Source organism: Coregonus lavaretus (genome assembly GCF_964263955.1).
Source record: "Coregonus lavaretus genome assembly, chromosome: 17".
Classification (NCBI taxonomy): Eukaryota; Metazoa; Chordata; class Actinopteri; order Salmoniformes; family Salmonidae; genus Coregonus; species Coregonus lavaretus.
The window spans coordinates 31,727,679-31,853,069 of NC_140004.1; the positions used below are offsets into that span (position 1 = coordinate 31,727,679).

The window sequence follows — 125,391 nt, forward strand, 5'->3', positions numbered from 1 at the left end:
CAGGAAGCTCAGCCCCAGTGATGTACTGGGTCATACGCATTACCCTCTGTAGCGACTTGCGGTCGAATGCCAAGCAGTTGCCATACCAAGCTGTGATGCAGCCAGTCAAGATGCTCTCAATGGTGCAGCTGTATAGCTTTTTGAGGATCTGAGGTCCCATGCCAAATATTTTCAGTCTCCTGAGGGGGAAGAGGCATTGACATGCCTTCTTCACGACTGTGTTAGCGTGTGTGGACCATGATAATTCCTTAGTGATGTGGACACAGAGGAACTTGAAGCTCTCAACCTGCTCCACTCCAGCCCTGTGGATGGGGTCGTGCTCGGCCCTCCGATTCCTGTAGTCCATGATCAGCTCCTTTAACTTGCTGACGTTGAGGGAGAGGTTGTTGTCCTGGCACCACACGGCCAGATCCTCCCAATAGGCTGTCTCATCAACGTCGGTGATCAGGCCAACCACCGTTGTGTCGTCAGCAAACTTAATGATGGTGTTGGAGTCATGTGCGGTCACGCAGTAGTGGGTGAACAGGGAGTAGAGGAGGGGATTAAAAATGCACCCCTGAGGGGGCTCCTGTGTTGAGGGTCAGTGTGGCGGATGTGTTGTTGCCTACCCTAACCACTTGGGGGCAGCCCGTCAGGAAGTCCAGGATCCAGTTGCGGAGGGGGGGGGGGTTCGGTCGCAGGGTCCTGAGCTTAGTGATAAGATTGGAGGTCACTATGGTGTTGAAGGCTGAGCTATAGTCAATGAACAGCATTCTCATGTAGGTGTTCCTCTTGTCCAGGTGGGAGAGGGCAGTGTGGAGTGCAATAGAGACTGAGTTATCTGTGGATCTGTTGGGGTGGTATGCAAATTGAAGTGGGTCCAGGGTGTCTGGGATGATGGTGTTGTTAGCCATGACCAGCCATTCAAAACCATTTCATGGCTACAGATGTGAGTGCTACGGGGCATCATTTAAACAGGTTACCTTGGCATTCTTGGGCAGAGGGACTATGGTGGTCTGTTTGAAACATGTAGGTCAGGGCTCTCCAACCCTGTTCCTGGAGAGCTACCCTTCTGTAGGTTTTCGCTCCAACCCCAGTTGTAACTAACCTGGTTCAGCTTATCAACCAGCTAATTATTAGAATCAGGGCTAGATTAGGGTTGGAGTGAAAACCTACAGGACAGTAGCTCTACAGGAACAGGGTTGGAGAGCCCTGATGTAGGTATTACAGACTGGGTCAGGGAGAGGTTGAAAATGTCAGTGAAAACACTTGCCAGCTGGTCAGCGCATGCTCTGAGTACTCGTCCTGGTAATGTTAACCTGTTTAAAAGTCTTACTCACATTGGTTATGGAGAGCAAGCCAAATGGAGGGTGAGGGAGAGCTTTGCATGCGTTTCTGTGTAGAGAGTTGAGGGTTTAATACAATACAATGTAATATTATTAATCTACAATTTGTATTCTTAACCCTGGGCAACATGGGCATGGGTGGCTCACAGGGATATTGGTATCCATAGTACTCCACCAATCCACATTTTTCAACTCAAGACTTCTTGTATTCCTCCCATTTTATAAAACGTAAATGCACTGTCATTTAAGCTTTAGAACTGAAAAGTTTCTCCCTGCCTCATGGCAAAATGTGTAAAATTGCAGGATATTAGATTTAAAGCTACAACAACAAAAAATGTCTGCCCCACGACAAAATGTGTAGAATTGCAGGAAATTTGTTTGAAAACTCTGATGCCTTTAAAAGGTTCCTTCCCAGGACCGAGACTTAGTTCTTCTGGCCATGCACTGCCATAATCATAGTAAAACTCCTTGTATCATAGTTTTATCTCACTCGAGTTGGGTTCTGATTATGAGGGGATCCCTGATGAATTTGTTATCACACAAGTCCTGATACCTGACAAGACTAAGACTAATCATTTTGGCTATTCAAGCTCTGAATATCAGCTACAATAGGTGGCACGTTAATTGAAAAACATTTGCCAAAATTATATAATTACTCCTGTCTTTACAGAAATAACTAAAATAATTCAAAATACTTCACCAGAGAGCATGACAGTCACAGAGGATCATTAGCTTCTTAAGAAAAATAGCTGTGGATTGTTTGAAATCACAAGCGAGTAGGCCTATGCCTAGTTGGGCAGCACGCGTGGCAATGGGCCTAGCTGATTATTGAGTTGCAGCTGTCAGTGAAAAGCATCTAAAATATGTGTGAAGATAATGTGTCTTGAGTATAATTTGAAATGTTGAGACAATAAGAAGGGGAGGGGTGGGTGGCGAGGATATACAGTGGGGGAAAAAAGTATTTAGTCAGCCACCAATTGTGCAAGTTCTCCCACTTAAAAAGATGAGAGAGGCCTGTAATTTTCATCATAGGTACACGTCAACTATGACAGACAAAATGAAGAAAAAAAATCCAGAAAATCTCATTGTAGGATCTTTTATGAATTTATTTGCAAATTATGGTGGAAAATAAGTATTTGGTCACCTACAAACAAGCAAGATTTCTGGCTCTCACAGACCTGTAACTTCTTCTTTAAGAGGCTCCTCTGTCCTCCACTCATTACCTGTATTAATGGCACCTGTTTGAACTTATTATCAGTATAAAAGACACCTGTCCACAACCTCAAACAGTCACACTCCAAACTCCACTAGCCCTGCCACATCCGACGAACGTCAGACCCGGTGTAGTACGATTCAATCTTCAATATCAGCTCAGGGCAACCTATACATACTGGTTATAGTTTACTATAGGCTAAATAGGACGTTGACTACAATGTTGACATTCTTCGTCACTGCCAACCAGTCTGACTGGGACAGTTTACTTCCTTGTCATGAGGTGGCCTATCGTAGCGGTGTGCAGGCCAGTACTAAGCATACCCCCTACGAATATGTATTTGGGCAGGAGGTTGTGCTACCTGTTGATATCCTCATGGACAGATGTGAGGAGACACATACACAGATGTGAGTGAATATGTGCATGCATTGAAACAGAGGCTGCGTTCAGTGCCCTGGCCCATTCAAGGACACCAGCAAGCAGAAGCTCCAAGCCAGAAAGCATTCTATGACTTGAAAGTTGCCTATCTTTTTCAGGAACCAGGGGAGAGGGTCTGGGTGTGAGATGAAAGGAGACTAAGAGGTCAGTGCCCTAAATTGAGAAGGCGGTATGCTGGACCCTTTGTCGTTTTGCAACAGCTGTCTGACCTCTATAGGCTAAAGGGAAGAAATAGGGACACTGTTGTACATTTAAATAGTCTAAAACCATGTTATGACTCTGATTACAGGTTGGCTGCTGTAGTCCCCAACCAAGCAGTTGACCCAGACCAGGCAGAGCTGGCAGAACCACAGGCCCCGTCCAGGCAGAGCGTGATCAACTGAGTTTATAAATGATATGGCCACGCACTGATTAATTCACCAGGTAACTGGGGGGAACTGCACAGGTGCAAGTGAGACAGGACTCTATATTGTGACCTGGTAGGAAATCCTGTTCTCTTGTGTTGGAGAACCATTGCCTAGAGGATGCTGCAGGGAGTGGCGGGGAGCCAAACTCTGCTGAGTCGGTATAGCATGCAGTTATAGCCAAGAGTATTGTTACCTGTAGTGTAGCTTGGGCAGTGCCTGAAGTAACGTGTGTGCATTTAAGTACAGACAGAGTTTTGGGCACTTAGGCCTGAAGAGTATCTCTATATGTAACATAGCTTAGCTTGGTTTACAGTGGGGGAAAAAAGTATTTAGTCAGCCACCAATTGTGCAAGTTCTCCCACTTAAAAAGATGAGAGGCCTGTAATTTTCATCATAGGTACACGTCAACTATGACAGACAAATTGAGATTTTTTTCTCCAGAAAATCACATTGTAGGATTTTTAATGAATTTATTTGCAAATTATGGTGGAAAATAAGTATTTGGTCACCTACAAACAAGCAAGACTTCTGGCTCTCACAGACCTGTAACTTCTTCTTTAAGAGGCTCCTCTGTCCTCCACTCGTTACCTGTATTAATGGCACCTGTTTGAACTTATTATCAGTATAAAAGACACCTGTCCACAACCTCAAACAGTCACACTCCAAACTCCACTATGGCCAAGACCAAAGAGCTGTCAAAGGACACCAGAAACAAAATTGTAGACCTGCACCAGGCTGGGAAGACTGAATCTGCAATAGGTAAGCGGCTTGGTTTGAAGAAATCAACTGTGGGAGCAATTATTAGGAAATGGAAGACATACAAGACCACTGATAATCTCCCTCGATCTGGGGCTCCACGCAAGATCTCACCCCGTGGGGTCAAAATGATCACAAGAACGGTGAGCAAAAATCCCAGAACCAAACGGGGGGACCTAGTGAATGACCTGCAGAGAGCTGGGACCAAAGTAACAAAGCCTACCATCAGTAACACACTACGCCGCCAGGGACTCAAATCCTGCAGTGCCAGACGTGTCCTCCTGCTTAAGCCAGTACATGTCCAGGCCCGTCTGAAGTTTGCTAGAGTGCATTTGGATGATTCAGAAGAGGATTGGGAGAATGTCATATGGTCAGATGAAACCAAAATATAACTTTTTGGGAAAAACTCAACTCGTTGTGTTTGGAGGACAAAGAATGCTGAATTGCATCCAAAGAACACCATACCTACTGTGAAGCATGGGGGTGGAAACATCATGCTTTGGGGCTGTTTTTATGCAAAGGGACCAGGACGACTGATCCGTGTAAAGGAAAGAATGAATGGGGCCATGTATCGTGAGATTTTGAGTGAAAACCTCCTTCCATCAGCAAGGGCATTGAAGATGAAACCTGGCTGGGTCTTTCAGCATGACAATGATCCCAAGCACACCGCCCGGGCAACGAAGGAGTGGCTTCGTAAGAAGCATTGCAAGGTCCTGGAGTGGCCTAGCCAGTCTCCAGAACTCAACCCCATAGAAAATCTTTGGAGGGAGTTGAAAGTCCGTGTTGCCCAGCGACAGCCCCAAAACATCACTGCTCTAGAGGAGATCTGCATGGAGGAATGGGCCAAAATACCAGCAACAGTGTGTGAAAACCTTGTGAAGACTTACAGAAAACGTTTGACCTGTGTCATTGCCAACAAAGGGTATATAACAAAGTATTGAGAAACTTTTGTTATTGACCAAATACTTATTTTCCACCATAATTTGCAAATAAATTCCTTAAAAATGCTACAATGTGATTTTCTGGATTTCTCATTTTGTCTGTCATAGTTGACGTGTACCTATGATGAAAATTACAGGCCTCTCATCTTTTTAAGTGGGAGAACTTGCACAATTGGTGGCTGACTAAATACTTTTTTTCCCCACTGTAGGCTCATCTCTCTCCAGAATGCATTGGCATCAGTTGCTGGTACAACTACTATCTGTCCAGTGATCCTGCCGACCAAGGCCGGGTCTGAGGAGCTGCTTGGCGTAGAAGCTATCCTAGCTGCTAGCTAGCTGCCTATCAAACTAGCAGAGTTTTCTTGAGGGCTTGAACGCAGCCTGAGACGCGGTTAGCCATTGTGGCTGGGACTGCAATTTGTCCCAGGCTTGTGGCTGTCTAGGTCCCTGCTGTTTGTTGTTGTTTCCAATCTTCCCTGTGACCTGCCCTGTCTGGAAATGTGAGGAGTAAGAGCGTAACCTACGTTGCTACCATGACAAAGACCAAAGCCGGTGGGAGTACCATTGAGGACAGTGGTGTCTCTCTATCACAGGTGAAGGATCTTTTAAACGAACAAAAATAGTTCTACAAGCAGTTGTCACAACAACAAGAAAATAGCTTCAAGTGTTGTGTCCAAATACTGGTGGAGTCAACTAATATAATAATAGACGACTTGACCAGAGAGGTCCAAGACCTGAAGAACAGTGTGCAGTTCTCCCAGGGTCAGCTCGATGAGTTTAAGCAGGAGAATGGCAAGATGACAGCAAACTGTAAGTCATTGAGAGAGGACATCAGTTCTGTATGTGAATCCATGATAGCAATGACAGAGAAATCAGATTATCTCGAAGGACAATCAAGGCGGAACAACATGGTTGTGGACGGAATTGCAGAATCTCCTCATGAGACCCTGGACGGAGTCTGAGGACAAAGTGAGGGAAATTATCTCAGAGAAACTGAAGATGGACCACAGGAAGATTGAGGTGGCGCGCACCCACAGGACTGGAAAACCCACCACTGGCCCAGGTGACAGGCATGCTGCCCAAATTGCACCGCCCGCAACCGCAGGGCTCTCCAGAGGGTGGTGAGGTCTGCCGAACGCATTACGGGGGGCAAACTACCCGCTCTCCAAGACACATACAGCACCCGATGTCACAGGAAGGCCAAAAAGATCACCAAGGACATCAACCACCCGAGCCACTGCCTGTTCACCCCGCTATCATCCAGAAGGCGAGGTCAGTACAGGTGCATCAAAGCTGGGACCGAGAGAATGAAAAACAGCTTATATCTCAAGGCCATCAGACTGTTAAGTAGCCATCACTAGCACATTAGAGGCTGCTGCTGCCTATTGAAATCACTGGCCACTTTAATAATGTTTACATATCTTGCACTACTCATCTCATATGTGTATATACTGCTTTCTATTCTATAATATTCTACTGTATCTTAGTGCATGCCGCTCTGTCATTGCTTGTCCATATATGTATATATTCTTAAATTCCATTCCTTACTAGTTTTGTGTGTATTGGGTATATGTTGTGAAATTGTTAGATATTACTTGTTAGATGTTACTGCACTGTCGGAGCCAGAAGCACAAGCATTTCGCTACACCCTCTATAACATCTGCTAAACACGTGTATGTGACAAATACAATTTGATTTGATTTGCCGATAGTGGTCAAGTTCCTGAGGTTCAAGGACAAGGTAGCTGTTCTGGAAAGAGCCAAGAACTTGAGAGGAACGTACATCTTCCTCAACGAGGACTATACTGAAGCTGTGCACCAGAAGAGGAAATGACTTATCCCATCCATGAATGCTGCCAGAGCATTGCTTGCATCTGCTATGACAGGCTCATTGTCCACACTCCCTCCCAAAAGCCTGGAAGGGATAAGAGAGCCAAGCCTATGGATTAGTAGCTTCAACCCTGCAGCACACACACACACCAACTGATAAATGGACTGCTGAATGTATATATTTTAATCTTGCTTTGTTTGCTCTTTTCAATATTATGTCTATCTCTGATTAGCTACCCAGGAAAGGGCTCAACATAGCCCATTTTAATATATGTAGCCTTAGAAATAAGGTTCATGAATCAATACCTTTCTAACATCAGAAAACATTCATGTATTAGCCATTTTTTTAATTTAATTTTTTTAATTTAACCTTTATTTTACATTACATTTACATTTAAGTCATTTAGCAGACGCTCTTATCCAGAGCAACTTAGTTAGTGCATACATATTTTTATTTTTAATTTTTTTCATACTGGCCCCCCGTGGGAATCGAACCCACAACCCTGGCGTTGCAAACGCCATGCTCTACCAACTGAGCTACATCCCTGCCGGCCATTCCCTCCCTTACCCTGGACGACGCTGGGCCAATTGTGCGCTGCCCCATGGGTCTCCATCATTAACCAGGTAAGCCAGTTGAGAACAAGTTCTCATTAACAACTGTGACCTGTGACCTGGCGATAAAAACAACAACACAGAGTTACATATGGAATAAACAAAAACGTACAGTCAATAACACAATAGAAAATAGAAAATCTATATACAGTGTGTGCAAATGTAGTAAGTTATGGAGGTAAGGCAATAAATAGGCCATAGTGCAAAATAATTACAATTTAGTATTAACACTGGAGTGATAGATGTGCAGAAGATGATGTGCAAATAGAGATACTGGGGTGCAAATGAGCAAAATAAATAACAATGAAAATAACAATGTGGGAATGAGGTAGTTGGGTGGGCTAATTACAAATGGGCTGTGTACAGGTACAGTGATTGGTAAGCTGCTCTGACAACTGATGCTTAAAGTTAATGAGGGAGATACTGTAAGTGTCTCCAGCTTCAGAGATTTTTGTAGTTCGTTCCAGTCATCTGCAGCAGAGAACTGGAAGGAATGGCGGCCAAAGGAGGTGTTGGCTTTGGGGATGACCAGTGAGATATACCTGCTGGAGCGCATTCTATGGGTGGGTGTTGCTATGGTGACCAATGAGCTAAGATAAGGCGGGAATTTGCCTAGAATTTGCCTAAAAGTAGTTGGTGAACCAGACGAGGCAGTCAGTTGAGAAACCAAGGCTATTTAGTCTGCCAATAAGAATGCGGTGATTGACAGAGTCAAAAGCCTTAGCCAGGTCGATGAAGACGGCTGCACAGTACTGTCTTTTATCAATCGCGGTTATTATATCGTTTAGGACCTTGAGCGTGGCTGAGGTGCACCCATGACCAGCTCGGAAACCAGATTGCATAGCGGAGAAGGTACGGTGGGATTCGAAGTGGTCGGTGACCTGTTTGTTAACTTGGCCTTCAAATACTTTCGAAAGGCAGGGTAGGATGGATATAGGTCTGTAACAGTTTGGATCTAGAGTGTCACCCCTTTGAAGAGGGGGATGACCGCGGCAGCTTTCCAATCTCTGGGGATCTCAGAAAATACGAAAGAGAGGTTGAACAGGCTAGTAATAGGGGTTGCGACAATTTTGGCTGCACATTTTTGAAAGAAAGGGTCCAGATTGTCTAGCCCTGCTGATTTGTAGGGGTCCAGATTTTGCAGCTCTTTCAGGACATCAGCTATCTGAATTTGGGTGAAGGAGAAGCGGGGGGAGGCATGGGCAAGTTGCAGCGGAGGGTGCAGAGCTGGTGGCCGGGGTAGGGGTAGCCAGGTGGAACGCATGGCCAGCCGTAGCAAAATGCTTATTGAAATTCTCGATTATCGTAGATTTATCGGTGGTGACAGTGTTTCCTAGCCTCAGTGCAGTGGGTAGCTGGGAGGAGCTGCTCTTATTTTTCATGGACTTTACAGTGTCCCAAAACTTTTTGGAGTTAGTGCTACAGGATGCAAATTTCTTTTTGAAAAAGCTAGCCTTTGCTTTCCTAACTGATTGTGTATATTGGTTCCTGACATCCCTGAAAAGTTGCATATCACGGGGGTTGTTCAATGCCAATATAGTACGCCACAGAATGTTTTTGTGCTGGTCAAGGGCAGTCAAGTCTGGGGTAAACCAGGGGCTATATCTGTTCTTAGTTCAGATTTTTTTTAATGGGGCATGCTTATTTAAGATGGAGAGGAAAGCACTTTTGAAGAACATCCAGGCATCCTCTCCTGACGGAATGAGGTCAATATCCATCCAGGATACCCGGGCCAGGTCAATTAGAAAGGCCTGCTCACTGAAGTGTTTTAGGGAGCGTTTGACAGTGATGAGGGGTGGTCGTTTGACCGCGGACCCATTACGGACGCAGGCAATGAGGCAGTGATCACTGAGATCCTGGTTGAAGACAGCAGAGGTGTATTTAGAGGGTAAATTAGTCAGGATGATATCTATGAGGGTGCCTATGTTTACGGATTTAGGGTTGTACCTGGTAGGTTCTTTGTGTGAGATTGAGGGCATCTAGTTTAGATTGTAGGACGGCCGGGGTGTTCAGCATATCCCAGTTTAGGTCACCAAGCAGTACGAACTCTGAGGATAGATGGGGGGCAAGCAATTCACATATGGTGTCCAGGGCACAACTGGGGGCTGAGGGGGGTCTGTAGCAAGCGGCAACAGTGAGATACTTTTTTCTGGAAAGGTGGATTTTTAGAAGTAGAAGCTCAAACTGTTTGGGCACAGACCTGGATAGTATGATAGAGCTCTGCAGGCTATCTCTACAGTAGATTGCAACTCCGCCCCCTTTGGCAGTTCTATCTAGACAGAAAATGTTGTAGTTCGGGATGGACATTTCTGAATTTTTGGTGGCCTTCCTAAGCCAGGATTCAGACACTGCTAGAACATCAGGGTTGGCAGAGTGTGCTAACGCAGTGAATAACTCAAACTTGGGGAGGAGGCTTCTGATGTTAACATGCAAGAAACCAAGGCTTTTACGGTTACAGAAGTCAACAAATGATAGCGCCTGCGGAGTAGGAGTGATACTGGGGGCTACAGGGACCTGGGTTAACCTCTACATCACCAGAGGAACAGAGGAGGAATAGAATAAGTATACGGCTAAAGGCTTTAAGAACTGGTCTTCTAGTGCGTTGGGTACAGAGAATAAACGGGGCCGATTTCCGGGCGTTGTAGATCAGATTCAGGGCATTATGTACAGACAAGGATATGGAAGGATATGAGTACAGTGGAGGTACACCTAAGCATTGGGTAACGATGAAAGAGAGAGCATCACTGGAGGCACCGATTGAGCCGGTCTCCGCGTGTATGGGGGGTGGGACAAAGAAGCTATCTGAGGCAGGTTGAGCGGGACTGGGGGCTTTACAGTGAAATAGTATAATAACAACTAACCCATTTATGAGACTCACTTAGATCATTCATTTCATGATACAGCAGTAGCAATACAAGGATACAACATCTATGGAAGAGACAGGAATGCTTATTGGGGAGGGTTGCTTTATATATTCAGAACCATATATCCCTGTAATGCTTAGAGAAGATCTTATGTCAAGTGTTATCGAAGTGTTGTGGTTGCAGGTTCACTTGCCACATCTAAAGCCTTTTCTTTTGGGGTGTTGCTATAGGCCACCAAGTGCTAACAGTCAGTATCTAAATAATATGTGTGAAATGCTTGATAGTGTATGTGATGTAAACAGAGAGGTCTACTTTCTTGGGGAACAGAATATTGACTGGTTTTCATCAAGCTGTCCGCTCAAGAGGAAGCTTCTCACTGTAACCAGTGCCTGTAATCTGGTTCAGGTTATTACTCAACCTACCAGGCTGTTTACAAACACTACAGGAACAAGATCATCCACATGTATTGATCACATTTTTACTAATACTGTAGAACTTTGTTCTAAAGATGTATCCGTACCCATTGGATGCAGTGATCACAATATAGTGGCTATATCCAGGAAAGCCAAAGTTCCAAAAGATTTTGCTGTGACTTATTTTTTTATTTTTTATTTTTTCACCTTTCTTTAACCAGGTAAGCCAGTTGAGAACAAGTTCTCATTTACAACTGCGACCTGGCCAAGATAAAGCAAAGCAGTGCGATAAAAACAACAACACAGAGTTACATATCCTTCACACAAATCCAGACAGCTGATGTTCTGAAAGAGCTGCAAAATCTGGACCCCTACAAATCATCTGGGCTAGACAATCTGGACCATTTCTTTCTAAAAGTAGCCGCCGAAATTGTCACAACTCCTATTACTAGCCTGTTCAACCTCTCTTTCGTAACGTCTGAGATCCCCAGAGATTGGAAAGCTGCCGCGGTCATCCCCCTCTTCAAAGGGGTGACACTCTAGATCCAAACTGTTACAGACCCATATCCATCCTGCCCTGCCTTTCAAAAGTTTTTGAAAGCCAAGTTAACAAACAGATCACCGACCATTTCGAATCCCACCGTACCTTCTCCGCTATGCAATCCGGTTTCCGAGCTGGTCATGGGTGCACTTCAGCCACGCTCAAGGTCCTAAACGATATTATAACCGCGATCGATAATAGACAGTACTGTGCAGCCGTTTTCATTGACCTGGCCAAGGCTTTCGACTCTGTCAACCACCGCATTCTTATTGGCAGACTAAATAGCCTTGGTTTCTCAAATTACTGCCTCGCCTGGTTCACCAACTACTTCTCTGATAGAGTTCAATGTGTCAAATCGGAGGGCCTGTTGTCTGGACCTATGGCAGTCTCTATGGGGGTGCCACAGGGTTCAATTCTTGGGCAGACTCTTTTCTCTGTGTATATCAATGACGTCGCTCTTGCTGCTGGTGACTCTCAGATCCACCTCTACGCAGACGACACCATTTTGTATACATCTGGCCCTTCATTGGACACTGTGTTAACAAACCTCCAAACGAGCTTCAATGCCATACAACACTCCTTCAGTAGCCTCCAACTGCTCTTAAACACTAGTAAAACTAAATGCATGCTCTTCAACCGAACGCTGCTTGCACCCGCCCACCCGACTAGAATCACTACTCTCGACGGGTCTGACCTAGAGTATGTGGACAACTACAAATATCTAGGTGTCTGGTTAGACTGTAAACTCTCCTTCCAGACTCACATTAAGAATCTCCAATCCAAAGTTAAATCTAGAATCGGTTTCCTATTTCGCAACAAAGCCTCCTTCACTCATGCTGCCAAACATGCCCTCGTAAAACTGACTATCCTACCGATCCTTGACTTCGGCGATGTCATTTACAAAATAGCCTCCAACACTCTACTCAGCAAATTGGATGTAGTCTATCACAGTGCCATCCGTTTTGTCTCCAAAGCCCCATATACTACCCACCACTGTGACCTGTACGCTCTTGTTGGCTGGTCCTCACTACATATTCGTCGCCAAACCTACTGGCTCCAGGCCATCTATAAATCACTGCTAGGCAAATCCCCGCCTTATCTTAGCTCATTGGTCACCATAGCAACACCCACCCGTAGTATGCGCTCCAGCAGGTATATCTCACTGGTCATCCCCAAAGCCAACACCTCCTTTTGCCGCCATTCCTTCCAGTTCTCTGCTGCCAATGACTGGAACAAATTGCAAAAATCTCTGAAGCTGGAGACACTTATCTCCATCACTAACTTTAAGCATCAGTTGTCAGAGCACCTTACCGATCACTGCACCTGTACACAGCCCATCTGAAATTCGCCCGCCCAACTACCTCATCCCTATATTGTTATTTATTTTGCTCATTTGTACCCCAGTATCTCTATTTGCACATCATCTCTTGCACATCTATCATTCCAGTGTTAATACTAATTGTAATTATTTTGCACTATAGCCTATTTATTGCCTTACCTCCATAACTTGCTACATTTGCACACACTGTATATATATATATTTCTGTTGTATTTTTGACTTTGTTTTGTTTTACCCCATTTTACCCCGTTTTTATCGCACTGCTTTGCTTTATCTTGGCCAGGTCGCAGTTGTAAATGAGAACTTGTTCTCAACTGGCTTACCTGGTTAAATAAAGGTGAAAAAAATAAAAAATAAAATAATAATAACATATGGGGTAAAAAAACAAAGTCAAAAAATACAACAGAAAATATATATACAGTGTGTGCAAATGTAGCAAGTTATGGAGGTAAGGCAATAAATAGGCTATAGTGCAAAATAATTACAATTAGTATTAACACTGGAATGCTAGATGTGCAAGAGATTATGTGCAAATAGAGATACTGGTGTGCAAAATACATCCTCTTATGTGGAGGATGTTAAAAATATTTGTTGGTTTGATGTGATTAATAAGGAGCATCCAGATGCTGCACTTGATGAATTCATGAAATTGCTTCTTCCAATTATTGATAAACATGATTGTTGAGAAACTGACTGTTAGAACTGTTAAGGCTCCATGGATTGATGAGGAATTTAAAAACGGTATGGTTGAAAGAAATGGGCCAAAAGTCTGGCTGCACATCTGACTGGCTGACTGACTAAACTCAACAAAAAAATTATATTCTGAAGCCAAGATCAATGAAAAACAACTTTGGAGTACTTTAAGTGAAATCATGGTCAGAAAGACTAATTCAACTCCATCTTTCACCGACTCAGATGGCTTATTCATCACAAAACCATTTGATGTTGCCAATTATTTTGTCATGCCCTAACTTATGGGACTCTAGTATGTTGAGTCAGGGTGTGGAGTTCTGTTGTATTTTCTATGTTCTCAGTCTAGGTGTTGTATTTCTATGTTTGGCCGGGTGTGATTCCCAATCAGAGACAGCTGTCGCTCGTTGTCTCTGATTGGGGATCATACTTAGGCAGCCTGTTTGCATTCAGTTGTTGTGGGATCTTGTTCCGTGTGTAGGCTTGTTTTTGTGTTTAGCCTGAGGACTTCACGTTTCGTTGGTTTGTTGTTTTGTTCGTGTGTTTATAGTTGAAATAAACCATGTATGCATTTCACGCTGCGCCTTGGTCTGACCCGTCCTTAAACGAACGTGACATATTTGAATGATTACTTCATTGGCAAAGTGGGCAAACTTAGGCAGGAAATGGCAACAACGAACAGTGACCCATCGTACTCATGCATAAAAAAAACTAATAATGAAAGAAAAGCATTGTAAGTTTGAATTTTGTCAAGTTAGTGTGAGAGATGGTGGAAATGTTTTTGTCAATCAATAATGCCGAACCTCATTGACAACTTAGATGGAAAGCTACTGAGGATGGTAGCTGACTCTATAGCCACTCCTATCTATCATATCTTTAATCTGAGCCTAGAGGAAAGTCTTCGTCCTCAGGCCTGGAGGGAAGCCAAAGTCATTCCGCTACCCTAGAATGTACCTATCAGCTCCTAGCAAACTGTTGGACCAAATACAATGCTATTTCTCTGTAAACAAATTAACAGATTTTCAACATGCTTATAGAGAAGGGCACTCAATATGTACTGCACTGACACAAATGACTGATGATTGGTTTAAATAAATTGATAATAAGACGATTGTGGGAGCTGTACTGTTAGATTTCAGTGCAGCCTTTGATATTATTGACCATAACCCGTTGTTGAGAAAACGTATTGTCTTGTTTTGTACGCTTTGTACAAAATAATAAAATGCAGGACGACAGGATATTTATAAACGTAGCTCTTTATTAACTAGCTATAACTTGCATGTCCATGTGTCTCTGGCCATGATCATCTTAGAATGACCTCACCACCTGGGTGGTCTTAACCAATCATTGCACAGTATGATGCATCCAATTACAATTCAGTATGGTGACACATATGAATATTACATCCCCCTTCTTTTAAAAAAAAGAAAAAATATGTGGAACAATAAAGCGTTTCTTTTGAATATATGCTCTGTAGTTTGAACTCGAGGTAAGTAACCATTTAAACTGCACCAACTGCATCAACATAACAGACAAACAATGATTCAGCATGTTATTTTTAGAACAAATATTTCTCAGCAACTCAGCTTTTCACTGTAGCAATGACATCTCAACATATCAAACAAATACAATACCAAAGCATTTCAAGTTAACTTTCAATAACAAGTTTACAGTCTGGAAACTCTTTTAGGGCAGCGATCCGCCTACACCCTTTGACATTTCACAGGTCTAGGACAGCTCTAGGCTTGACCTCTCTTCCTGACCTTGTGTGATATGAAGCTGAGCATGCTTCTGTGTCAGTCAACAGTTCTTGTGGTGTTGCAGGTAAGTATGGTGTATGTTGTGTTGTGTCTGTGTTTAGTCCACCCCGTTCTCTTTCAGGGGAACAGATCATCTCGTCAGTGTGTTGTTCTTTTGTGTTCAGTAGGTGACGACGATTGCGGCGGTACACCGCTCCTTCTGCGGTGCGAACGAGATATGAACGTTCAGTGTCAGCTGGTTGGATGACGACTGCTGGCTTCCAGTAGCCATGCTCCTGGATTCTAACTGACTCTCCGTCGTTCAGTGGTGGCAGTGGTCTGGCTGACCTGTCGTAGTATCGCTTTTGCAGTTGTTGTCTCTGTGCACGTTTTGCATGCACTTCTTTGTAGCTGACGACCTCAGGTTGCAGCTGCTGGTTGGTGCTGGGAAGGATTGAGCGAAGTCTGCGGCTCATCAACAGCTGGGCTGGTGATTTGAAGTTGTCAACTGGAGTGTTGCGGTATTCAAGGAGACTGAGGTAGGGGTCTCTCTTGTCTGCTTTTGCTTTGTCCATGAGTGATTTAGCGATCTGCACAGATTTTTCAGCAAGGCCATTACTTTGAGGGTAATGTGGGCTTGTGGTGACGTGTGTGAACTCCCATGCTTTTGTGAAGGATTCAAACTCATTTGATTTGTAACAGGGCCCATTGTCAGATATTAAAGTCTCTACAATGCCATGCCTGGCAAAGGCTGCTTTCAGCTTGTGTATCACAGCTGCAGATGTGGTGCTGTGAAGCTTGTCGAGTTCGAAGTATCTGCTGTAGTAGTCCACTGTTATAATGTAGTCCTCGTTGTTCCACGTGAACAGATCGGTTGCCACGACCTGCCAGGGTCGGTCTGGGATACGGTGAGGTAACATTGGCTCTTTGGTGTTTGAGGGGCGTCGTTCAAGACAGGTGGGGCATTTACCAACCATGTCCTCTATTTGTTTGCACATTCCGGGCCAAAACAAAATGTCCCGTGCTCTCTGTTTGCACTTTTCCATGCCCATGTGTCCAGCATGGATCTTTGTCAAAATCTCTTCTCTGAGACTGGTAGGAATGATGATTTTCTCTCCTTTGAAAATTATTCCGTTGATCTGTGACAGTTCGTCACGATGGTTCCAGAACTCTGAGACGCTCTGAGGGCATTTTCTCCTCTCCTCAGGCCATCCTGACTGTATGACTTTCCTCAGCTGTGTGAGTTGTGTGTCTTTTTCTGTTTCTGCTCGGATCTCCTTCAGTTTTGTGTCACTAACTGGTAAGTTGCTGTACACAGTGTGCACCTGCATGTCCATGCCTTCACTGAGGCTGCTGTCCTTGTAGGTAAGAAACTTCCTGGAGAGTGTGTCTGCGACAGGGATGTCTTTGCCTGGACGGTGAGTGATTGTGAAGTCGTATTTTTGTAGTTGAAGGATCATTCTCTGTAGCCTTGGCGGGGCTGCGGCTAACGGTTTCCTCATGATTGACTCGAGGGGCTTGTGGTCTGATTCCACAATGACTTGTCGTCCATAGACATACTGATGGAAACGCTTACATCCGAACAGAATGGCATACAGCTCCTTTTCGATTTGAGCGTAGTTGATTTCACAGTCTGTGAGAGATTTGGAAGCGTAGCCGATGGGTTTTCCTTCTTGCAGTAGCACTGCCCCTAGTCCATACTTCGACGCGTCCACCTGGAGTCTGAGCTCTTTGTTGGGGTCGTAGTAGGCAAGGATTGGTCCTGGTTCTCTCGTGATCAAGTCTTTCACTTTCTGGAAAGCGATGTTGTGTTGGTTGTCCCAGAGGAACTCACTGGACTGCTTTAGCAGCTGACGCAGGGGTGCATTAGCATTGGAGAGGCTGGGTGCGAACTTGGCTAAGTAGTTGACCATGCCAAGCACTGTTTCCAGCTCTGCGCGGTTCTTTGGTGGCTCCATTTCCTTTATGGCTGAGATCTTCTGCGGATCTGGCTTGATTCCATTCGCTGTGAGAAGATGCCCGAAGTAGCTGACCTCTGTAGCGCCGACTGTGCTCTTCTCGGGGTTGAGCCGGACTCCTCTCTCGTGGGACCTTTGCAGCATCGCGTTGAGGTTTCTGTCGTGTTCCTCTTTGGTTCGACCATAGACAAGGATGTCGTCCACAATTGCCACGACTCCGTCGAGGCCTTCGTACACCTCGTCGATCTTTCGCTGAAACTCGTCTTGGGCTGAGATAATCCCAAAAGGCAGGCGACGGAACCTGTAGCGTCCAAACGGTGTGTTGAACGTTGTGAGCTTAGATGACTCTTCTGTGAGCTTGATAGCCCAGTAGCCTGATCTGGCGTCCATGACACTGAAGTAGCGTGCGCCCGCTAGCTTGTGTGTGATGCCATCTAGCGTCGGTAAGGGGTAATGGGGGCGTTTGATAGCCTTGTTCAAGTCTCTTGGGTCGAGACATACTCTGAGCTTGCCTGTGCGTGGTTTCTCCACCACCACTAACGCGTTGACCCAATCCGTCGGTTCTGTAACCTTGGTGACGATGTCAGATTGCTCCATGCTCTCCAACTCTTTCTTCAGACGGGCGCGGAGAGCAAGTGGAATCTTTCTCGGTGGGTAGACCACAGGGGTTGCGTCTGGGTCAAGGTGAATGGTACATTCTCCTGGGAATAGTCCTATTCCTGTAAAAACATCAGCAAACTCCTCCATGACATTCTCTATCTCTACTGGTGCTGTCACTGATAAAACTAGCTTGATAAGGTCCATGTCTAAACATGCTTTAAGACCTAGCACTGCAGGTGCTCGAGTGTCAACAACGTAAAAGTCCAACATCATGTCCCTTTCCTTGTATTTGCATTTGAGAGTGCATGTGCCTTTTACTGGGAGCTGTTCATCACCATAACTAGTCAGTCTGCGCGTGGTGGGCTGTAGCTCACACTCAGATGTCAAGCTTCTGTACTTACTCAGAGGAATAATGTTTACTTGTGCACCAGTGTCTAGTTTGAATTTTAGCTCTGTGCCTTGTCTTCCTATCTCAATGTCAGCAAAGGCTTGCTCTGTCTCTGATATCTGACTTTTCTGTGTCACTGAATCAATAAACAGTTTATCAGCATTTGACTCTTTGATTGACATTTCATCTTCACTCACTGTATGTACTGTTTTTCCACGGTAAACTCTGCACACTTTTGCAAAGTGATTCCATTTTCCACATTTAGTACACTGTTTGCCTTTAGCTGGGCAATTCCCCTGTTCGCCATGCACTTTGTATCCACAATATCCACATGTTTTGGGGCGTTTGGAGTCTGTGTCGCTCTGTTTTGGAGTTCTGTCTGTCTCCGTTCTGAAACATGCTCTCTGGGCACTGGAGGTGTGCTTTGATGTCTGCCTGACTGCGTGCACTGTTTGTTCACGTGATGCGCTCGTGCTGCCGCCTGAAATGGTTTTCATCTGAACCTGTGCTAGCTCGTGAGATCTGGTTATGTCGATAGCTTTGTCCAGCGTTAACTCTGATCCAACATTCAAAAGTTTCTCTCTCACTCGCGGTGAGTGTATTCCAAATACAATACGGTCCCTGACCATCTCATCCTTGTTTGCATAATCACAGTCTTTCACAAGCAGACGCAGCTCAGTGACAAACTGTTCAAACGATTCGCTAGCGCCTTGTACTTTCTCATGGAATTTGTACCTAGCGAAAATTGTATTGGTCTTTGGCACAACATATGCTTCAAAACGATCGTAGTATGTTTTCAGTACCTTTGATTCAGCCTCGGTAAGTGTCCATGTGTTGTAAATGTCTCTCCCTTTTTCACCGATCCAGAGGAGTAGGTAGCTGCACTTTCCCTCTTCTCCTCTTTCCTTCAGAGGACCCGTGAACATCAGCTCCACATGCTGTTTGAACTTACGCCATGCATCGGGTAGATTTGTAGACCCCCAATCCATTTGAGGTGAAGGAACTCCAGCAAAATCCATCTTTTAGTCCTTTTACTCTGACACCATGTCTTGTTTTGTACGCTTTGTACAAAATAATAAAATGCAGGACGACAGGATATTTATAAACGTAGCTCTTTATTAACTAGCTATAACTTGCATGTCCATGTGTCTCTGGCCATGATCATCTTAGAATGACCTCACCACCTGGGTGGTCTTAACCAATCATTGCACAGTATGATGCATCCAATTACAATTCAGTATGGTGACACATATGAATATTACACGTATGTGTTATGGCTTTTCAACCTCAGAGCTATCTATCTAATAGAAACTCAAAGGGTTTTCTTTAATGGAAGCTTCTCTAATGTCAAACATGTAAACAGCTCTCTAGGCCCCTTACTCTTTTATATTTTTACCAATGACCTGCCACTGGCATTAAACAAAGCAAGTGTCCATGTATGCTGATGATGACCTACGTGAGAATGCTATTCATTGACTACAGCTCAGCATTCAACACCATAGTGCCCTCAAAGCTCATCACTAAGCAAAGACCCTGGGACCAAACACCTCCCTCTGCAACTGGATCCTGGACTTCCTGACGGGCCACCCCCAGGTGGTAAGGGTAGGTAAAAAAACATCTGCCACGCTGATCCTAAACACGGGGGCCCCTCAGGGGTGCATGCTCAGTCCCCTCCTGTACTCCCTGTTCACCCATGACTGCATGGCCAGGCATGACTCCAACGCCATCATTAAGTTTGCCGATGACACAACAGTGGTAGGCCTGATCACAGACAACGATGAGACAGCCTATAGGGAGGAGGTCAGAGACCTGGCTGTGTGGAGCCAAGTGAACAACCTCTCCCTCAACGTGATCAAGACAAAGAAGATGATTGTGGACTACAGGAAAATAAAGAGGACTGAGCACGCCCCCATTCTCATCAACAGGGCTGTAGTGGAACAGGTTGAGAGCTTCAAGTTCCTTGGTGTCCACATCACCAATAAACTATCATGGTCCAAACACACCAAGACAGTCGTGAAGAGGGCATGACAAAGCCTATTCCCCCTCAGGAGACTGAAAAGATTTGGCATGTGTCCTCAGATCCTCAAAAAGTTCTACAGCTGCACCATCGAGAGCATCCTGACTGGTTGCATCACCACCTGGTATGGCAACTGCTCGGCCTCCAACCGCAAGGCACTACAGAGGGTAGTGCGTACGGCCCAGTACATCACTGGGGCCAAGCTTCCTGCCATCCAGGACCTCTATACCAGGCAGTGTCAGAGGAAGGCCCTAAAAATTATCAAAGACTCCAGCCACTCTAGTCATAGACTGTTCTCTCTGCTACCGCACGGCAAGTGGTACCGGAGCGCCAAGTCTATGTCCAAAAGGCTTCTTAACAGCTTCTACCCCCAAGCCATAAGACTCCTGAACAGCTAATCATGGCTACCCGGACTATATACTGACCACCTTCCTTTGTCCCCCACCCCCCATTAAAAAAAAAGGTGGTTGTCCCACTGTCTATCATAAGTTGAATGCACCAATTTGTAAGTCGCTCTGGATAAGAGCGTCTGCTAAATGATGTAAATGTAATGTGGAATAGAGTTCCATGTAGTCATTGTTCTATGTTGTACTGTGCGCCTCCCATAGTCTGTTCTGGACTTGGGGATTGTGAAGAGACCTCTGGTGGCATGTCTTGTGGGGTATGCATGGGTGTCCGAGCTGTGTGCTAGTAGTTTAATTAGACAACTCAGTGCATTCAGCTTGTCAACACTTCTTACAAAAACAAGTAGTGATGAAGTACATCTCTCCTCCACTTTTAGCCTTGAGAGATTGACATGCATATTATTAATGTACATGTACATTTAAGGGTTAGCCGTGCTGCCCTGTTCTGAACCAATTGTAATTTTCCTAAGTCCCTCTTTGTGGCACCTGACCTGTAGGCCTGTAGGACCTGCCTTGTTGATAGTGTTGTTAAGAAGGCAGAGCCCGCTTTATTATGGACAGACTTCCCCCATCTTAGACTGCTGAACAATTAATCAAATGGCCACCCGGACTATTTACATTCAGCCGCACTGAAGTCTAACAAGACAGCTCCCATAATCTTTTCATCATTAATTTATCTCAGCCAATCATCAGTCTTTTGTGTAAGTGCTGTGCTTGTTGAATGTCCTTCCCTATAAGCGTGCTGAAAGTCTGTGGTCAATTTGTTTACTCTAAAATAGCATTGTATCTGGTCAAACACCATTTTACCAAAAGTTTACTAAGTGTTGGTAACATGCTGATTGGTCGGCTATTTGATCCAGTAAAGGGGGCTTTACTATTCTTGGGTAGCGGAATTACTTTTGCTTCCCTCCAGGCCTGAGGGCACACACTTTCTAGTAGGCTTAGATTGAAGATATGGCAAATAGGAGTGGCAAAATCGTCCGCTATTATCTTCAGTCATTTTCCATCCAAGTTGTCAGATCCCAGTGGCTTGTCATTGTTGAGAAATTACTTGGTGTTACCTTACATTGTAAACTGTCATGGTCAAAACATATAGATTAAATGGTTGTAAACCACAGTCAGACCCGTAGGCCCAACTCAGTTCATCATCGAATCCTCCTTGGCGGAACACCAATGTTTACGTCTGATAGTGCAACGATTCTCCCCCAAAAACGGGTCATGTGACTCGTGATGTGTCTTTATGCACTGCTAGCTCTGCTCCGTTGTCAGTCAAAGAGCAATTGAGAAATCTGTGAATTGAGGACAAATTCGTAGTTTTATTGAAATTGTACGTCCGAAATAGCTATTTCTTATCAAAAGTACTAGTGGTTTTTACTGAGGAAATGTGTACTTTTCCACCTAAAACGTTGCGATTATTTTATATAATTATCGTATGTGGCCAACTGCAACAACAGCGGAAATAGGTAACAACTGTGCAAGTTGTTTTTGCAGCTTTCCAGTTGTAGACTGTAGGGAGAGAGAGGGGGAGAAGGCAAACTCCACCTAACTACATAGTTTTAATGTATGGAATCACTTGGGAAATGTTGGATTTTAGGTAAACCTCCCCTTTAAATACACAAAAGTTTTTGCAAAAAATGCCAGTTTTGCTTGTTTTTTGGCATTTATACATGTCACATATCAGTTTGCAAACAATGTCAAAAATATATCATTGAGTTAATAAAGCCGCATACAAACATGGTCTTTTTTTGTTTTCTAGAGTAAGGAAGCTCCAAAATGCAGGTGTTTCAGCCTAGCTCAGTGCTTTCTGTGGTGGTGGGGCAAGCCAGCAGAAAATAGGAGCGTTGCGCCATGATTGGCTCAGTGTTCTGTCACTCATGGGGACACTACTTCACCGCCAAGTCCTTAGTAAGGGTAGACATTGAAAATGCAGGCCCTTTGGGTCCTACCATAGAGTTACATTAGAAGTTCCCTTCCAAGAAGGCTCAAGGTCATTGGCCACAGATAAAATGATGTCAAATCACCTTATATGTCCAGTAGCTTTGATTGGACTGATCATGTCAACATCTTACTTTCAAAATCTTAGCTAGCAGTCATCATCATCAATCAAGTCGACAATCTACTGGCAAATCCTTTTTAATCATTGTCATATGAAGAGAAATAATGAAGATAAATTATTGATCAAATGTATAGGTGCTCATTGGCCATTGGTCATAAACATTACACGTCAAGTTGGAAATCGCAAATTCAACAATGAGTGGTTTGGAAGGAATCGGTGGCTAACTGCAAGCACTGCAACTGGGAAGTCGGGAATAAACGAGCTCAGACTGGGAAAATACGTTTTGAACGGTCATCCAACTCGGAATTGTAAATCTTATATGCTGCTGCATAAATGATGTAATATACCAGGGAGATATGTATACTGTAGCTAAGAAAGTAATACTAAGTGTATGTTGTGTAGTAAGCTGTTAGTAGCCCATGTGCCTCACCCTAATAATTTGGTCAATTTTCACCTCCAGTTCTGACTCGGTGGTGCACATGTAGCATATAACCTGTTTTAGAGAAATGTAATTATCGAATAATGTAAGAGCTTTCATTGTCTGCTTATATGCTCCCTTTATTTATCATACGGTTGACTACGTCCGTCCTGGCTCGCTCATTAATGTCTTAATCGGAATTACGGATTGCCTCTTATCAGCTTGTCATCCCCTTATGCCATAGTTTGTACATTTCAATTGTCAGTAGAAACCACATTTGTTTAAGCAAGTCAGCCACATCAGCTATGTTTTTTTTTAAGGCAGTAAATGAGGCTGAATGAACTATTTCGCTGCCAGACAAGGATCCGCTGATAGCCAGGTGTAGCGTTGGTAAGGTGTTGGGACTGCTGTTGGGACAGCTTTATGTAGGCCCTAACAGTTTGTGGGCACCGTTTGTCACCGTTATAGTGCAATTAATGTATTGTTTATATAATATGCCATTTAGCAGACGCTTTTATCCAAAGCGACTTACAGTCATGTGCGCATACATTTTTACGTATGGGTGGTCCCGGGGATCGAACCCACTACCCTGGTGTTACAAGCGCCATGCTCTACCAATTGATCTACAGAGGACCACAGTGTTAGTGTTGTGGCTTTGCTGGCATGCATTCCACTTTATAAATTTTTTGCTCCACTGACTACAGGTAACAATACTCTCTGCTAAAACTGCATGCTCCGGGGCACAAAGTAACACGGGCACAAAGTAACAACTAAATATCTCAAATTATAAACCACTTAGAATTCAATGTGCTAATGCTTGGTTAGTGCATTAACATGCCAAGGAAGTTTTGCGTAAATCCATAAACAATTTGTTGTTTTACTGAACAATAATAATTCAGGCTGACTTCTAAATATTCTTGCCGCCTCTCTTTTTTTTAAATGATTGACCTGTGGAACATTGCCCATGTATCTAGTCATAGATAATTTTTATCAGTAAGAAGCAGTCTTTTGATATGTATAGTTGATGACTAATTATTGTTTAATTTTCTCATAAGACTCAGATTAGACTAATTGGGGTACATACAGTGCCTTCAGTATTCACACCCCTTGACTTTTTCCGCATTTTGTTGTGTTACAGCCTGAATTTAAAATGGATAAAATGTAGATGTTGTGTCACTGCTCTACACACAATACCCCATAATGTCAAAGTGATTAATAAAAAATGAAAAGTTGAAATGTCAATAAGTATTCCACCCCTTTGTTATGGCAAGCCTAAATAACTTCAGGAGTGAAAATGTGCTTAAGTCAGATAATAAGTTGTATGGACATAATAATTGTGTTTAACATGAGTTTTGAATGACTACCCCATCTCTGTACCCCACACATACAATTATCTGATGTGTGTGTGTTCAGACAGCAGGCCTTTGCTGACATGGCTACGCTAGTTGTCATGGTAACGACGGGTGTGTGCGCCATACAGTGGTGTGCACAGTGGTGTAGGCTGATTGGTGATGCTCCTGCTTCCTATCACACAGAAGTTATGTAGCAAGCTAAGGTTACAACAATGACTGCCATGTATGTTTCCCAGTTGCTTTGAATGTTCAAAATCATAGCGTAACAACACTTTTAAAGCCTCATGGATAAGATTATCCAACTTTCAATACAAGCCCTTTTTTGGCTAACCACAGCAGTCAACTAGCTAGCTAGGTAGCTGTTTAGCTTTGTAGTACATTCACTAATTTGTTTCTAAACAATTAAGTTATTTAGCTACCACATTAGTGGTATAGTTCAAAGCAGGATCAAGGAGTTAGCCAGCTAACTTGCCTGAATATTCTGAAATACATTTTTTGTTTTTAGAAAGATAAGCTTGAAATGGGCATAGTCTAATTGACTCAGCAACCAAAAACACATATTTATGTTTAGCTTTCTTAATGAACCAGAAAATCAACTGTTATTTCTGGTTGTTTATCAACGTTAGCTGGCTAACTCTTTGATCCTGCTTTGTAATATTCCCCTCTGTTCTTGTCAAACTGTCAACAGAGTAGCTAGCAAGCAACAAGATATGCCAAACAACAGTCTAAAAACTACTTGAGGGCAAATAAATCAGATTTGACCATTCAGACACAAGTCACATGGCCAGGAATCAGATTTGCATCTGATTTCAAACCACCTACGAAGGTATATATCCGATTCCATGTGCATTTTGGCTGTTCAGACCACAGGAAAAAGAACAGATTCGAATCAGATACGCAATTCTTTTTTTGTTGTTGAGTGACTTCAAACTGGCAGTGTGAAAAAGGCTTTAGACAGGCTTTTTCCACACTAATTGGTATTTTTACCAATCACGTACAATCTTTTCACATCAAATATTTTTCAGGGCTGATCTGATTTGTCAGAAGACCAATTAGTGAAAAAACATATCAGAATTGGGCTGCCTGTCTAAACATAGCCTTAATAGCCTACTTTCACTGTTGGTTTAATTGACTCTCCCCTTTAACTGCCACTAATTGACAAATGTTTTGCTTCCCAGCTAAATACACGTGCACACAGCCAGACATTTTTTGACAGCTTGTGTCAACTCCAGAACATTTCCTAGGATTTTCTAGATGCAGTAACCCAAGAGCAGGATAATGCTGTACAGTCGTGGTCAAAAGTTTTGAGAATGAAACAAATACTAATTTTCACAAAGTCTGCTGCCTCAGTTTTGATGATGGCAATTTGCATATACTCCAGAATGTCATGAAAAGTGATCAGATGAATTGCAATTAATTGCAAAGTCCCTCTTTGCCATGAAAATTACTTAATCCCCCAAAAACATTTCCACTGCATTTCAGCCCTGCCACAAAAGGACCAGCTGCCATCATGTCAGTGATAGTCTCGTTAACACAGGTGAGAGTGTTGACGAGGACAAGGCTGGGGATCACTCTGTCATGCTGATTGAGTTAGAATAACAGACTGGAAGCTTTAAAAGGAGGGTGGTGCTTGAAATCATTGTTCTTCCTCTGTTAACCATGGTTACCTGCAAGGAAACACGTGCCGTCATCATTGCTTTGCACAAAAAGGGCTTCACGGGCAAGGATATTGCTGCTAGTAAGATTGCACCTAAATTAACCATTTATCGGATCATCAAGAACTTCAAGGAGAGAGGTTCAATTGTTGTGAAGGTGTCAGGGCGCCCAAGAAAGTCCAGCAAGCGCCAGGACCGTCTCCTAAAGTTGATTCAGCTGCGGGATCGGGGCACCACCAGTGCAGAGCTTGCTCAGGAATGGCAGCAGGCAGGTGCGAGTGCATCTGCACGCACAGTGAGGTGAAGACTTTTGGGGGATGGCCTGGTGTCAAGAAGGGCAGCAAAGAAGCCACTTCTCTCCAGGAAAAACATCAGGGACAGACTGATATTCTGCAAAAGGTACAGGGATTGGACTGCTGAGGACTGGGGTAAAGTCATTTTCTCTGATGAATCCCCTTTCCGATTGTTTGGGGGGGTATCCGGAAAACAACTTGTCCGGAGAAGACAAGGTGAGCACTACCATCAGTCCTGTGTCATGCCAAAAGTAAAGCATCCTGAGACCATTCATGTGTGGGGTTGCTTCTCAATCAAGGGAGTGGGCTCACTCACAATTTTGCCTAAGAACACAGCCATGAATAAAGAATGGTACCAACACATCCTCCGAGAGCAACTTCTCCCAACCATCCAAGAACAGTTTGGTGACGACCAATGCCTTTTCCAGCATGATGGAGCACCTTGCCATAAGGCAAAAGGCTCGGGGAACAAAACATCGACATTTTGGGTCCATGGCCAGGAAACTCCCCAGACCTTAATCCCATTGAGATCTTGTGGTCGATCATCAAGAGGCGGGGTGGACAAACAAAAACCCACAAATTCTGACAAACTCCAAGCATTGATTATGCAAGAATGGGCTGCAATCAGTCAGGATGTGGCCCAGAAGTTAATTGACAGAATGCCAGGGCGGATTGCAGAGGTCTTGAAAAAGAAGGGTCAACACTGCAAATATTGACTCTTTGCATAAACTTAATGTAATTGTCAATAAAAGCCTTTGACACTTATGGAATTCTTGTAATTATACATCAGTATACCATAGTAATATCTGACAAAAATATCTCATAACACTGAAGCAGCAAACTTTGTGAAGACCAAAACTTTTGACCACGACTGTAAATACAGGTAAAAGCACAGTGCCACCATTTCTGCACCAAAAGTCAGGGCCCTATACACTGAGTGTACAAAACTTTATGCTCTATAGTAGTATAGTAGTAGGTGCAAGGTGCACCAGTTTGAGGGTGTCAAGAACTGCAACTCTGCTGGGTTTTTCATGCTCAACAGTTTCCCATGTCTATTAAGAATGGTCCACCACCCAAAGGACATCCAGCCAACGACACATGGGCCAGCATCCCAGTGGAAAGCTTTCGACACCTTGTAGAGTCCATGCCCGGACGAATTGAGGCTGTTCTGAGGGCAAAGGGGGTTGCAACTCAATATATGTTCCTAATGTTTTGTACACTCAGTGTATATGATTTACCTTAAAGTGAGTGCCTTTATAAAGCAACTTCTTGTTTTGAAAATGGCCTATATGGCATCCATATGAGTCAGAAACAGTTATTCTAGTGTCAAAATTGACTAGAAAGTGTAAATAGGGTAATTTTGGTCATGAAGTCAGTCTCATCCAAAACTGAAATTTGCAAGATGATAGGAACAAATTGTCACGGAATGAAAAGTACTGTAACAGTTTTCCATGGGTTGGGTTTATCGTAATCGTGTCCACAGCTGGCAGCACCCAAGTAATCATAAATTCGAAGCGCATAAGTTCAATAGCTCAAAATGTCAATGACTTAACCTCAAACCAACTATAAATTGTAGAAATTCATATACAAATATTGAAAGCATTTAATGAGGCAACTAAAAGATGTGCAACATGAAAATATTGTCCCATTTACATTGTGTAATTTATTGACGGTCCCTAACTATCCCCAGAGATAGGCTGTCGGTCTATCTGCCGGTCGCACACCAGCTCGCTGAAGCTAATTGGCAAAATAATTTGGCCAACTCTTCCCAACTGCAAACGCAGACACTTTTATCCACAGGTGGATATGTGATCCCTGGGGGAATTGAACACTTGACCTTAACCCTTTGCCTAAACTTAACCTTAACCCTTTTAGCTAACCCTTCCCCTAACCTTAACCCTTTAACCTAACTCCTAAACTTAACCCTAACCTTAACCCTAACCCCTAGCCTAGCTAACGTTAGCGAGCTAGCTAACGTTAGTCACCTAGCTAGAATTCGTAACATATCATACATTTAGAAAAGTCATAACATATTGTACATTTTGCAAATTTGTAATACATAATACGAATTGTAATTCGTAAAATATCATATGAAATGGGTGATGGACATCCACAAATTAATACATACCATACGAAACGTAACATATCATACTAAATGGAGTGTCTTAGATTTACATACAGAATAATACGAAATGCTCTGAGACCAGGTTGGTCCTTTGGGTGGTAGACCATTCTTGATACACATGGGAAACTGTTGAGCATGAAAAAAACAGCAGCGTTGCTGCCTTCTCCCCTTCGTCTACACTGATTGAAGTGGATTTAACAGGTGACATCAGTAAGGGGTTCATAGCTTTCACCTGGAGTCTCCTGGTCATTCTATGTCATGGAGTGTTTTGTACACTCAATCTATTACTGTGTATCTTCACCCTGTATCCCTTACATCCCATTACAGTGCATTATCATGCAGTGATGGCAGCGTATGAATGTCACGACAATGGGCCTCAGGATCTCGTCACGGTATCTCTGTGCATTCAAATTTCTATTGATAAAATGCAATTGTGTTTGTTGTCCGTAGTGTATGCCTACCCATACAATAACCCCATCGCCACCATGGGGCACTCTGTTCACAACCGCTCGCCCACACCACGTCATCTGCCCGGTTGAAATCCGTGAAGAGCACACTTCTCCAGCATGCCAGTGGACATCGAAGGTGAGCATTTGCCCACTGAAGTCAGTTACGACGCCAAACTGCAGTCAGATCAAGACCCTGGTGATGACGACGAGCATGCAGATGAGCTTCCCTGAGACGGTTTCTGACAGTTTGTGCAGAAATTCTTCAGTTGTGCAAACCTACAGTTTCATCAGCTGGCCGGGTGGCTGGTCTCAGACGATCCCGCAGGTGAGGAAGCCGGATGTGGTGATCCTTGGCTGGTGTGGTTGCAAGTGGTCTGCGGTTGTGAGGCTGGATGGACGTACTGCCAAATTCTCTAAAACAACATTGGAGGCAGCTTATGGTAGAGAAATGAACATTAAATTCTCTGGCAACAGCTATGGTGGACATTCCCGCTGTCAGCATGCCAATTGCGCACTCCCTCAAAACTTGAGACATCTGTGGCATTGTGTTGTGTGACAAAACTGCACATTTTAGTGGCCTTTTATTGTCCCTAGCACAAGGTGCACCTGTGTAATGATCATGCTGTTTAATCAGCTTCTTGATATGCCACACCTGTCAGGTGGATGGATTATCTTCGCAAAGGAGAAATGCTCACTAACAGGGATGTAAGCAAATTTGTGCACAACATTTTAGAGAAATAAGCTTTTTGTGCATATGTAAAATATCTGGGATATTTTATTTCAGCTTATGAAATATGGGACCAACCCATGTTGTTTATATTTTTGTTCAGTGTATATTACTGTGTGTCTTCACCCTGAATCCCTTACATCTTATTTACATCTCATAATATTTTATAATCATTTTCAATTGTTAAATGTAATAGTTTGTACTTTAATTTACTGTAGCTGTCACACCCTGGCTCTGGGACTCTATATGTTGAGCCAGGGTGTGTATATTCTATGTGTTGTATTTCTGTGTTGGCCAGAGTGGTTCCCAATCAGAGGCAACGAGTGTCAGCTGTTGCTGGTTGTCTCTGATTGGGAGCCATACTTATAGAGGCTGTTTTCCCACATTAGTTGTGGAATCTTGTTCCTTTCGGTGTGTTCCGTAAGGTTTTGTGTATAACCTAGGACTTCACGTATCGTTTGTTGTTTTGTTCGCTGTGGTGTACAAAATAATAAATATGTACGCATCTCACGCTGCGCCTTGGCCCGCTTCTTTTCAAGACGATCGTGACAGTAGCATTGAATAGAAACCAGTATAACAAACAGACGTTGTACACTGTCTGGCCTCCCTCTGCAGTACACCTACACATGCAGTCAAACAAATAAAATAATGTCGTAGAAAGAGAGCAAGAGTCATTCCTCAGCTCTATCCTTGTCCTTGAATGAAAGCCCAGCCCTCCTCTCAGTCGTTTTCAAGGGACAAATTAGAATAGCAGCAAAGACAATGGACTTGATGGATTGAGTCACCTATCACAAAGTAATGCCCTAATTACAATGATTGCACAAATCAAACTGATTGGATAATGATGGTAGTGCTTTTGCTCTGCCAGTCATTCTATAGTTTTGAGAGCCTCTTTGGGGGTAGAGACATCTTATCCTCCACTACTTTGGTAGGGTACACAGTTGTGGTGTTTCATGGGATAATTGAGGCTACTTGTGATTTGTCTAATTTGTCCAACTAATTTTGGACCAGTTCACTGGCTTTATGTTGAGGTAAAATTGAGTTGAATTGAAGTATGCTGGCTTTCTATTGTGAAAGCTGGGATAAAATAAGTTAAATATTTTCAAATCACTTTTAATAACGATGCACTAGGGCAGGGTTCCCCAATAGGCAGTGATTTTATTGGTCCCCCAAAGTTTTCTGAGGGGAATTGGGGACTCCTGCACTAGGGCCTAGGCAGTACTCTCACCTGTAGTTATTACTGTGTTTAAGAGAGAGCGTTGAGTGTGGGACACACAGAATTATCCAATAATAGTTTAATGGTTTTTGCTCCCAATTGAATTCATTTAAATAGCTTTCATCTCTCTGCTTGCATTGATAATTACCTTGAATAACTACATAACATATTTTTTTCAATCACCTTGGTGCAATTTTCACAAGTATGTGGTACATTTTCACAACTCTATGGACAAAACTCAAAACAGATCATTAAAATGGCTCATGTTTAAAAAGTACAACAAACACATTCACAAAGTCACTTGCTGACTGCACCAAATTACTCTTTCAATTTAGATACATATTCAGTCTAAGGTGTTCTCAGGGTGTTCACACTGCTTTACTAAAATTGCACTGTGTTGTGTTTTGGTGAATAAATCAATGATTTAACCAGTTTTTGCCAAGTGGGATGTGTTACCAGTTTGGAGTTTTGTACTAAGACCTTTTAAAATTCACCACATACTTGTGAAAATAGCACCAAAGCGATTGAAAAAAACAAACAGGTAAAATGACTAAACAGTGAACCTATCATTAGCTGATGTATTGGTGACTAAATGAAATGTTCTCATGGTATTTCACAGAAAACTTTGATTTTGCATGAATGACTCAAGTGTGAAAGATGTGCTCAAATCCAATGAATGCACAATCAAAAGTTTTGAACATAAGATGGGGGGCATTATAAGTGTTATCAGTTTAGAGTGTGTCACGTTCGTTTAATGACGGGTCAGCCCCTCTCCAGGTTCGGGGTCTCCCACACAGGGTCCTGCGCCAGTTCTACGAACTGTATCGCCAGTGCGCGTGCACAGCCCAGTGCGTCCTATGCCAGCACCCCGCAAGTGTAGTGCGAAAGTGGGCAGCCAGCCAGGACGGGTTGTGCCAGCTCTCCGCTCTAGACCTCCAGTCCGCCTCCACAGCCCGGCCCGGCCTGGCCTGTTCCTGCTCCTCGCACCAAGTTAGTGGTGCGCGTCGCCAGCCCGGCCTGTTCCTGCTCCTCGCACCAAGCCAGTGGTGCGCGTCGCCAGCCCGGCCCGGCCTGTTCCTGCTCCTCGCACCAAGCCAGTGGTGCGCGTCGCCAGCCCGGCCTGTTCCTGCTCCTCGCACCAAGCCAGTGGTGCGCGTCGCCAGCCCGGCCCGGCCTGTTCCTGCTCCTCGCACCAAGCCAGTGGTGCGCGTCGCCAGCCCGGCCTGGCCTGTTCCTGCTCCTCGCACCAAGTCAGTGGTGCACGTCGCCAGCCCGGCCTGTTCCTGCTCCTCGCACCAAGCCAGTGGTGCGCGTCGCCAGCCCGGCCCGGCCTGTTCCTGCTCCTCGCACCAAGCCAGTGGTGCGCGTCACCAGCCCGGCCCGGCCTGTTCCTGCTCCTCGCACCAAGCCAGTGGTGCGCGTCGCCAGTCCGGCTTGTTCCTGCTCCTCGCACCAAGCCAGTGGTGCGCGTCGCCAGCCCGGCCTGGCCTGTTCCTGCTCCTCGCACCAAGCCAGTGGTGCGCGTCGCCAGCCCGGCCTGTTCCTGCTCCTCGAACCAAGCCAGTTGTGCGCGTCGCTAGCGCGGCCCGGCCTGTTCCTGCTCCTCGCACCAAGCCAGTGGTGCGCGTCGCCAGCCCGGCCCAGCCTGTTCCTGCTCCTCGCACCAAGCCAGTGGTGCGCGTCGCCAGTCCGGCCCGGCCCGTTCCTGCCCCTCGCACCAAGCCAGTGGTGCGCGTCGCCAGACCGGCCTGGCCTGTTCCTGCTCCTCGCACCAAGCCAGTGGTGCGCGTCGCCAGCCCGGCCTGTTCCTGCTCCTTGAACCAAGCCAGTGGTGCGCGTCGCCAGCTCGGCCTGTTCCTGCTCCTCGAACCAAGCCAGTTGTGCGCGTCGCTAGCGCGGCCCGGCCTGTTCCTGCTCCTCGCACCAAGCCAGTGGTGCGCGTCGCCAGCCCGGCCCGGCCTGTTCCTGCTCCTCGCACCAAGCCAGTGGTGCGCGTCGCCAGTCCGGCCCGGCCCGTTCCTGCCCCTCGCACCAAGCCAGTGGTGCGTGTTCCTAGTCCGGTCCGGCCGTTCCTGCTCCTCGCACCAGACCAGTGGTGCGTTTGTCCAGTCCGGCACGGCCCGTGCCCGTTCCACCGGTGCCTGGTCCGGCACCGGTCAGCTGCTCTACTCCGGAGTCAGAGCAGTCCGCTCCACCGGTGCCTGATCCAGTTCCGGTCAGCTGTTCCACTCCGGAGCCAGAGCAGTCCGCTCCACCGGTGCCTGATCCAGCTCCGGTCAGCTGCGCACTCCGGAGCCAGAGCAGTCCGCTCCACCGGGGTCCAGTCCAGCTCCGGTCAGCGGCTCCACTCCGGAGCCAGAGCAGTCCGCTCCACCGGAGCCTGATCCAGCTCCGGTCAGCGACTCCACTCCGGAGCCAGAGCAGTCCGCTCCACCGGTGCCAAGTCCAGCTCCGGTCAGCGGCTCCAGTCCAGACCATGACGTCAGCCCCTCTCCAGGTTCGGGGTCTCCCACACCAGGGTCCAGACAGGGCCTGGCGTATCGTGGGAGGAAGGAGAGGGGAAGCAGCGCGCCGAGGTCCAGACCAGACCAGGGGCGCAACAGGGAGGCGGAGAGTGAGAGGTCGTCACGCCCCGAGCCGGATCCGCCTCCGAGGCGGAATGCCCACCCGGCCCCTACTCTGTTATGTTTATGTTGTGCGGTCGGAGTCCGCACCTTTGGGGGGGGTACTGTCACGCCCTGATTCAGGGGACGCTTAAATGTTGAGTCAGGGTGTGTATATTCTTTGTTGTGTGTTTTCTATGTTTCGATCTATTATGTGTAGATCTATGTTGGCTGGTGTGGTTCCCAATCAGAGGCAGCTGTAGCTCGTTATCTCTGATTGGGGATCATACTTAGGCAGCCTATTGGCACTAGTGGGTTGTGGGATCTTGTTCCTGTTAAGGTATGTTGTGTGTGCTACCTTGGACTTGTTTATTACGTTAATAAACATGTACGTATATCACGCTGCGCCTTGGTCTGTCCCGTCAATGAACGAACGTGACAGAGTGTTATACTTACAGTTTTGAAAATCTACCACTTACATTTGAAAAATGTGCCAAAATGTTTGAAAAAACAATATTATGGGAGACCACATCTTGGGTGAAAGATCAGTTTTTTCTAAATGCCAAAGGTAAATGTCAAATTATCTTCTACAATGGATTGAGCAAGTTGCTACTGCAAAAACAGATCTGCACATATCTAAGACTCAATGAATGCCTCGCTTGGAGTAAATTAACTTGTGTTGCCATAGGACAGTCCATTAGCTACACCAGAAATGTTAATGAGTTTCCAGCCGTATGCAATTACAGAAATGAATGATGTAAATATGCAGAAAAAATGTACTCTGTTTATTAGGTACACCCATCTAGTACTGGGTCGGACCCCCCTTTGCTTTCCGAACAGCCTGAATTCTTCGAGGCATGGATACAAGTCGGAAACATTCCACAGGGATGTTGGTCCATGCTAACGCGATGGCATCACGCGGTTGCTGCAGATTGGACGATGGTACACCACCGCCACCAGCCTGTACCGTTGACACCAGGCAGGATGGGTCTATGGTGTCATGCTGCTTACGCCAAATCCTGACTCTGCCATCAGCATGACGCAACAGGAACAGGGATTTGTCGGACCAGGCAATGTTTTTCCATTCCTCAATTGTGGAGTGTTGGTGATCGCGTGCCCACTGGAGCCACTTCTTATTGTTTTTAGCTGATAGTAGTGGAACCCGGTGTGGTTGTCTGCTGCAATAGCCCATCTGTGACAAGGGTCGATGAGTTGTGTGTTCCAAGATGCCGTTCTGCACATCCCTGTTGTACCGCACCATTATTTGTCTGTTTGTGGCCCCCCTGTTAGCTTGCATGATCCTTGCCATTCTCCTTCGACCCACAGGACTGCTGCTGACTGGATGGTTTTTGTTTGTCGCACCATTCCCAGGACACCCTTGACACTGTTGTGCATGAAAAGCCCAGAAGGGCGGCCGTTTCTGAGATACTGGATCCGGCGTGCCTGGCACGGACGACCATACCATGCTCAAAGTCGCTTAGGTCACTCGTTTTGCCCGTTCTAACGTTCAATCGAACATGAACTGAATGCCTCGATGCCTGGCTGCCTGCTTTATAAAGCAAGCCACGGCCTGTCTGTAGGAGCGATCCATTTGCGTGTACCTAATAAACTAACCGGTGAGTGTATATTTATAATGTTAATAATGTTCTCTAGAGACAGATGAAAGGTGTCATGCTGACTGAGGCAGATGTTTTATTGATGAAGATACTATATCCAAAATCAAAAATACACCATGATCCAGCTGATGAATATGTTCATTTGGATAGGAATCAATAATATACTAATAAGGATAATTAATTGTTTTGATCGTCAATTAACCTTAGTTGTAATAGTTCTCTGAGTGACTTAGTATGACTGCATATCATGCTGACATTAACAAGTAAAAAGCTATTTCCATGATAATGATCATAAAAGCATTATTTATTTTTTAAACATACAGAGCATTCAGAAAGTATTCAGACCCCTTGACTTTTCCCACATTTTGTTACGTTACAGCCTTATTCTAAAAAGGATTAAACATAATTTTTTCTCAGCAATCTACAAACAATACCCCATAATGACAAAGTGAAAACTGGTTTTTAGAAATGTTTGCAAATGTATTAAAAATAAAAAAACAGAATACCTTATTTACATAAGTATTCAGACCCTTTGCTGTGAGACTCGAAGTTGAGCTCCGGTGCATCCTGTTTCCATTGATTATCCTTGATGTTTCTACAACTTGACTGAGTCCACCTGTGGTAAATTCAATTGATTGGACATGATTTGGAAGGGTCCCACAGTTGACAGTGCATGTTAGAGAAAAAACCAAGCCATGAGGTCGAATGAATTGTCCGTAGTTCTCCGAGACAGGATTGTGTCGAGGCACAGATCTGGGGAAGGGTACTAACACATTTCTAAAGCATTGAAGTAACCCAAGAACACAGTGGCCTCCATCATTCTTAAATGGAAGAAGTTTGGAACCACCAAGACTCTTCCTAGAGCTGGCCACCCGGCCAAACTGACCAATCGGGGGAGAAGGGCCTTGGTCAGGGAGGTGACCAAGAACCCGATGGTCACTCTGATAGAGCTCTAGAGTTCCTCTGTAGAGATGGGAGAACCTTCCAGAAGGACAACCATCTCTGCAGCACTCCAACAATCAGGCCTTTTAAGATAGAGTGGCCAGACGGAAGCCACTCTTGAGTAAAAGGCATATGAAGCCCAATTGGAGTTTGCCAAAAGGCACCTAAAGACTCAAGATTGAAACTCAAGATTGAAACTCTTTAGCTGAATTCCAAGCGTCACGTCTGGAGGAAACCTGGCACCATCCCTACGGTGAAGCATGGTGGTAGCAGCATCATGCTGTGGGGATGTTTTTCAGCGGCAGGGACTGGGAGACTAGTCAGGATTGAGGCAAAGATGAATGGAGCAATGTACAGAGAGATACTTGATGAAACCTGCTCCAGACCACTCAGGACCTCAGACTGGGGCGAAGGTTCACCTTCCAACAGGACAATGACCCTAAGCACACAGCCAAGACAATGCAGGAGTGGCTTCAGGACAAGTCTCTGAATGTCCTTGAGTGGCCCAGCCAGAGCCCGGACTTGAACCTGATCGAACATCTCTGGAGAGACCTGAAAATAGCTGTGCAGCAACGCTCCCCATCCAACCTGACAGAGCTTGAGAGGATCTGCAGAGAAGAATGGCAGAAACTCACCAAATACAGGTGTGCCAAGCTTGTAGCATCATACCCAAGACTCGATGCTGTAATCGCTGCCAAAGGTGCTTCAACAAAGTACTGAGTAAAGGGTCTGAATACTTATGTAAATGTTTTATATTTCCGTTTTTTCTAAAAACTGTTTTTGCTTTGTCATTATGGGGTATTGTGTGTAGATTGATGAGGAAAAATAACAATTGATTCAATTTTAGAATAAGGCTGTAACGTAACAAAATGTGGAAATAGTCAAAGGGTCTGAATATTTTCCGAAGACACTAAAGGTAGCTCTGATGCCAAGAGTGTGCAAAGCTGTCAAGGTAAAGGGTGGCTAACAGTTTTTTTGGTTAATACACAATTCCATATGTGTTATTTCATAGTTTTGATGTCTTCACTATTATTCTACAATGTAAAAAATAGTAAAAATAAAGAAAAACCCTTGAATGAGTAGGTGTGTCCGAACTTTTGACTGGTAGTATACCAAACATTATGAACACCTTCCGAAGATTGAGTTGCACCTCCCCCCATTTGCCCTCAGAACAGCCACAATTCGTTGGAGCATGGACTCTACAAGGTGTCGAAAGCCTTCCAAAGGGATGCTGGCCATTGTTAACTCCAATGCTTCTTACAGTTGTATCAAGTTGGCTGGATGTCCTTTGGGTGGTGGACCATTCTTGATACACACAGGAAACAGTTGAGCTTGAAAAACCCAGCAGCGTAGCAGTTCTTGACACACTCAAACTGGTGCGCCTGGCACCTACTGCCATACCCTGTTCAAAGGCACTTAAATCTTCTGTCTTGCCCATTCACCCTCTGAATGGCATACATACACTATCCATGTCTCAATTGTCTCAAGGCTTTTAAATACTTCTTTAACCTGTCTCCTCCCCTTCATCTACACTGATTTGAAGTGGATTTAACAAGTGACATACAATAAGGGATCATATCTTTCACCTATATTCACCCGGTCAGTCTATGTCCTGGAAACAGCAGGAGTTCCTAATGTTTTGTGCACTCATTGTATATACACTACCAGTCAAAAGTTTGGACACACCTACTCATTCAAGGGTTGTTCTTTATTTTTACTATTTTCTACATTGTAGAGTAATAGTGAAGACATCCAAACTATGAAATAACAAATATGGAATCATGTCACCAAAAAAGTGTTAAACAAATCAAAATATATTTTAGATTTTAGATTCTTCAAAGTAGCCACCCTTTGCCTTGATGACAGCTTTGCACACTCTTGGCATTCTCTCAACCAGCTTCACCTGGAATGCTTTTCCAACAGTCTTGAAGGTGTTCCCACATATGCTGAGCACTTGTTGGCTGCTTTTCCTTCACTCTGTGGTCCAACTCATCCCAAACCATCTCAGTTGGGTTAAGGTCGGTGATTGTGGAGGCCAGGTCATCTGATGCAACACTCCATCACTCTCCTTCTTGGTCAAATAGCCCTTACACAGCCTGGAGGTGTGTTGGGTCATTGTCCTGTTGAAAAACAAATGATAGTCCCACTAAGCGCATACCAGATGGAAATTGAAACAGGCCTTATCCCCTGCACCAGTCCAGGTTGTGGCGATGGCAAGACAGTGTGATGGAATGCAAGGTATCATCCGCCACACTGTCGACTTCAGGTCCTTGGCACCCGTTACAGCCAGAAACCTAACCTACAAAAGTATTAGAAATGACACACTATGTTAACATATTTACCTCCCCCACCCCCTATATTTTATATACATTTATTGTGACAGTCTGTAAAGACGGATGTCAGATTTCCAATAAATATTTACATGTAATTTAGAACATGTTGCTGTCACGTAAGGTTACGATGGTCGCAACAACAGGGTCAAAGTTGAATGTCTCTTGCTCTTTCCCAGAAAAAGCAATGACTATATAATATTCTGAACACACTTACAAGTCTCTCCTGGAGCTCGGTGTCCTGGCTCAGCCTGGTCTCCAACAGCTCCAGGTTTTGCCGGTCCTCCAGCGGGAGATTGATATCATCAGGCAAGGCCAAATCTCCAACCGACCCATTGGCCTGTTGATAGGCTTAACAAGGTATTGCAGCCAGGTCTCATAGACTAGACGTAAACAAGTAAACGTTAATCCCTTAGTATATGTTACGTTTGGTATGGTTACATAAGACCGATGGTTACTTACGGCAAAACCGAAGGTAGGGTGGTTGGTCGGGCATATAACGCAAACGTCTAGCAGCCCAAAGGATGCGAGTTCGAATCTCATCATAGACAACTTCAGCATTTTAGCTAATTAGCATATTTTCAACTACTTACTACTTTTTAGCTTCTTTGCAACTACTTAGCATGTTAGCTAAGCCTTCCCCTAACCCTAACCTTAATCAAACTCCTAAGCTTAACCCTCACTCCTAGCCTAGCTAACGTTAACCAGCTAGCTAGAATTCGTAACAGAATTATAATATTCTTATAAGCAAGATGGCGCCAACAGACATGGCAGCTCTGCTTCTAGTTCCTAAGCAACTTAGCAGTATTTTGTTTTTTTGTGTGTTATTTCTTACATTATTAGCCCAGAAAGTTTTTTGTGTTGTTACTACGTACAGCCGGAAATAACTTTAGGATATCAGAGCAGCAGTAACTCACCAGCATTATGATGAGGAATACGACTTTCCAAATTGGATTCTATGTTCGTGCCCTCCAGGGCAATTGAACTTATCCCAGAGGCTGCTCCAAGACACTGCCGGCGGAGAAGAGGTATTCGGTGTAGACTTCTAGTCTGACTCAGGAGGCGTGCACACCATCAACCGCTTCTGAGTATATTACTCACTAATGTTCAGTCTCTGGACAATAAAGTAGACGAGCTCAGGGCGAGGATCTCCTTCCAGAGAGACATCAGGGACTGTAACATATTCTGTTTCAAGGAATCATGGCTCTCTCCGGATATACAGTCCCCGTCCATACAGCCAGCTGTGTTCTCAGTACTTTGCGCAGACAGAAATAAAGAACTCTCCGGGAAGAAGAACGGCGGTGGTGTATGTTTCATGATTAACTACTCATGGTGTGATTGTGATAACGTACAGAAACTCAAGTCCTTTTGTTCACCCGACCTAGAATACCTCACAATCAAATGCCGACCGTATTACCTCCCAAGAGAATTCTCTTCGGTTATAGTCACAGCCGTGTATATTCCCCCTCAAGCCGATACCACGACGGCCCTCAAGGAAATACACTGGAAACCACATATCCTGAGGCCGCATTTATTGTAGCTGAAGATTTTAACAAAGCAAATTTAAGGAAAACGCTACCGAAGTTCTATCAACACACTGCCGTAGTACTCGCGCTGTAAAAACGCTCAACCATTGTCAGATCACGACTCCATTTTGCTCCTCCCTTCCTATAGGCAGAAACTCAAACAGGAAGTACTCGTGCTAAGGTCTATTCAACGCTGGTCTGACCAATCGGAATCCATGCTTCAACATTGGTTTGATCACGCGGACCGGGATATGTTCCGGGTAGCCTTTGAGAATAACATTGACGTATACACGGACACGGTGACTGAGTTCATCAGGAAGTGTATAGGGGATGTTGTTCCCACTGTGACTATTAAAACCTACCCAAACCAAAACCGTGGATAGATGGCAGCATCCGCGCAAAACTGAAAGCGCAAACCACCGCATTTAACCCAGGCAAGGTGACTGGGAATATGGATGAATACAAACAGTGTAGTTATTCCATCCGTAAGGCAATCAAACAGGCAAAACGTCAGTACAGAGACAAAGTGGAGTCGCAATTCAACGGCTCAGACAATCACAGATTACAAAGGGAAAACCAGCCACGTCGCGGACACTGACGTCTTGCTCCCGGACAAGCTAAACACCTTCTTCAACCATTTTGAGCATTTAAGCGTGTTAACCCGTGGAAGGCTGCTGGCCCAGACGGCATCCCTAGCCACGTCCTCAGAGCATGCGCATACCAGCTGGCTGGAGTGTTTACGGACATATTCAATCTCTCCCTGTCCCAGTCTGCTGTCCCCACTTGCTTCAAGATGTCCACTATCGTTCCTGTACCCAAGAAAGCAAAGGTAACTGTCATCATGAAGTGCTTTGAGAGGCTAGTTAAGGATCATATCACCTCTACCTTACCTGACACCCTAGACCCACTTCAATTTGCATACCGCCCCAATAGATCCACAGACGATGCAATCGCCATCATACTGCACACTGCCCTATCCCATTTGGACAAGAGGAATACCTATGTAAGAATGCTGTTAATTGACTGTAGCGCAGCCTTCAACACCATGGTACCCTCCAAGCTCATCATTAAACTCAGGGCCCTGGGTCTGAACCCCGCCCTGTGCAACTGGGTCCTGGACTTCATGCTGGGCCGCCCCCAGGTGGTGAAGGTAGGAAACAACACCTCCACTTCGCTGATCCTCAACACAGAGGCCCCACAAGGGGCCCTCCTGTACTCCCTGTCCTGTACTCCCTGTTCACCCATGACTGCGTGGCCATGCACACCTCCAACTCAATCATCAAGTTTGCAGACGACACAACAGTAGTAGGCCTGATTACCAACAATGACGAGACAGCATACAGGGAGGAGGTGAGGGCCCTGGCGGAGTGGTGCCAGGAAAATAACCTCTCCGTCAACGTCAACAAAACAAAGAAGCTGATCGTGGACGTCAGGAAACAGCAGAGAGAGCACGCCCCTATCCACATCGACGGAACCGCAGCAGAGAAGGTGAAAAGCTTCAAGTTCCTCTGTGTACACATCACTGACCATCTGAAATGGTCCACCCACACAGACAGTGTGGTGAAGAATGCGCAACAGCGCCTCTTCAACCTCAGGAGGCTGAAGAAATTTGGCTTGGCCCCTAAGACCCTCACAAACTTTTACAGATGCACAATTGAGAGCCTCCTGTCGGGCTGTATCACAGCCTGGTACGGCAACTGCACCGGCCGCAACCGCAGGGCTTTCCAGAGGGTGGTGCGGTCTGCCCAACGCATCACCGGGGGCACACTGCCTGCCTTCCAGGACACCTACAGCGCCTGACGTCACAGGAATGCCAAAATGATCATCAAGGACATCAACCATCCGAACCCCGGCCTGTACACCACGCTATCATCCAGAAGGCGTGGTCAGTACTGGTGCATCAAAGCTAGGACCGAGAGACTGAAAAACAGCTTCTATCTCAAGGCCATCAGACTGTTAAATAGCCATTACTAGCCGGCTACCACCCGGTTACTCAACCCTGCACCTTAGAGTCTGCTGCCCTATGTACATAGAAATGGAATCACTGATCACTTTAATAATGGAACACTAGTCACTTGTTTTGTTTTGTTTTTGTTTTTAGAGGGTAGATCAGCTTTAATATTGCATCAATGTAATTGTCTGCATCACTTCCAATCCCCCATATATTTTTTTAGCATATATATATATATATATAGTGGCAGATCAGGGGTTTGGGTCAAGACGTTTACACAGATCAGACACAGACAGAGTATGATTAGCTCAGTTTCAAGGGTGTTTATTAATAAAATAATCAAAAGAAAAGGTTAGACCTCCCCCATGAGACCCTCCCCAGGATACCGTCTCCAACTACACGAAAGTTACCTTACTTCCCCGAGTCCTCTCCCATGTGCTGCCCTTCTGGCAGCTTTATGGGCCTTGCACAGCTGGTGAGCAATCTGCCCTTAATTACTCACCAGCTCTCAATCAGCCCCAATTAGTCCTGTCCGGAGAGCCCGTCGAGACCTGGCACGTCCAGCAGATGGAGCCACCGCCTCGTGATGTATACTCCATCTGTTACCAGGCCTCGACGAGTCTCCCCCTGGTGGCTGACCTGCTGTACGCCACTATATATATATATATATATATATATATATATATATATATATATATATATATATATATAAATATATATATATATATATATATATATAAATATATATATAAACACATACATATATACAGTGGGGAGAACAAGTATTTGATACACTGCCGATTTTGCAGGTTTTCCTACTTACAAAGCATGTAGAGGTCTGTAATTTTTATCATAGGTACACTTCAACTGTAAGAGACGGAATCTAAAACGAAAATCCAGAAAATCACATTGTATGATTTTTAAGTAATTAATTTGCATTTTATTGCATTACATAAGTATTTGATACATCAGAAAAGCAGAACTTTATATTTGGTACAGAAACCTTTGTTTGCAATTACAGAAATCATAAGTTTCCTGTAGGTCTTGACCAGGTTTGCACACACTGCAGCAGAGATTTTGGCCCACTCCTCCATACAGACCTTCTCCAGATCCTTCAGGTTTCGGGGCTGTCGCAGGGCAATACGGACTTTCAGCTCCCTCCAAAGATTTCTATTGGGTTCAGGTCTGGAGACTGGCTAGGCCACTCCAGGACCTTGAGATGCTTCTTACGGAGCCACTCCTTAGTTTCCCTGGCTGTGTGTTTCGGGTCGTTGTCATGCTGGAAGACCCAGCAACGACCCATCTTCAATGTTCTTACTGAGGGAAGGAGGTTGTTGGCCAAGATCTTGCGATACATGGCCCCATCCATCCTCCCCTCAATACAGTGCAGTCATCCTGTCCCCTTTGCAGAAAAGCATCCCCAAAGAATGATGTTTCCAACTCCATGCTTCACGGTTGGGATGGTGTTCTTAGGGTTGTACTTATCCTTCTTCTTCCTCCAAACACGGCGAGTGGAGTTTAGACCAAAAAGCTCTATTTTTGTCTCATCAGACCACATGACCTTCTCCCATTCCTCCTCTGGATCATCCAGATGGTCATTGGCAAACTTCAGACGGGCCTGGACATGCGCTGGCTTGAGCAGGGGGACCTTGCGTGCGCTGCAGGATTTTAATCCATGACGGCGTAGTGTGTTACTAATGGTTTTCTTTGAGACTGTGGTCCCAGCTCTCTTCAGGTCATTGACCAGGTCCTGCCGTGTAGTTCTGGGCTGATCCCTCACCTTCCTCATGATCATTGATGCCCCACGAGGTGAGATCTTGCAAGGAGCCCCAGACCGAGGGTGATTGACCGTCATCTTGAACTTCTTCCATTTTCTAATAATTGCGCCAACAGTTGTTGCCTTCTCACCAAGCTGCTTGCCTATTGTCCTGTAGCCCATCCCAGCCTTGTGCAGGTCTACAATTTTATCCCTGATGTCCTTACACAGCTCTCTGGTCTTGGCCATTGTGGAGAGGTTGGAGTCTGTTTGATTGAGTGTGTGGACAGGTGTCTTTTATACAGGTAACGAGTTCAAACAGGTGCAGTTAATACAGGTAATGAGTGGAGAACAGGAGGGCTTCTTAAAGAAAAACTAACAGGTCTGTGAGAGCCGGAATTCTTACTGGTTGGTAGGTGATCAAATACTTATGTCATGCAATAAAATGCAAATGAATTACTTAAAAATCATACAATGTGATTTTCTGGATTTTTGTTTTAGATTCCGTCTCTCACAGTTGAAGTGTATCTATGATAAAAATGACAGACCTCTACATGCTTTGTAAGTAGGAAAACCTGCAAAATTGGCAGTGTATCAAATACTTGTTCTCCCCACTGTATATACACACACATACATACACATATTAATATATATATACACACATACATACACATATAAATATATACAAACATACATATATAAATACATACATATGTCGTGACGTGGCTTTCATTATTGTGTTGACTATTATTTATCGAATAATTACCTACTATGTTTAATTGTTACTATATTAAATGATCATGTAACAATGAACTCATTAGGAATTTGGGGCACCACGGGAAAAGTTGTTTAACGAGTTACCGTTTCCCGAATTAACTCTAAAGATATCTAGATATCTCGTCATTTATTAATCATTTATCTCATATCAGTCTCATTCTGAAAGTCGTAGATTCTTTAAGTCTGCACGAACCCGGGTCTTGCTGATCATTCCGTACCACACAAATTGATTTAATTATTTATTTACTAACTCATTAAAAATGATAACACAAACATGTACACGGTATAGGTAGGGATTAGAAACGTTATACAATGAAAACTGGTCCCTAGCAGACTAACACAATATGACACTTGTTACAAAAGATGGCGAGTTAAAGAAAGAGAGAGAGAGAGAGAGAGAAAACACTTGGATACACATGGAACTACGCTTACAGTTATCCTAATACCTTGCCCCGAACTGCCGCCGTTTGGTAAGAAGTAGCTCAGCTGGTAGAGCACGGCACTTGTAACGCCAAGGTAGTGGGTTCGATCCCCGGGACCACCCATACACAAAAATGTATGCACACATGACTGTAAGTCGCTTTGGATAAAAGCGTCTGCTAAATGGCATATTATATTATTATAAGTAATGCATGTATTTACGTGTTAGAGGTCTTCGTCGTGTATCTCTGTTGGACCCAGGCCTTCGTGGGAAGGGGTCGATAGGGCCTTCTCTTTCGGATGGCCTTTTAGATGTAAGGCTCTGATTGTCCACGAGGTCACAATGTCCTTCTTAGTTGTCTGTTTACTTCCACTCGTTCTGGAAGTGGTCTTCTGAGGACAGCTAACCAGCCGTGTCGATGATGTGGGGTGATGAGAGTAACAGGATGGTCCCACTTAAATTCACCTTCTTAGATACAATACTTAGAACAGCTACTCAGCCGTAACATTGATTGTTAGTGGAGGCAACTTTGTCGTCTTCCTCGTGTTGATTTTCAGTGTCGGGACCAATATGGACCTTGCTGCAGCTTGAGGTCCGTCTAGTCTGATCTGATCATTCTTAACTCAATCTTTTATGCACTCTGGTAAAGAGGGGCGTTTCCGTCATACTGACACGCTCTCTGAGCTCCCTCGGGCGTGGCTAGTTACGAGGCAAAAGTATTATCATCACTATGATCTTGTTAGAAAGCTAAAATCACATTCATTTACATTTACATTTTAGTCATTTAGCAGACGCTCTTATCCAGAGCGACTTACATTCCTATCTTCAGGAAAACATTGTCTTCCTCCTTGATATTTTCTACCCAAGGTAAAGGATGTAAGCCTGATATACACAGTGTAAAAGCTCTTCAAGTCACAATGTTTTCATTATAACACCTTTTATACAATTTTTAATGACATCACAAAATATACATTAATATTCCATTTCTCATCATTCCCAACATTTGGATGTTGACGTATATTGTCCCAATGTTCATTGTTTACGTTTTTGGGCGGCAAAAAGTATCTGAAACAAAGGCATTCCTTTCACCATACTAGAGGGCCAGAAATACATTCTCCTCTTCTCTAATTTATGGCAGTGTTAAGGTCTCAAGACCGGCACAATTTTACAATAGTTCTATTTTGTTTGTTTTTACTCCTGAACTTCCTCTACCCTCAACCTCTCCGATCATTGTCATGATTGTATTTACTGTATTTATCTCCCGAGTGGCGCAGTGGTCTAAGGCACTGCATTGCAGTGCTAGCTGTGCCACTAGAGATGCTGGTTCGAATCCAGGCTCTGTTGTAGCCGGCCGCGACCGGGAGACCCATGGGGCGGCGCACAATTGGTCCAGGGTAGGGGAGGGAATGGCCGGCAGGGATGTAGCTCAGTTGGTAGAGCATGGCGTTTGCAACGCCAGGGTTGTGGTTTTGATTTCCACGGGGGGCCAGTATGAAAAAAAAAAAAGAATAATAAAAAAAGAATAATGTATGCACTCACTAACTATAAGTCGCTCTGGATAAGAGCGTCTGCTAAATGACTAAATGTAAATGTCAATTATGTCCATCCGGTTTGCTTCTATATGCCATATCTTTCTAACTGTGCTCTTTCACAAAAGTTCTCAACCTATAACCTATAACCTATATACTTATTATGGACACAGTATGGTTTACATTAATTATCTTGTTGTTATTAGTTGTTATTAGTCCCAACCTTCAGCACCATTCAACCCCTCCCAACTATCTCTTAACACCATCCATATAGGATTTCTATTTGCCATATATTTCTCAACTGTACTGTGATGTTTCACAAAAGTTCTGAACCCTTCTATTTTCATTGTTTCTACAGATTGTAAATTGAAAATAAACATTTTTGCTAAAAGTATTATTATATTATTGATCGATTGACTATGACTTTTCAGATCACCCAGTAGTGCTATCTGCGGGGTTAGCTCCAGGTAAATATTGCAATCCTTCAGCCATTCCTGGACCTGTGACCAAAAACAAGCTACAAATGGACAGTACCAAAACAAATGATCTAATGATTCTGTCTCTTCACAGCAAAATCTGCAACACTAGTCACTTTAATAATGTTTACATACTGCTTAACTCATTTCATATGTATATACTGTATTCTATTCTACTGTATTTTAGTCAATGCCACTCCGACATTGCTCGTCCTAATATGTATATATTTCTTAATTCCTTTCTTTTACTTTTTGATTTGTGTGTATTGTTGTGAATTGTTAGATACTACTGCAATGTTGGAGCTAGGAACACAAGCATTTCACTACACCCACAATAACATCTGCTAAATATGTGTATGTGACCAATAACGTTTTATTTGATTTGAACATATCATACGTTTTAGAAATATGTAACATATTGTACGTTTTGCAATTCGTAACATATAATGCACATTTTAATTAATAGCATATCATACGAAATGGTAATTTGTAAGAGGAATATATTATGTTGTCCATTCTCAATATGACTTAAATGGTTGGTAATATAACAATCTTGCCAATGCCATCAGACCTTGATACTGCTTTGTATTGATTCCTTCCAATGTTCCCACTGGACACAGACGTCATTTCAACATATAGTTTTGATTTACATTTGGTTGAGTTGTCAACTAATGTGAACAGTGTTTGTCTACACTGTTTCCCAATGCAAGACAGTAAACTTGGGGCTTGTATTCCCTTTAGCCTTAAACAAGAGACACCACATCATAACACAATATTTACCATTCAGTATATCAATACCATAGATTCCATTATGCAACAGAATGGAAAAAAGTTTGTCTCTATCATTCATTCTGTCTGTTGTTTGCTTCTCCTCTTTGATGTTATATATAGGGAATATGCGTACTGTAGCAGCCCTCACCACCTCAACGGGCAACACATTTTAGTGGCCCCCCTCTTGACGGCGGAGAGAAGAAATTGAAGTTTTAGAGTTAATTCCCTGCAATTCTAAACATTTTGCTATGACTTATTATATTTTATAAAGTGACTAACGAAATCAATGGGGGCCCCTGGAGGTCAGGGCCCCTGGGCATGTGCCCTGCGTGCCCAGTCGGTAATTCAACCATGATTACTACAAGTTTATATAGTTGGCTAGACTAACTTACTGTAGACCAGTGTCGACTTTGCACATCAACGCCAGACAACAAGAACAATTACAATACACATGGGCCTCTCTTCATTGGCCAGAGAACCAAGGAAGAGGGGAGGCACTCTCAGCAAATTCCCAGCAGGAATCTTCCTTCCCCCCCTTTGCTCATTTCACACCTCCAGCATAGGACAATCAGCCTGATTGAACCAAATGGTAATCAGACGGCCTGCAGGAGACATGGACCCAACAGGGTTCTGACGAAGAGTGACGATGACTACATCTCAGCCAACTCAGCCAAGGAACTTCTCCATTGTAGAACAATGTACTGCACAAAGTGCCTCAAAAACTCAAGATTTTCTTAAGTAAACAGCGTAAACGGACTGAAGATGACATGGGTAAAAGTGTTGAGATGTGTGTATAATAAGACTGTGTATTTAGAATGTGTTGTAATGTTTTCCTGCCATTAACAGGTATTACCCTTATTGGTCCACGGAAAGGTATGCTGTTATCTGTACAATTGGACCATCTTGACTCAAACGTATAAAGATTTTATGAAAGTGTACAAAGCACTCTCGCAGTCATGTGGACGTTTATTAACTCATGCCCTGCGCAAGCCACACAGAACAATGCAGGCGATGAATGAGGGCAGACTCAGCCCCCGGAACCCTTCCCTCACCTGAACCAATCACAGCTTTCCTGAACGGAGGCCTCATCTCTTCCTGTCCCAGGATTACAAAACGGAAAATGTGGAAACAGCACCTCGTGTTCAGTCTGGCGACCAGGTTCAAGGCCACCCCCGCGAGGGCCTTGTGGAATTCTGTTTGGACTACTGGAATTTCCTTTTGCCTTACCTCCATAACCTACTACATTTGCACACACTGTATATATATTTTATGTTTGTATTTTTGACTTTATGTTTTGTTTACCCCATATGTAACTCTGTGTTGTTGTTTTTATCGCACTGCTTTGCTTTATCTTGGCCAGGTCGCAGTTGTAAATGAGAACTTGTTCTCAACTGGCTTACCTGGTTAAATAAAGGTGAAATAAAAAAGACCCTTGGATGCAGACAGATATACCTATGAGTTGTCCAGCTTGATCTCATCTGGTCTTTTCCCTGATTTGACTGTGTAATCTGTGCCTGTTACTTGTATTATTTTTGCCTGTTTTTGTCCTTGAAATTCCTGTCTCTGTTCGTAATTAGGACTTTCAAATAACTGCTCGTCTTTTGTCCATTTAATCGAATGCTATAGAAATATCTTACCCTGTTTCTCTTTCTTTCTTAGTTTGATTCCATTTACCATTTTGCCAAAATCTTCATTAATCATGCATCCTGTACATGCATTGCTTAAAGGCCCAGTGCAGTCAGAAACGTGATGTTCCTGTGTTTATATATATATATTTCCAAACTATGAGGCTGGAATAATACTGTGAAAGTTATGATAATGCCCTTTTAGTTTGAGAGCTCTTTGAAAAGACCGCCTGAAATGCCTGCCTGTTTTCATGGGATGGAGTTTTGGCCTGCCTGGTGACATCACCAGGTGGTAAATTCGTGAATAGACCAATAAGAAAGAGAGTTTCAAACCCCTCTGCCAATAACAGCTAGTTTGAAGTTTTCCTCTCCCCACTCAGACCACTCCCAGACAGTCCTATCAAAATTCTTGCTTGAGAAATTGCTCTTTGCTAAGAAGCTATTTTTGTTTATTTTTGACCATTTTAATTGAAAACAATCACATTACTTAATTGTTACCCAGAAATGATTTGATATTGAGATAAAAACGGCTTAATTGGACCTTGGTTATTTTTTGAAGTGTACTGGTCTCCGAGAAATGCATTGCCTTGTAATTTAAAAGTACAATGTGTAACTTTTTGGGCGACCCAACCAAATTCTCATAGAAATGTGAGTTGTCATTTAAAGCAAGCCTAAGAAGGAGTAGATCCGTTCTATGTGCGCTATTTCTATACTTCCTGTTCTTAAGTTTTGTTTTTGCGTCTTTTACTTTAGTTCAAACAGCTGGAAAATACAATATTTATGGTTATTGAAAACATATTTCACAGCAGTTTAGATGGTACAATGATTCTCTCCACTATACATTGCTTTTTTTGTCACATGAACTGAAATTAGGCGAACTATTAGAATTTTAGCAACCAGGAAATGGCGGCGCTATTTATGCATATTGCACCTTTTAATTGCCTTCAGTATTTAGTCCTTTTTGCTAAGATCGTTTCCTACTGACTAATGCATAGGTAGTGCCCCTGTTTACTGTAAAATATAAATAAATCAATGTTTAATATTCTATAATGAATAACCAAATTAATTAGACATTATCACATTACACAATTTCTCTATAATATATATATATATGAAAGGTCTATGTCAAGACGGTCAGATTGTACAGATACCAAACAGCATACTTTTCCGTGGACGAATAAGTGTAATATCTGTTAATGGCAGAAAAACATTACATTTACATTTGAGTAATTTAACAGACACTCTTATCCACAGCTTCTTACAGTTAAGTGCATTCATCTTAAGATAGCTAGGTGGGACAACCACATATCACAGTCATAGCAAGTACATTTTTCCTCAAAGTAGCTATCAGATCTTTGTAAGGGAAATAAATATACAGTGTATATATATATACATTTTACATTTACATTTAAGTCATTTAGCAGACGCTCTTATCCAGAGCGACTTACAGGAGCAATTAGGGTTAAGTGCCTTGCTTAAGGGCACATCGACAGATTTTTCACCTAGTCGGCTCGGGGATTAGAACCAGCGACCTTTCGGTTACTGGCACAACGCTCTTACCCACTAAGCTATTTGTATTTATTATACAAATAAAAAAACTTCACAACACATTCTAAATATGAAGTCTTATTATACACACATCTCAACACCTTTACCCATGTCATTTTCCTTAAGAAAATCTGAGTTTTTGAGGCACTTTGTGCAGTCTGTTCTACAATGGAGAAGTTCCTTGGCTGAGTTGGCTGAGTCGTAGTCATCGTCAATCTTCGTCAGAACCCTGCTGGGTCCATGTCTCCTGCAGGCCGTCTGATTACCATTTGGTTCAATCAGGCTGATTGTCCTATGCTGGAGGTGTGAAATGAGCAAAAGGAGGACCCTGCTGGGAACTTGCTGAGAGTGCCCCCCTCTTCCTGGCTTCTCTGGCTGTTGAAGAGGTCCATGTGTATTGTCATTGTTCTTGTCATCTGGTGTGTATGTTCGAAGTTGATGCTGCTCTACATATGTTACTTGACATGGGTCAATTGAGTGACTGTCAGTAACCACGTTTACATCCACAGTTTTTATGCGAGTAAAGTCATACCATATTTGAAAAAAATCCCGGTATCTGTGATGGAAACAGGAAGTCTCGGTAGAATTTGATACAGTGCCTTCAGAAAGTGTTCATACTCCCTTGACTTATTCTACATTTTGTTGTGTTACAGCCTGAATTCGAAATTGATTAAATATATTTTTTCTCTCACCCATCTACACACAATACCCAATAATGACAAAGTGAAAACATGTTTTTAGAAATGTAGGCACATTTATTGAAAATGGAATACAGAAGTATCTAATTTACATAAGTCATTTATGATTTAAAGTTCATTTTCTGCACATTTTGCCATGGTGCGTTGAGAAAATGTTGCAATTTTAAAGCAAGTTTGTTCTACTTCTACCCATTTTGCCATGGGGTGGAGAGATTGAGCAATTTTATAACGAATTTCATACAATTCTACTCATTTTGCCATGGGTTGGAGAGAAACATTTTCAGTTTTACAGCTAATTCCCTGCAATTCTACACACTTTGCCATAGGGTGGAGGCAAATGTTTGCAGTTTTTAATATGATAACTGATGATCAATGGACCCCACGCCGGTCGGTAATTCGACCATGCTTACTACAAGTTTAGATAGCTGGGTGCTAGACTAATTTACCAATCTAAAAATGTTTTTGCTGACATGGGCTAATTGAGTGACTGCTGATGTACAACCAAATTTAGAAATTGCACCTTGTGTATTCTAGTATTCTAACTCTCAACACTTCTTCAAACAAGCAGCTGTGAGCAAAGTCAGTGCAATCAGGGACAACTACATCTCGATCACAATAAGTACATTTCTTTAAACAGGTCAGTGCTAGCAGGTGAAATAAGTCAGGTGTTAGTTTAGACAAAAGACAGTGGTAGTAAAGGGGGGGTAGAAGGATTACTATTATACTATTCCAGGTATTCCTTAAAGTGGTAGGGTTTCAAGTGTCTCCGGAAGGTGGTCAGTGACTCCGCTGTCCTGGCGTCGTGGGGGAGCTTGTTCCACCATTGGGGTGCCAGAGCAGCGAATAGCTTTGACTGGGCTGAGCGGGAACTGTGCTTCCGTAGAGGTAGTGGGGCTAGCAGGCCAGAGGTGGATGAACGTAGTGCCCTCGTTTGGGTGTAGGGTCTGATCAGAGCCTGAAGTTAAGGAGGTGCTGTTCCCCTCACAGCTCCGTAGGCAAGCACCATGGTTTTGTAGTAGATGCGAGCTTGTGTGGTGCGGAGGAGCGGGGTGACGTGAGAGAACTTGGGAAGGTTGAACACCAGACGGGCTGCATCGTTCTGGATAAGTTGCAGGGGTTTAATGGCACAGGCAGGGAGCCCAGCCAACAGCGAGTTGCAGTAATCCAGACGGGAGATGACAAGTGCCTGGATTAGGACCTGTGCCGCTTTCTGTGTAAGGCAGGGTCGTACTCTGCGAATGTTGTAGAGCATGAACCTGCAGGATCGGGTCACCGCTTAGATGTTAGCGGAGAACAACAGGGTGTTGTCCAGGGTCACGCCAAGGTTCTTTGCACTCTGGGAGGAGGACACAATGGAGTTGTCAACCGTGATAACGAGATCATGGAGCGGGCAGTCCTTCCCCGGGAGGAAGAGCAGCTCCGTCTTGCCGAGGTTCAGCTTGAGGTGGTGATCCGACATCCACACTGATATGTCTGCCAGACATGCAGAGATGCGATTTGCCACCTGGTTATCAGAAGGGGGAAAGGAGAAAATGAATTGTGTGTCGTCTGCGTAGCAATGATAGGAGAGACCATGTGAGGATATGACAGAGCCAAGTGACTTGGTGTATAGAGAGAATAGGAGAGGGCCTAGAACTGAGCCCTGGGGGACACCAGTGGTGAGGGCACGTGGTGCGGAGACAGATTCTCGCCACGCCACCTGGTAGGAGCGACCTGTCAGGTAGGACGCAATCAAAGAGTGAGCAGCGCCGGAGATGCCCAACTCGGAGAGGGTGGAGAGGAGGATCTGATGGTTCACAGTATCAAAGTCAGCAGATAGGTATAGAAGGATAAGAGCAGAGGAGAGAGAGTTAGCTTTGGCAGTGCAGAGAGCCTCCGTGACACAGAGAAGAGCAGTCTCAGTTGAATGACCAGTCTTGAAACCTGACTGGTTAGGATCAAGAAGGTCATTCTGAGAGAGATAGCAGGAGAGTTGGCTAGAGACGGCACGCTCAAGAGTTTTGGAGAGAAAAGAAAGAAGGGATACTGGTCTGTAGTTGTTGACATCGGAGGGATCGAGTGTAGGTTTTTTGAGGAGGGGTTCAACTCTCGCCCTCTTGAAGACGGAAGGGACATAGCCAGCGGTCAACGATGAGTTGATGAGCGAGGTGAGGTAAGGGAGAAGGTCTCCAGAAATGGTCTGGAGAAGAGAGGAGGGGATAGGGTCAAGCGGGCAGGTAGTTGGGCGGCCGGCCGTCACAAGTCGCAAGATTTCATCTGGAGAGAGAGGGGAGAAAGAAGTCAAAGCATAGGGTAGGGCAGTGTGAGCAGGACCAGCGGTGTCATTTGACTTAATAAATGAGGATTGGATGTCATCAACATTCTTTTCAAAATGGTTGACGAAGTCATCCACAGAGAGGGAGGAGGGAGGGGGAGGAGGAGGAGGATTCAGCAGGGAGGAGAAGGTGGCAAAGAGCTTCCTATGGTTAGAGGCAGAGGCTTGAAATGTAGAGTGGTAGAAAGTGGCTTTAGCAGCAGAAACAGAGGAAGAAAAAGTAGAGAGGAGGGAGTGAAAAGATGACAGGTCCGCAGGGAGTCTAGTTTTCCTCCATTTCCGCTCGGCTGCCCGGAGCCCTGTTCTGTGAGCTCGCAATGAGTCGTCAAGCTATGGAGCAGGAGAAGAGGACCGAGCCGGCCGGGAGGATAGGGGACATAGAGAGTCAAAAGATGCAGAAAGGGAGGAGAGGAGGGTCGAGGAGGCAGAATCAGGAGACCGGAGGGAGAAGGATTTAGCAGAGGGAAGAGATGATAGGATGGAAGAGGAGAGAGTAGCGGGAGAGAGCGAAGGTTGCGACGGCGCATTACCATCTGAGTAGGGGCAGAGTGAGTAGTGTTGGAGGAGAGCGAGAGAAAAGGATACAAAGTAGTGGTCGGAGACTTGGAGGGGAGTTGCAGTGAGATTAGTAGAAGAACAGCATCTAGTAAAGATGAGGTCAAGCGTATTGCCTGCCTTGTGAGTAGGGGGGGATGGTGAGAGGGTGAGATCAAAAGAGGAAAGGAGTGGAAAGAAGGAGGCAGAGAGAAATGAGTCGAAGGCAGACGTCGGCAGGTTAAAGTCACCCAGAACTGTGAGGGGTGAGCCATCCTCAGGAAAGGAACTTATCAAGGCATCAAGCTCATTGATGAACTCTCCAAGGGAGCCTCGAGGGCGATAAATGACAAGGATGTTAAGCTTGAATGTGCTAGTGACTGTGACAGCATGGAATTCAAATGAGGAGATAGACAGATGGGTCAGGGGAAAAAGAGAGAATGTCCACTTGGGAGAGATGAGGATTCTTGTGCCACCGCCACGCTGACCAGATGCTCTTGGGGTATGCGAAAACACATGATCAGACGAGGAAAGAGCAGTAGCAGTGTTTTCTGTGGTAATCCATGTTTCCGTCAGCGCCAAGAAGTCGAGAGACTGTTCAATAAGAAAATATAATCTCTTTATGCTTACTTTTGGAGACAAATAAAATATTGAATTCTCTGCAAGTCCCTTTTTAATGTGGCCCGTCTGCTACACACTTTCTCTTACAAACACACAATCTTATACCCCACCGCTTACAACGCGTTCACACCCACACACACTCTCTCAAACAGACACACACACCAAAATAATCAAATAAAATAGTAAAAAAAACTGGTGATGCATATTTGCTTAACAGATGCGATGTGGCCCAGCAAATCTAAGTAAGTCGTGCTCCTTTTCCAGTATCCCTTTGTCATCCTGTGCTGTCCCTGTTGTGATCCAGTCCATGGCTGTGTCCCAAATGGCCCCCTACCCCCTATATAGTACACTACTTTTGACCAAAGAGCTCTGGTAAAATGTAGTGCACTACATAGTAAATAGGGTGCCATTTGGGACACAGTCCTTGTCCTCGGTGTACACAGAACCCCCCACTCAGCATTGCTCGGCGTCTCGGATGCGACAGGCCACCGCCGTTATGAGAGCCGCCCCCTTCCCACTGCCATCCTCTGATTGGAGGAAAGTGACCTCGCACTGCGGCGCCAGGTCCCTGACAGTCTCATGCATGAGGCTGGAGAAGCTGTGAAGACGAGAGATAAGAAGAGAGATGAGAGGCAGGTTACAATATTCTTACTGAACATAGACAGACCAGAAGCTGCAGGGAATGCAGGGGAGTGAGCTCACATGGCCAGAGGCAAGAGAACGAGGCAAACACATAGGCAGATGCACATGTACACACAGCTACTGTAAAAAGATGATGAGAAAAGGCATTTGAGGCTAGACTTTAGGATTCCTAGATGCTTACAGCTGATTTCAACACTATATCACTACAATTAAATATATTAGGTTTTAAAATGAATAAAGAAACCACAAGTAACTTTTAAAATAACTATATTTTGTAGCCTACATTTATTTATTAATTTTTTACCTTTTGAGCATGTTAACATTTACACATAACTTCGAAATCAAAACCATGGAAACAGACAGCTTTGCAGAAAAAGTTAGATTAGGGGATCTCAATGTTTATCTTTTTGACGCCCACTAATTATATTCATACATTCAGTCAGATAAAAAAAGAAAGAGAAACCTAAAGACTATAAAGTAAAAAACTTCCACGTCTAGTTACAGCACCTTCAGAAAGTATTCATACCCATTGACTTTTTCCACATTTTGTTATGTTACAGCCTGAATTCAAAATTGATTACATAGATGTTTTCCCTCAACCACCTACACACAATACCTCATAATGACAAAGTACAAACATGTTTTTAGACATTTTTGCTAATTTATTGAAAATGAAATACAGAAATATCTCATTTACATAGGTATTCACACCCCTGAGTCAATACAGCTTAGAACCTTTGGCAGCGATTATAGCTTTGAGTCTTTCTGGGTAAGTCTAAGAGCTTTGCACACCTGGATTGTATAATATTTGCACAATCCTTTTAAAACTCTTCAAGCTCTGTCAAGTTGGTTGTTGATCATTGCTAGACAGCCATTTTCAAGTCTTGCCATAGATTTTCAAGCTGATTTAAGTCAAAACTGTAACTAGGCCACTCAGGAACATTCAATGTCATCTTGGTAAGCAACTCCACTTTATAACCTATTTGGCATTGTGTTTAAGGTTATTGTCCTGCTGAAATTGAAATGTGAATTTGTCTCCCAGTGTCTGTTGGAAAGCAGACAACCATGTTTTCCTCTAGGATTTTGCCTGTGCTTAGCTCTATTCCGTTTCTTTTTATCCCAAAATTTGCCCCAAACATAACGCTTTGTATTCAGGACATAAAGTGAATTTCTTTGCCACATTTTTTGCAGTTTTACTTCAGTGCCTTCCTTCAGGACAATGACCCTAAGCATACTGCTAAAGCAACACTCGAGTGGTTTAAGGGGAAACATTTACATGTCTTGGAATGGCCTAGTCAAAGCCCAGACCTCAATCCAATTGAGAATATGTGGTATGACAAAGATTGCTGTACACCAGTGGAACCCATCCAACGAAGGAGCTGGAGCAGTTTTGCCTTGAAGAATGGGCAAAAATCCCAGTGGCTAGATGTGCCAAGCTTATAGAGACATACCCCAAGAGACTTGCAGCTGTAATTGCTGCAAAAGGTGGCTCTACAAAGTATTGACTTTGGGGGGGGGGGGGGGGGGGGGTGAATAGTTATGCACGCTCAAGTTTTCTGTTTTTTTGTCTTATTTTTTTTTTACAACAAAAAAATATTTTGCATCTTCAAAGTGGTAGGCATGTTGTGTAAATCAAATGATACAAACCCCCCAAAAACAATTTTAATTCCAGGTTGTAAGGCAACAAAAAAGGAAAAATGCCAAGGGGGGTGAATACTTTCATAAGCCACTGTAATTGTATGTGTGTGGCACAGAGATGAGGTAGTTATTGAAACAATCATGGTAAACACTATTATTAGTCCATGCAACTTATTATGTGACTTGTTAAGCACATTTTTACTCCTGAATTTATTTAGGCTTGCCATAACAAAGGGGTTGAATACTTATTGACTTAAAACATTTCAGCTTTTCATTTGTAATGAATTTGTGAAAAATTATAAAAAAATTATTCCACTTTGACATTATGGGGTATTGTGTGTAGACCAGTGTCACAAAATCTAAAAAATTTAAATTCAGGCTGTAACACAACAAAATGTGGAAAAGGTCAAGGGGTGTGAATACTTTCTGAAGGCACTGTAAATGAGCAATTAACCTCTGGGCCTGTATTAAAAAGTATAGGAACAACAGTGCTGATCTAGGAGTAGGAGAGTACACCCATATAATCATATTCATTATGATCTAAAAGGCAAAACTGATCCTATATCAGCAGTCACACTCTGAGACACTTCATGAATACGGGCCCTGGAGTATAGCTTTAAGCTTTAACCTGACAGTATTATCACAAAAAGACAATCTAATAACCACTCACCGCAAACAGGATGCATGTTTTTAATCGTTCTTTTCACTCTGTAAATTAGGTTAGTATTGTGTAACATTGTTGATCCATCCTTAGTTACCTCCTATTACAGCCATTAAACTAACTGTTTTAAAGTAATTAGTGGCCTCATGGTGAAATCCAAAGTGTAATTAATAACTTAACCATGCTCAAAGGGATATTCAATGTCTGCTTTTTTCCTTTTTTCCCCCATTCACCAATAGGTGCCCTTCACTGCGAGGCATTGGAAAACCTCCCTGGTCTTTGTGGTTGAGTCTGTGTTTTGTGCTTTAAGCTTTAACCTGACAGTATTATCACAAAAAAACAACCACTCACTGTGGGTGTAGTTTGTAGAGTGTTCCGTCGACACCCACTGTGATTTTGAGCTCAGGGAGGTTGCGGTTCTGCCGGATCTTATCGACCACGGCGGCTAGGCCGGCACCACAGAGCTGGGCAGCGCGGCAAGCCACCACGCTACACACCTCCTTCACCAGGATGCTGTCGTCACACGTAGAGCTGGTCAGACCCAGGTGCTGCAGGATGGAGCGCACCTGCCTCAGGGCCAGACGGTCACTGACGGGGGGGGGGGGGGGAGGGCACAGTTACAGACAACAGTCAAGTGAATATCCACAAGATCTATATCAAATCAACAAAGTGCACACAATGTTGTTCTCCATCCTATGCTAGACATATCGAAATCCAATAGCTTTGATACACAGAAAAAGGCATTCACACATTGCTTCCACCATGGCTGTCAACTTTTAATCAACCTTTTAATGAAACACTTTTCCAAACTTCCTCTTGCTCGTCATGCATCAACACTAGATATTGATTGAAGGTGTGGTTGCCACAAACATGACCAGACACTAGACACTGACTCACCTCTCGATCTGGGAGAGGAACTTGGTTTCAAAGATGCCTCTGGTCTTGAGCCTCTCAGAGAGTTTGCCTCGGAACAGCAGTCCCTTAGCAGTGAACTCCAGCAGTACGTTCCTCACTATCTCCCCAAGGTACATCCCACTGATCATCTTCTCATACCTGACAGAGAGAGAGAGAGAGACAGAGACACTTGATTCCTGTGGCTTACCCCTGGAAAACCACATATCAGGCTTTATGGTTTAAATTGTTATTGCCCTGGTGTGTGTCTAGTAGTCCCCAGCCTCCAAATATACATCAATCAACTTGAACAAACAGTAAATAATACATCCAATACACTCACAAGAAGGAGATACGAGTTAGTAACTTTTTTCATTTGTTCAGTTCATCCTCTGTAAGTCAACACCTCAACTAAGGGTGTTCTTTCTTTATTATAAACTGGGTGGGTCGAGCCCTGAATACTGATTGGCTGAAAGCCGTGGTATATTGGCCATACACCACACCCCCTCGGGCCTTATTGCTTTATTATAACACAACTGCAAATAAACAGTAACAGTCTACATCTGTTCGCCAGGGTTGGTGGATCGCTCGTCGACGGCTCTGTCGAAGTCTGTGCTGAAGTCGTCCAGCTCCCCGTGGTCCCCGAACGCCCCCCACTCCATGTTAACACACATCCTCCCCTCGTCCCCCTCCACCAGCTCCACGTTCTGCATCTCCTCCATGTAGCACACGTTGGTGCCAGTACCTGGAGAGAGGGGAAGTGAGTGAGTGAATGAGTGAGTGAGTGAGGACACTCACTGAAATTAAAGGGAGGCCGTTTTTGATCTGTTACAGCCTGTGCTTGTGGCCCAGAAGGCACATCCAGAAGACTCTGAGACTCACCTACGATGAGGCCCACCTCACACAGTGGGTCCTCGTAACCACAGGTCATCATGGTGCCCACCGTATCATTCACCACGGCAACCACGTCCAGGTCAAACTCCTACAACAACATGAAGACGTACGGATCACTAACATGGAACCCTGTTCTATAACCAGAGGATTTCAGATTTCAGATTGGTGTACTTTAATATACATTTCCAAAAAGGCTACGGACGGTGTACTTTCACGGCATCATGTAAAAATTTTCAAGGATTTCAGATCCTACGGGTACTGTTTTGATTCTGGGCAGTGTAGGATTGTGAGAAAGCCCAGTGGGTTGGTGTGACCTCTGACCTCTCTGCGGTGGATAGCATCCTTCAGTAGAGTGACAACATCCTCCCCCTCGCAGCCAGTAGCTTTGAAACCCTTGGTCCATTTTAGCAAGATGCCCTGAGGAGGAGGAGAGGGAGGAGGAATGGACATCACATTAGGACAGGCATCTTTACCTGGTCCTGAGCAGAGTGTTGATTAGTCTATGCTATGTCAGGATCACAGGCTATAGGCACCTACAGTATGCATGAATAGACCATGTGCTGCAATCCAACCACTCCTGTCAACACTTGTCCTTCCAAACTTTGCGATGGGAATGAACAGTCTAGTCTTCTCAACGTTTTGTCTGTGAGAGGTTCAGCAGTGTTTCAATCGATAAAGAAATGATTGAAATGCATTGCTTTTTGTGTATGTGTGGTGTGTGTGTGTTTGCTTTGTTACCTGGTCCAGTTTGCTCTGATGGCAGGGGAAGGAGAAGGTGAAGCCGAGGGGCAAGGACGCTCCTTTCATACCCATGTACTCCAGGAAGTCAGCGATGCAGTGCACTATGTGGTCAAACAGCTGACCGGGTGAGAGAGAATAGAGAGAGAGAGAGAATGAGAGAGAGGACAGAGAGAAAGAGAAATAGAGAAAAGATAGGTCAAATGACCAATGCAGTGGACTGGGACTGTGCTCTACCTATTAGGGTTGGGCGATATTATATATCTATCGATGATAATTGAAAGCCATCGTCGATGGTGACGACATCGTGATGTGACAGACGATGGTTTAGCCTATTTGAACTTGACTGGCGCTGCGCAGTAAACAGTGGAGTAGGTCAGCGGACGGTAGGGCAGCGGAAGGCAGGGCAGCACACAAGTAATCTGCCCATTCCTATTTGCTTTAGCTTATTTCAATAAATAGCCTATGTTGTATAGTCCTACAGAATGCAAGAGAGGAATGTAGACTAGACAGAATTCCACCAAAGCAGCACAACATTTCCATTCAGAAAATATTATTTATCTTGCTCTCGCTCTGTCGGATGCATGAGCCTCATAGCCTAAACTTATACATTTTTTATAACGGACACTCCTTAACTATATTGTCTAGCTGTTAAAAAAAAACGTAGGCTATATTCCCTTGTCTCTCCATTCGATATAAATATGACTTTGGGCTAGGCTATGCTTTCATTGTTTTATGCATGCATGCTTTCTCTCCTGATCAAACAATGAATGACTCTAACGGCATTCCATCTCAAAGTTGTTTGAATATCCTAAAATCTGATACTGAGAGAGAACAAACAATATCAATGGCCTATATAAAAATCGAATGAAAAGTTTAATCAAGTTCAAGCTGTTTAAGAAATAAATTATCAGTGCGGGGCGAAAAGATCCCTCCATGTGATGTTGAAATCCAAATGGCCAATGACCTATCCTCCTACGCCTATCATAAAAGTCTGAAAACAAATGAAAGTTATGAACAGTAGCCTATTTCCCTAATATTTGAATAGCCTAAGAAGGTACTGTTGTCCTACAGTCTTTCTGTGACACTCTGGCTCTGGGACTTTTGTATTTGAGCCAGGGTGTATTTTGTTTTGTTGGGTTTTGGTTTTGTATTTCTATGTTTGCAGTTCTGTGGGGTTCTTTTCTAGGTTTGGTCTATGACTCCCAATCGGAGGTAACGAGTGTCAGCTGTCGGCTCGTTATCTCTGATTGGGAGCCATATTTAATCTGTATGTTTTCCGGTGGGAATGGTGGGTTTTTGTTCCTGTGTAGTCTTTGTCACTGTTGGACTTCACTTTCGTCATTTGTTGTTTTTCGTGGTTGCTTTATTTAATAAAGTCATCATGTTCACTCGCAACGCTGCGTATTGGTCCGCTTCCTCAGACGATCGTGACAGAAAAACCCACCGTAACAGGACCAAGCAGCGTGTCAAGCGGCAACAGGATTCATGGACGCCTATCAAGGATTCATGGACTTGGGAGGAGATTCTGGATGGAAAGGGTCCTTGGGCACAACCGGGAGAGTATCGCCGCCCTCGTGAAGAGCTGGAGGCAGCTAAAGCCGAGAGGAGGCGGTATGAGGAGGCAGCACGGAGTCAAGGCTGGAAGCCCGTGGGTACTACCCAAAAATTTCTTGGGGGGGGGCTTAAAGGGAGTGTGGCGAAGTCAGGTAGGAGACCTGCGCCTACTCCCTGGACTTACCGTGGAGAGCGAGAGTACGGGCAGACACCGTGTTACGCAGTAGAGCGCATGGTGTCTCCTGTACGCAGGCATAGCCCGGTTCGACACATTCCAGCTCCACGTATCGGCCGGGCTAGATTGAGCATTGAGCCGGATGTCATGAAGCCGGCCCAACGCATCAGGCCACCAGTGCGTCTTCTCGGTCCGGCGTACATGACACCAGCCTTACGCATGGTGTTCCCGGTTCGCCCTCATAGGCCGGTGCGGGTTATTCCACCTCCCCGTACTGGTCGGGCGACGGGGAGCACCAACCCGGGTAAGGTTGGGCAGGCTCAGTGCTCAAGGGGGCCAGTAAGCCTGCACGGTCCGGTATTTCCGGCGCCACCTCCCCGCTCCAGCCCAGTACCACCAGTGCCTACACCACGCACTAGGCTTCCTGTAAGTCTGCAGAGCCCTGTGTCTCCTCCACGCACTAGCTGTATGGTGCGTGTCTCCAGCCTTTTCCCACCAGTGCCTACACCACGCACCAAGTCTCCTGTGTGTCCCCCGAGTCCTGTGCGTCCTGTTGCTGCTCTCCGCACTAGGCGTTATGAGAGTCCCCAGGGTCCAGCATGCCCTGTTCCGGCTCTCCGCACTAGCCCTTATGTGCGTCCCCAGGGTCCAGCATACCCTGTTGCTTCTCCCCGCACTAGCCCTGAGATGCGTGTCCTCAGCCCGGTACCTCCAGTTCCGGCACCACGCACCAGGCCTACGGTGCGCCTCAGACGGCCAGAGTCTGCCGTCTGCCCAACGGGGCCTGAACTGCCCGTCTGCCCAAAGGCGCTTAAGCCGCCCGTCTGCCATGAGCCGGAGCCGTCCGCCAGACCGGAGCCGCTAGAGCCTTCCTCCAGACAGGATCAGCCAGAGCCTTCCGCCGGACAGGATCAGCCAGAGCCTTCCGCCAGCCATGAGCAGCCAGATCCGTCAGCCAGCCATGAGCAGCCAGATCCGTCAGCCAGCCATGAGCAGCCAGATCCGTCAGCCAGCCATGAGCAGCCAGATCCGTCAGCCAGCCATGAGCAGCCAGATCCGTCAGCCAGCCATGAGCAGCCAGATCCGTCAGCCAGCCATGAGCAGCCAGATCCGTCGGCCAGCCATGAGCAGCCAGATCCGTCGGCCAGCCCTGAGCAGCCAGATCCGTCAGCCAGCCATGAGCAGCCAGATCCGTCAGCCAGCCATGAGCAGCCAGATCCTTCAGCCAGCCATGAGCCGTCCAGCCAGGATCCGCCAGAGCCGTCCAGCCAGGATCCGCCAGAGCCGTCCAGCCAGGACCCGCCAGAGCCAGCCAGCCAGGATCTGCCATTAAATCCGGTACTGCCCCTTAGTCCGGTGCTGCCCCTTAGTCCGGTGCTGCCCTTTAGTCCGGTGCCGCCCCTTAATCCAGTGGGGTTTAGTTGGGGGGTGGTCATGTGGAGGAGGCTACGGAAGCGGATAGTGACTAAGGTGGGGTGGGGACCACGACCAGGGCCAGAACCGCCACCGTGGACAGACGCCCACCCAGACCCTCCCCTAGACTGTATGCTGGTGCGCCCGGAGTGCGCACCTTTAGGGGGGGGTACTGTGACACTCTGGCTCTGGGACTTTTGTATTTGAGCCAGGGTGTATTTTGTTTTGTTGGGTTTTGGTTTTGTATTTCTATGTTTGCAGTTCTGTGGGGTTCTTTTCTAGGTTTGGTCTATGACTCCCAATCGGAGGTAACGAGTGTCAGCTGTCGGCTCGTTATCTCTGATTGGGAGCCATATTTAATCTGTATGTTTTCCGGTGGGAATGGTGGGTTTTTGTTCCTGTGTAGTCTTTGTCACTGTTGGACTTCACTTTCGTCATTTGTTGTTTTTCGTGGTTGCTTTATTTAATAAAGTCATCATGTTCACTCGCAACGCTGCGTATTGGTCCGCTTCCTCAGACGATCGTGACACTTTCAAAAAGAACCAGAATGAAAGTCGGAGTCTATAGTCCTAAGCTTGTCATAGATTTATACGAGATAGAAGAAACAATAGCCAATTAACACTTTACACTTGTGGGAATTGGCCTATGTGGATTTGGCTAAATTGAAATGTTTCTTACAGAAGAAATATGAAATGCATCACCATGGTAGCCATTGAGAGGGAACAGTTTGGAGATTATACGAAAATGATCAGACCAAAGGTGAGTTCACAACAGTTCACCTGACAAGACTGAATCCAAACATTACACTGTTGACTTCATGTGTATTTTACATTTACTGTACTTTTCGACGCATTTGTTGATAAATACTCTAGATACATTCAGTAACATGATAATAATATTCCTGGAAAATGTGGGGTAAGTGTAACATAAGAAAATATTTTTACAAGGGTTTGAGTGAGAGGACTAACTAGTGTCTCCAAGTGGCCACACACTTCTCCAAAGTGTGCACAGTTCCTAAGTAATTTCAGTGCACTTTTATGACTCAAAAAAGAGTCTTCAACTATAAGGTGTTTTTTCAGATCTCCTAGCTGTGCCGTTGAGGAACTAGAGCAAGCACACTAGTAGTTGTTTTGTTTGGAACACAACCCTGCATCCCCGACATCAGACAATTACTGTTGTTGTTTACGCAATCCAAAAAACGGTCCATTATAAATCGCAATCAGGGTCAAGTGGACATAATTTGAAAGCTTGTTCTATTGCCAGCATGAATAGCTAAGTTATAAAATACAATTTTACAGTGGTAGGCTTTCACTATGCAATTCAGGGAAATAGATACTTTTGGTGTGTATAGAAAGAAGTTATAAGTGCATTTAGGTGCGTGTGCAATGGCACATTTTCTTCACAATAGATAAACATTGGCTCATTCTGTTCAGAACAACCCTGGGTATGACGTCATGTCATCCTGTAACTGTACATCAAACATAGTGATCATAAACGTTGACCCTGTATATGACATGAGTTTTATGATTTGGGGTTATGAAGTGCACATTTGAACTCAAGGGTGTTTGGCTTGCTTGTATGACATCAAAGCGGTATTTATTATAATCCTCAAAGTCTGTCACGTTCGTCTAATGACGGGTCAGACCAAGGCGCAGCGTGATATACGTACATGTTTATTTAAACTGAATAAACACCACGACAAAACAACAAATGAAACGAAACGTGAAGTCCAAGGAAGCAAACACAACATACCTTACACGGAACAAGATCCCACAACCCACTAGTGCCAATAGGCTGCCTAAGTATGATCCCCAATCAGAGACAACGAGCGACAGCTCCCTCTGATTGGGAACCACACCGGCCAACATAGATCTACACATAATAGATCAAAACATAGAAAACACACAACAAAGAATATACACACCCTGACTCAACATTTAAGCGTCCCCTGAGTCAGGGCGTGACAGTACCCCCCCCCAAAGGTGCGGACTCCGACCGCACAACATAAACATAACAGGGTAGGGGCCGGGTGGGCATTCCGCCTCGGAGGCGGATCCGGCTCGGGGCGTGACGACCTCTCACTCTCCGCCTCCCTGTTGCGCCCCTGGTCTGGTCTGGACCTCGGCGCGCTGCTTCCCCTCTCCTTCCTCCCACGATACGCCAGGCCCTGTCTGGACTCTGGTGTGGGAGACCCCGAACCTGGAGAGGGGCTGACGTCATCGTCTGGACAGGAGCCGCTGACCGGAGCTGGACTGGGCTGTCTTGGTGCGAGGAGCAGGAACAGGCCGGGCCGGGCTGGCGACGCACACCACTGGCTTGGTGCGAGGAGCAGGAACAGGCCGGGCCGGGCTGGCGACGAGCACCACTGGCTTGGTGCGAGGAGCAGGAACAGGCCGGGCTGGCGACGCGCACCACTGGCTTGGTGCGAGGAGCAGGAAGAGGCCGGGCCGGACTGTGGAGGCGGACTGGAGGTCTAGAGCGGAGAGCTGGCACAACCCGTCCTGGCTGGCTACCCACTTTCGCACTACACGTGCGGGGTGCTGGCACAGGACGCACTGGGCTGTGCACGCGCACTGGCGATACAGTTCGTAGAACTGGCGCAGGATATGCGGGACCAAGGAGGCGTTCTGGAGACCAGGAGCGTTGAGCCGGCACACCCCGTCCTGGCTGGATGCCCATCTTCGCACGGCACGTGCGTGGTGCAAGCACAGGACGTACAGGACTGTGCCGGCGCACTGGCGACACAGTACGTAGCTCCGCATAACACAGAGCTTGCCCAGTCATACGCCTCTTCGCGTGAGTACGAGGAGTTGGCTCTGCTCTAACCCTAGGCTCCGCCAACCACCCCGTGTGCCCCCCCCAAAAAAAATTATTGGGGCTGCTTCTCGGGCTTCCTCCTCGACCGGCCTCCTCCGTGTTGCCGTTGCTCCTCTCCTGCCTGGGCATCTAACTTAGCCCATGGTCCTTTCCCCGCAAATATCTCCTCCCATGACCACAAATTGGCCACCTGTGACATGGCCATCCGCTCCGCCTGGGCACGCTGCTTGGTCCTCGTTTGGTGGGATCTTCTGTCACGTGCGTTGAATGACGGGTCAGACCAAGGCGCAGCGTGATATACGTACATGTTTATTTAAACTGAATAAACACCACGACAAAACAACAAATGAAACGAAATGTGAAGTCCAAGGTAGCACACACAACATACCTTAACAGGAACAAGATCCCACAACCCACTAGTGCCAATAGGCTGCCTAAGTATGATCCCCAATCAGAGACAACGAGCTACAGCTGCCTCTGATTGGGAACCACACCGGCCAACATAGATCTACACATAATAGATCGAAACATAGAAAACACACAACAAAGAATATACACACCCTGACTCAACATATAAGCGTCCCCTGAGTCAGGGCGTGACAAAGTCTCATCTTTCAAAACACAGAGTCCTCTTAATTTACAGCATTTCCCTCACTCAGACAACAAAACATTTGCAAAAGTTCCCCAATTAGCAGGAGGGATGGGGGAAACTTCGTCGCGCGAGATGCTCAAGTTCAGAACAGCTGTCAGTGAAAACCCAGTTTACCTCCTCTCCAGTGCCCTGCATGGCCTCCTGGGGGATGGCGTAGATCTTGTTGTGCATCTCCACACTGCGTCTCTTCCCACTCCGCACACGCACCAGCAGAACCCGGAAGTTGGTCCCTCCCAGGTCCAGGGCCAAGAAGTCACCGCGCTCTGATGAGTTCAGTGAGCACAATGAGCCAGACAATGGGGAGAGAAGCGAAGAAAGTAAGATAACCCCCAAACTGCTAAATATCATTTTAGAATGTGTTATGTACCTTGTAGAACAGCAGTAGGTGTTCACATCCTAACATACATTTTGTCAGCCATGGATTTCCAACCGCTAAGCTTTTGATTGCTGGCCCATCTCTCTAACCCAGGGGTGTCAAACTAATTTTACCCCGGGGGCCGCATTCGGTCTTCAACAGTGCGTAGGGCCGCACTGAAAATGTATTACATTTCCTCGCCGTCAATAATTTGCTAAAAATAGTCCTCTATCCATCGTTTTTGGAATTTCCGATGCTCCCTGACTGTCTAGCTTTCATTTCGGTGATTATAAGCGAGCTGGACACAGTCAAGAAACTCTATGTAGGTCCATTATCATTTTTAATTCGATTTGGTTTGAGTCCTTTTAAAGTATATTGAGTTTGTGTTTTTATTTGTAACAGCTTAAGGCTTTCTTCTTCTCAGTTTCCTGCTATAGCCCTGCCAAGGACATCTGTCTATTTTCAAGTATTTTCAAGGCCCATCAGTAGCTTATGGCTTCCTCTCCTACCATACACACATGGAGAATCTCAATTGCATTTCCTTTGTCCTCCATTGGATGAGGTCAGCAGTGCCTCCCCTCTGACCTTCTAATCCAATTGGTTTTGAAAAGGGGGCGAGGAGACGACACAAGGAATCAAGAAAATGCCATTGAGATTATCCCACAGATACCACCCCTCTCCCTCCATCTCCTCCTCGCCTGACCCTGTACCTGTGCCATCGGGCGTGGAGCGGACAAAGGTGGGCAGCATCTTGACGGTGGCCTGGTCATGACTCTCCTTGGCCAGGCCTCTGTTCATCTCCTCTCCCATCCTCCTCTTCACCTCCAGCAGCTGCTCCTGGCTCAGACGCAGAGTGTCCAGGATACGCTGCCGCCCGGCATGCTGGATAGCCAGCCGGAACGCCACTGCTGTCACCATGGCCGCTCCCTTCCCACTTCCATCCTCCGAGCGCAAGAAACGCACGTCGCAATCCGGCACCAACCGCCGCAACATCTTGTGGAGCCGCCGCGCAAACCTGGGAGAGGAGAGGCACAACTTTATTAATAGGTTTATTAGCTATTAGTAAACTGTTTGTAAATAACTAAATATATTTGATCATGTTTCAGTTATTAGTGAATACATGTATGTATAAACCACTTCTTACTTGTTCCTGTAATTTTAACTGGCACTTGAGATTTAAGGGTCGACTCCATTGTAATTCCCCTCATCCACTGTGTAATTTAGTTAAGTCTATTCTAGGAGAATTGCTCTGAGTAGTCATGCTCTCAGGAATGTGTAGATTGCAACTCCGGGAGGTGTAGATTGTTGTCAAGTTGAGTTGGAATTTATTAAAAATGAAACTTGACAATGCCCATAGCATTTCATTTTTTATGTCCTGAAATGACTGGAGCTGAAGTGTATTCGAGCCTTGCCTCTTTCGAATCAGAGTGCGAAGTCTACTTCCTCACTCGTCTTTAATATATAGGGTAACAGTCCCTTACATGCTCTGAGTGGTGTGAAACTCAGGGAGGTGTAGATTGTTTGAGTATCAAGTTGAGTCGGAATGTATTAAAATAAAACTTGACAATGTACAATAGCATTTCATTTTTTGAGTCATGACCACATAGGCAAATTACAGTTGGCTTGGATCACGTTGTCAGCAATGGAATAATTATACGGACAGACAAAGTAGGCCAACTAAACAACACCAAGTAGACAGGCAAAAACAACCATATGGCCTCAGCAAAGATTATGATTCATACACAACGTTTGGAGAAGGGGAGACTTGTGCCCTGAGACGAGCGACTGTGAGTGCGTGAAACAGAGCAACACGGGTGTCTGTCTGGAGAAATGTGAGCAGAGGGAGAGCAGCTTGTTCTAATCCAATCGTTGCAGCAGGTTCAATTGATATCCCGCCTGTTTCTCTACAGACAGAAGAATTACCCAACAGTTGTTAAGAGCACACAGCGCTTCACACTGTTTGAGTAAAAGAGAGATGCGTGCTGGCAGCTGAAAATAAAATTTTTCCGATCACGGATAATTACAAAAAATACTTAATCGTATTCGGAATATTCTCCACCCCCATTACGATACTCACTTTATTTGAGTACTCGGCACACCCCTAATATATATATATATTATTTCAATATCAGGACATTGTAAGGTCCATTATCCCTCTGAAGAGTATTAATTAGGGTGTTTGAGAATGTTTGAATCCTAAGCAACCTGCCTACACGTTGTTTAAAGTACAATAGACCAACATAGCTACTTTAGTAGGTCAAAGCTGTGTGCTAGAAAACCTTGGTTGAGCATGGGTGAAGTAGGCATTGTGGTTCTCGTGAATTTCCTTTCTTTTTCGTCTTCAAACCAATGCCTACTTCTCACTTAAAACAGTTTTCTGTTTCTAATTTCCATGGTTTTTACACCGGAAGTTGATTACACAAAATTATAATACATCACAACCTCTCCCTTGACTACTGTCACATTAGGTGGCTCGGAGAGTGAGGAATGAAGTGGGGCAAACTGCTCCATCTCCTGTGCCAGCAGAGGGCCTGTGCTGCTGCTCCCCCTGACATCATAGTCATCCACCTCGGTCAAATCGACTTGGGACACACAAAGGGGACAGCCCTGGTGCGTCAGATGCGAGCTGATTTGGAGGTAGTTGTCACGACTTCCGCCGAGGCTGCCTCCCCTCCTTGTTCGGGCAGGTTTCGGCATTCGTCGTCACCGGCTTACTAGCAACTGCCGCTCCATATCTCATCATTCCATTTGTCTTGTCTTGTCTTGTCAATTACACACACCTGGTTCATATCCCCTCATTAGTCTGCCCCCTTGTCCTTGTGGGTGATTGTTTTATGTGAGTTGAGTGTAGCTTGGTGGAGCTACTCGTACCTTGTATTGCCGGAGTAGATTGTTCCCCTGTGCCTGTATTTTGTTGGAGCTACTCGTACCTTGTATTGCCGGGGTAGATTGTTCCCCTGTGCCTGTATTTTGTTGGAGCTACCCGTTCCTTGTATTGCCGGGGTAGATTGTTCCCCTGTGCCTGTATTTTGTTGTCGCAATCCAGCGCAACTGTGTACGACGGAATAAACTCTGTATTCGGTGATTTACCCTCCTGCGCCTGACTCCTTCTAATCACACTCATCACAGTAGTCATCCGAATGTTCCTCAGGACAACGGTGGTCTACTCTGACATCGCGCAGCGGCAGAGTTGGATGTTCCAGTGGGAGGAGGACATCAACAAGCGCATAGAGATGGCCCGGTGCTATGTCAACCGGCTTGTGTTTGCATTTCTCTGTGAAAGGCGCATGCCCACAATCCGCCACTCTGCCATAAAGCACTGTGTCACTGGGCAGTAACATAGGTATGGCGTGCATCACACGGATGAGGGTAACGACCTCCTCCTTGAGAGTCAGAGCTGGTCTCTCCTCCGTTCTAGCAAGACGCACACAGTAGTACACAGCACCACACTCACTGCACCAAAGGCTCTTTTAAGAGCAACCTAATAAATGAAAATAAGTGTGTGTGTGTCGGGAAAGGGCTGTCAAACTATAAACTAAATAATGGTAAAGATGTATCCTACAGGAGGCGAACCCACAATCTTCAGATCCACAGGCGGTATCTAACCATTACACTACGAACCCTGTTCTTCAAACATTGACTTCGACAGACCATTTAAATTAACAGTCTCGATGCGTTCGTTTTAAAATAAAATAAAATATTCATTCAGTATTGATTGAACATTTATTTATCTTGCTTGGTTAAAATACAATAGTCTAAAACAGTCGATTTGTTGAAAACCAACTAATTTAATCACGTAGCTAACCAGGTTTGCAAGCATGTAATTTCCTTTTGACTGTGCACAGGTCACACAACTGAAGCAAAAGCAGGGAGGGGGTTCGATTAATCTGGGGTACACCGGGCTATGGCTATGGCCCGTTAAAAAAAAGATGTCCTCATCAATCTACACACAATACCCCATAATAACTAAGCGAAAACAGGTTCTTAGAAATGTTTGCAAATTTCTTACAATGAAAAACAGATACCTTATTTACATACAGTACCAGTCAAAAGTTTGGACAAACCTACTCATTCAAAGGTTTTTCTTTATTTTTTACTATTTTCTACATAGTAGAATAATAGTGAAGACATCAAAACTACGTCATCTCCCGTCTGGATTACTGCAACTCGCTGTTGGCTGGGCTCCCTGCCTGTGCCATTAAACCCCTACAACTCATCCAGAATGCCGCAGCCCGTCTGGTGTTCAACCTTCCCAAGTTCTCTCACGTCACCCCGCTCCTCTGCACACTCCACTGGCTTCCAGTTGAAGCTCGCATCTGTTACAAGACCATGGTGCTTGCCTATGGAGCTGTGAGGGGATCGGCACCTCTGTACCTTCAGGCTCTGATCAGTCCCTACATCCAAACGAGGGCATTGCGTTCATCCACCTCTGGCCTGCTGGCTCCCCTTCCTCTGCGGAAGCATAGTTCCCGCTCAGCCCAGTCAAAACTGTTCGCTGCTCTGGCACCCCAATGGTGGAACAAGCTCCCTCACGACGCCAGGACAGCGGAGTCACTCACCACCTTCCGGAGACATTTGAAACCCCACCTCTTTAAGGAATACCTGGGATAGGATAAAGTAATCCTTCTACCCCCCCCCCCCCCCCCAAAAAAAAAAAAAAAAAAAAAGATATTGTAAAGTGGTTATCCCACTGGCTATAGGGTGAATGCACCTATTTGTAAGTCGCTCTGGATAAGAGCGTCTGCTAAATGACGTAAATGTAAATAACGCATATGGAATCATGTAGTAACCAAAAAAGTGTTCAATAAATCAAGAAATCTTTTATATTTGAGATTCTTCAAAGAGCCACCCTTTGCCTTGATGACAGCTTTGCACACTCTTGGCATTCTCTCAACCAGCTTCACGAGGTAGTCACCTGGAATGCATTTCAATTCACAGGTGTGCCTTCTTAAAAGTTAATTTGTGGAATTTCTTTCCTTCTTAATGTGTTTGAGCAAATCAGTTGTGTTTTGACAAGGTAGGGGGGTTATACAGAAGAAGTCCATATTATGGCAATAACAGCTCAAATAAGCAAAGAGAAACGACAGTCCATCATTACTTTAAGACATGAAGGACAGTCATATGGAACATTTCAAGAATTGTGAACGTTTCTTCAAGTGCAGTAGCAAAAACAATCAAGGGCTATGATGAAACTGGCTCTCATGAGGAGCGCCACAGGAATGGAAGACCCAGAGTTACCTCTGCTGCAGAGGATAAGTTCATTAGTTCAAGGCAATTTGAAGAATCTCAAATATAAAATATATTTGGATTTGTTTAACACTTTTTTAGTTACCACATGATTCCATATGTGTTATTTCATAGTTTTGATATCTTCACTATTATTCTACAATGTAAAAAATAGTAAAGATAAAGAAAAACCCTTGAATGTGTAGGTGTGTCCAAACTTTTGACTGGTAGTGTAAGTATTCATACCCTTTGCTGTGAAATTCAATTGATTGGACATGATTTGGAAAGGCACACACCTGTCTATATAAGGTCCCACAGTTGACAGTGCATGTCAGAGCAAAAACCAAGCCATGAGGTCAAAGGAATTGTCCGTAGAGCTCCGAGACAGGATTGTGTCGAGGCACAGATCTGGGGAAGGGTACCAAAACATTTCTGCAGCATTGAAGGCCCCCAAGAACACAGTGGCCTCCATCATTCTTAAATGGAAGAAGTTTGGAACCACCAAGACTCTTCCTAGAGCTGGCCGCCCGGCCAAACTGGGCAATCAGGGGAGAAGGGCCTTGGTCAGGGAGGTGACCAAGAACCCGATGGTCACTCTGACAGAGCTCCAGAGTTCCTCTCTGCAGCACTCCACCAATCAGGCCTTTTATGGTAGAGTGGCCAGACGGAAGCCACTCCTCAGTAAAAGGCACATGACAGCCCGCTTGGAGTTTGCCAAAAGGCACCTAAAGGACTCTCAGACCATGAGAAACAAGATTATCTGGTCTGATCAAACCAAGATTGAACTCTTTGGCCTGAACGCCAAGTGTCATGTCTGGAGGAAACCTGGCACTATCATCGGCACCCGGGGAGCAGTTTCTCAGGGGCAGAACGACATTTACCTTGTCGGCGATACGATCCAGCAACCTTCCAGTTAGTGGCACAACGCTCCTACCCACCAGGCTACCTTACTAGTAATAAAGGATTATTGTTGAAGAAACATTACAAAGCATGTTCATCCGTTTTTTGTGTTTTGTTGGTGTAATTTTAGCAACAACAAAACAATTTTGGAAGGTAAAAAATCTGAGTGGCTGGTAGATTTTTAAATCTACCTGCCACAGTGGTTGGTGGACCAAACTTTTTTTAGGCCCTGGGCTCAAGGAAAGAAATTATAAAACCTATATTTTGGAGTTATTTTCATTAAATAAACACACACTGTGATTTATTAGACATACAGTGATGATTTAAATGCTTAATTAAATCAAATTGTATTTGTCACATGCGCCGAATACAACAGGTGTAGACCTTACAGTGAAATGCTTACTTACAAGCCCTTAACCAACAATGCAGTTTTAAGAAAAATAAGTGTTAAATAAAAAATATATAAAAAAAAATATATATATAATAATTAAAGAGCAGCAGTAAAATTACAGTAGCGAGGCTATATACAGTGGGTACCGGTACAGAGTCAATGTGCGAGGGCACAGGTTAGTTGAGGTAATTGAGGTAATATGTACATGTCGATAGAGTTGAAGTGACTATGCATAGATAATAAACAGAGAGTAGCAGCAGTGTAAAAGAGGGGGTGGGTGGGTGGGGGGTACGACGACAATACAAATAGTCCGGGTAGCCATGATTAGCTGTTCAGGAGTCTTATGGCTTGGGGGTAGAAACTGTTAAGAAGCCTTTTGGACCTAGACTTGGCGCTCCGGTACCGCTTGCCGTGCGGTAGCAGAGAGAACAGTCTATGACTAGGGTGGCTGGAGTCTTTGACAATTTTGACTGCATGGGGGCTTAAAGATTGGAGGGTCAGTTCCACTGTAATTACACTGTGCAGTCTAGTTGAGTTAATTCTAATGTCATAGAAGGAAGAGCACTAGTGCCTCAGTGTAGATTATCGGAGTGCCATGTCAAGTGCAACACTTCATCTGTTCTATCCTCAATTGACGGGAGCTGTAATGACAGCGTCATTGACCCCAACTATGTTAGAGATAACCCCAGAGTACAGTATCTCCATGCACTCACATGCACTAATACACACGCAAGCACTCACACATGCACGCACTCAACCCCCCCCCCCCACTCACTGTGGGTGGTTCTTGTAGACAGAGCCGTCCACTCCTATTGTTGTCCTAAGCCTCTCTGCAGCCTTGTTGTCTCTGATCTGTCTCAACACAGCGGCCAGGGTGGCAGCACATAGGTGGGCGGCCCGGGTCGACACCACCTGACACACCCTCTGAGTGGCCACGCAGTCCTCCACAGAGGGGTCCAGGCCCAGCCCCCTCAGCATCTTCTCTGCACTCACCAGACCCTCCTTGTCTCTGTCAGGAAAATAACACCACCTCAGTTACATACCGGCTTATAAAGTATAACATAAAGTTTGGTATTTGTATGAATTACATTTACTACCTATCATCATCATCATCATCATCATAGACCATGCTATATCAAGATAGGCCCACAGTTTCACACACATATTGTACACACACACAAACTACTAACTTGACGTTCTCGATGGCGGAGACAAAGCTGGTCTGGAGGTATCCATTGGTGACGAGGTCAGGGGTGGTGTGACCCTGAAACACCAGGTCCTCCTTGGCCATCTTCACTAGGATCAGACGCACCAGCTCCCCCATGTACATCCCACTGATCATCTTCTCAAACCTACACACACACACACACACACACACACACACACACACACACACACACACACACACACACACACACACACACACACACACACACACACACACACACACATTTACAAGAATACCTGGCTAGCTGTGAGTAAATGCTGAGGGTGATACTTAACAACAAGCTGAAAATAACACTTTCAACACAAAGCCGGATCTATATGGCAGCTGGAGGTTGATATATTTTCCAGGTGGGATTGGGCAACAGATAGAGAGGACTAGTGTAATAGAAAGTATAGTAGAAGTAGAGGGCGGGCCATGTGTCTGTCTGTCACTCACAGCTGTTTGCCGGGGTTGAGGGAGCCGGCATCGATCTCCTGGTCAAAGTCTGTACGAAGGTCATCCAGAGCGCCGTCGTCCCCGAACGCCCCCCACTCCATGTTAACACACATCCTCCCCTCGTCCCCCTCCACCAGCTCCAGGTGACGCATCTCCTCCATGTAGCAGGCGTTGGTGCCAGTGCCTGGAGGGCAGCAACAGACAAACAACTTGGTCATACTGTACTTCTTACTTACTTACCAAGGCCTCATCACGCCATTGCGGCATGTGAGGCCTCAACAAGGCCCCCCTTCTATCTCTTCCTGTCCTGAGCTATTTTAGACGCCTCTTTCCAGGCCCAGGTGAGCCCTTCAGTAGACTGGTCTTGAGCTCGGCTCCATACTGTAATTCAGGGATTCTCTCAAATCTGGAAACTAGCAGTACTCCATCCAGCCCTCCAGGCTTGGTTACAATAGAGTATCCCTACTGTACTTGTGCCAGCTACTTTTTTTTGGGATGATCAGCAAAATAATGTTTATTTTGTTGAACAATAGACATGACATGCAATTTTTTTTTTTTCAAAGAGTGTTTTAAATGAAATAATTTGTATATTGAGAATGTGTGACTAATCTGATGACGTAAATTGTTTTTCATTTCTAGACTGCATATAGGGACATTCCCTAAACAACCCACACTTCAACATCAAATTTCTAGGTTTATAATTGTACTACATGTACAGACACGTTTCAATGCTAAGCTTTTCTCACCCTAACACCAAAGCACACTTGAACATGTCACAATAAGCCCAGAGTAGTTCCATTATTTCCGTACTGATTTGAGTCCTACTGATTTATGTATGGACTGTGTTCCCAATGGAGGCCTTCAGTGTTCTATATGCAATTTCACTCCCCTACATATTTATTTGGACAGTGAAGCTAAAACTTTTAATTTGGCTCTATACCCCAGCATTTTGGATTTGAGATCAAATGTTTTAAACAGAATGTCACCTTTGTTTTATAGGGTAACTTCATACATGTCTGTTTTACCGTTTAGAAATGAATGCACTTGATGTATCTAGTCCCCATTTGAAGGTGTCATAAGTATATGGACAAATTCACTTATAGTGTATTCAATTTAGTCAAAAGTGTAGTATTTAGTCCCATACTCCTAGCATGCAATGACATCAAGCTTGTGACTGTCACGACTTCCTCCGAAGCTGCCTCCTCTCCTTGTTCGGGCAGGCTTTGGCGTTCATCATCACCGGCCTTCTAGCCACTGCCACTCCGCATCTCATCATTCCATTTGTTTTGTCTTGTCTATTACACACACCTGGTTCACATCCCCTCATCAGTACCTGTATAAGTGTTCCCTCTGCCCACTTGTCTTTGTGTGGGATTGTTTATTGTGAGGATCGTGAAGCTCGGTGGAGCTCCTTGTATTTTGTATTCGCCAGGTTATTTTCCCTGTGTGCCTTGTTTGTTCCAGTGCGCCTGTTTTGCACACTGGACTGTTTTGACGCTTTACTGCGTACTCTGTATTCCGGAATAAATCCTGTTATTCTGTGATTTACCCTCCTGCGCCTGACTCCTTCAAATCACTCATCACAGGAGAGGAGCACATGCCTGGAGTCGTGGCACGGGTCCGGGAGCATTCGACGATGCTAGCCAGCTTGGGAGAAGCGATGGATCGGGTTCTCCAGGTCGTCCAACGCCTGGAGAGGAGGGACCCGATCTGTCGGGACCAGCTGGGCGACCGGATCCAGCCACCCACACCCCAGCACCCAGAGGGATCCATATATCCCGACCACGGGATTTCGACGGGACAGCCGCTCTCTGCCAGGGATTCCTCCTACAACTGAAGCTATATTATTTGAACATCAGCCCGGCCCCATCGGAGAGGGAGAAGGTGTCCAACCTCGTCTCCTGCCTCTCGGGGAAAGCCCTGGAGTGGGCCAATGCGGTCTGGAGTGAAGGAGGAGCCGCGTTAGACAACTACGGGGAGTTTGCTCGCCTCTTTCGGGCTGTCTTCGATCACCCGCCCGATGGTAGAGAGGCAGGCGAGTGGCTGGTCCACCTGAGGCAGGGGACGAGGACCGCGCAGGACTTCTTCCTGGAGTTTCGGACTCTAGCGGCTGGGTCCGGGTGGAACGAGCGGGCCCTCATCGACCACTTCCGGTGCCATCTACGGGAGGATGTCCAAAGGGAGCTAGCCTGCCGGGAGACCATGTTGTCCTTCACTCAACTGGTGGACATGGCCATCCGGTTGGACAACCTGCTGGCTGCCAGAGGACGTCCTGGAGGGGGCCTGCCCAAACTTTATGGACAGGTCATTTGCACATAGTCTAGGCATAGTGGAGGCACTGCCTCGAGGGGGCGAAACACCCTTTCCTCATCAGGACGGACCACCGTAACCTGGAGTAAATCCGGGCAGCGAGGAGGCTGAACCCTCGCCAGACCAGGTGGGCCCTATTCTTCACCCGGTTTGATTTTACACTATCCTACATCCCGGGTACGATGAACGTGAAGGCCGACGCACTGTCAAGGCTGTACGACACAGAGGAGAGGCCCATAGACAACACCCCCATACTCCCGGCCTCCTGCATTGTGGCACTGGTAGTATGGGCGATGGACGCAGACATAGAGCGGGCGTTACGCACAGAGCCATCTCCACCTCAGTGTCCAGCTGGGCTGCAGTACGTGCCTGCTCTTGTCCGTGACTGTCTGATCTATAGGGCACACACGTCCCCCTCCTCTGGTCACCCAGGTATCAGTCGTACAGTGCGCTGCCTGACCGGAAAGTACTGGTGGCCTACCTTGACTAACAACGTGAGGGTGTATGTCTCCTCCTGCTCGGTGTGCGCCCAGAGTAAGGCACCTAGGCACCTCCCAGCGGGTAAGTTACAGCCCTTACCAGTTCCACAACGGCCATGGTCCCACTTGAGTATTGATTTCCTTACCCTTTCTCAAGGTAACACCACCATCCTTGTCGTTGTGGACCGCTTTTCCAAAGCCTGCCGCCTCCTTCCTCTGCCCGGTCTCCCCACGGCCCTGCAGACTGCGGAGGCCCTGTTTACACACGTCTTCCAGCACTACAGGGTACCAGAGGACATAGTGTCTGACCGGGGTCCCCAGTTCACATCCAAGGTCTGGAAGGCGTTCATGGAACTTCTGGGGGTCTCGGTCAGCCTGACCTCTGGTTTTCACCCCGAGTCTAATGGGCAGGTGGAACGGGTAAATCAGGATGTGGGTAGGTTCCTGCTGTCCTACTGCCAGGACCGGCCGGGGGAGTGGTCGGTGTTCTTGCCATGGGCCGAATATGCCCACAACTCTCTCCGTCATTCCTCCACTAACCTAACAGCATTTCAATGTGTTTTAGGTTATCAGCCGGTTTTGGCACCGTGGCATCAGAGGCAGATCGAGGCTCCTGCGGTGGATAACTGGTTTAGGCGCATGGAGGAGACGTGGAACGCTGCTCACGTCCACCTCCAACGCGCCGTGTGTCGCCAGAAGGCCAACGCTGACCACCACCGCAGTGAGGCCCCGGTCTTCGTACCTGATCGGGTCTCGCTCTCGACCCGGGAATCTGCCCCTCCGCCTGCCCTGCCGGAAGCTGAGCCCGCGGTTCTTGACTGGCCTGCACAGAGCCCTAACCTCAACCCAATCGAACACCTTTGGGATGAATTGGAACGCCGACTGCGAGCCAGGCCTAATCACCCAACATCAGTGCCTGACCTAACTAATGCCCTTGTGGCTGAATGGAAGCAAGTCCACGCAGCAATGTTCCAACATCTAGTGGAAAGCCTTCCCAGAAGAGTGGAGGCTGTTATAGCAGCAAAGAGTGGACCAACTCCATATTAATGCCCATGATTTTGGAATGAGATGTTCGACGAGCAGGTGTCCACATACTTCTGGCCATGTAGTGTATGATGGTATCACCCACTTTTCGCTAGCCAATTTCTTTAAAAAATAAATAATAATAATAATACATACGCTAAAACCCCTGTTGGGCTATAGGTCATTTTCAATAAATTGTCACAATAAGGTGTAGAAAGTTCGATTTGCCTGCTGGGGGGCAAAGACACCCACAGCTCCGCAAAAACCATTGACAACTGCATGCCGTTTTCAAGGGATTGTTAAATAAATGTGAACTACAGTATTTGGTTGTAATATCGTCACCTCTTGAAGAGCATAGTGAGACATACAAATTTCGGATTATTCCATGCAAAACAATTGCACACGTTTAGTTCTATCATCAGAGTTATACAGCAAGTAACTGCATGCTTTTCATGATCAGTAAACATCAACTGATCATGTAATTTCAGATACGTATGGTAGCCTCACAATATACAGTTCAAGTCGGAAGTTTACATACACCACTATATTTTAAGAATGTGACATGTCAGAATAATAGTAGATAGTGATTTATTTCAGCTTTTATTTCTTTCATCACATTCCCAGTGGGTCAGAAGTTTACATACACTCAATTAGTATTTGGTAGCATTGCCTTTAAATTGTTTAACTTGGGTCAAACGTTTCGGGTAGTCTTCCACAAGCTTCCCACAATAAGTTGGGTGAATTTTGGCCCATTCCTCCTGACAGAGCTGGTGTAACTAACTGAGTCAGGTTTGTAGGCCTCCTTGCTCGCACACGCTTTTTCAGTTCTGTCCACACATTTTCTATAGGATTGAGGTCAGGGCTTTGTGATGGCCACTCCAATACCTTGACTTTGTTGTCCTTAAGCCATTTTGCCACAACTTTGGAAGTATGCTTGGGGTCATTGTCCATTTGGAAGACCCATTTGCGACCAAGCTTTAACTTCCTGACTGATGTCTTGAGATGTTGCTTCAATATATCCACATAATTTTCCTTCCTCATGATGCCAACTATTTTGTGAAGTGCACCAGTCCCTCCTGCAGCAAAGCACCCCTCAGCATGATGCTGCCACCCCCGTGCTTCAAGGTTGGAATGGTGTTCTTCGGCTTGCAAGCAGCCCCCCTTTTCCTCCAAACATAATGATGGTCATTATGGCCAAACAGTTCAATTTTTTTTTCATCAGACCAGAGCACATTTCTCCAAAAAGTATGATCTTTGTCCCCATGTGCAGTTGCAAACCGTAGTCTGGCTTTTTTATGGCGGTTTTGGAGCAGTGGCTTCTTCCTTGCTGAGCGGCCTTTCAGGTAATGTCGATATAGGACTTGTTTTACTGTGGATATAGATACTTTTGTACCTGTTTCCTCCAGCATCTTCACAAGGTCCTTTGCTGTTGTTCTGGGATTGATTTGCACTTTTCGCACCAAAGTACGTTCATCTCTAGGAGACAGAACGCGTCTCCTTCCTGAGCGGTATGACGGCTGCGTGGTCCCATGGTGTTTATACTTGCGTATTATTGTTTGTACAGATTAACGTGGTACCTTCAGGCTTTTGGAAATTGCTCCCAAGGATGAACCAGACTGGTGGAGGTCTACAATCTTTTTGGCTGATTTCTTTTGATTTTCCCATGACATCAAGCAAAGAGGCACTGAGTTTGAAGGTAGGCCTTGAAATACATCCACAGGTACCCCTCCAATTGACTCAAATGATGTCAATTAGCCTATCAGAAGCTTCTAAAGCCATGACATCATTTTCTGGAATTTTCCAAGCTGTTTAAAGGCACAGTCAACTTAGTGTATGTAAACTTCTGACCCACTGGAATTGTGATACAGTGAATTATAAGTGAAATGATCTGTCTGTTAATAATTGTTGGAAAAATTACTTGTGTCATGCACAAAGTAGATGTCCTAACCAACTTGCCAAAACTATAGTTTGTTAACAAGACATTTGTGGAGAGGTTGAAAAACGAGTTTTAATGACTCCGACCTAAGTGTATGTAAACTTCCGACTACAACTGTATCTCAATATTGGCCATCCTTAATTGGATATTTGAGTGGTATAAAATAAAAGTGAACTATACCTGACAAGTATGAGTGGTTTAGGTAACTTCCCATCTTTTGTGGGCTCTGCCCGTCAAGCAGCAGAAGGGCGCATTTGCCGTGGTACTGTTAACTGATAGTGTTTACTTTGCAAGCTACTGGTAGAAACTGTGTACAGTTGGCTAAACATATAGTGGTAAATAGACCTAATGTAGGCCTACATAGCGAAGTTAGCTAACATGATCCCCTTTTCAACATTGTTTTTAAGAGTGTTTAATTACGCTTGCTGCTGACAGACATGATATATGCTACATTGATTGATAGACCATGTCAAATTGGCTAGCTAGCTAATAATAGATCACTTCAATATGGCTAGTTAATAAACTAACTTTCAGGGGATAAACTAGATGACTATATTCAAATATGGTTTGATTTGCTTGCCATCTATATTGGTGATGAAAGTAATAATAATATAATAATAATAATGTCATTTAGCAGACGCTTTTATCCAAAGCCATGCGTGCATACATTTTTACGTATGCTCTACCAATTGAGCTACAGAGGACCACAAGTAGTCCGACTGACAACTTTACCAGGACGAGGACTTGCCGATGTCAAGCACTTTCCAAAAGCCTAATCTCTGATGAAGCAAGCTAAATTATGTTGTTTGCTTAGCTAGCTACATGCCAAATGGATAGATACCTTCACGTATCTGAAATTACATGATCATTGATGTTTACTGATCATGAAAAGCATCCAGTTACTTGCTGTATAACTCTGATGATAGAGCTAAATGTGCGCCATTGTTTTGCATGGAATAATCAAACATTTGTAGTTCTGACAATGCTCAATAGGTGATAATATTAAAACAAATAGTTATAACATTTATTTAACAATCCCTTGAAAACGGTACGTAGTTGTCAATGGTTTTAGCGGAGCTGGGGGTCTCCTTTCTGTCTGTAATAAAGCCCTTTTGTGAAGAAAAACTCATTAGGATTGGCTGGGCCTGGCTTACCAGTGGGTGGGCCTGGCTCCCAAGTGGGTGGGCCTATGCCCTTCCAGGCCTACCCATGGTTGCGCCCCTGCCCAGTCATGTGAAATCCATAGGGCCTAATTTATTTATTTCAATTCACTGATTTCCTTATATGAACTGTAACTCAGTAGAATTAATGAAATTGTTGCATGTTGCGTTTATATTTTTGTTCAGTATAGTTTTTATGACATGCGCCCTATAAAAAGACATCCTTAGCCTACACAGGTTTCACACGTTTGTTGTTATTGTCGGGCAATCAAAGTGGCACTAGGCTACAGTCTGTGCTTCCATGTGTGGCAAGCAACGTGGGAGATTTCTAATCAATGCAAAATTGAATTAAAATTATGGAATTCAATTAGCTAAATGAGAAGGAGTAGGCTACAACAAGCAACCATCAGGTAGGCTGTTGTTTAATCTGAATGTAGTTGTTGTAGAGAAGGACGGGAAGTGCAGCAAAATAGCTTCAATTAGCCTAGGTAGCTTAGGCTAATCTATTTTAGCTAACTTTATTACATCGATTTGATGCAGTCAAGAGAAGCACTACCAGATGGGATGATAGATAACCTATGGCATCTACAAGTTTGTCAAACTAGCGCGAGTCTGTATGGCTTCCCTCTCATGTCAAATTTATCGGCCCCACCCCCCACACTGCTGCAAGCAAACAGAGCGCCCAAGTCGCGCAGGCTGCACAGCAAGCCAGTTACCAAGTTTAAACAATATTTTTTATTTTTTTTTGTACATGTATTTAGACTATCCAGATATCCGGAAAAAGAATTCAAGATATATTATTCGAATAGTGAAATAATTTCAAATGCCCATCCTTACTCTGGCTACCTTACGTTTTTTAGGCCATTGAAACAACTTTTTGAGATGGAACTCCGTTAGAATTATTAATTGTTTGATCGGGAGAAAGCCATGCATGTATAAAACAATGAAAGTGTAGCCCAAAGTCATATTCAAAGCCTATCGAATGGAGACCAGGGAATATAGCCCCCCCCAAAAAATTAACTGCTAGATACTTAGCAAGATACTTAGGAAGTGTCCATTATTTAAAAAATTTACAAGTTTAGGCTATAAGGCACATGCATCCGACAGAGAGAGAGAGAAACAATTTTTTCTGACTGGACATTTTGCGCTGCTTTGGTGGAATTCTTTGCTCTCTCTTGCGTTCTGTATAAGTATAATTATTGTCTTAATCTGTTGTTGTCTAGTACTGTCTTTTTGCTAGCTAGGGCCATCTACTTTAACTACTTTAAGTGCCGTCTGTGATCCCAGTAGCCTACTTGGTGTGTGAACTGCTGACTGCTCATAACTTGCAGCTGATTGTTGACACATCAACCAGGATTAATGGGCAGGGCAATTTGGGACTGTTGTTGTTTTGGTAATCAGTGGCTGTATTGGAGGAGGAGTGGTTTCTCCTCTGTTAGGCAATCAACAATTAGTACCGGGAGGTGTGCACTTCACCTCTGCTAGGCAATTAGCAATTAGTGTTAGTACTTCAGTCTCCCCTGTTTTCTCAGCTCCAGCTGTAATAATATAATAATAATATGCCATTTAGCAGATGCTTTTATCCAAAGCGACTTACAGTCATGCGTGCATCATTTTTTTTGTGTATGGGTGGTCCCGGGCATCGAACCCACTACCTTGGCGTTACAAGCGCCGTGCTCTACCAGCTGAGCTAAAGAGGACCACTGTAAGCGACGGTCGAGTCAGTCTCATCGCCAAAACAAAGACAGTTCTGCGAAGTTGTTTGAGGAAGGCTGGTGGTCCTCTGTAGCTCAGCTGGTAGAGCACGGCGCTTGTAACGCACGTGTTATTGGATGCAAGTTAGCTATGGCGTCATAGGATACGGTGCCCTGCGCGGTTTTCACGGAAGAATACTGTACCAAGTTAGCTGAATAAACTAAGTTAGAGTCTATTCCTGGAAACATTGAACCACTGTAGATTACAACAATTACAATTTCTAAAGTGGAAGTTGGAAGAGTTGTATTTGAGTGTTTCAGTGAAAAGTTAGTGAGGGAGGCCTCCCTTCCCCAGATGTTTAGTTAATTTCATTCCGATCTCCTTTGCATTAGTGTAGCCTTTTCTGTAGCCTGTCAACTATGTGTCTGTCTATTCCTGTTCTCTCCTCTCCGCACAGGCTATACAAACGCCTCACATCGCGTAGCTGCTGCCACTCTAACCTGGTGGTCCCTGCATGCACGACCCACGTGGAGTTCCAAGTCTCCGGCAGCCTCTGGAACTGCCGTTCTGCGGCCAACAAGGCAGAGTTCATCTCAGCCTATGCTACCCTCCAGTCCCTCGACTTCTTGGCGCTGACGGAAACATGGATTACCACAGAAAACACTGCTACTCCTACTGCTCTCTCCTCGTCTGACCATGTGTTCTCGCATACCCGAGAGCATCTGGTCAGCGGGGTGGTGGCACAGGAATCCTCATCTCTCCCAAGTGGACATTCTCTCTTTCTCCCCTGACCCATCTGTCTATCTCCTCATTTGAATTCCATGCTGTCATAGTCACTAGCCCATTCAAGCTTAACATCCTTATCATTTATCGCCCTCCAGGTTCCCTTGGAGAGTTCATTAATGAGCTTGACAAGTTCCTTTCCTGAGGATGGCTCACCCCTCACAGTTCTGAGTGACTTTAACCTCCCTACGTCTACCTTTGACTAATTTCTCTCTGCCTCCTTCTTTCCACTCCTCTCCTCTTTTGACCTCACCCTCTCACCGTCCCCCCCTACTCACAAGGCAGGCAATACGCTTGACCTCATCTTTACTTGATGCTGTTCTTCTACTAATCTCACTGCAACTCCCCTCCAAGTCTCCGACCACTACTTTGTATCCTTTTCTCTCTCGCTCTCCTCCAACACTACTCACTCTGCCCCTACTCAGATGGTAATGCGCCGTCGCAACCTTCGCTCTCTCTCTCTCGCTACTCTCTCCTCTTCCACCCTATCATCTCTTCCCTCTGCTCAATCCTTTTCCCTCCAATCTCCTGATTCTGCCTCTTCAACCCTCCTCTCCTCCCTTTCTGCATCCTTTGACTCTCTATGTCCCCTATCCTCCCGGCCGGCTCGGTCCTCCCCTCCTGCTCCGTGGCTTGACGACTCATTGCGAGCTCATAGAACAGGGCTCCGGGCAGCCGAGCGGAAATGGAGGAAAACTAGACTCCCTGCGGACCTGGCATCTTTTCACTCCCTCCTCTCTACATTTTCTTCCTCTATTTCTGCTGCTAAAGCCACTTTCTACCACTCTAAATTCCAAGCCTCTGCCTCTAACCCTAGGAAGCTCTTTGCCACCTTCTCCTCCCTGCTGAATCCTCCTCCTCCTCCCCCTCCCTCCTCCCTCTCTGTGGATTACTTCGTCAATCATTTTGAAAATAAGTTAAGTCAGATGACACCGCTGATCCTGCTCACACTGCCCTACCCTATGCTTTGACTTCTTTCTCCCCTCTCTCTCCAGATGAAATCTTGCGACTTGTGACGGCCGGCCGCTCAACAACCTGCCCGCTTTACCCTATCCCCTCCTCTCTTCTCCAGACCATTTCCGGAGACCTTCTCCCTTACCTCATCTCGCTCATCAATTCATCCTTGACCGCTGGCTATGTCCCTTCCGTCTTCAAGAGAGCGAGAGTTGCACCCCTTCTCAAAAAACCTACACTCGATCCCTCCGATGTCAACAACTACAGACTAGTATCCCTTCTTTCTTTTCTCTCCAAAACTCTTGAGCGTGCCGTCTTTAGCCAACTCTCTTGCTATCGCTCTCAGAAGGACCTTCTTGATCCTAACCAGTCAGGTTCCAAGACTGGTCATTCAACTGAGACTGCTCTTCTCTGTGTCACAGAGGCTCTCCGCACTGCTAAAGCTAACGCTCTCTCCTCTGCTCTCATCCATCTAGACCTATCTGCTGCCTTTGATACTGTGAACCATCAGATCCTCCTCTCCACCCTCTCCGAGTTGGGCATCTCTGGCGCGGCTCACTCTTGGATTGCGTCCTACCTGACCGGTCGCTCCTACCAAGTGGCGTGACGAGAATCTGTCTCCGCACCACGTGCTCTCACCACTGGTGTCCCCCAGGGCTCAGTTCTAGGCCCTCTCCTATTCTCGCTATACACCAAGTCACTTGGCTCTGTCATATCCTCACATGGCCTCTCCTATCATTGCTACGCAGACGACACACAATTAATCTTCTCCTTTCCCCCTTCTGATAACCAGGTGGCGAATCGCATCGCTGCATGTCTGACAGACATATCAGTGTGGATGACGGATCACCACCTCAAGCTGAACCTCGGCAAGACGGAGCTGCTCTTCCTCCCGGGGAAGGACTGCCCGTTCCATGATCTCGCCATCACGGTTGACAACTCCGTTGTGTCCTCCTCCCAGAGTGCAAAGAGCCTTGGCGTGACCCTGTACAACACCCTGTTGTTCTCCGCTAACATCAAGGCGGTGACCCGATCCTGTAGGTTCATGCTCTACAACATTCGCAGAGTACGACCCTGCCTTACACAGGAAGCGGCACAGGTCCTAAACCAGGCACTTGTCATCTCCCGTCTGGATTACTGCAACTCACTGTTGGCTGGGCTCCCTGCCTGTGCCATTAAACCCCTACAACTCATCCAGAACGCCGCAGCCCGTCTGGTGTTCAACCTTCCCAAGTTCTCTCACGTCACCCCGCTCCTCCGCACACTCCACTGGCTTCCAGTTGAAGCTCGCATCTGCTACAAGACCATGGTGCTTGCCTACGGAGCTGTGAGGGGAACGGCACCTCCGTACCTTCAGGCTCTGATCAGTCCCTACACCCAAACGAGGGCATTGCGTTCATCCACCTCTGGCCTGCTGGCCCCCCTACCTCTGCGGAAGCACAGTTCCCGCTCAGCCCAGTCAAAACTGTTCGCTGCTCTGGCACCCCAATGGTGGAACAAGCTCCCTCACGACGCCAGGACAGCGACCACCTTCCGGAGACACTTGAAACCCCACCTCTTTAAGGAATACCTGGGATAGGATAAAGTAATCCTTCTACCCCCCCTTACCCCACCCAAAAAAATATATATATATAAAAAAAATATATATATTGTAAAGTGGTTGTCCCACTGGCTATCATAAGGTAAATGCACCAATTTGTAAGTCGCTCTGGATAAGAGCGTCTGCTAAATGACGAAAATGTAAAAATGTAAATGTTGTCCAACCTAGCCATCTTAAGATGAATGCACTAACTCTAAGTCGCTCTGGATAAGATCGTTTGCTAAATGACTAAAATGTAAATGTATATAACGTATTTATTGAAATGGGTTATGGCAAATAGGAAAATGACTTGGAATGTCACTCATGTGCTGCCCTGCTGTGCACTGCCACTGCGAGGTGGCAGTCAAGATAGGCAAATAGGCTAAACCGTCGTCTGTCACATCACAATGTCGTCACCATCGACAATGATTGTCAATCATCTTCGATAGACATATCGTAATATCACCCAACCCTACTGTGCCATTACACACATTTTCACTAATCCCCATATACGTACAATAGGATCCGGGTGAGACTTACCGACAATGAGGCCTATTTCACAGTGATGGTCATCGTATCCACAGGTCATCATGGTGCCCACAGTGTCGTTGATCACAGACACAATGTCAATGTCAAAGTCCTAGGGAGAAATAGATACTACATAATTAACTTATCAAGTGACTCACCTAGTAGCCAGCGTGCTGTGACTGAAATCATTACGCATGATGCAACTCCTATGAAGAACAACAAGTCAAGATGCAGGGTGTGATCAGGGTAGTAGTGCTGTTCTAGGATCAGGTCCCTCATGTCCATGTAATCTTATTCATTGTGATCTAAAAGGCTAATCTGATCCTAGATCAGCACTCCTAGTCAGATGTTATTAGCAGCCAATTTAATCACACCCAAATTACATAATTACATATTGGTTTCCTTACCCTGTAAGTAGTCTATGGACAAGGTATGACAGGAATCCATGCTTTGGTTTAGTTACCCTGGCACTATTTCCAAATCCACACGTTTTAGCATGCATGTCGTGCATCATGTCTGAATCCTCTTTGATAAGCTACAATCAATTTCAGATAACTGAGGATTTAAACATAATGCGCGAAAAATGTTATGTAGGTCCATGACTTGCATGGGATTTGTGCCACAAATGATAAAATGTTAGCATTTAAAAACATGCTAGGGAAACTAAAGTGGTGTTCAAATACCCATACTAACATACTGTATACTCCATACTTAATGAGTATATACTATACTACATATTAATAGTTCATTTTAGTATACTGTACACTAACTGTATCGCTTCAATTGAGTGTTCTAGCGCTTTGCCTGTCTACCTGAAGTTGATGCTGTTGCTATGCCACCTCTTGCTAGCATGTTAGCATAACAAATGACTAGCTAGACATTTTACAATTTCGGGTGTGTTCGTAAATTCAATCTGGAGTGCCAGAGTGCGCTCAGAGTGAGCTCTGGGCGTTCGTAAATCTAGAACATTGTCAGATTGTCCGTTCGGCCAGAGTCTTCAGAACGCACACTGGACGCTCTGGCTGAGGAGTAGGGTTGATCCGAGCGTTCTGACCTCACAACGGCAGTCAAGCACCCAAGCTAACTGGCTAACGTTGGCTAGCTACTTCCAGACACAAATGAGAGAACACCTCACTCTGACCATTTTACTTGCCCTAGCAGAGCTGCTTAGGCTGTTTTCATGTTATCCAGAGCGTTGGTGACTTTAAATGTGCTGCTGGCAACAATTTAACTACGCTTCTTTTTGCCGACGAGAAGATAGTCAGAATTAACAATGTCCATTGAGAAGGCACAACGACTATACCACTTAGCTAAGAATGACATGAATAATCAAGTCAATAAACGTTTGGTAGTTAGATAGCATATAGTTAATATACTGCCTGGCAAGTTCGATGTATTAGTAACCAACTAACGTTAGGTAACTAGCTAACATTCTGGTACATACTGATTAAATGCTATGTGGTTCGTAAGGATAGGGTAGCTAACAAATTGTCAGCCAACGTAACGTAACTTATTTGAAAAGTCATTACTTTATTACATTGCTCAACATTTTCTTAACATTTGTCATAATTAGTTAAAGCAATGAATTTGTATCTGCTCTCGTCGGACTTCGGCTGCATATTTTCCGCCATTTTCTTCAAAATTGTCTCCCGAGTGGCGCAGTGGTCTAAGGCACTGCATCGCAGTGCTAGCTCTGCCACTAGAGATCCTTGTTCGAATCCAGGCTCTGTCGTAGCCGGCCGCGACCGGGAGACCCATTGGGCGGCACACAATTCGTCCAGGGTAGGGGAGGGAATGGCCGGCAGGGATGTAGCTCAGTTGGTAGAGCATGGCGTTTGCAACGCCAGGGTTGTGGGTTCGTTTCCCACGGGGGGCCAGTATAAAAAAATAATGTATGCACTCACTAACTGTAAGTCGCTCTGGATAAGAGCGTCTGCTAAATGACTAAAATGTAAAAAATCTGAAAACGTTGTGAAGCCATGCCCATTTTCTGAAGAATTGCATTATGGGCCCTAAAAGCCCGGAAATAGTGTCCACTGCTTGTATACTTTGTATTTTGGCGAATTTAGTACGACATCCGGGAACTTTTGGCAAACTAACTATATCCATACTATGACTACATACTCAATTTACGTCACAAATAGTACGGTTAGTATGAGTATTCGAACGCCGCTTAAACCAAAGCATGGATTCCTGTCATACCTTGTCCATAGAATGCTTACAGGTAAGGAAACCAATATGTGCCCTGGCCTAAACTCAAACTAGCTTTCAATTTTGCTTGCAAACTAAATGGTTATTACTTTTTCAAGTGGTAAAAGACACAGGGAACAAGCCACTGAAGAGTTTAACTTGATACATTAATGAAGAAATGTTACAACTGCAACAGAGTAGGTTCTGTCCCAGACTGGGGCAACCTAGGGCTGGGCGATATGGCCAAAATATATCACAATATTTTTCTCATTTGACGGCATGACTGTTTTATGTATTTGAATAATGAAAATTCTAAATATGCTTCATGAGTAGTGCATGACCCTAGGGTGGCAACAAATACATTCTAAGTGATTTTAATGTCGCTTTCTCTCTAATGATTATTTAATACAGATTGTTTCATACAAACTTCAACCCAAAATATTTTTTGCCGTTTTATATCAATTTCTGCATTTCATTCACTTATTTGTTTTCATTTCCACACTGTAAAACATTTGTTTTGTATTTGTGTGCCGCTATTTTGTGAAAGTCACTATCAGAATAATTATTCTCCTCTATGACCATGTATTTTCAATGGGCATTGTGCTGATTTCTAAGGTGCTTTTGGCACCAGTCAAGATTCAAGTGCATTAGTAGTTCTCAACTGTTCGCAGACTGTTACTGGCGGTAAGAACGGATGATTGCCATCATTTTTAGAGTTTCATCACTCCGTTATTACATTTAACAAACCAATCATTTAAATACCGTAATCAAATCAAATGTTATGTCACATGCGCTGAATACAACCTTACAGTGAAATACTTACTTACAAGCCCTTAACCAACAATGCAGTTTTAAGAATACCCAAAAAAATAAAACATTAAATAAAAAAAGAATAACAAATAAAAATAACAAATAATTTAAAGAGCTGCAGTAAAATAACAATAGCGAGGCTATATACAGGGGGTACCGGTACCGAGTCAATGTGCGGGGGCACCTTATGTAAGGTAAAGTAAAAATCCAAACCGGTCCGTGCATATTACACACATACACACCTACAAAGTGGCGACCCGTCATTCAGGGCAGGTGGGGCAGAGCCTAAGGGTAGAGCTCGGAAATTCAAGCCCCTTGGGTGCTGCCATAGAGTTACATTAGAAGTGCCTTTCCAAGAAGGCTCAAGGTTAATGGCCACAGATAAAATGACGTCAAATCACTATCTACAGTAGCTTTGATTGGACTGATCATGTCAACATCATACTTTCAAAATCTTAGCTAGCAGTCATCATCATGAATCAAGTCGACAATTTACTGGCAAATCCTTTTTAATCCTTGCCATATGAAGATAAATAATGAAGATAAATTATAGATAAAACGTATCGGTGCTCATCGGCCATTGGACATAAACATTACACAAAAAGTTGGAAATCGCAATTTCAACAATGAGTGGTTTGGAAGGAATCAGTGGCTAACTGCAAGCATTGCAAAGCAATCACTAGCCTGCTATTCAGTGGAGTGGCTGTGTGGTCCCAAGTCTGGGATTAAGGGTCTCTTTTCCAAGCTTAAAATGATAAACATTCAACATTGGCCATACTGTCAATGAAGCATGATTTGTGCCGCGCTCAAAACAACTGTTAACTCGTAACTGCGAAATCTGACTTCAGTGAGTTCAAAACAACTGGGAACTCGGGGAAAAACAAGCTCAGACTGGGAAAATACGTTTTGAATAGTCATCCAACTCGGAATTGTAAATCCGGAACTCGGGCCTCTTTCTAGAGCTACGACCTGAAGATAACTGACGTCATCATGATTTCACCTTGTTTTTTCAGAGTTCCCAGTTGTATGAAAAAATAATAATAATATGTATGCACTCACTAACTGTAAGTTGCTCTGGATAAGAGCGTCTGCTAAATGACTAAAATTTAAATGTAATGTCTTAAAGGCACCATAAATCCAGAGAATGCCAGACGTTGATGACAGTTTGATGACAAAATTTGCCTATGAAGGACCGCAGCGCCACCTTCCTGATCAAGTGAGCACAGCACAACAAGGTGAGTCCAAAAATATATTGTATGCTGCTGCATAAATGATGTAATATGCCAGGGAGATAGTATTAATTTCTTAGCTACAGTATACATAAGTGTATGTTGTGTAGTAAGCTGTTTGTAGCCCATGTGCTTCACCCTAATAATTTGGTTTATTTTCCCCTCTTAATTTCGCCTACTGTTCTGACTTGGTGGTGCACATGTAGCCTATAACCCGTTTTAGATAAATGTAATAATTGAATATTTTAAGAGCTTTCATTGTCTGCTTATATGCCCCCTTTATTTATCCTAAGGTTCTGACTTGGTGTACAGGGAGAACACTAAGAACAGCCCATGCTCTGAATTCTGTCGCTGTACATTTCAAAAGTGCTGAACAAATAGTTATATTGACAACGTCCGTCCTAGCTCACTCATTAATGTCTTAATCGAAATTACGGATTTCCTCTTATCCGCTTGTCATCCCCTTATGCCATAGTTTGTACATTTGACAATTGTCAGTAGAAACCACATTTGTTTAAGAAAGTCAGCCATATCAGCTAAGTTTTTTTTTTAAAGGCAGTAAATGAGGCTGAATGAACTGTTTCGCTGCCAGACAAGTATCTCTCTGTACTTTGCTCAGTTCCGCTTTCCCTCGATCCTGACTAGTCTCCCAGTCCCTGCTGGTGAAAAACATCCCCACAGCATGATGCTGCCACCACCATGCTTCACCGTAGGGATGGTGCCAGGTTTCCTCCAGACGTCACGCTTGGCATTCAGGCCAAAGAGTTCAATATTGCTTTCATCAGACCAGAGGATCTTGTTTCTCTTGGTCTGAGAGTCTTTAGGGTCCAAGCGGGCTGTCGTGTGCCTTTTACTGAGGAGTGGCTTCCGTCTGGCCAGTCTACCATAAAGGCCTGATTGGTCGAGTGCTGCAATCAATCAATCAAATTTGATTTATAAAGCCCTTTTTACATCAGCAGATTTTACAAAGTGCTATACAGAAACCCAGCCTAAAACCCCAAACAGCAAGCAATGCAGATGTAGAAGCACGAGAGTCTTGGTGGTTCCAAACTTCTTCCATTTAAGAATGATTGAGGCCACTGTGTTCTTGGGGATCTTCAAATGTACCAAGACTCTCGTGCTAATATACCACGGCTAAGGGCTGTTCTTATGCACAACACAATGCCGAGTGCCTGGACACAGCCCTTAGCCGTCGTATATTGGCCATATATCACAAACCACAGAGGTGCCTTATTGCTATTATAAACTAGTTACCAACGTAATTAGAGCAGTTAAAATACATGTTTTGTCGTATCCGTGGTATATGGTCTGATATTGCAATATTTACCTGGAGCTAACCCTGCAGATAGCATTACTGGGTGATCTGAAAAGTCATAGTCAATCGATCAATAATATAATAATACTTTGAGCAAAAAAAAATATTTTCAATTTACAACCTGTAGAAACAATGAGAATAGAAAGGTTCAGAACTTTTGTTAAACATCACAGTACAGTTGAAAAATATGGCAAATAGAAATCCAATATGTTAAGAGATAGATGGGTGGTGTTGAATGGAGTTGAAGGATGGGACTAATAACAACTAACAACAACAAGATAACTAATAATGTAGGCACGCTGTGTCCATAATAAGTATTTAGGTTATAGGTTGAGAGCTTTTGTGAAAGAGCACAGTTAGAAAGATATGGCATATAGAAACAAACCGGATGGACATCATGAAAATGATCGGCGAGGTTGAGGGTAGAGGAAGTTCAGGAGTAAAAACAAACAAAATATAATTATTGTAAAATTGACTGTGTCCATAAAATGTATATAGTATGTATAAGCTTGAAGTAGAGGCCTAAGCATTGTTGTTCACTAGTTTACTCCAATTAGGGAAGGGGTGGTGGGGTTGGAAAGTAATAAAGGGAAATATATTTTTTAAAAGGATATGTATGTATGTATGTGTATATATAAATATATATATAATTTCTTTTTTTTTGCAAGAAAAAAAAAACATATGGGGGATTGGAAGTGATGCAGACAATTACATTCATGGAAGTTACAATCTATCTGCAATATTAAAGCTGATCTACCCAGTTTATAATTTATAACCCAGTTTATAGTTTATAATTTCAGCATAACTTATCAGATGGTCACATTACTTTTATAGCACGCAATGTCTGGGAGGCTGCTGGGAGGCCATACATTATCTGTATGGAAGGAAAATAGCATGATGTGGCAAGGTAGTAGGCACAGAGAGTGCTGCAACTGGTGCATAACCTTAGCCCATTCATTTTCCACTGACTCACCTCTCTCTTTTTAATGGCTTTCCTCAGAAGGCTGACCACGTCTCTCCCTTCCACCCCATGCGACTTGAAGCCCTTGGTCCATGACACCAGAATACTCTGCATAAACACACACACGCACAGGCAATGAAAACTTCTGGATCATTCTTAAGGCTTAAATCTCCAAATCACAATTCTAATGCGGTCCTCAATGGTCCCCATCCTTATTCCTCACCTCATCCAGTTTGGTCTGCTGGCAGGGGAAGGAGAAGGTGAAGCCCAGAGGAAGCTTCTGGTTCTTGATCCCCAGCTTCTCCAGGAAGTTAGCAAGACACTCAGCAATGTGGTCGAAGAGCTAAGGGCGAAACAGAGGGGTGTTAAGTGTTAACATATAGCAGCAAACTGGTCAATGTGCTAGTAACCGCTTCAGTTCATTGATATGATCTATGGTTTTTCCCACCCCATTTTTCTTGTATTTTAGCGAAATGATAATGTTATGGTAAAATATTACATAATAGCCATTACCAACCTCAACCCTTATTGAACACATTACATTTACATTTTAGTCATTTAGCAGACGCTCTTATCCAGAGCGACTTACAGTTAGTGCATACATTACTTTTTTTTCTTTTCTTTTTTTTTTCATACCCCCCATGGGAATCGACCCCTGAGATAAATCTGACAACCCTAACCTAGAGGACCAAAACAAGGTTGTTTTCAGTACGCACCAAATGGTAGAAAACATTTTTAAATGGAGGAGGTAACTAGTACTTTTTATTTTATTACTTTTTAGGGGGTAGATCAGCTTTAATATTGCAGATAGATTGTAACTTCCATGAATGTAATTGTCTGCATCACTTCCAATCCCCCATATGTTTTTTTTTCTTGCAAAAAAAAAGAAATTATATATATATTTATATATACACATACATACATACATACATATCCTTTAAAAAAATATATTTCCCTTTATTACTTTCCAACCCCACCACCCCTTCCCTAATTGGAGTAAACTAGTGAACAACAATGCTTAGGCCTCTACTTCAAGCTTATACATACTATATACATTTTATGGACACAGTCAATTTTACAATAATTATATTTTGTTTGTTTTTACTCCTGAACTTCCTCTACCCTCAACCTCGCCGATCATTTTCATGATGTCCATCCGGTTTGTTTCTATATGCCATATCTTTCTAACTGTGCTCTTTCACAAAAGCTCTCAACCTATAACCTAAATACTTATTATGGACACAGCGTGCCTACATTATTAGTTATCTTGTTGTTGTTAGTTGTTATTAGTCCCATCCTTCAACTCCATTCAACACCACCCATCTATCTCTTAACATATTGGATTTCTATTTGCCATATTTTTCAACTGTACTGTGATGTTTAACAAAAGTTCTGAACCTTTCTATTCTCATTGTTTCTACAGGTTGTAAATTGAAAATATTTTTTTTTGCTCAAAGTATTATTATATTATTGATCGATTGACTATGACTTTTCAGATCACCCAGTAATGCTATCTGCAGGGTTAGCTCCAGGTAAATATTGCAATCCCATTCCTGGACCTGTGTCCAAAAACAAGCTACAAATGGACAGTACCAAAATAAATGATCTAATGATTCTGTCTCTTCGCAGCAAAATCTGCAGAGCTGGGAAGATTGTATCCCCCATATAAATAACATTCGTCGTTTTGCGTATCAGTTCATAAACACTATGCCATGGGATCGGTACGTCAAAAATCTCTTCCCAACTATTTTGCAATCTATATGGGACGGCTGTCAATCCTTTGGTCCTTAAATGAAACTGGTATACTTTTTTATTTATCACAGTTTTCTTTAACAAATTATGTTCTTTAATGCAAGGCCGACAGACAAGTTCCTTACTTTTCCCCCCCCTCCACTTTCCTCTTCCATTTTTGCGGTAATGCTGCAATTATTTGGTTGTAATTTTGGGTAGAGCAGACATTTCCATATGTTTTTGTTAGCTGCATGTGCGGCATAACTCCACCAGTCCTACCGATGATATCATTTATGAAGATTAAACCTTTTTTAAACATTTTGTCAAAATAAAAAGGTTTTTTATCAATTAGTATATTTGAGTTTAACCACAATATTTGTTGCATAATTTTTTCTGTAGTTTCTGGAGGATTAAATTGAAATTGCAACCAACTTTCTATGGCTTGTTTTAGAAATAATTATATTTGGGAGATTATTTCCTTTTCAAATAACTGAAAGTGAGAGGTTGTAATCTGAATAAAGGGAAAAAGGCCATTCTTGAACATTGGGTGAGACAATCTTTTACTAATTTGCTAGAGAACCAGTTAGGATTTAAGTATAAGTTTTGTATGACTGAAGCTTTTAGTGATAGGTCTAATGCTTTCATATTTAATAATTTCTGTCCTCCGAATTCATATTCATTATATAAATAGGCCCTTTTAATTTTGTCTGGCTTAACGTTCCAAATAAAATGGAATATTCTTTTCTCATATAATTAAAAAAACTGTTTGCTAGGCGTAGGCAAGACCATAAGCAAATAGGTAAACTGGGATAATACTAAAGAGTTAATCAAGGTGATTTTTCCCCACAAATTGACAGGTATTTACCTTTCCATGGTAGCAAGATCTTATCTATTTTTGCTAACTTTCTATTAAAATTTATTGGAGTGAGATCACTTATTTCATTTGGGATATGTATTCCGAGTATATCCACATCACCATCAGACCATTTTATTGGTAAACTACATGGTAATGTAAAAAAAATGTATTTTTTAGTGATCCAATACGTAATATAGTACATTTATCATAATTTGGTTGTAATCCAGAGAGGTTAGAAAATGTCTCTAGATCCTCTGAGGCTTTGGAGGGATTCAAGTTATGGATTTAAAAGAAAACATGATTAACCCATTTTATAAGAGATTCTCCAAAATTGAAATGCTCCAGGCATTTATATATAAACCCCAGTCGTACTTTATCAAATGCCTTTTCGAAGTCTGCTATGAAGAGGTAATTAGTACTTGTTGAATACGTTTTTATTTTCAGTTCTCTATTTTGCGCGTACTGAACTTGACCCAGCCTCCGTACTTCCCAGAGATTCTTTACCAACACAGTTAGACCTAGAAATACCTACAAAACACCTATTCCAGAACCAGATGTTCTTCCCAGCATGTCATACAAATGTCATAAATCAGACCTACCGACATTGATACTGCTTGGTCTGAACGTTGAGGCAAAGTGTTTTAAGGGACAATCAGCAGTTGCTACATCCATTTTTTGACTTATAAATTAATTATATGTACCCGTTGATTCTTGAAGAATATAACTTATAAATAACTCATGAGCTTATTAGTTTAACTGTGATTACATTTCTCCAGCCCCATCTCTCAGCTTTTTACCGAAACAGTGGTGGGGAGTTTGCTTTGTTATTGTTTCAACTCCTGATTGGCTCTTTAAGAGGTCACAGTAATAAGGTCAAAAGTCAAGCATCTGGCCCATTGCAGGGATTTTCTGTGTGAATTTAGGTCAGTTAACAGTCATTCCTGAAGTCCATTGAAATGAACATCCCCCTTCTCCTCTCACCTCTGTGCCGCTTCCCCTCATCAGCTCCTCAGGAATGGCATAGATCTGGTTCTCCATCTCCACTTTCTGCTTCCCGTTGTCAGACACCTTCACCAGCAGGACCCGGAAGTTGGTCCCACCCAGATCTAGAGCCAGGAAGTCTCCCTTTTCTGGAGGAGTCAGGGAAAAAACACACATACTCAAGAACGCTGTAAAGCAAGAAAAAAAATAGATATAAAAAACATACACACACACACACACACACACAGTACTAAGTCTACTAACTGCAAAGGACATGGTTAAGAAAACAGGTATGCGCTACCAAATATTTAAGTGGGAATGTGGTGCTCGTCTGGGTAAATAAATTATATACTACAAGTCTTCCAAACAGCTTATATGGAGGACGACAACAATAAATCCAAGAATGTCCCACAACTAGGCCTAATAATCTTTTTCTTATCATAGTACTATTTTATAAAAAGTGTATATGTTTCTACCACAGTCTTTATGAAAGCTACAAAGCTGCAATAGATATGACCATGAGCAGCAATAATGTTGATTGGAGCAGGGGTAATCATGGGTGAGACTAAAACGAATTTCATTACAACCACTGAGAGGACTTTGACCATGAAGCAGTAGGATTCTTCGTACCATCCGAGTCCTCTTTGAAAAGTGATGTCTTTCACCCATTGCCAATAACATACCCATGGCCTTCTACAATTTTTATGAGATATAAAGTGGTGAATCTTTCAATGGACTGACCTTATTGCATAACAAGCAGACAACCAACATAAAATGTTAATTGCTAAACTAAAAGGTTTTATTCAATGCAATAAACAAGTATAAAATATGTTTTGAATCCTGTCACATTTCTTGTAATTATTTTGCACTATGGCCTATTTATTGCCTTACCTCCATAACTTGCTACTCTGTATATATATTTTCTGTTGTATTTTTGACTTTATGTTTTGTTTACCCCATATGTGTTGTTTTTTATCGCACTGCTTTGCTTTATCTTGGCCAGGTCGCAGTTGTAAATGAGAACTTGTTCTCAACTGGCTTACCTGGTTAAATAAAGGTGAAATAAATAAATATAAATAAATTGAGTGAATAGCCTACCGAACATTCAACATTTCAACATCCTTTTCATTTAAATGTCATTTTCAAAGTGAGGTTTACATGATCAATGGCTAACCACATAATTTAGATAGAAAAGAAAACCATAACATGTAGACATCTTTTGCCAAGGAAGAAAGGAAGGAAGGAAGGAGAGAGAGAGAGAGAGAGAGAGTAGTGTGTCTTCAGATTTGTCTTCGATACATATAGTATCATAATACATATTTTTTAAACATTGAACAATATGTTGATAACTGGTAGAACAAATAAAATAACAAATAAAATATATATTCTATATTCAATTCCTTGCAAAAATAAAACACTATTAAATAACAGAAGAATACCTTCAATTTTCCTCATACAAAACCATATAGAAGACTCAGAGCTGACAAAATAATTGTACAATTACATCTAAACTGTTTTAAAATATAATTTGATACAGAGTTAATTTGCTCATCTATGGCCATAATATTGGGTCAAATGACATTCCTTAGACCTACAGTATAATTCATTATTCATTACAGCTAAATGGTTTAATATATTAAATGAATAGTTTAGTTCCAAAACAACATTAAAAAAAACACATTGAAGCTTCTATATTGCAATAGTCTACCATAGACATTTAGTCTACAGCAGCCCCCCCCCCCCCCCCCCACCCCACCCCTTCCCCGGCACTACACAACTGATTCAAATAACCAACTCATCATCAAGCTTTGATTATTTGATGACAGTGCACATAAAAATAACTTTTTATGTTAAATTCCCATGTACCGAATATAAATACAAGTAAAATAGGTTTCCATCGCATTTTGAACTCTACTGATGGTTATGTCACAAAAACTGTTGCGTTATATAGCAAATGTACCCACTCTGGTCTTGGCACATGCGCTATTGCCAACAACTGGCAGATACAGTGCAGGTAGACTACCTACATTATGAGATTATTATGGATAAGAGTGTTATTTGTATTTGTCAAACTGCAACCAAGCATCGATCATGTTACCAGAATAAGACCCTCGATATTTATTGGAAAGGAGCATCAAGCTCATCACTTTGCCACCCTGTGAAGTTCATCACTTATTTAATCTATAGCCTAATAAACTGCACTGTACTGCTTTGTAACACCTTTTGCTTAGTTGTTTTGGTGGGCTGGCCCTCATCTGCTCTGTAATCAAAGTATTCCCATAGTTCGCTTCTGCAGCCAGTTTTGTCAACAAGCTGCGGGCACTGAGCTATAATAAAAACTGTGGCCGTGGAGGTATGAAGTTTACGTTTGAAGAAGCCATGCTCTTCTTGCTTGCTTCTTAAGTGGCTTGCGCGGTGTCAGCTGCATGTGCAAGCGCAGCCTGGCTAGCTACTGCCCCCTTTAGTAATTTTTCTGAATCTTCGACAGACTCAATCCTCTCAATCCATATATGATGTGAGACACATTTGACAGAAGTACTGAAAGTAACAACAATTCTAGTACCGAACCGCTTTTCATGTTTTAGTATTTTTAAAAAGTACAGAAGTTTCGGTATATTGTGCAACACTAGTCAGTAGAGCGAGAGAGAGAGAATGAGAGACAGGAGAGAGAGGCAGAGAAAGTGAGAGTGATGAGATAGAGGGAGGGAGACATAACAGTGGTTCAGCTGGATAGACACTTGTCTGCTAGGTTGGGGTTTAATGTGCCAATAATGACCAGAGTCAACAGGCTGAGCAAACAGAGGTTTTGCCTGGGCGCTTTTGCATTTCCTCTGCAATTCACATTTACCGTTCCTCTCCAGTTAGTTTTGATAAATCACCTTCCCCAGTCTCTGAAAGTGGTTTTTGATATGCCACCTGATATACTTTTGATATGCCCCGGTCTCAGTCACTAACACAGGTCAAACTCAAAGGAAAAATGCAGCTGGGACTCAAAGCTTCACATTTCAGTGTTCATGCAGCATAGGCCTACCGCTAGAGTGTAATATCTAGATGGGATATAGCTTGTCAAAATTACGTCAAAAGTTGATTTTCTTTTTTGCATTTTAGCTAACCTTAATCCTTTTCCTAACCTTAACCTAATTCTCCTAACCTGCTACGTTAATTCTCCTAACCTGCTGCGTAAGTTCTTCTAACCTGCAACAAAAAGTCAATTTTGACAAAAGCTGTATCCCTTCTAGACAAAACCCTCCTAGAGTGCATGCCCAATTCACTGTTTCCATCTAAGTGGTATGCTAGTGTGGATGGATATTGTAACAGAGCCCAGATTTTCTATGTGCCATTCTTCACCAGCATACTCTCATTATCTAAGGGTTCATCTAGAGCAAGGTTTCTCAATCATGGTCCTGGGGACCCAAAGGGGTGCACATTTTTGTTCTTGCCCTAGCACTCACACACCTGATTTAAATCAAAGGCTTGATGATGAGTTGATTAGTTGAATCAAGTGGGTGAGTGCTAGGGCAAAAACAAAAAGGTGCCAAGATTGAGAAACTAGGGCCAAGATTGAGAAATCCTGATCTACTGGGCTGTCAAACTAAAAAACTCCCTGACATCCTATTCTCATCTCAGCAATCAGTCCATAGGTGAAATATTTCTAAGCATGGGTTGTGCTGTTTCTTGAAGATTCCAATTACAGTGCATTAGAAGGCTTGAAGGCCAGGTCTCTCTTGGGAAAGAGGTACACACAGCTTCAGGATTTCTATGTGCTTTTCACCACCATTCTCTCATTTGACATCTAAATGACTGTCACTCAAAACTTCTTACCAGCCTGCACTCATCTAAGCAAGTTACCAAGACGAAATTATTGAAGGATTGTGCAATTTTCTTTGATTTTTTTGTTACTTTTTACCGCTTTTTCTCCCCAATTTCGGGATATCCAATTGGTAGTTACAGTCTTGTCCCATCGCTGCGACTCCCATACGGACTTGGGAGAGGCGAAGGTCGAGAGCCATGCGTCCTCCGAAACACGACCCTGCCAAGCCGCACTGCTTGCTTAACCCGGAAGCCAGCCGCACCAATGTGTCGGAGGAAACACCGTACAACTGGTGACCGAAGTCAGCGTGCATGCGCCCGGCCCGCCACAAGGAGTGCAATTTTTCTTATTCCTGTACAGTGCATTGTGCATTAGTAGGCAAGGCATGGGTCTCTATGAACTCTAAGAGGGGCCTGTGGCATGGATGTACTGAGATTTCTGCAGGCCTCCCTGAAGAAAGAAGTCTTCTGACCTCAATAGGACTTCCTGATTAAATAAAGTTTAAGTCTGCGTCCCAAATGGCACCCTATTACCTTTATAGTGAACTACTTTTGACCAGTACTTTTGACTAGTACTTTTGGCCAGGCCCACTTTAAAGGGAATGCGGTGCCATTTGGGACACAACGTAAATACAAAAAATTACTCAGCAGATGTCAGTCAGACCCCCTCCCCCCGACCCGCTCACCTGTCCCGTCAGGGGTGGAGCGCACAAACGTGGGCAGCATCTTCACGGCGGCCGTAGGGTTGGAGTCTCGGCCCAGCCCCTTGTCCATCTCCCTCCGGAACCTCAAAGACACGTCCATCAGGTTCTCGTCCGATAATCGCAGGTGGTACAGGAATTTATCCACCTTTAAGAGGGAGAGAGAGAAGAAGACAACAGCGTAAGATAGATATAACTGGAAGGTTTTTAAAGGTATTTATCCACCTGGCCTTAGGAAAGGGAGACAGAGAGAGGAAGATACATTATTACAACAGGCCTTGTTCGAGACAGAAAGGCTAATAGGGCAGGAGCATATTTCCTGTTTCTGTAGCGTGAGGCAGCTTGATGTAGGCAGCTTGATGTACCAGTGCACCCCCTGGACAGAACGCTATTGATTCACTATTGATTATTAGCTACAGTGAGGGAAAAAAGTACTTGATCCCCTGCTGATTTTGTACGTTTGCCCACTGACAAAGACATGATCTGTCTATAATTTTAATGGTAGGTTTATTTGAACAGTGAGAGACAGAATAACAACAAAAGAATCCAGAAAAACGCATGTCAAAAATGTTAGAAATTGATTTCATTTTAATGAGGGAAATAAGTATTTGACCCCTCTGCAAAATATGACTTAGTACTTGGTGGCAAAACCCTTGTTGGCAATCACAGAGGTCAGATGTTTCTTCTAGTTGGCCACCAGGTTTGCACACATCTCAGGAGGGATTTTGTCCCACTCCTCTTTGCAGATCTTCTCCAAGTCATTAAGGTTTTGAGGCTGACGTTTGGCAACTCGAACCTTCAGCTCCCTCCACAGATTTTCTATGGGATTAAGGTCTGGAGACTGGCTAGGCCACTCCAGGACCTTAATGTGCTTCTTCTTGAGCCACTCTTTTGTTGCCTTGGCCGTGTGTTTTGGGTCATTGTCATGCTGGAATACCGATGCACGACCCATTTTCAATGCCCTGGCTGAGGAAAGGAGGTTCTCACCCAAGATTTGACGGTACATGGCCCCGTCCATCGTCCCTTTAATGCGGTGAAGTTGTCCTGTCCCCTTAGCAGAAAAACACCCCCAAAGCATAATGTTTCCACCTCCATGTTTGACGGTGGGGATGGTGTTCTTGGGGTCATAGGTAGCATTCCTCCTCCTCCAAACACGGCGAGTTGAGTTGATGCCAAAGAGCTCGATTTTGGCCTCATCTGACCGCAACACTTTCCCCAAGTTCTCCTCTGAATCATTCAGATGTTCATTGGCAAACTTCAGACGGGCCTGTATATCTGCTTTCTTGAGCAGGGGGACCTTGCGGACGCTGCAGGATTTCAGTCCTTCACGGCGTAGTGTGTTACCAATTGTTTTCTTGGTGACTATGGTCCCAGCTGCCTTGAGATCATTGACCAGATCCTCCCGTGTAGTTCTGGGCTGATTCCTCACCGTTCTCATGATCATTGCAACTCCACGAGGTGAGATCTTGCATGGAGCCCCAGGCCGAGGGAGATTGACAATTATTTTGTGTTTCTTCCATTTGCGAATAATCGCACCAACTGTTGTCACCTTCTCACCAAGCTGCTTGGCGATGGTCTTGTAGCCCATTCCAGCCTTGTGTAGGTCTACAATCTTGTCCCTGACATCCTTGGAGAGCTCTTTGGTCTTGGCCATGGTGGAGAGTTTGGAATCTGATTGATTGATTGCTTCTGTGGACAGGTGTCTTTTATACAGGTAACAAGCTGAGATTAGGAGCACTCCCTTTAAGAGTGTGCTCCTAATTTCAGCTCGTTACCTGTATAAAAGACACCTGGGAGCCAGAAATCTTTCTGATTGAGAGGGGGTCAAATACTTATTTCCCTCATTAAAATGCAAATCAATTTATAACATTTTTGACATGCGTTTTTCTGGATTTTTTTGTTGTTATTCTGTCTCTCACTGTTCAAATAAACCTACCATTAAAATTATAGACTGATCATTTCTTTGTCAGTGGGCAAACGTACAAAATCAGCAGGGGATCAAATACTTTTTTCTCCTCATCTGACTTCTAGCCTGACATGAGTAGTCAATGCTCATGAGGTTTACCATGCAGTGACAATGGGTAGCTAATAGCTATGCAACGGAACCATCATCTGTTTGCTTAGATATTTGCTTATGTGGTTTTAAGGGTATGTCTCTATTTTGTTGCTTTCACACTGAAATTACATAACGTTGTGTTCAATTAGCACAATTAGTGTGTGTGTGTGTGTGTGTGTGTGTGTGTGTGTCTGTGTAACTGTTTAACTATAATAGTGAGAACCAGAAGTTCAAAAATAGTAAACCAACGACAATTCTGAAAAGTGAGGATATTTTGCCGGTCCTCAAAAGGAAAAGGGCTATTTTAGGTTAAGGGAAAATAGGATTTTGAATGGTATCAATTGTTGGTTCCTAAAAAGTCCTCACAAGCATAGTAAAACAAACGTGTGTGTGAGTTATAGCTGGGACGATAAATTGAAAATGCATGTATTATGATAAGTAGCCTATACTAGAGAGATTGTTAACCCTTTACACTCATGGAAATTGGCCTATATGGATAGGGCTAAATTCAAATGTTTCTTACAGAAGAAATATGACAAGCATATGCATAACCATGGTAGCAATTGAAAGGGAACAGTTTGGAGAAAATTTGAAAATTATTAGACCAAAAGGTGAGTACACAACAGTTCACCTGACACAAGACTGAATCCAAATATTACACTGTTGATTTTATGTGCATTTTACGTTTACTGTACTTTTTTGAAAACACTCTGGATACATTTAGTAACATGATAAGACTATTCCTGGAAAATGTGGGGTAGGCGCAACATAAGACAAACAAATTACAAGGTTTTAAGTGACAGGATTAACTAGTGTCTCCAAGTGGCCACACACCTCTCCAAAGTGTGCACAGTTCCTAAGCAATTTCAATGCACTTTTATGACTAAAGGACTATGCACTCTGCTGCGCACCGCATCAAGCCATCTCAGAACTGTAAACAAAATAACTGCACTATACTGCATTGCACTCTGTTAATCTCTCTGCATTTAGATATATTCATACTGATACTGTACATTTGTACATCCACTGTATATCAACCATATACCCACTGTATATTTGTATATCTGCTCATTCTCATAGCTCTATGCTCACTCTACCTAGTTGTATATAATGTACGTAAACTTTGTTTAAACTCCGATGTCTGTATTCTGTCTCTAACTGTTGTCTATCACAAGCAGCACCATATTACCTTGTAAAATTCTGAGTATGTGTAAATGTACTTGGCGAATAAAGGTGATTCTGATTCTGACTCAGAGTTTTTTTTTTAGCTCTTCTAACAATGCGGTTGAGGAACTAGAGCAAGCACATTGTAGTCGTTTCATTTGGAACACAACCCCGCATCCCCGCCTTCACACAATTACTGTTGTTTTAAAAAAAATCCCAAAACAGTCCATTATAAATCGCAATCTGCGTCAGTTCGGCAATATTTGAAAGCTTGTTCTATTGCCAACATGACTAGCTAAGTTACAAAATACGATCTTACAGTGTTCAGCTTTCACAAGGTAATTCAGAGAAACAGATCGTAATTTTGGTGCGCATAGAAAGGAGTCATGAGAGCATTCAGTTGTGAGCGTTGTGAGTTGTTCATTCAGCGCCCCGGCAAATTATCTTCACAATAAAGAAACAGGCTCATTCTGTTCAGAACAACCCAGGGTATGATGCCATTTCATCTTGCAACTGTACATCAAACATAGTGATCATAAACGTTGAAGATGTATATGACACACGTTTTATGATTTCGAAATGTGAAGTGCATATTTGGACTCACAAGTGTTTGCCTTGCTTGTATAACATCAAAGCGCTATTTATTATAATCCTCATCTTTCAAAATACACAGTCATCTTAATTTACAGCATTTACCTCAAGACATATACAGTACCAGTCAGAAGTTTGGACACACCTAATCATTCAAGGGTTTTTCTTTATTTTTACTATTTTCTACATTGTAGAATAATAGTGAAGACATCAAACCTATGAAATAACACATATAGAATCATGTAGTAACCAGAAAAGCGTTAAACAAATCAAAACATTTTATATTTTAGATTCTTCAAAGTAGCCACCCTTTGCCTTGATGACAGCTTTGCAAACTCTTGGCATTCTCTCAACCAGCTTCATGAGGAATGCTTTTCCAACCGTCTTGAAGGAGTTCCCACATATGCTGAGCACTTGTTGGCTGCTTTTCCAACTCATTCCAAACCATCTCAATTGGGTTGAGGTCAGGTGATTGTGGAGGCCAGGTCATCTGATGCAGCACTCCATTACTCTCCTTCTTGGTCAAATAGCCCTTACACAGCCTGGAGGTGTGTTTTGGGTCATTGTCCTGTTGAAAAACAAATGATAGTCCCACTAAGCGCAAACCAGATGGGATGGCGTATCGCTGAAGAATGCTGTGGTAGCCATGCTGGTTAAGTGTGCCTTGAATTTTAAATAAATCAATCACTGACAGTGGTCACCAGTAAAGCACCCCCACACCATCACACCTCCTCCTCCAATAAATCACTGACAGTGTCACCAGTAAAGCACCCCCACACCATCACACCTCCTCCTCCATGCTTCACGGTGGGAACCACACATGCGGAGATAATCCGTTCACCTACTCTGCGTCTCACAAAGACATGGCGGTTGGAACCAAAAATCTCAAATTTGGACTCGTCAAACCAAAGGACAGATTTCCACCGGTCTAATGTCCATTGCTCGTGTTTCTTGGCCCAAGAAAGTATCTTCTTATTATTGGTGTCCTTTAGTAGTGGTTTCTTGGCAGCATTTCAACCATGAAGGCCTGATTCACGCAGTCTCCTCTGAACAGTTGATGCTGAGATGTGTCTGTTAGTTGAACTCTGTGAAGCATTTATTTGGTCTGCAGTCTGAGGTGCAGTTAACTCTAATGAACTTATCCTCTGCAGCAGAGGTAACTCTGGGTCTTTCTTTCCTGTGGCAGTCCTCATGTGAGCCAGTTTCATCATAGCGCTTGATGGTTTTTGCGACTGCACTTGAAGAAACCATCAAAGATCTTGAAATTTTCCGGATTGACTGACCTTCATGTCTTAAAGTAATGATGGACTGTCATTTCTCTTTGCTTATTTGAGCTGTTCTTGCCATAATATGGACTTGGTCTTTTACCAAATAGGGCTATCTTCTGTATACCACCCCTACCTTGTCACAACACAACTGATTTGTTCAAACGCATTAAGAAGGAAAGAAATTCCACAAATTAACTTTTAACAAGGCACACCTGTTAATTAAAATGCATTCCAGGTGACTACGTCATGAAGCTGGTTGAGAGAATGCTAAGAGTGTGCAAAGCTGTCATCAAGGCAAAGGGTGGCTACTTTGAAGAATCTCAAATATAAAATGGTTACTACATGATTCAATATGTGTTATTTCATAGTTTTGATGTCTTCACTATTATTCTACAATGTAGAAAATAGTAAAAATAAAGAAAAACCCTGGAATGAGTAGGTGTGTCCAAACTTTTGACTGGTACTGTATATATCTTTTTTAAGTTGCCCAATTACCGCGAGGGATGGGGAGGGGATACTTCTTGTCGCGCGAGGTGCTCAAGTTCTGAAAAGGCTGTCAGTCCAAACCAATACAGTACTGTAAAGCGCAGAGCCAGCTCTGACGTCATGTATAGCATGTTACTGTACAGCCACTATGTTCCAGTTTAGGTGTTTATTAGTGCCCAAATCTGCCATTTTCAACCGTATACGGGTACAAGCGTAAAGGGCTACTGGGACAATTGATGGCTACAAACATCAAACTAGTAGGCCTAGTAGTAGTTTAAATGATAATTTTACAAAACTGTGGTACACATTAATGTTATAAACGTATTGTTCTATTTATCGTTATCGCATCAATTCAGGCAATTTATCGCAATATGGATTTTTGTCCTTATTACTTATTTCTAGTGTGTGTAGCTATGGGCCGGAGTCAGTAGGGGCAGTGGCAGTACCATCTTGTCACCGCTAACAGAATACATCTGTTTATACTACACATCATTATACTACAATCTACCCTGCTGAAATGCCAACAGTAATCTGGTAATGCCATACTTTCATCATATCAGTAATGGTTCAGATTGTTTCCACAGCCAGTGTGACATTACAGACAAGCAGTCATCACAGAAACTACACAATGGAAAATATATTTTCTTTATCTTATTTAGATTTCCAGTTAGGCACATAGGCCTAGGCCGATTTGTTTTCCTTCAATCATATCACGGTCAAACAATGCGACTATTTCTGAAGGCCATCTCTCTCAACTCCTTAAATTAACATTCTGTATCAAGCCTCCTTCCTCCGACAACATTTTCTTGTACTGGAACACAAGTCACACTTCCCCAGGGCTAACTAACCACACCCCCTGCTCTACTGATTGGCTCCAACTCCAGGAACTAGCCTAGATGCCTCTGCTTAGCACCAGCCACATGTACTGGCAGCTGATGTCCCCCACCGGCCCACCACACTACTCTAAATAAATACAGTGCATTCGGAAAGTATTCAGACCCCTTCCCTTTTTCCACATTTTGCTACGTTACAGCCTTATTCTAAAATAGATTAAATTTTTAAAAAATCCTCATCAATCTACACAGAATACCCCATAATTACAAAGCAAAAACAGGTTTAGAAATGTTTGCAAATGAATTAGAAATAAAAAACAGAAATACCTTATTTGGAACCACCAAGACTCTTCCTAGAGCTGGCCGCCCGGCCAAACTGAGCAATCGGGGAAGAAGGGCCTTGGTCAGGGAGGTGACCAAGAACCCGATGGTCACTCTGACAAAGCTCCAGAATTCCTCTGTGGAGATGGGAGAACCTTCCAGAAGGACAACCATCTCTGCAGCACTCCACCAATCAGGCCTTTATGGTAGAGTGGCCAGACGGAAGCCACTCCTCAGTAAAAGGCACATGGCAGCTCGCAGGGACAGGGACTGGGAGACTAGTCAGGATCGAGGGAAAGATGACCGGAGCAAAGTACAGAGATACTTGATGAAAACCTGCTCCAGAGCGCTTGGTTCACCTTCCAACAGGACAACGACCCTAAGCACACAGCCAAGACAATGCAGGAGTTGCTTCGGGAAAGGTCTCTGAATGTCCTTGAGTGGCCCAGCCAGAGCCCGGATTTGAACCCGATCCAACATCTCTGGAGAGACCTGAAAATAGCTATGGAGCGACGCTCCCCATCCAACCTGACAGAGCTTGAGAGGATCTGCAGAGAAGAATGGAAGAAACTCCCCAAAAACAGGTGTGCCAAGCTTGTAGTGTCATACCCAAGAAGACTGTAATCACTGCCAATGGTGCTTCAACAAAGTACTGAGTAAAGGGTCTGAATACTTATGTTAATGTGATATCAGTTTTTAATTTGCACTGTATCTGATACACTGACAGGACACAACGTTCCAGCTGCAATCTGGAACAAACTGACCGTACAGCATTAAAATCTGAAACTGGAGATAGCAAAATCTCACACGCAATATTTACCTGGAGCTAACCCTGCAGATATCACTACCGGGTGATCTGAAAAGTCATAGTCAATCGATCAATAATATAATAACACTTTTAGCAAAAATGTTTATTTTCAATTTACAATCTGTAGAAACAATGAGAATAAAGGGTTCAGAACTTTTGTGAAACATCACAGTACAGTTGAAAAATATTTGGCAAATATAAATCCAATATGGATGATGTTAAGAGATAGATGGGAAGTGTTGAATAGAGCTGAAGGATGGGACTAATAACAACTAACAACAACTAATAACAACAGGATAACTAATGTAAAGCATACTGTGTCCATAATAAGTATATGGGTGATAGGTTGAGAGCTTTTGTGAAAGAGCACAGTTAGAAAGATATGGCATATAGAAGCAAACCGGATGGACATCATGAAAATGATCGGAGAGGTTGAGGAAGTTCAGGAGTAAAAACAAACAAAATAGAATTATTGTAAAATTGACTGTGTCCATAAAATGTATATAGTATGTATAAGCTAGAAATAGAGGCCTAAGCGTTGTTGTTCACTAGTTTACTCCAATTAGGGAAGGGGTGGTGGGGTTGGAAAGTAATAAAGGGAAATATATATTTAAAAAGGATATATGTATTTATATGTAAACTCAGCAAAAAAAGAAACGTCCCTTTTTCAGGACCCTGTCTTTCAAAGATAGTTCGTAAAAATCCAAATAACTTCACAGATCTTCATTGTAAAGGGTTTAAACACTGTTTCCCATGCTTGTTCAATGAACCATAAACAATTCATTAACATGCACCTGTGGAACGGTCGTTAAGACACAAACAGCTTACAGACGGTAGGCAATTAAGGTCACAGTTATGAAAACTTAGGACACTAAAGAGGCCTTTCAACTGACTCTGAAAAACACCAAAAGAAAGATGCCCAGGGTCCCTGCTCATCTGCGTGAATGTGCCTTAGGCATGCTGCAAGGAGGCATGAGGACTGCAGATGTGGCCAGGGTAATAAATTGCAATGTCCGTACTGTGAGACGCCTAAGACAGCGCTACAGGGAGACAGGACGGACAGCTGATCATCCTCGCAGTGGCAGACCACGTGTAACAACACCTGCACAGGATCGGTACATCCGAACATCACACGTGCGGGACAGGTACAGGATGGCAACAACAACTGCCCGAGTTACACCAGGAACGCACAATCCCTCCATCAGTGCTCAAGACAGGAATGTCAGTGTTCTGCCATGGCCAGCGAAGAGCCCGGATCTCAATCCCATTGAGCACGTCTGGGACCTGTTGGATCGGAGTGTGAGGGCCAGAGCATATGAGCGGAGTGGAGCGGTGAGAATCTCAGCTCCTCGCTCACGGAGCTGTTCACCCCTCCGCTCCCCCCGCTCAAAGCCACATCAGGCCAGTCCGCTCATTATCGCTCAGCGCTCAACGCAGTTTGCATCGCGCTCCACTCAAATCGCCCCCCGCTCACTCCAAAAAAGGAACAAAATCTGCATGTATTTCACTTTTAGCTTAAACCACAGCCTTACTTTATCTCCCCGAATTTGTTGCATACAGACTCATCTTGGATTATCCATTCTGTCTTGAAACGCGGATCTAACACTGACGCTAAAATTAGATGTTAATCAGTATAGTATATTCCATAGCGAATTGACACGTTGTTTGCCAATGTTTCTGCAAAAGCAGCGATGCCCATTGGAAGTGCAGCGTGAGTGTAATCGGTGAGCAGGGATTTTGATTTCTGTGACAGCAGGGAGGATCATCCCCAGGTTCCCCAGCTCCTTCTGCATTTTGTCTGTGAGATCTGCTAGTGGTGTCAGCACACTGACAAGGTGCGTCAGCTGCCGTACTTGATTCAGGGTGATGTTAGCAACATTAGACTTGAGTTTGTTTTGCCATAACGGGTCTTTTTGGAACAACCGGATGAACGACTGAATCATCCGCAGCTGGCTGCTCCATCGAATGGCGCAGGCATTTGTGGGGCGGACACCTAATTGGTCGGTTTCCTCTGTGCTCTTGCGTACACTTTTCACCAGGTGCCCGACTTTCACTAACAGCCTATTAATGTTGTCGTGCTCGTTAAAGGCGTTTTTGATCGCCAGCTGAAGCATGTGAATGGGGCATCTCAGATGTAAATTTGACAAAGTAAAGTACTGATTTATCATAGTTTCTTGGGGGGGTGTAGCCCGGTTGAGCTGCGCTGGCGAAGTGTTGCATCCCTTCGCGTTCTCCTTTACTCAGCGGTTCATAGTCCATGAAAATCATTTCAAAAAATGCTACATCCAGCTCTCTTTTTCTCTCCCTTGTTATGGTTGGGCCTTTGCGTGCAGTGAATAAACTTTTGAATTCCTCAACCCTTTTCTCTTGTTGCTGCTGCTGCTCCTCTCGCTCTATAAAATACAAATTCATGGACGACACAAATTAAATTAAACAGATGGATTCTGGGTCAGGCTTGAGCATGCTTCAGACTCGTGGTGTGAGCGAGCGAAATTGGAGCGGGACATAGGGCGACGCTCCGTCCTTTTAAAAATGCCGCTCTGCGCTCTGTTCAAAATCCGTCCGCTCACGCTCCACGCTCGCTCCCGCTCCACTCCGCTCATATGCTCTGGTGAGGGCTAGGGCCATTCCCCCCAGAAATGTCGGGGAACTTGCAGGTGCCTTGGTGGAAGAGTGAAGAACTGGCAAATCTGGTCCCTGAGGAGGAGATGCACTGCAGTACTTAATGCAACTGGTGGCCACACCAGATACTGACTGTTACTTTTGACCCCCCCTTTCTTCAGGGACACATTATTAAATTTCTGTTAGTCACATGTCTGTGGAACTTGTTCAGTTTATGTCTCAGTTGTTGAATCTTGTTATGTTCATACAAATATTTACACATGTTAAGTTTGCTGAAAATAAATGCAGTTGACAGCGAGAGGACATTTCTTTTTTTGCTGAGATTATATGGAATTGGTCCCCCCCTTTGCTGCTATAACAGCCTCCACTCTTCTAGGAAGGCTTTCCACTAGATGTTGGAACATTGCTGCGGGGACTTGCTTCCATTCAGCCACAAGAGCATTAGTGAGGTCAGTCACTGATGTTGGCCAATTAGGCCTGGCTCACAGTTGACGTTCCAATTCATTCCAAAGGTGTTCGATGGGGTTGAGGTCAGGGCTCTGTGTAGGCCAGTCAAGTTCTTCCACACCGATCTCAACAAACAATTTCTGTATGGACCTCGCATTGTGCACGGGGGCATTGTCATGCAGAAACATGAAAGGGCCTTCCCCAAACTGTTGCCACAAAGTTGGAAGCACAGAAATGTCTAGAATGTCATTGTATTTCCCTTCACTGGAACTAAGGGGCCTAGCACGAATCGTGAAAAACAGCCCCAGACCATTATTCCTCCTCCACCAAACTTTACAGTTGGCACTATGCATTGGGGCAGGTAGCGTTCTCTTTGGCATCCACCAAACCCAGATTCGTCCGTCGGACTGCCAGATGATGAAGCGTGATTCAGCACTCCAGAGAATGCGTTTCCACTGCTCCAGAGTCCAATGGCGGCGAGCTTTACACCACTCCAGCCGACCCTTGGCATTGCACATGATGATCTTAGGCTTGTGTGCGGCTGCTCGGCCATGGAAACCCATTTCATAAAGCTCCCGACGAACAGTTATTGTGCTGATGTTGCCTCCAGAGGCAGTTTGGAACTAGGTAGTGAGTGTAGCAACCGAGGACAGACATTTTTATGCGCTACGCGCTTCAGCACTCGGCGGTCCCGTTCTGTGAGCTTGTGTAGCCTACCACTTCGTGGCTGAGCAGTTGTTACTCCTAGACGTTTCCACTTCACAATAACAGCACTTACAGTTGACCGGGGCAGCTCTAGCAGGCCAGAAATTTGACGAACTAACTTGTTGGAAAGGTGGCATCCTATGACGGTGCCATGTTGAAAGTCACTGAGTTCTTCAGTAAGGCCATTCTCCTGCCAATGTTTGTCTATGGAGATTGCATGGCGGTGTGCTCGATTTTATTCACCTGTCAGCAACAGGTATTTGTATTTATTAAGGATCCCCATTAGCTGTTGCCAAGGCAGCAGCTACTTTTCCTGGGGTCCAGCAACATTAAGGCGGGTGTGTCTGAAATAGCCAAATCCACTAATTTAAAGGGGTGTCCACATAGTTTTGTATATATAGTGCATGACCTGCTCCTTTCCTGACTTTACCTAAATGTTTTTATTTTACACTGCTCATTTGTCCGAATTTTGACAGAAAATTATTTAGAGCCTTTTTACCTATTTTGTTCACACCTATTCCCAACTTAAACCGCCAAGACAATGTGCTGTATGACGTTGGTACCCAGCCAGGCGCTAATGCGTCTCTCTCTCCTCATTGAATGAATGACAAATGGATAGAATGTATGATAATTGTGCACCTTACTTCACAATTGAATTTAAACCAGGCCTAACTGAATGGTAAGGAGGGTGAAGAGGTTGATTTAATTTAGAAAGACAATAGTGTAATGATGAGTTTGTGTTATGCCTATTTACCAGCAGCAAATAATTTGACTGCGTGCCTTGCGGGTTGATACCATTGTCTTTTACGTTTTACTTTGTAAAAATAAGCTGTTACTATAACTCTATTACTAATCAAATGTATTGCAAGGGAAACAAAAACATGCTACATGTTGAAGTAGGCCTTTAGAATAATACAAAACATATCCTTGACTCTATCCAAGTTGATGAGCGGGAAACAAACGATGCCAGTCAGCCTTCACAGCCGGCCCCTCGAAACTACCCCTAAACTATACCCAAACTAATTTCACACATTATAAGAGTTAGCCTATAGACAAGATTACATTGACAATCTGATGAGTGACAATATTAGGCCTAACAGTTGTGAAATTGTACATGAAGAGACAGATGCAGGGAAAGGAGCATCACTTTATCAAATCCTCCTTCAGAATCACATGCAGGTAAAATATTTTGATTTCTATGTAGTATCAGAAAGAGCATATTCTGCAGTTTCTACACTTACCTTTGTCAAATAACTCTAAAAATTCAAGAGATACAGCCAAATGTCACCTTTTCCAAGAATATCCGTGCTGTCCATGCATTCAGCACATGAGCACTTGCGTGGCAGCATTGCTCTGGCTACTAAGCAAAAACTAGTAACATAATAAAATTACAATTAAAATACGCTATTCTGTCGTCAATGGATGAATGGGGGATTGGAACCAGATAGAAACTGATAATGGTGCATGTGACTTCAATTAACTGAATGATGAGGAGGGTGAAGAGGGTGATTGAATTGGATTGATCTGAATGATGAGGTTGAAGAGGATGATTGAATTTAGAACAATAGTGTAATGATTAAGAATTGTGGGCGGTCTAATTAATTGTATTATGAAAGGCTGGAAATTGTATATAATTTCCCCTAGGAGAGTCAAATAATTAAATGTGAGTAGTTCACAACAGGAAGACGAACCAAACGAATGGACGCACTGACAGCATTGCAAATGCTGCAGAATTTAGATGAGTTGGAGACGGATGGAGGATCAGACATTGAGCTTGATATCGATGTTGCTGATGAAGAGGCTTCATCTGATTCTGAGGTAATATTTTGAGCCTCTGCCTCTGATGCCTGAGCCTCTCCACAGAAAAACCAGAACAGAGCCAACTGAGACGGTGATCCCAACTGCCACGGTGAGACAGGAGTCTGGGAGGGATGGCACAGTTTGGGAAGAAAAGTGAAATGAGTTTGTGACATGCAGATGTTGCAGCACATCAGAGATTGTGGGGGTGCCATAGGGTTCAATTCTTGGGCCGACTCTTTTCTCTGTGTATATCAATGACGTCGCTCTTGCTGCTGGTGACTCTCAGATCCACCTCTACGCAGACGACACCTTTTTGTATACATCTGGCCCTTCATTGGACACTGTGTTAACAAACCTCCAAACGAGCTTCAATTCCATACAACACTCCTTCAGTAGCCTCCAACTGCTCTTAAACACTAGTAAAACTAAATGCATGCTCTTCAACCGAACGCTGCTTGCACCCGCCCACCCGACTAGAATCACTACTCTCGACGGGTCTGACCTAGAGTATGTGGACAACTACAAATATCTAGGTGTCTGGTTAGACTGTAAACTCTCCTTCCAGACTCACATTAAGAATCTCCAATCCAAAGTTAAATCTAGAATCGGTTTCCTATTTCGCATCAAAGCCTCCTTCACTCATGCTGCCAAACACGCCCTCGTAAAACTGACTATCCTACCGATCCTTGACTTCGGCGATGTCATTTACAAAATAGCCTCCAACACTCTACTCAGCAAATTGGATGTAGTCTATCACAGTGCCATCCGTTTTGTCTCCAAAGCCCCATATCCCCATATAATACCCACCACTGTGACCTGTACGCTCTTGTTGACTGGTCCTCACTACATATTCGTCGCCAAACCCACTGGCTCCAGGCCATCTATAAATCACTGCTAGGCAAATCCCCGCCTTATCTTAGCTCATTGGTCACCATAGCAACACCCACCCGTAGTCTGCGCTCCAGCGGGTATATCTCACTGGTCATCCCCAAAGCCAACACCTCCTTTGGCCGCAATTCCTTCCAGTTCTCTGCTGCCAATGACTGGAACAAATTGCAAAAATCTCTGAAGCTGGAGACACTTATCTCCCTCACTAACTTTAAGCATCAGTTGTCAGAGCACCTTACCGATCACTGCACCTGTACACAGCCCATCTGAAATTAGCCCGCCCAACTACCTCATCCCTATATTGTTATTTATTTTGCTCATTTGTACCCCAGTATCTCTATTTGCACATCATCTCTTGCACATCTATCATTCCAGTGTTAATACTAATTGTAATTATTTTGCACTATAGCCTATTTTATTGCCTTACCTCCATAACTTGCTAAATTTGCACACACTGTATATATATGTATTTCTGTTGTATTTATTTTTTTTACTTTGTTTTGTTTTACCCCATATGTAACTCTGTGTTGTTGTTTTTATCGCACTGCTTTGCTTTATCTTGGCCAGGTCGCAGTTGTAAATGAGAACTTGTTCTCAACTGGTTTACCTGGTTAAATAAAGGTGAAATAAAAAAAATAAAAAATAAAAATTGTACTGTTGCTCATGCGCACATAAAAGGAAGCATTACATGGGACAAGTCTATGGATGAGCTCAAAGTATTTATTGCACTTTTGTATGTCCATGGGGAATACAGCGGAAAGAGCATGGATGTGGAGTCATTTTGGTCTGATAGGTATGGGGTGGACTTTTTCTGAGAAACCATACCACGCAACCGCTTCAGAGAGATTATGCGACACCTGCAGCAGGTGCACACGAAACAAGGCCCATGAAAACCGTGTGCAGTGCAACCGATTTGTGTGGGGGCTTGCTCACACAAAGCCCCGAAGCGGTGTGGACCCGAAGCATAAATCAACATAAAATGTTATTGGTCGCATACACATATTTAGCAGATGTTATTGTGGGTGTAGCGAAATGCTTGTGTTCCTAGCTCCAACAGTGCAGTAGTATCTAACAATTGACAACAATACACACAATCTAAATGTAAAATAATGGAATTAAGAAATATATAAATATTAGGATGAGCAATGTTGGAGTGGCATTGACTAGAATACAGTATATACATATGAAATGAGTAAAACAGTATATAAACATTATTAAAGTAACTAGTGTTCCATTATTAAATTGACCAGTGATTCCATGTCTGTGTACATAGGGCAGCAGCTTCTAAGGTGAGTGACCGGGTGGTAGCTGGATAGTGACTAAGTTCAGGGCATTGAGTGGAGGCCAGCTAGTGATGGCTATTTAACAGTCTGATGGCCTTGAGATAGAAGCTGTTTTTCAGTCTCTCGGACCCAGCTTTGATGCACCTGCACTGACCTCGCCTTCTGGATGATAGCGGGGTGAACAGGCCGTGGCTTGGGTGGTTGATGTCCTTGATGATCTTTTTGGTCTTCCTGTGACATCAGGTGCTGTAGGTGTCCTGGAGGGCAGGCAGTGTGCCCCCAGTGATGGGCAGAGAGCACCACCCTCTGGAGAGCCCTACGGTTGCAGGCGGTGCAGTTGCCGTACCAGGCGGTGATACAGCCCAACAGGATGCTCTCAATGGTGCATCTGTAAAAGTTTGTGAGGGTCTTAGGGGCCAAGCCAAATTTATTCAGCCTCCTGAGGTTGAAGTTCACCACACTGTCTGTGTGGTGGACAATTTAAGATTGTCAGTGATGTGTACGCCGAGGAACTTGAAGCTTTTCACCTTCTCCACTGCGGTCCCGTCGATGTGGATGGGGGCGTGCTCCCTCTGCTGTCTCCTGAAGTCCATAATCAGCTCCTTCATTTTGTTGACGCTGAGGGAGAGGTTATTTTCCTGGCACACCTCCGCCAGGGCCTTCACCTCCTGTCTCATCATTGTTGGTGATCAGGCCTACTACTGTTGTGCCATCTGCAAACTTCATGATTGAGTTGGAGGCGTGCGTGGCCACGCAGTCATGGGTGAACAGGGAGTACAGGAGGGGGCTGTGCACGCACCCCTGTGGGGCCCCTGTGTTGATCAGCATAGTGGAGGTGTTGTTTCCTACCTTCAACACCTGGGGGCGGCCCAGCAGGAAGTCCAGGACCCAGTTGCACAGGGCGGGGTTCAGACCCAGGGCCCCGAGCTTAATGAAGAGCTTGGATGGTTCTATGGTGTTGAAGGCTGAGCTGTAGTCAATTAACAGCATTCTTACATAGGTATTCCTCTTGTCCAGATGGGATAGGGCAGTGCGCAATGCGATGGTATCGTCTGTGGATATATTGGGGCGGTATGCAAATTGAAATGGATCTAGGGTGTCAGGTACGGTGATATGATCCTTAACTAGCCTCTCAAAGCAATTCATGATGACAGAAGTGAGTGCTACGGGGCGATAGTCATTTAGTTCAGTTACCTTTGCTTTCTTGGGTACAGGAACAATGGTGGACATCTTGAAGCAAGTGGGGACAGCAGACTGGGTTAGGGAGAGATTCAATATGTCCGTAAACACACCAGCCAGCTGGTCTGCGCATGCTCTGAGGACGCGGCTAGGCCCAGTCACCTTGCCGCGGTTAAATGCGGTGCTTCGCGCTTTCAGTTTTGCGCGAATGCTGCCATCTATCCACGGTTTTTGGTTTGGGTAGGTTTTAATTGTCACAGTGGGAACAATATCCCCTATACACTTCCTGATGAACTCAGTCATCGTATATGTCAATGTTATTCTCATAGGCAACGAGAAGACGAGATTGATTAATGTGTAAAGGCACCCCTATAAGGCCACAATACAATCAACAAATGACTGTTTTTATATCTTGTCATTAATATATGTCCATAATTATTTCTTTATGCAATTCATCCTTTACCATTGTTCATGCACTGGTGCTTTTGTTTAGGAATAGGGCAAATCATTTCACCTGTACACCTGGCTGGTTATATTATTATAATTATTATTATTATTATATTTTTTGTTTCTACTTTGTCAAAAGAAGCAGAAAAATATCTAAATGAGGCTTACATGCTGCAAATCCTGCTTCTCCTATCTCCTCATTGGTTTTTAGGAGCATATACCCACGGGGGTGATTGAAAGATTAACTGAGGTCCACAATCCAGTCCAGTTGGTGGTGGTAATGCACATTAAAGTTGGTTGCCAACCGCCATATAAAGTCTGAAGAAGACTGAAGGAGAAGAGATTACTAGAAACTAACTAGGTTTACCCTTTGTTCTGTGGATTAATTGTTGGAGTAGAGGACCTTGTGCATTTCAGGTAAAATAACAACCCAATGTTTATATCCCAGGACAAATTAGCTAGGAACAGCAAGCTAGCTAAATGGCCATATGCGTTTCGACCTGTCCCCAATAATATATATAGTTGGTTCAAAGTTCCTTTTGATATTTCAACATGCTTGTCCTGATCTTGTCTGGTGTGTATGGACAAAATAAAGATGCGCGCCATGGAAGCACCTGGAAGCACGCGCCCGGTCTAGTCAGTGTGTTAAAAACTATTCCCACACCCCCTGTCGTTCAGATATCCCTGATTAACGTGCCTATGTAGCCTACATGAGCCTTCTGAAGTAATGGTTTGACAATCAGATGAAAACATCATGACTGGTTGTGTTCATGCCACATTAAAAGGTAGGCTAATACATTTTAAACGTTAAAATGACAAATCTTTACTATTAGGCCCATAGAGATCCCATTAAATTAATCAGGATTCTATATGTAATTATATGATTAGGCGGCCACATAAGAGGTCCCGTATCCGGAATAAATTAAATATAAGTTCACCCCTGCATAACATTGTCAAACACGAGTTCAATTCTTAACTAGACATCTATAGACAGGGCCAACGGCTTTCACTGGCGTTGTGCCGAAACTAGAAGATACGCGCTTTTTGCATAACCAAGAACAAGTCAGTAAAAGTTAATTATATTTAGCCATATCTCGCCAATCGCTAGTGTCTTCAACTTTAATTTACTTAGCCAGTGTTGATAGACATTGATGTGGTGCAATTCTGTCGGAAAATAAAACTAACTAGCTAGCTAGCTACCACTGATAAGAGTAATTTCAACTCAATAGTGAATGTCTCAAGGAGACTGGCAAGATGTTCCACTGACCCTGCAATGCCAACATGATCAGTACCTTCCCGTAACTTAGTTTCTTCAGTCGAGCGCTAACTAACCAGTTAACGGCCAATATCATATGTAAAATATTTGTATTTGATGTTCTTTAACAACACAACGAAATAGCAAAATAACATGTTTCTAACCAGTAGCCACTTACTTGTTGAACCTTGTCATGGTGGAGCTCCGTGAAGTAGTAAGCCAGAAGATGAGAGGCTGCTATCATCGTCGTTATGAATGTCCTTATCCTCTACCACTTAGCTAGCTAACTATGTTAATTTAATTATTTCCTATTAGCGGGCTTGTTCGTTAAAGTTTCGGCAACTAGTCATAACATTGAACAGAATCTTCACTGAACTTCGTAATGACGATGTTACCTACTACGACTTTAAAGAGATGTAGACTACAGAAGTCACATACTTTCACCTACTTCAAACAAGTAATTCGAGAATATCGAGTATTCTTACCGTCATTGCATGCACGAGGAAGGTGTGGCTTATTTCGTGTCGCTGTCTAATGATAAGCAAATGATGATATACTGTAAAAGTTTATGAAGGGATTAGATAGCCTACCTATAATCAAATCTTCTCCTCACAATTATACAACATGGCATTCAATATTATGATTGAATTAACTCTCAAAGCGACTTTTAATTACTTTGATATATAGTGTATCTTATTGATATAGATACAACTCCATAATCTTATTTCTGTAAAACAGCATTGACCTTGGTCACTGCTATTATGTCAACTGCGTTATGTCAACATGATGCCACAAAATAATGATTTGATTTTCTCTCATAGCAACTTTGAATTACTTTTTTATAAAATATTGTATCTTATAGAGCTATAGCCTAGATACAATCAATCAATCAAATGTATTTTATAAAGCCCATTTAACATCAGTAGTTGTCACAAAGTGCTGTACTGGTCGCTTGAATAATGTTTACATACTGATTTACCCACTTCATATGTACAGTTGAAGTCAGAACTTTACATACACCTTAGCCAAATACATTCAAACTCAGTTTTAATCCTAGTAAACATTCCCTGTCTTAGGTCAGTTAGGATCACCACTTTATTTTAAGAATGTGAAATGTCAGAATAATAGTAGAGAGAATGATTTATTTCAGCTTTTATTTATTTCATCACATTCCCAGTGGGTCAGAAATTTACATACACTCAATTAGTATTTAGTGCACTTCACAAAAGAGATGGCATCATGAGGAAGGAAAATTATGTGGATATATTGAAGCAACATCTCAAGAAATCAGTCAGGAAGTTAAAGCAAATGGGACTTCCAAATGGACAATGACCCCAAGCATACAGTGAGGGAAAAAGTATTTGATCCCCTGTTGATTTTGTACGTTTGCCCACTGACAAAGACATGATCAGTCTATAATTTTAATGGTAGGTTTATTTGAACAGTGAGAGACAGAATAACAACAAAATAATCCAGAAAAACGCATGTCAAAAATGTTATAAATTGATTTGCATTTTAATGAGGGAAATAAGTATTTGACCCCCTCTCAATCAGAAAGATTTCTGGCTCCCAGGTGTCTTTTATACAGGTAACGAGCTGAGATTAGGAGCACACTCTTAAAGGGAGTGCTCCTAATCTCATTTTGTTACCTGTATAAAAGACACCTGTCCACAGAAGCAATCAATCAATCAGATTCCAAACTCTCCACCATGGCCAAGACCAAAGAGCTCTCCAAGGATGTCAGGGACAAGATTGTAGACCTACACAAGGCTGGAATGGGCTACAAGACCGTCGCCAAGCAGCTTTGTGAGAAGGTGACAACAGTTGGTGCGATTATTCGCAAATGGAAGAAACACAAAAGCACTGTCAATCTCCCTCTGCCTGGGGCTCCATGCAAGATCTCACCTCGTGGAGTTGCAAAGATCATGAGAACGGTGAGGAATCAGCCCAGAACTACACGGGAGGATCTTGTCAATGATCTCAAGGCAGCTGGGACCATAGTCACCAAGAAAACAATTGGTAACACACTACGCCGTGAAGGACTGAAATCCTGCATCGCCCGCAAGGTCCCCCTGCTCAAGAAAGCACATATACATGCCCGTCTGAAGTTTGCCAATGAAAATCTGAATGATTCAGAGGCAAACTGGATGAAAGTGTTGTGGTCAGATGAGACCAAAATGGAGCTCTTTGGCATCAACTCAACTCAACGTGTTTGGAGGAGGAGGAATGCTGCCTATGACCCCAAGAACACCATCCCCACCGTCAAACATGGAGGTGGAAACATTATGCTTTGGGGGGGGGGGGTTTTCTGCTAAGGGGACAGGACAACTTCACCGCATCAAAGGGACGATGGACAGGGCCATGTACCGTCAAATCTTGGGTGAGAACCTCCTTCCCTCAGCCAGGGCATTGAAAATGGGTTGTGGATGGGTATTCCAGCATGACAATGACCCAAAACACACGGCCAAGGCAACAAAGGAGTGGCTCAAGAAGAAGCACATTAAGGTCCTGGAGTGGCCTAGCCAGTCTCCAGATCTTAATCCCATAGAAAATCTGTGGAGGGAGTTGAAGGTTCGAGTTGCCAAACGTCAGCCTCGAAACCTTAATGACTTGGAGAAGATCTGCAAAGAGGAGTGGGACAAAATCCCTCCTGAGATGTGTGCAAACCTGGTGGCCAACTACAAGAAACGTCTGACCTCTGTGATTGCCAACAACGTTTTTGCCACCAAGTACTAAGTCAAATACTTATTTCCCTCATTAAAATGCAAATCAATTTATAACATTTTTGAAATGCGTTTTTCTGGATTCTTTTGTTGTTATTCTGTCTCTCACTGTTCAAATAAACCTACCATTAAAATTATAGACTGATCATTTCTTTGTCAGTGGGCAAACGTACAAAATCAGCAGGGGATCAAATACTTTTTTCCCTCACTGTATGCTTGGGGTCATTGTCCATTTGGAAGACCCATTTGCGTTCAAGCTTTAAATTCCTGACTGATTTCTTGAGATGTTGCTTCAATATATCCACATAATTTTCCTTCCTCATTATGCCATCTCTTTTGTGAAGTGCACCAGTCCCTCCTGCAGCAAAGCACCCCCACAGCATGATGCTGCCACCCCCGTGCTTCATGGTTGGGATGGTGTTCTTCGGCTTGCAAGCATTCCCCTTATCCAGAGCGACTTACAGTTAGTGAGTGCATACATTTTCATACTGGCCCCCCGTGGGAAACGAACCCACAACCCTGGCGTTGCAAGCGCCATGCTCTACCAACTGAGCTACAGGGGACTACTTTCATCAGACCAGAGGACATTTCTCCAAAAAGTACGATCTTTGTCCCCATGTGCAGTTGCAAACGGTAGTCTGTCTTTTCGCACCAAAGTACGTTCATCTCTAGGAGACAGAACGCGTCTCCTTCCTGAGCGGTATGACGGCTGCGTGGTCCCATGGTGTTTATACTTGCGTATTATTGTTTGTACAGATGAACGTTGTCGCTTCAGGCATTTGGAAATTGCTCCCAAGGATGAACCAGACTTGTGGATGTCTATAATTTTTTTCTGGGGTTTTGGCTGATTTCTTTTGATTTTCCCATGATGTCAAGCAAAGAGGCACTGAGTTTGAAGGTAGGCCTTGAAATACATCCACAGGTACACCTCCAATTGACTCAAATGATGTCAATTAGCCTATCAGAAGCTTCTAAACCATTACATCATTTTCTGGTATTTTCCAAGCTATTTAAAGGCATAGTCAACTGTATGTAAACTTCTGACCCACTGGAATTGTGATACAGTGAAATATAAGTGTAAACAATTCTTTGAAAAATTACTTGTGTCATGCACAAAGTAGAGGTCCTAGCCGACTTGCCAAAACTATAGTTTGTTAACAAGAAATTTGTGGAGTGGTTGAAAAACGAGTTTTAATGACTCCAACCTAAGTGTATGTAAACTTCCGACTTCAACTGTATATACTGTATTCTAGGTAAGGCTCATCCTATATAACTATTGCTGTACACACCTTTTCTATTCATATACTGTCCATAATATCTATACACACCATTATTTATATACACTGCTCAAAAAAATAAAGGGAACACTAAAATAACACATCCTAGATCTGAATGAATGAAATAATCTTATTAAATACTTTTTTCTTTACATAGTTGAATGTGCTGACAACAAAATCACACAAAAATTATCAATGGAAATCAAATTTATCAACCCATGGAGGTCTGGATTTGGAGTCACCCTCAAAATTAAAGTGGAAAACCACACTACAGGCTGATCCAACTTTGATGTAATGTCCTTAAAACAAGTCAAAATGAGGCTCAGTAGTGTGTGTGTGGCCTCCACGTGCCTGTATGACCTCCCTACAACGCCTGGGCATGCTCCTGATGAGGTGTTGGATGGTCTCCTGAGGGATCTCCTCCCAGACCTGGACTAAAGCATCCGCCAACTCCTGGACAGTCTGTGGTGCAACGTGGCGTTGGTGGATGGAGCGAGACATGATGTCCCAGATGTGCTCAATTGGATTCAGGTCTGGGGAACGGGCGGGCCAGTCCATAGCATCAATGCCTTCCTCTTGCAGGAACTGCTGACACACTCCAGCCACATGAGGTCTAGCATTGTCTTGCATTAGGAGGAACCCAGGGCCAACCGCACCAGCATATGGTCTCACAAGGGGTCTGAGGATCTCATCTCGGTACCTAATGGCAGTCAGGCTACCTCTGGCGAGCACATGGAGGGCTGTGCGGCCCCCCAAAGAAATGCCACCCCACACCATGACTGACCCACCGC

At 44.0% G+C, this 125,391-nt stretch overlaps 1 protein-coding gene across 1 annotated transcript; it reads right to left on the reverse strand.

Annotated features, from left to right (window-relative positions):
• Positions 1–54,839: 54,839 nt before the first annotated feature.
• LOC311144504 (hexokinase-2-like) lies at positions 54,840–121,023 on the reverse strand. Its single transcript, XM_084180530.1, has 18 exons — positions 120,779–121,023; positions 102,433–102,595; positions 97,937–98,085; positions 94,592–94,711; positions 94,381–94,476; positions 87,876–87,975; positions 75,417–75,600; positions 74,944–75,105; positions 74,529–74,762; positions 67,947–68,251; positions 66,996–67,144; positions 60,268–60,387; positions 59,851–59,946; positions 59,518–59,617; positions 59,197–59,380; positions 58,642–58,797; positions 58,096–58,332; positions 54,840–55,401 (listed from the first exon to the last, which is right to left on the reverse strand). Exons 1-18 carry the CDS (start codon positions 120,842–120,844, stop codon positions 55,257–55,259), a joined length of 2,766 nt encoding a protein of 921 aa, XP_084036656.1. The 5' UTR covers positions 120,845–121,023; the 3' UTR covers positions 54,840–55,256.
• Between the last annotated feature and the right edge of the window lie 4,368 nt (positions 121,024–125,391).

Bases quoted from the DNA above. Each gene is read 5' to 3' on its own strand.
- LOC311144504 (XM_084180530.1), bottom strand. From the start codon at position 120,844: ATGATAGCAGCCTCTCATCTTCTGGCTTACTACTTCACGGAGCTCCAC. The intron at 94,712-97,936 runs GTGAGAGGAGAA...TTTCGCCCTTAG, and splicing joins TGAGGGGAAGCGGCACAGAG to CTCTTCGACCACATTGCTGA. The intron at 75,601-87,875 runs GTAAGTCTCACC...GCTGCCCTCCAG, and splicing joins TGAAATAGGCCTCATTGTCG to GCACTGGCACCAACGCCTGC.